Below are 144,179 nucleotides of genomic sequence, written 5' to 3'. Positions count from 1 at the left end.
CGGCAATGGACGGGAAGCCAATGAAGTGACTTGAGGAGAGGGGTAACGTGAAAATAGCGGCTCTCACAGAATATGAATCGCACAGCAGCATTTTGAACGGATTGAGTAGGGAATTGTCCGATACGTGGCCTTTGTCCGAGTCTCATATGCGTTTAATCTTAGCTATAAATCTCGTAGGTATCTTTAAAGAGAAAGGTTTTGAGGCCGGAGTTGAATTTGTTAGAGTTGTCTCCTGTCTTTGGTCCAAAGGGAGGCGTTCCACAAAGTGGGTGCAACCACTGAATAAACAGACTTGCGTGTTGTATCATAAAATAATTGTCGAACAGAAGGGACCATTAGCGATGTGATGAGCGAAGTGAACGTGAAAATTCATTTGGGATCAAAAGCCTGTCGATAAATAAAGGCTATTTTGGGGTTAGTGCTGTTTACTTTTCAAATCTATTGACAGTGACATCTAGTGGTTAGATACATGTATAGCATAAAATTTGGTTTCATATTCTAAACCAGGGGTAGGGAACTCCAGTCCTCGAGAGCCGTATTCCAGTTGGGTTTTCAGGATTTTCCCAATGAATATACACTGAAAGCAGTGCATGCAAATAGATCTCCTGCATATTCATTGGGGAAATCCTGAAAACCCGACTGGAATACGGCTCTCGAGGACCCCTGTTCTAAACCAACAGACATGTACTGCTCCATTTAAACCACCCCCTATCTTTAGGTCAAAGAAACACACAACACAGACACACACACATGCAGCTGTGTGTCCACGCACACACACACACACACACACATGGCTTGGAAATAATTTTATTAGCTGTGTTTTGAATGCTACCCTCACAAAACATACAAGAGAACCCAGATACACACACACGACTTGAAATAAATTATGTTAGTTGTGTTCCATATACTAGCCCCACTGTGTTTCAACTAATTCACCATTAGTTTATTGCATTTGAAGTTAAATTAATTTTTGTTATGTTGAGCTCAATGTGACAAATTAAATAGCTGGTGTGAATAAGGGCGGCAGAACGAAGCTTCAATTCTGCTAGTTAAGGATACTCTTATATGGCAGTTACACTGCTGCAGTATCCTCCAGGAGCTAGATATGTCAGTTGTCACATGCCCACTGCCCACAGCAGGGAGAACGAGGAGGAGAAATGAAGAAAGATGGAGCCTATAATAGAAATCACATTCCTGGCCCTCTTTTCCACATCTTCTGCGACTAATGTCTTGACACTGAAATTAGTTCTCGCCTGAGTGCTCCGTTACACACTCCAGGGAAATATATCCCTGCACTTGCTGCTTCCAGGGAATGGGGGAGCACCATTGAGCCTTTAAGGCGACATTCAATGAATTATTTGTGTAAGAAGAAAGTCTTTCTTGGATGAGACTGTGCATGAGAGTTCTGTTTCATTTTTCTTGAATTATTTTATTGTTTGAGAAGGGAGATTTCTTGTTTCTGCATTGGACATAGTCAAAAAGCCTGGCTACCTCTGGCAGCGATGTGCGCCTTGTTCCACGAGATATAGGTGCCATTGCAACCAGGCCCTACAGAACACCATTGTTTTCTCACTTGTATTTTTGTCAATGGTCCAATAAAGAACTGGGTGCATAGGGAGAGGTATGGCACGTAGGAAAAAGCAGATATCGATGCCCCTGTATAAGACTTGAGACCCCATTTAGAATATTGTGTACAATTCTGGAGGCCGTGCCTTCAAAAAGATATAAAAAGGATGGAATCAATCCAGAGGAAGGCTACTAAAATGGTGCTTGGTCTTCATCATAAGGCATATAGGGACAGATTTAAAGATCTCAATCTGTATACTTTGAAGCAAAGGGGAGATATGATAGATTAAATACCTATATGGTGTAAATGCATATAGGTATCTTTCATTTGAAAGGAAGCTCTGAAATGAGAGGGGATAGGATGAAGTTAAGATAGGCTCAGGAGTAGAGAATGACACAGGGACAAATTTTTCCCCATCCCCACGGGAACTCATTTTCCCCTTACCGTCCCTGCAAGTTCTTTTCCTGTCCCTGTCACATTCCTGCAAGTTCTGTCCTCATCTGCACAAGCCTCAAACTCTTTAAAATCCTAAGTAGCAACATTCTAGCGCTCAGATTGTGATGTCATAATGCCTCATTCCACCAATGCCTAAGCTCCGTCCTCATCTGCACAAGCCTCGAACACTTTAAAATCCTAAGTAGCAACATTCTAGCGCTCAGATTGTGATGTCATAATGCCTCATTCCACCAATGCCTAAGCTCCGTCCTCATCTGCACAAGCCTCGAACACTTTAAAATCCTAAGTAGCAACATTCTAGCGCTCAGATTGTGATGTCATAATGCCTCATTCCACCAATGCCTAAGCTCCGTCCTCATCTGCACAAGCCTCAAACACTTTAAAATCCTAAATAGCAACATTCTAGCGCTCAGATTGTGATGTCATAATGCCTCATTCCACCAATGCCTAAGCTCCGTCCTCATCTGCACAAGCCTCAAACACTTTAAAATCCTAAATAGCAACATTCTAGCGCTCAGATTGTGATGTCATAATGCCTCATTCCACCAGTGCCTAAGCTCCGTCCTCATCTGCACAAGCCTCAAACACTTTAAAATCCTAAGTAGCAACATTCTAGAGCTCAGATTGTGATGTCATAATGCCTCATTCCACCAGTGCCTAAGCTCCGTCCTCATCTGCACAAGCCTCAAACACTTTAAAATCCTAAGTAGCAATATTCTAGCGCTCAGATTGTGATGTCATAATGCCTCATTCCACCAATGCCTAAGCTCCGTCCTCATCTGCACAAGCCTCAAACACTTTAAAATCCTAAATAGCAACATTCTAGCGCTCAGATTGTGATGTCATAATGCCTCATTCCACCAATGCCTAAGCTCCGTCCTCATCTGCACAAGCCTCAAACACTTTAAAATCCTAAATAGCAACATTCTAGCGCTCAGATTGTGATGTCATAATGCCTCATTCCACCAATGCCTAAGCTCCGTCCTCATCTGCACAAGCCTCGAACACTTTAAAATCCTAAGTAGCAACATTCTAGAGCTCACTGATTTCATCACATTCTCTGCCAACGAATTTCAGAGTTTAATTGCACACTGTGTGAAGAAATATTTTCTCTGGTCTATTTTAAATCTACTACTTAGTAGCTTCATCGCATGACCCTTAGTCCCAGTATTTTTGGACAGAGTAAACAAGTGATTCACATCTACCCTTTACACTCCACTCAGTATTTCATAGACCCCTTTCATATCACCCCTGAGCCATCTCTTCTCCAAACTGAAGAGCCTCGGCCTCTGTAGCCGTTCCTCATAGGGAAGTCGTCCCATCCCTTTTATCATTTTTGTCACCCTTCCCTGTTACTTTTCCAATTCCGCTATATCCTTTTTGAGATATGGTGACCAGAAATGCACACAGTATTTGAGGTGTGGCCATATCATAGAGCGATACAAGGGCATTATAACACTTTCATACTTAGTTTTCCATCCTTTCCTGCTAATTCCGAGCATTATATTTGCTTTTTTAGCCACTGCCGCTACAGCACATTGAACCAATGTATCCTCAATGATGACACCTAGGGCCAGATGCACCAAAACCAGCAATCGTCGTTAAACCTGTTTTCAAGTGTATTTAAAATTCCTTATGCCGCCTAATCAAACTTCTAGGCGGTGTACAAAAATAATACTATAGAAGAAATAGAGAAGAAATGATAAAATCAATTTTCAAGTTTATTAAAAATTTGTTGTAAACGCAATGTCAGATACTTCAATGCGTATGACAGTTTAAAATTAGGAGACAAATAATAAAACAACTTTATACAAATAAACATACAGAGGGCATAATCGAAAGGGACGTCTAAGTCCATTTACGTCCATTTCGCAAGTCGTCCAAAGTAAAAAAAACAGCTTAAGACACATTTTTGAAAGATACGTCCAACTTTTTTTTACTTTTGAAAATCGTGTAATTATACGTCCTGCTGATCTGATCGTCCAAGCCGCTAAATCGTCCATCTTTATACCACATTTCCGTCCAACCTTCCGTCCAAGTCCAAAACGCCTAGAACAAGCCCTGAGGGAGGGGTCTGCAAAGTGATGGACTGCACACCCAGACATGCCACCTAAATAGTGGGGTACCTTACAGGGCACCGCTGTGAACTTCACAAAAAGGGTGCCATGGCTTCTCCTCACTACAGCTCCCTTATAGGTGATGGTGAGCCCCCCAAACCACCTCCAGAATCCCCTAGACCAGTGATGGCTAACCTTTTTGAGCCCGAGTGCCCAAACTGCCGCACAAAACCAAAGAATTTCCTCAAAGTGCCAGCACGTCAATTAAACCTTAATAACAAGATTTTAGTATCTAAAAACTCTTTATAAAGTTGCCTGAACTATGTAACATCATTTTTAAAGGTTGGAATCTTTGTATTGGTATGTAAAGGTTGTGAATCAATTTGATTCACAATCCTTTGGTTTTCATTTCAATTTATTGGCAATTTATAATGTTTTAATGATTTCATTCAATTTAATGAATTTAGGAATAATTTGATTCAGTTACACAATATATTTTAAATGCATTATTCACATAACATGTCAAATGTATCCTGAGTAAAAAAAAAAGATAAACTTCTTAAAACTGTTAACTGTGTCAAGACTCGGTGTGCATTCCCAAAGAGTCTATACATGTTTTTTTGTAAAATTTACAATCAAATTAGAAAAAAATTGTTAAATCATTACATTTCTAATAATATGATGTAAAGAAAACAAAAGAGCTTTCAATTAAACCAACCGTTTTTATTGGAAATTCCAGATTGGAATACAACAGGGCCATGTAAAGTCCCTTTTTTAAATAACATCTTTAAATAATATTTAAATAACTTAGAAAGTGTCTTAACTGCAAACTGAAAACACTGCTTCATGTAAACATATGCATTGGGCATGCTCTGAAAAAAATTAATGTGATTTTTGTTGTTGCATGCATGCTGATAACTTGTCAATCCTTGGCTCATAGTGCGTTAATTTCAGAGCAACACATGCAGCACTCATGTCATCCGTTAATCTGTTTCTAGCATCAGATTTTATATGATTCAAAGCCGAAAACAGCTGCTCACAAGCATAGGATGACCCAAACAAAGTAAGAAGAGCAATCCCAAGTGCTTTCATGGACTTAAAATTGTCTGGCAGAGAATTCCACGCTTTTAGGATTTCATTTTCAGAACTGCTAGCAGTGATTTCATTTGTCACCCTTTCACACTCAATACGTTCAAGAGCCGCACGCAGGTCATTGAATTTACTTTTCCAGATAGAGCTTTCTTGAAATTCCAGTAGCTCCATTTCCAAATTTTGAATATCCAACCACTGTAAGCAGGAAAGATCAAGATCTTCAAATGTGGACTTTTCTGGGGAAGTTATAAATGAAAGGGTTGTCTCCATCTTACGGAACTGAGAAAATCTTTTACTAAAATTCTCCTTTGCTTCGGCTACAATGGTGGAATATGCTTTGTGGATTTCCTGGTGTTTCTTATGACTGTCCACAAATGTTGTAGAATTATCCAAATGTATTTTTAGGTTGGGAAAATATTTTAGCTGTCCACTCTCAAGGTCTTTTTCAAAAACATGCAATTTTCTCTCAAAAGCTTTGATGTCACTAAACATGCTTTCTGCTGTTTTTTCCCATGCCTTGTAATTTTTTGTTTAGTACATTAAAGTGGTTAGTAAAATCTGTAAAGAACATGAGGTTGGTAAGCCAGGCCATGTTGGTGAGTTGAGGATAGTCTTCCCCCTTTTCGTTCATAAATAGCCTAACTTCTTCCAAGCAGGCCACAAATCTCTCTAACACTCGTCCTCTGCTCAGCCACCGACATTATTGTACATCAGTAAAGTGTTATATTGTGCCTGAACCTCATCAAGAAGGGCTTGAAATTGTTGAAAATTAAGAGCACGCGCCATGATGAAGTTCACCATTTTTGTTACATCTTTGAGGACATCGTCAAGTTTTTTGCTGCTTTCTTTGGCGCAGAGAGCCTCTCGATGTATTATGCAGTGAAATTGAATCAGTGGATGTTTTGCTTCCTTAGCAAAGAAATGAATGAATCCTGATGTTGTCCCCACCATGCTAGGTGCTCCATCGCTAGTAACTGAAACCACTTTTTCTGGACTTATGTCTAGTGATGAAAAAGCCTCCATCACAGCATTGTGGATATCTATCCCTTGTGTTCTTCCAGGCAAAGACAGCAGTTTTACCAGCTCTTCTCTCATGATGTCACCAGTAGCATAACGCAAAATGAACGCTAGTCTTGCATGGTTAGTAATATCTGTACTTTCATCCAAGCACATGGAGTAGAAGGGTGCTTTTTGTAAGTCGCAAGTAAGCTGTTGACTAACATCAGCAGCCATTCGCAGAACCCTATCTTTTGCAGTATTTCTGCTTAGCGGCATCTCAGAGATGCGCTGCACAATTTTATCCTTGTTTTGGAAATCATGGAAGAGTGAATTACTCCCAGCCAAAATTGCCTTTTTGATAAAATCTCCATCAGAGAGGGGCTTACCATGTTTTGCCTTGCACAGTGAAATTTGAAAGCTGGCAACTGTAAGATGATTAGTTTTTGAAAGATAGTTGCTAAAACTAAGAGACTGGGAATGATATTTCTTTAATTTTCCTACAAGGAACTCTTTTCTTTGAGCTAAACCAAGTTCAGCAACACTGTTATGGTTGGTCTCAAAGTGACGTTTGACACTTGATGTGCGAGACACAACACTTTCATTACACATAATACACAATGCTTTCCCACTGCGTTCAATCACTCCATATGTACTCTGTCTAGGCATCTTGGAATGGTCTTCCACTATCTGTTTTTGCTTTTTTTTGCTGTACTCATTTTCTTTGTTCAAGACTTCAAGTCTACAAAAAGATAAAATTTGTATAATAAAAAAAAATCTAATGAAGTGCTGTATACAAATCCGTCCCCATAAAAAAATATGTGATTGGTGAATTTTACTAATTGTAGACATCCGTTTTGGTCAAAAAATATACTGTCCGGGTGAAAACCGGACTTGTGCAACCTGAGTGTATGGGAAAAGGACTTTTATTTTTCATTATTGGAGCCTTTGTTATTTTATTATGATGTTTACAAAAGCACTGTGAAGGGCCACATATACACTTTACTGTTTTTTGCTATATTGAGTTTTCCATAAGGTACAGCGCAGAGGATTAGTGTGTTGGTTGTTCACAGAGAGCCCAGCCCTCCTCTCAGCTTACTGAACTTCTCTATGCAATCATCATAAGCAGCTTTTTTATTTCCTCGAATTTAGCATGTCCCCCATGGAAGATACAGAGGTTTTTACAGAGGAGCACATTATTAGACACATTAACATCCCCCCATATCCTCACCTCTCTAGCATGGGAGCACTAGGAACTGTTCCTGATTACAGATGTCACATGTGGAGTCACACTACAGCCTCACTGAGTTCCTGTGACAGACTCAGTGTGAAGTTTCTCTTCCTCCCCCCACTTCCCCCTCACACACTGCCTGGCTCATAGGATACTAAGGGGAAGACAGGCAGGCTAAACATCCACTCACAGGACTGCAGCCAGCACAGGAGGATGGGCCGCGGCCCACCGGGACAATGCCCGGTCCTCCCAATGGCCAGTCCGGCCCTGTTGCCAGGTGAGCTGCAAAGCAGACACCGGCACACTCGCCTCCCGCCGCGCCGCATATCTTAATTGCGGACTAGAGAGTTGCGTGGGGACAGAAATCCCACCCGTCCCCACCCGTCCCCGCCAAAGTCTCACCCGTCCCCACCCGTCCCTGTGAGGAATCCCACCCGTCCCCGTGAGGAATACCTCCGTCCCCACCCGTCCCCGCGAGGAATGTCCTCCGTCCCCGCCCGTCCCTATAAACTTCAGAAATAGTTATTTCATTTAATTATGCTACTGAATTAAAGGCTCTGGTAGAAACCCATTTACAAATAAGCAAAAAGACTTTATTAATTTGGAAATATTAATTGGGAAGAATACACACTTTGTAAACGGGTTTCTACCAGAGCCTCTTTTGTTTATAAATTTTTATCAACACAACTAATATACTACTTTATCCTGAAGCAAGAAAAAAAGAAATAGAATTCTTTTCCTACCTTTGTTGCCTGGTTTCTGCTTTCCTCATGTTCTCATTCAGTTCCTTCCATCCACTTTCTCTCTTCCTTCTGCGTCTTCCATTTGCTCTGTTACTGTGCCTCTCCCTTTCTCCCCCTTCCAATTGGTCTGGCACCCATCTTCTTCCCTCCGCTCCCCCCATAGTCTGGCATCTCTGTCTTCTTCCCTGCCAGCGTCTTCTCCCCACTCTCTCTTTCCCATTTCCTTTCAGCGTCCTTCTCCCCCCCCCCCCATCTTCCCCATGTCCTTTCAGCATCCTTCTCCACACCCCCCATGTCCTTTCAGCGTCCTTCTCCACCCCTTTGTCTTCCCCATGTGCTTTCAGCATCCTTCTCTCTCCCCCCCCATCTTCCCCATGTCCTGTCAGCGTCCTTCTCCCCCTTCTGTCTTCCACAAATGCTTTCAGTGTCCTTCCCCCCCACCCCGTCTTCCCCATGGCCTTTCAGCGTCCTTCTCCACCCCTTTGTCTTCCCCAGTGCTTTCAGCGTCCTTCTCCCCCCTCCTTCTCTCCCGCCCCGGGTGCAGCACAGCCGGCCAGGTCCCCTTACTTTTGTGGCATTTCCCCGACCAACCGACAACAGCCCCGGTCTGACAAACCTCCCTGCCCTTAACCGCGAATCTAAATTTCCTTCTTACAGCTGCTGTAAGAAGGTAATTTAGATTCGCGGTTAAGGGCAGGGAGGTTTGTCGGACCAGGGCTGTTGTCGGTCGGTTGGGTTAGCTCCACAAAAGTAAGGGGATCTGGCCGGCTTTGCTGCACACGGGGCGGGGCGGACCGCCCCCTCCCTTGATAGCCGCGAGGCTACTCCTCCTTACCTACCCTGCCTGCAGCACAGAGCCGAATGGAAGTCTTCCCGACGTCAGCGCTGACGTCGGAGGGAGGGAGGGCTTTGTTTAAGCCCTCCCTCCCCTCTGATGTCAGCGCTGATGTCGGGAAGACTTCCGTTCGGCTCTGTGCTGCAAGCAGAGCAGGTAGGGAGACAAACCGCGCGACTTAGTACATCCAGCCCCGCAGGAACCCCGCGACCCTCGGAGGCGTCCCCACGGGATCCCCGTGACCCGTGCAGCTCTCTATTGCGGACCTTCCCGCATGCCAGCTGCAAGGCCTTCGCGTGCCACAGCTGGCACGCGTGCCATAGGTTCGCCATCGCTGCCCTAGACCCACTTATCTACCACCCCAATAGCCCTTATGGCTGCAGGAGCCACTTATATGCCAATACAAAAGGGTTTTGGGGGTGCATAGGGCAGTGCACATGTTTCAGTATCAATGCAGTGATTACAGGGGCTTATGGGCATGGGTCCTCCTCTCTATGGGTCCCTAACCCACCCCCAAGACAACTTAAGCTGCCTCTGGGCTGGACGACTAGGCTTTCCTATGCCAGGTGGCCAGGTGATGATGGTCTGGAGGCTGAATTTTAAAGGTGTGATTAATATTTTTATGGGGGGGGGGTTGGTGATCACTGGGGTAGTGTGTGGGGGTCTGTATTATGTGTTTGCAGTGCTTATCTGGTCACTTTAGGTGGGTTTTTGGTTTTAAATGGTCTAAGTCACAATGTCCAAGTTCCGTCGATCCTGGGCTGTATAACTTTCAGTTATACATGCTGTATGATTAAGTCTAAGCCGACCCACGTCCCACGCAACTCCTGCCCTGGACACTCCTCCCGAAATGCCCTGTTTAGCTTTGGTCGTTCAGTGGCACTATGTAGGCCTAGGTCGTTTAGAAATACGTCCAAAACCCGTTTTTATTATCGGCGCTTGGACGTATTTGGGAAATGTTCGTCCAAGTGCCGACATAGGCCATTTTTTGGATGTTTTTCTCTTTCGATTATGAGCCCCACAGTGTATATGTACAAATATTTACCAGTACAAAAGGGATTGAGGGTGAACTACAATCTTTAAAGAAAACAGAGATACATTTAGGGAAAAAACAACTGGAGGGTAATAAAAATAATCTTGAAAGCATGGCTAAGCCTGGAGGAGAAGGTAAAGAAGATTGTGACCTATACGTAAAGTCTGATTAAAATTAGGTATTAGAGCATATGCATTAATGATAGATGAATGATGCTTTCTATGTCTCAAATGTGTCCTTATACAAGTAACTTTTTAAAGAGCTTTTAAATTTTTTCTAGTGAGGATTCACCACGTAAGCAGATTGGTAAGTTGGTCCAGATCTGGGGTGCTATAACCGAAAAAAATAGTAGATCTCCTAGTACCTATTACTTTCAAAGAGAGGATAGTCAGCAGATGCTGTTCAGTTGATCTGAATGTCCTAATTGGAGAATATGGTATTAGAAGACGATCCAGAAATATTGGTTAGTTTGTTGGATTTTAAAGGTTATCGGTGAGATTTTATAAATTATTCTATGCGAGATTGGTAGCCAGTGTGCTTTTTGTAATACAGGTGTGACATGATCATAATTTTTTTTTTTTTTAAATTAGTAATAATTTTTATTGCTGTATTTTGTATAATTTGTAGTCTTCTTATTTCTTTCTGAGTTATACCATGATACAATGTATTACAATAATCAGATTAAAATTTAACAGTGGAAGACAATACCAGGGTACGTTAGTACACCAAATAACATGACATACAGACTTACTTCAAAGAGATGGGAGATGGGCAAGAACCACAATCTTTGGAGAAAAGAACATAGAGAAAGGAAAAGCGATAGGTAGGGGGGGAGGAAAATGCCTGTTTTTCTGCACAATTGCTCATTCCCCAATCTGACCATACAAAAAAGCTGATTAATATTAAAATGCCATGTAAACTAGTAGCGCGATTGATGCTCTAACATGGCTTCCCCATGCACTAAAAAAAAAAGTGATTGCTTTTAGCGATCCAAAAACAAAATCTTTTTATTATTATTTATAAATTTCCAACAAATATACAGTGGTACCTCAGTTTACGAGTGCAACGGTTTGCGAGTGTTTTGCAAGACGAGCAAAACATTTGCAAAATCGGCACCTTGGAAACCGAGTGTGCCTCGATTTGCGAGCGGCACCCTCCCCCCGCGATCCGGCACCCTCCCCCCCGCGATCCGGTACCCTTCCCTCCGCAATCCGGCACCCCCCCCACCACGATCGGGAATCCCCCCTGCAGTGATTGGGCACCCCCCCCTCCCCGCTGCTTCTTACTGTCATCTGGGCACCGGCACTGGCATGTCCTGTGCGTTAGTGCCGGTGCCCGAAGATTGGCCTCCTCTTCTTGCTGAGCCTTGAGCATCTGCGCATGCTCTAGGCCTGCGAGTTCACGTTCTCTCCAGATGACAGTACGAAGCGGGGGGGGGGGGGGGTTGCCGGATCGCGGCAGTGGGGTGCCGTATCGCAGGGGGGCCTTCGGGAGAAGCAATGCTGGTTCTCGTGGGGGGGGGGATAGAGCAGCGCCGCTGGCCTCGGGGGGTGGGAACGTATCAAAGCGAGTTTCCATTATTTCCTATGGGGAAACTCGCTTTGATAAAGGAGCATTTTGGATTACGAGTATGCTCCTGGAACGGATTATGCTCGTAATCCAAGGTACCACTGTACTACATAAGCAAAGTAAGCAAATATTAATGACTGCATGAATAATATAGATCGCAAATGTCAAAGTCTCAAAATAATAAAGCAAAAACAAACGGCCTCTTTTACAAAGCCGCGCAGCAGCAGCCCCGAAGCCCTTTAAATCTCTATGGGCTTCGGGGCCGTTAGCGCAGCGAGACCGCTAGCGCGGCTTTGTAAAAGAAGCCGAAAATCATTTTAACTTATCTTACAGCGTGTGAAGCAAGCAAAGGGACTGAGCTTGTAGCCAGCACAAATCTATGGGCATCTTTGAGCGCAGATTTGTGCCAGCTATAAGCTCCGTCCCTTTGATGCCCTGATGCAGCCGCGAGGTGAAATGCTGGCCATCGTCGGCCCGGGCTGAGAGCTTGTTTGCTTCACACGCTGTAAGATAAGTTTAAAAGATTTTGCTTTATTATTTTTGAGACTGTGACATTTTTGAAAAATTGTCCCTTTGAGAATTTAAAGTCGCTTCGGAGTTTTTTCTGCCTGTGAAGTTATCAGCCCTTTCTAGTTCGAGAAGGGTTTCCTCCCTCACGGGGTTCCGAAGCTTTTCCTCCATTTAAAAAAAATAATTTAGCAGCTCTTGTCTTTTACGATTATTTCATAGCTTTTGCTTGTTTTCTATATTTAATTTGTGAGCTGTGTGGATACCATGCAACTGCAAATCAATAAAACAATACAAAAGTCATTCTTAGTCATGAGAAACTTAAGACAAGTTCGGAAATTCTTTGAGAAAACTCAATTCCAGCTCATAGTTCAGTCCTTAATACTAGGCCTACTTGACTACTGTAATATCCTCTACCTCCCATGCCCTACAACCATAACAAAACTACAAACTATCCAAAACACAGCACTAAGACTCATCTACTCATTAAAGAAACATGATCACATTACAGAAGCTTATCTCCAATCGCACTGGCTTCCAATCCCAGCAAGAATGCAATTTAAATTCTACTGCCTACTATTTAAGACTTTATACAGAGACAGTCCAAACTACCTGAATAACCGCCTCATCCACAACACTTCAACCAGACATAGGAAAACTCATACCCCATTCTCATACCCCCCAATTAAGGAGGTCAAACGGAAAAAACTATATGATGGCCTCCTGGCCACTCAAGCAGCCAAACTAGACAACCAAATCGCCAATCTACTGATGGCATCCCTCGACTACAAGACTTTTAGAAAAGAAATAAAGACCATACTCTTCAAGAAAACTCTGAAAAAAGAAATAATACCGCAAGTCTCAAACTCCACCTCTCACTAAAGCCAACTACCCCAAACAAATAACCTTACCCATTTCTCACTCTTTTTGAAAATGACCAATTTTTTTTTTTTTTTTGTAAGTTCTTGTTGTAATACATCTTGGATAATTCTTTTGTAATCCGCCTTGAACTGCAAGGTAATAAGAACATAAGAAGTTGCCTCCGCTGAGGCAGACCAGAGGTCCATCTCGCCAGCGGTCCGCTCCCGCGGCGGCCCATCAGGCCCATTGCTTGAGCAGTGGTCCCTGACTATCCCTATGACCTACCTCTACTCCTATCTGTACCCCTCAATTCCTTTATCCTCTAGGAATCTATCCAAACTTTCTTTGAAGCCTTGTAACGTGCTCCGGCCTATCACAGGCGGAATGGCGGAATAGAAATCCCTAATGTAATTTAATGTAATGTAATATATATATGTGTGTGTTGAACCCCATATTTCATATTGATCATTTAAACCTATTCTCTGTTTTCTATCTTTCAACCAGTTCTTAATCTATAAAACCATGTTTGTCTACGTCTTCGTGTCTATAATAGTTTTCACTATTTTGCTTGACACTGAAGTCAGGTTTTCCAGTTTGTAATTTCCCAGATGACCTCTGGGAAGAGGTTCTGTGCGGTTTACAAATCAAAAAATACTAACATACATACAACTCTGAATGTGCTTTAAATGATTTGAGCAGAAACTCAAGATAAGTGGAACGGTGAAGAAGTTTAACTAAGCCGTCAAGCAGATAAGTTTGATTAAACATGGGACACTAATTTATTCAAGTTTGAAACTTTAATGAACGCTGAACATTTGGGGTTGGTTATATTTAAAGCTGTTCATGCATGCCTGCCCGCATGCAGGGGCGACAGTGGGAGGCTTGAATCTGAGGCTTTTTTCCTCCTTCTTAACAAGGTTTTAACATTATTCACAAGCAGTCTTTCTGAAGATAGATTTGCATTTTTTGAGAGGGTTTTGTGGTTTGTGATTATTGTTGTTGAGCCCCTGGGTTTGCAAAATTGGTAGTTTTCACTTGGTAAATAGAACTCCACTATTTACCCTTCTCTACTGAGAAGTTGTGGGTTTAAACCCCCACGCTGCTCCTTATGACCCTGGGCAAGTCACTTAATTCCCCATTGCCCCAGGTACATTAGACAGACTGACTGTGAGCTAGAGGTCTGCACGGGAACGGGGATCACGGGAATCCCGCGGGTTCCATGGTGGTCCCGCAGGAAACCCCCTAACCCACGGGACTCCCACAGGGACCCCCTCTGGCTCACGGGACTCCCATTGGGGAACCCCCTCTAGTCAACAGGACTCCCACGGAGATGGAAGGCTTTGGAAGCAGGGTTCGTCCATATAATATAATGGATACGTCAGCCTTAGTAAAAGAGGGGGTTTATAAATTAATTACCTGAACAGAAAACAAAAAAAGGGTTCCACCAAAGAGATTCCACAAGGAAAACAGCAGCGCAAACACAAAAGAAACTGTGGAATTGATGATCCTGTCAGAAGTAATTGCTGCTTTTTATGGGGACAGGCGGGGATGGAGGTAATTCCTTGCGGGGATGGGTGGGGACGGAGAGGATCCTGGCGGGAATGGGTGGGATTTCTGTCCCCGTGCAACTCTCTACTGTGAGCCTGCTGGGACAGACAGGGAAAAGTTTGAGTACCTGAATAAATTCATATAAACCATTCTGAGCTCTCTGGGAAGAATAGTATAGAAAATTGAATAAATAAATAAAGTGCATTGTTTATTAAAAAAAAAAAAAAAAAAACAAAAAACCTAACATAGTATAATCATAACGAATTAAACTAAACTAAACTAAGCCTTAAGTTTATATACCGCATCATCTCCACGGAAGCGGAGCTCGACACGGTTTACAAAGCTTAAAAATACAAGAAGAGAGGGGAGAGAGAGTTTACAAGAGCATATGAAAAAGAGGGGAAGTAAGCAGGAGATGTTATATATTAGAGAAAAGCCAGGTTTTCAGTTGTTTTCGGAATTGTTGGAGGGAGCCCAGGTTCCGCAGCGGGATAGTGAGATCGTTCCAAAGGCCCGTGATTTTGGAGAGGAGGGATCTTCCCAGTTTGCCTGCGTGGGGGATGCCATGTAGAGAGGGGAAGGATAGTTTATGTCTGTGGGCGGATCTGGTGGTAGCAGGTGTTTGGGCGAGGAAGGATAGAGGGATTAGTGGCGGAAGGATGCCATGAATTATCTTGAAAGCCAGACAGGAGCATTTGAAGTGAATTCTGGAAAGTACAGAATTAATCACGATATTTGCCAAAGAGATATGTTTTCAGTGTTTTTCTGAAAACTAAATAAGAGGAAAAAAATTGTATGTAAATACCAACTTGTTTTCTCCATAACATTTTACCAAAGAATCGTTTATAATCACGTCTCTTTACTGATGGAAAGCCAAAGAATCATAGTATGCGTAAATGTTTCCTCTTTACGGATTTGAAATAATCATAAAGATAACTTGGCAATAATCCATTCAGATTACCTTTTATAAAAAGGGGGGGGCCTTTTTGAACCTTCTTTTGTGGGTGTTCTTTTCTAAAATCCAGCCCAATACGACCGCCTCTAGCCGTTCTTGTTGGTAAGTCTTACTTGTAATAGTGTTAACGGTTCATGCTGTTGCATCTGACAACATTCGAGTTAAATATGGCAAATCCAAAATGATCCCCAAATCTTCAACATGGAAATGGATGTGTCTGATTCACGAAACCTTTTCTCAATAGGTACAGAATTAGATACAGAACTTAGCTCTCTTTCCCAGTGATCTCAAGATTCAACAGGCACACAAAGGGGACCATACCAATATTAGAAAGGACAGGACCCCAGCACAGATCCGTCCATAAATAGAGAGTAATTGGTACAGACATGCAAGACATATTGACCAGGGGAACGACTCCTACATAATAAAGCAGGAGCTAAGTCATATGTTTCAGAGCGATCCCCGTGGGGAACCGCGGCGTGGCTGCGGTTTGGCTGCGGGCTATGGAGACTCCATAGCCAAATCGCTGCAGACACGGGGACAAAAGTTTTCACCGCCCACAAAAACGGTGAAAAGATTTGTCCCCGCAGGCAAATGTATCCCCTTCTACATACCGCGATTTACCGGGTCTTCACCGTGTGTTCGGTTCACTTCGGGACGGGTGTCTGATTTTTTTCCGGCGGCCATGCTTGTCGGCCATGTGGCCTCCTCCAACTCGTCTCTCTCCACCCAACTTGCACGTTGCCTGACTCCGCCCCCTTCAATATTCTGGCTCCTCATTAGTCAGTTCTTTCCTGCTCAAGAAGGGGACCAAATCGCTACTGCCACACGTGATATTTAATGGGTTGCAGTAGCAATTGGAAATTGGGGGATTTCGCAGCTGAGAAGTAAGCCCAGGATTTTTTTGGGAGTCGCTGCCCGGATTGGAGAGGAGTCATTGCTGCAGACTTGGAGGAGCTGAAATTTCATTGAAAACTTTGGCGCTACAAGTAGAGGTAAGGTGCACACTTTCCTACTACTTGCCTGCCCAGGGTTGGCGGCAGGGGGGGGGGGGGAAATTCTTTGACCGGTTGGAGACGGGAGTCTGGCTGAGCTGGGAGCTGGTTCTTTTTTTTTTTTAATCTGAGTGGGATTCTTTGACCGGTTGGAGACGGGAGTCTGGCTGAGCTGGGAGCTGGTTCTGTTTTTTTTTTTTAATCTGAGTACTAGTGTAGTAGTGTGCTGTGTCCATTCCCATGGGTTACTGAATCCTATTCCTGAACATGTGCTGCAAGAATGGAGGAATCCAGCACATGTTCAGTATGTAACCCATGGGAATACGTTAATAAAGATAAGTATATAAAATCATACCTGTTTGAGGCTTTTATGCATGCTGCGGTGACGGTGACGGGGCGGTGAATGGGATGGCAGTGGTGGTGACGGGGCGGTGAAAGGGTTGGCGGGGACGGGGCGGGGACGGGGACAGATTTTTTCCCCGTGTCATTCTCTATGTTTCTACATAATAAAAGAGGGAGACACCCACAGATTTCCAGGAAAAGCAGAAGAGCTGAAAAGACCCCTCTAGCAAATGAGTTGCCAGAAATGAAGCAATCTGTACATCAAAGCTCATAAATCTCCTCTTCTGAAAGAAATCAAGCTGGAAGACCATAAAGTGTTAATGCAGAGAGCTAATCACGCTGGCATGAGAACATGGGGGCTCTTTCTTAGGGTTACCAGACATGTCCTCCTTGTCCGGGTTTTGAAAAGCTTCTGACGTCGGGCACGGATGCGGTGACATCCTGGATGCCATCCTGACGCATGACCAGGTTAAGGAGGGTGGTGCTGGGGGCGTGGCCGTGGGTCCCTTAAGGAATTAAGCAGCAATGAGCCCTTTCCTTTTGTATTTTCCTCATTTGGCTTTCGTTCCTATCTAAAATTGTATTTCTAACCCTATTTCCTTTTGTCTCCCGTCTGTCTGTCTCATTTATCCCCTTTTAATATGCCAAGTATTAATTAGTAGATGTTTTCTTTGTAATTGTTTCCTCTCTGTATGTGTTAATGGCATTTTTATTATGTTCATGCTCTGTTTTTTTCTTTTATTTTTATATTGTAAACTCACTTAGAAATTGGATACACGATTAAATCAAATTTTAATAAAACCTTGAAAACTCTACTCTTTCTCTCCAGAAGCCCTTTCAATTTAGGCCTGATTTGACTGTGTAGAAAACCTATATCTGTGCCCAGGGCTTGTCAAACCTGAAGAACATCTTCACCCCCCCCCCCCCCACCAGGGAGGGCTGTCCACTACCACTCAGATCCACGCGTGGGGTGTCACTTCTGCATTGCACTGCCATCCAAATACATCTTTAGCTGCTTCAGAAAGGAAAACCTGACCTGCCAAATAAACCTGAAAAGCTGCCCAGCGCGAGTGATAGCTATTTAAGCATGCAGACTGAACTTCAGGCGTACAATTATTCTTGAAAGCCTTGCTACAAATTCAAGTAACTCTCTTGTTCCCTTAGGCTTAATGAGGTTGCTGTGACTTCAGGAAGTAGGGGAATGAAGACGAAATACTAAAAGGCAAAGAAAAGTAGTTTTGAATTGCCAAAATGGTACTTTAATTCCAGCAAGGAGAAGCGATAAAGCTTGTGCTTCACTACGGTTGGCACCGAGTGGACTTGACACGGCCGTGTTTCGGTGATAATGTCTGCATCAGGAGACACATGTTCTAGAAATGACGTCACACAAATATCGTAGTGAATTTCAATTTATAATTCCACCCAAAGTCCAGTGGCAGCAGTTCAGTCATAAGAACATAAGAAGTTGCCTCCACTGGGTCAGACCAGAGGTCCATCGCGCCCGGCAATCTGCACCCGCGGCGGCCCATCAGGTCCATGACGAATAGCATTTGTTCAGTTGAACATATGACTCCTGATGCTGGCACGATACGAAAACACATTTATTGACTGATTTCGATTTCTAACCCGTTGTCCCCAAAGAGCTCAGAACAGGTTACAGGTTAAACATACACATCGTGTTTCCCCGAAAATAAGGCCTACCCTAAAAATAAGCCCTAGTCGCTGGCGGCAGCAGCTCTCCCCCTACAACCCTTCCATCTCTCCCACCCATCTGAAGTGAGAACGCCACAATGGGGCCTGTGCTGCCGATGATGCAGTTTGTTATAAGGTACTGTATTTCGGTCTCACGGTCAGGGTTCGGATGGGTAGGAGAGATGAAAGGGTCAGCAGGGAGAGGGGGATGGGAGGAATTAAAAAATTTTCCATGGGGGGATGGGAGGGATATAAACTGCAAGGGTTCTGCTGCACAAGGGATGGGAAGGAGGGAGGGATAGAAGCTGCAAGGGTTCTGCTGCACAAGGGAAGGGAGGGATCTAGGCTGCAAGGGTTCTGCTGCACAGGGGGATGAGAGGGGGAGGGATAGAAAGATGCTACACAAGGGGATGGGTGAGAGGGGAGGAAAGATGCTGCACATGTGGGGGAGAGAAAGGAAATAGGAAGAATTGGGGTGGAGGACAGGAAGGGAGAGATGATTATTGTACATGAAAAAAAAATAAGATCTCCCTGAAAATAAGACACTATCTTATATAAATTTTCGAACCAAAAAAGGCACTAGGTCTTGTTTTCGGGGAAACACGGTAGTATGTAGTTAACAGGTTACAATTTACACTAGATTTTCCATAATTTCAGTACAAATTTCTAAGTTTTTTCCTAGCTAGACACATATTAAGGGTCTAATTCTAATATATACAATATACTGTTTACTGGTTACAATTTGCCCTGGTTATTCTTATCCTATTTGACACACAGATGGTTTACAGGTTGGATTTGCCATAGTTATAATACAAGACTTTACCTTATAATCTTTCCTTACGTGACACTTACTGGGTTCTGGTACCGTTGTAATCCATCGGTCACGGGCAGGGGATTAGGTGAAGAGTTCTGTTTTTACTGCTTTCCTAAAGTTCAGATCTATATTCCTCAAGATCCTATTAGTTACATGCAGATTATAATAAAAACAAATATTTCCTCCAAGAATTCCAATACATATCCCTACGACATTAATAGACATCACTGCTGTGTCGAGTTCACTCTTGATCTCTACTCCATAGTGAAGCACATTTTGGTATTTCATCCTCGCTCCTCTACTCCCTGGTAGATCTCACGAGGAATTCTTCCTCCTTTTTTTTTTTTTGTTTTGCTGCTGTGACCAGTCGTTTTCCTGATCAATCAGACCCCCGTGAGAGGTGGATCCTGGTCCAGCAAACTGGAGGAGTTAGCACACATATGAAACCTCTGAATATAAGAATAGCTTTACTGAGTCAGACCAAAAGTCCATCTAGCCCGTTTTCATGGTGGCCGATCCAGGTCATTGGTATCTAGCCACAACCCAAAGAGTAGCAACATTCCATTCAGAATCCTAAAGAACAGCAAGATTCTAGAATCCCAAAGAGTAACAACATTCCATGCTACTGATCCAGGGCAAGCAGTGGCTTCCCCTGTGTCTTTCTCAATAACAGACTATGGACTTTTCCTCCAGGAACTTCTTAAAACCAACTACGCTATCCGCTCTTACCACAACCTCTGGCAACACTTTCCAGAGCTTAACTATTTCCTCCTATTGGTTTTAAAAGGATTTCCCTGTAACTTCATTGAGTTTCCCCTAATCTTTGAAGCAGCACCATCTGTCATGGTTTGGCCTCATATTGTTGAATGAACTCAGCTTTCAGAAACATTCGTGTCATTGGTCCTCTTCCTTGACATCACGGATGTTCCTGAAAGATGACTGAAGTTTACAGATGTTAAGGTTGAAGGCTTGATGATATGCTTCAAACAGATGTTAACTCATTCTCTTAGGCTTCGGCAGATGTTAATTCCATGGCTTTCATGTGTTACATTCATCTCTGCTATGTACATACTACTTACTACTGCTAGCTATCGTCTCTGTAGCACTGCTAGACATACCTAGCTCTATACATTAAAACATACAAGAGACAGTCCCTGCTCAGTAGAGCTTACAATTTAATTAACAGGCGAACAGGACAATTAAGGGGCTGGGAACTTTCTTACATGCACTCTCCTCTGTCTCAGATTAGTGGTGAGACACTCTCCAGCCGCTGGAAGAGTTTAAATGAAGCCTTGGTTCAGTATATGAGCTTCTGGAGCATGAGAATGAGAGAAGATAAAAACCACCAGTATTGCGATACCACAGACCTTACCGGTCTTTAGCTTTGTTGCTACAGAACCCAGGATTCTCTGGGCTCATTTTATGACTACTTGCATTTAAATATCAACTTTTGCCCCACACTACCTCCACTGAGAGCAGTGGCGTAGTAGGGGTGAGCAGCCCCCGTGGCAGTGGTGCCCCCTCCCTGCCGTGCACGCGGCCCCTTCCCTTTCCCCTTACCTTTTCAACTTCTCCGGTGTGAGCAGCATGCTGCCCACGTCGGTGTTGGCTCCCTTCGACATCACTTCCTAGGTGCGGGTCCCCGGAAGTGACATCAGAGAGATCGCCAAAAATGTACGGGGGAAGGCAATCTAAAATCGGGTATACGTGCCCAAAGGGTATCCAAAGTGACCAGATAACCACTGCAGAGACCAGGTTAAAAAAAAAACCCCACACACTCCCCCTGTGTTCACTGACCCCCCCCCTCCCCCCCCATTGCACCTCCACAAAAATTGGAATGAAAATGTACATACCTGCCTCCGGAACATCAGCACCTGGCATAGGAAAGCCTAGTAGAGCTGCACAGAGGTAGCTTAAGTAGTCTGGGGGTTGGGCTAGTGAACCATAGAGAGGAGGACCCAGGCCCATAAGCCACTCTAACCATTGCATTCATGGTGGAAAATGTGAGCCCCCCCAAAAAACTCTACTCTCCTGCCATATAGGTGGCCCATGCAGTCATAAGAGCTATTGGGGTGGTAGGCAGGTGGGTATAGTGGGTTTGGGGTGGCTCACCATGACCTGCAAGGGAGTTGTGGTGAGATATTTATGTGGCACCCTTTTTGTGAAGTTCACAGCAGTGCCCTTTAAGGTGCCCCACTACTCTGTTGCCATGTCTGTGTGGCCAGTCCATCATAATGCTGGCCCCTCCCATATCGAAAAGGTCTTTTTCTGGGTGTTTGGGTCTTGGACAATGCGGTATAATGATGGATGACTTGGCAGTCTGGATAATCAAACGCCTGGATGTCGAGATAGAGGATTCTCAAAAACTATATATATATATCTTGGGCATATTTTTTGAGAATGGGCTTTGGATGCTGCCGACTGGGTGACTAGTGCCCTAGGCCCAAAACAGACTTGGACATTTCCTTTGATTATGCCCCTCCACGTCTAACAAACTGTAAACCGTTGTCTGTACTGTATGTTAACCCGTTGGGGAGAACGGGATCGAAAAACGAATTAAATCAATAAATATCACCTTTCCTACCTAAAAGGACTTTCCTTACAGACAGCAACTTTCTTCTGCCTAGCTCTAGGGGGAGTGTGTGGTGCAGTGATTGTGGGTTCAAATCCCACACGGCCCCTTGTGACCCTGGGCAAGACCCTTAATCCCTCCATTGTCCGCCAGGACGGACAAGGACAAATGCTTGAGTACCTAAATATAAACTGTTTAGGTTATAAATAGTATATATAAATATTAAAAAAAGAAATAAATAGCTTCCTGCCCCCCCCCAGCTAAAATTACTCTTTGAGCTATCATCCAGTCATTTGCACCCTTTCTTGCAAGCACACTCTCTTCTCAGCTCAAATTTTCAACCAGCAACATTTACAGACTTTAAGCAATCATAGAAACATAGAAATAGACGGCAGATAAGGGCCACGGCCCATCCAGTCTGCCCACTCTAATGACCCTCCCTATTTATCTTTGCGGATAGATCCCACATGTCTATCCCATCTGGCCTTAAAATCTGGCACGCTGCTGGCCTCATTAACCTGGAGTGGAAGACTATTCCAGTGATCAACCACCCTTTCAGTGAAGAAGAACTTCCTAGTTTCACCGTGCAGTTTCCCGCCCCTGATTTTCTCTCCCCAGTCTCACTTGCACCCCCCCCCCCTAACAACCTCATCTCTTTAAGATTCCTCTCTTCAGCAGTCACATATCGCCCTGGTTCTCGCCTCAGAGTGAGCTTCAGCCGAGCCAGTCCATCTACTTTCTTGAAGACAGGAATGGCAACAGTGGTTCAGTTTTGGGTGGGCCTAGACCCACCCATGGCTGTGAACACTTTATTTTGTGGCGTGGGACAAAATCTGCTGGGCCCGCTCCTGTCTCCAGTGAGTGCTTTGAGCAGCCCAGAACCGACTCCATTGCGTAAAAAGTGGACACACAGGCATTTCGACTGCCTTAGGTAACAGCAGAATTCCTTCACTTCATTCTGAAAGACAGCTGATGACCTAAAAGAAAACAAGAGCGTTCCCCAGGGATTTTTGTCAGAGAAACAATTCATTCCTAGTGATTAATTGTTCTTCTCTCAAGTTGTCTTGCTGTTGCTATCCAGCAAAGTGGAAACTTGGAGCATCTAATAAACAGACAGTCCAGACTGGCTCTGCCTCCCAGTTCTTCTTGTCATTTATGGGGCAAAATAAGCAGCAGTTGACATGATAATACTTCAAAACTCCCTCAAATGGACATCTGTTGTGTGAAATAAAACATGGCTCTGTGTATTATCACATTGTCTCAGCACTATCACACTGATGCAACACTGTGACATTACAAACAATTAAACTGTGACCTGTGGTGCTGCTGTTCTGTTTATCAACAGGGTCCTACTTTACAGAATGAAAAGCTGAAAAATAAAAACCCTCACAGCAGGAGATTTATGAAGTCAGGAACTCCAGAGCTGGCCTTTTATTTTATAACAATGCAAATGTATAGGAAGTAAAATATCTCAGAAACAAATGGGGGGGGGGGGGCGAATTAGGAAAAAGACAGGGGAAAACAGCAAAAGGTAAATTAATGTTCTGAAGGACACAGGCATTACTGCCATTTTTTTATGGGAAGTATCTGATATTGTGAAACAGAATTTGTTACTCATTTTCACTTCTGTAATCTACAGTTAATACATTTTCTTCTGCACCCGCCAAGAATACAAACAGCACATTTTAATCAGGATTTTGAGCTTACTGGCCAGATTAAAGAAACTTTAATAAGCTTCCAGAGAAAGAAGCTTTTCATCTGCTGATAGTCTAATCAAGTAGAGTTTCCCTGGTAATTAGCAGCCAGCCTTAAAGATGCTCTCAGCTGCAGGAGGCCCAGGCTAAGACAAAGGAGGAAGAGATTGGGAAGCATTATGGCAGATAAAGCACATGAGATTTCAGGTTTTCAGTGGCCTCTGTGAATTGGGGGAACAACAAGATGGACTGCAACAGACTTCCAAACTGGAACAATAAGATTAAAAAACAAAAAAAAAAATCCTTTATCTTAGTTTTATCTCACCTGGTAAAAAACAAAGGACAAGAAATGAAAAATAGAAAAGTGGGGACGCCAAATTAAACTGAAACCCCAAAGAAACCAGATTCTGCATGCAGGGCCACAACTTAGGATTCCTTTTACTAAGGTGTGCTAGCATTTTTAGCGCACGCAGGATATTACCGCATGCTACGCAGTTAGAACTAACGCCAGCTTTGTAAAAGGAGTCCTTAATATATCACTCACTTCTTTTATTTTGACTGCAATTTATTGGTTTGACAGGAAAGGTCCTACAATGGTTTTCTTCATGTCTAGCTGAACAAACTTTTCCCAAGAATTACAATCTAGGCTGGGGTGTCCCCCAGAATTGGGCAATCTCCCCCATTTTGTTCAACATTTTTCTAAGCCCTTTCATACAAAATTGTGAGCTTGCTGTGTGTTGCTACACAGATAATTTTCTGCCAACGGCCAAAATACCTGCATTAACTTTGGGTCTGGAGAGATAATTAGCCACTAACTCTAATAGAGTAATTACTGTATTAGCAAATTAGCTTCTCAGCTAATCACCTAATTAGCCCTACAGATCTCATTTCCTTACACTGTCGGATTGGCTACAGGCTAGTCATTTGGTTTTTAACTATAGATAAAACCATTGCAAGCTGGATATGTGGTAATACAAATCTTCTTATACTGATCAGATTAGTAAACGCATTGAAATATCTGGGGATCTTAGTTGATTCCAACTTGAAATCTGGAGTAGAGAATGACATGGTGGCGGTTTACCCGCGGCCACCGCATTTTAGCCGCGGGTCACCCGCCGAAAACGGGGAAGAAAACTAGCAGTCGCTGCGGCGACGGGGACAAGGCCATTCACCGCCCGCGGGGCGGTGAATGGTCTTGTCCCCGCAGTGAGGCATGAAGGATCACGCGGTCCCCGCAGCTCACACCCGCCTGCCCAATCGATTCTAGTGTTTAGCCAGCTCTCTCCCTTCTCCTCACCTTAGTTTGTAGATTTTCTTTTTCGGCGACCCGCACGCTATCAGAGAGCCGCGCACCCGCTGATGCTCAGTTTCGATCTTCTGCTCTGGCGCAACCGGAAACAGGAAGTTGCAGCAGAGCAGAAGATTGAACACTGAGCAGCCGCGCATGCGCGGCTCTTTGGGAAAGCGTGCAGGTCGCCGAAAAAGAAAACCTATAAACTAAGGTGAGGAGAAGGGAGAGAGCTGGCTAAACACTAGGATCGATTGGGCAGGCAGGTAGTGGCTGCGGGGACCGTGCGATCGCTAGTGTTCCCGGCTCAAATTGGAAGGAGGGAGTGAAAGGGAAAAGGATTCTGGGCCAAGGGGATGAAGTCGGAAAGAAAAACCCACAGCAGGAAAGAAAGGGAAGGACTGGCAGGTGAGCCAGATGCTAGAAGCAGGGGGGGGGGGGGGAAGAAAGAGGGAAAAAAGCTAGATGGGGTTGAAAAGAAGAGACACACTGGTATGGAAGAGGAAGATAGGGGAAATCTGGACACAGGAAGGTAACAGAAAGAGGGGAAATTATGTGCATGGGGCATAGGGACAGAGACATAAAGGGGACATGCCATGGGGATGGTATATGGACACAGGGGGGGCAATGACAGATACATAGGGGAGATATTAGAAATGGAGAAAATAGGAGCACAGAAGCGAGATGGTTTGTGGGGATGGGACAGGGACTGAGCTTGCAGGCTCCAGTGGCTTGCACAAATTACATTGTAACGTGCCATGAAAATAAGAGGAAGGAAGGTAGATAGGCCACGCGAGAGGAGCTGAAGGGTAGTAGAAAGGAACAGATGGTAAAGGAGGGAGGGAAGGGTGGTGGTGGAAAGGAATAGAACAGACATTGAAGGAGGGTGGAGAGGAACAGACCCCCAAGGGAAATGTGGAAGACAGAGTGGGAAGAAGACAGATCCAGACTATGCGGGAGCGGAGGGAAGAAGATGGGTGCTAGACCAATTGGGGGGGGGGTTAAGGGAGAGGCACAGTAACAGCAAATGGAAGACGCAGAGAGAAGACACACAGTGGATGGAAGGAATTGAATGAGAAGATGTGGAAAGCAGAAACCAGACAACAAAGGTAGAAAAAAAAATTCTATTTATTCATTTATTTTTTGCTTTAGGATAAAATAGTATATTAGTTGTGTTGATAAAAATTTATAAACAAAGCCCTGCCAGCTGAACATCTCTTTCTCTAGTTCAGCAGCAGGAACTTTGATTTATAAGAAAGGAATAAGCTAAATATTACAGTACTAAGGCTTATATGGATGCAGTGGGGACGGTGACGGGGCGGTGAATGGGATGGCAGTGGCGGTGATGAGGCGGTGAAAGGGATGGCAGTGGCGGTGCCGGGGCGGTGAAGGGAACGGCGGTGACGGGGCGGTGAATGGGATGGCAGTGGCGGTGACGGGGCGGTGAAAGGGATGGCGGTGACGGTGACGGGGCGGTGAAGGGAACGGCGGTGACGGGGCGGTGCAGAGGATGGTGGGCTGGTGACGGGGACAGATTTTTTCCCCGTGTCATTCTCTAATCTGGAGCACAAGTTTCTGTTTTACGGCAATTATGCATGGTTCAATACATCCTGGATGAAGTAAGTTTCCATACATACTACATGCTTTATTGATTTTCCAACTTGATTAGGGTAATTTTGTAAACCACATAGTTTTCATGCGGTATATACATTTTTAAATCAATAAAATAATAATAAATAAACTTAGTTTTATAAAACGGGTCATCAACCAATATGGAGCTCGACTCGGTTAACATTAAGATCAAATAATAATACAGAGGAAAGGAACAGACACGAAACTGGTTTGGGAGAGGAAGGAAAGTTAATTTCCAAAATGTTTGGCAAATAGAACAGTCTTCAGGGCTTTCCTAAAAGATAAGAAGGGACCTAAGGTTCTTAGTGAGAGCGGCAAGTTGTTCCAGAGCTCTGTCAATTTTAAGGGAAAAGGAGTGACTAAAGATCCTAATAGATTTAATTTTGCCCCTAAAAGAGGGAAAGGAGAGTGTTAATTTCTGAGAACTTCTAGCCAGATGAGATCTACATGCGTTCCATTCCAAAGGGACAAAAGTAATAACGAGGCCAAATACAATCTTAAATGCATTCTCAGATGGACCAGAAGCCAATGAAGTTCTTTGAGCAGAGGGGACACATGATCATACTTATTCCTACCAAAAATGAGTCTAGCAGCTGTGTTCTGTATCAGCTGAAGACTCTGCAGACTAGCCTTGGATAAACCCACATACATTGAATTACAATAGTCCAGACGTGCCAGAATAATTGATTGGACCAAAACAGAAAAGTGCTTGAACCCAAAGGCTGAAAAAACCTTTGTTTACAAGGGAATTCATTTGATATTTGAATGTCAGTGAAGAATCAATGAGAACACCTAGTACTAATGAGGAGAACTCCATTTCCAAAGACTCTCCCAAATCTAAGATCACAGCAGAAGGTAAGGAGTCTAATTTTGGACGTAAACTAAGAAGTTTTGTCTTAGCAGCATTTAACTTCATCTGGACCATCAGTGCTCAAGACTGTAATTTGGCTATACAATGATTAATATTAGATGTCAAGTTAACTAGATCTGAGTCAACCTCAAGCAATATAAAAATGTCGTCAGCATACGTCAAAAGGGTAGTATTTCAATGTACTCATTGAAATGGTGTCAGGTCAAAATCGCGCCGGGACAAAGGCGCGCGCAGACAATTGAGCGCAGCGCGGAGGTGTGCGCCACAGAAAATTACTGTTTTTAGGGCTCCGACAGGGGGGCGTGGGGGGGAATCCCCCCACTTTACTTAATAGAGATCGCGCCGCGTTGTGGGGGGGTTTGGGGGGTTGTAACCCCCCACATTTTACTGAACACTTTTTCCCTGTTTTTAGGGAAAATGTAAAGTTTACAGTAAAATGTGGAGGGTTACAACCCCCCAAACCCCCCACAACGCCGGCGCGATCTCTATTAAGTAAACTGGGGGGGCTCCCCAACAAAACCCCCCGTCGGAGCCCCTAAAAACTGTAATTTTCTTCGGCGCGCGCCTCCGTCTTACGCTCAGTTGTCGGCGCGCACCTTTGTCTTTCGCGGGGTTGTCTATGAACCCATTGAAATACTGGTCATGTGGTTTGAATATGCCCACAGTGCTGGTCTTAAGAAGAGGGAGGGCAGCAATTAAGTCGTGAGTCGCTGGGGTGAACGTATGGCTTATTTGCTCTCAGTACCAGCTCTGCATTGCTCAGGACTCTCTGTATCTCCTACACATAAGCTAAACAGATTGTAGGCTTCCAAGTAATATTAGTTTTGTATTTCTTTACAAATGTTGAAATGTGCCTTTTTTTTCCACCCTGCTAACAGAGAGTGGGCCAGATGGTGACAGCAGTTGCTTGTGATGGCAAACAGAGGGCACCCAAGCTTGTTCCTTCAAAAGACATATGGGAAGTTGCAGTGGATGCCAATCTCGCTGCTTTGCTAACGAAGGTCTCTTCAACATGGTACAGCCCAACCAAACATTTTTGTTTGCCTCTGAGATTTATATCTGTATATTCAAAGTGTTATATCTAGATGACGTAAACAAAATGGAAAATACTAAAAACACACAGATTTATTTATTCCATTTTCGATATTGTTCTCCCACAGGAGCTCAGATTGCTTTACATGAATTTAATCTGGTATGCAAGCATTTTTCCCTGTCTGTCCCAGAAGGCTTACAACCTATCGAATGTACCTGGGACAATTGGGGGATTAAGTGACTTGCCCAGGGTCATAAGGAGCAGCATGGATTTAAACCCACAACCTCAGGGTGCTGAGGCCATAGCTTTATCCATTGTGCCACACTCTCTCCTACTACTACTTATCATTTCTATAGCTCTCCCCTGTGATGTATCAACAGAAAGGAGTACTATGCTTCCCTTAAGATTAGAGACTCTCAGCCTATAAGGTGTCATCAGCCCTCTTAAGTCAGAGGGAAGCCTTCCGGGTCAGCCGTGAGCAGCGTGCTGGAATCGTGAAGAAACACATGTGGCTGCTTGGAAGGAAGGAGGAGGCCACCAGGTGACAGGTACATACCAGAAGAGGGTGGCGGAAACTTGGAGCACAGAATGGAGGGAGGGTGAATTTGGGACACAGAATGGAGGCAGGGAGCATGAACTTGGACATAGGAGGGAAGGACAGAGGGAGGGAAGGAAAGAGATGCTGAGGTGGGGGAGGAAATAGAAAGGGAGCTGTTAGACATGGGCGTCTGAATGAGAGGGTAAGAGAGATGGTGCACATGGGGAAAAGAAGAACGAGGAGAATTGTTAAGCATAGGGAAGAAGAGGGGAGGGAGAGGAGTGAGGTAGAGATGCATGGGGAAGAGAGAGATGAGAGGGAGAAATGTTGGATGTGGTAGTAGAGAGGGAACAGTGGGACAGATGGAAAGGAATGCAAGAGGGAGGGATGTTGGGCATGGTGGTGGGAACAGAGGGAGAGATGCAGAATGGTGCAGGAAAGGGGTGATAGGAGAAATGTTGGGTATGGGGCTGGTGAGCAGGAAAAAAAGTTGCTGCACAAGGTCCAGGGGATGAGAGAGGGAGAAATGTTGGATGTGAAACTCTGTGCGGAAATAGTGTCAAAAGTCTCATTGTTTTGTATTTTCTATAAGTACTTTAAATTTTGTTATTGTGTTAAATACCCATATTGCATTAAAAATATATCTCAGGGAGAGGCAGGTTGTTTTGGGTGTTACCATCTTGGTGGACTTTGAGTGTGCCCTGGACTGCAGCGCTTCTTTGCCATCTGGAAGCTGGAGAGTCGGAGCTGGTTTTCGGTCGGGCACCCGCGGAGACAGCAGCACTGACGTCACGCGGGTCCTTCCTCCGGGGCTAAAAGGACGCCGCGACTGCAGGAGACCGGAGAGGCAGGTTGTTTTGGGTGTTACCATCTTGGTGGACTTTGAGTGTGCCCTGGACTGCAGCGCTTCTTTGCCATCTGGAAGCTGGAGAGTCGGAGCTGGTTTTCGGTCGGGCACCCGCGGAGACAGCAGCACTGACGTCACGCGGGTCCTTCCTCCGGGGCTAAAAGGACGCCGCGACTGCAGGAGACCGGAGAGGCAGGTTGTTTTGGGTGTTACCATCTTGGTGGACTTTGAGTGTGCCCTGGACTGCAGCGCTTCTTTGCCATCTGGAAGCTGGAGAGTCGGAGCTGGTTTTCGGTCGGGCACCCGCGGAGACAGCAGCACTGACGTCACGCGGGTCCTTCCTCCGGGGCTAAAAGGACGCCGCGACTGCAGGAGACCGGAGAGGCAGGTTGTTTTGGGTGTTACCATCTTGGTGGACTTTGAGTGTGCCCTGGACTGCAGCGCTTCTTTGCCATCTGGAAGCTGGAGAGTCGGAGCTGGTTTTCGGTCGGGCACCCGCGGAGACAGCAGCACTGACGTCACGCGGGTCCTTCCTCCGGGGCTAAAAGGACGCCGCGACTGCGGCGCGCGGCCGCAGGGCGTGGCCAAAGGGGCGTGCCCTAAGGGGCACGTTTGCCCCTTGGGAGCCCCTTGGAGACACTGGGAGGAACGGGAGGAACTGTATGTATTAACATTTACTGCTATGGGGAAAAGGAAAGGTAAAGCTAAGGTGTCCACACCGATATTATTAGGTCCCATTGATAAACACTTTATTCCAACCAGTACTTTAGGTCACAGCCAAGGAGCGGATTCGCTATCGGGGGCATCCCTTAGCCCCCCAGGTAGAACTCCTCCCCCTCCACCGAATAATCCTGATGTTTTGGAGCCCAAGATAGGCTCCAATAGTCAGTCGGGGGAATTCTCTGGGCAGGTGGGATCACCTTCATTGGTCTATGGGGTGATGCCCAAAGCCTTATCTTTTCAAGGTGAGGCTTTGTTTCCCAGAGAGCCTCCGACTGAACCTCAGGAAGTTACTTTGAAAGATCTTTGGCAAATTAATACTCGTATGGAGGGGTTATTAAAATCTGTGGTTCAACAAAATGAAAAATTTTCGCAAGAGGTGATTGAAAAGTTTGCAAATGTTGATTCAAATTTAAAAATTATGGAAAAATCGATTAGAACAACAGAGTCTCAAGTGGTGACACTACAAGCAGTTTCTACAACAGCAGTTAAGGATTTTCATATCACTCATATGAAATTTGAGAAAATGGAGAACTTATACAGAGCAAAAAATCTGCGCCTAGTTAATTTCCCCAAAACACATTTATTATCTCCAGAAATATTGGTTAAAAGATATTTTAAGGAAATTTTGGGGATGACGGACGCAGAAAATTTGCCTCTGACAAATTTGTATTATATTCCTCAGAGGAAAAAAGTTCCCACAGAATTAGGTATAGATCAGTTGGAACAAATTGATTTTGACTTAACTGGATTTTTAGAAGACTCACAGGATATAATCCAAACTAGATCTACACTTCTTATAACTTGTTCTAGAGAGATAGATAAATCCTTGATAATGAAAGCTTATTTTCAGAATAAGCAGACTAAATTTTGCGGAGATAATGTATTGATTTTTCCTGATGTGGCCCAAGCAACACAATTGAGAAGAAAATCTTTTTTGGCTTTGAAATCTAGGGTGTTGGCTTTAGGAGCCACATTTTATTTAAAATTTCCTTGTAAATGCTTGATTAAATTTAAGGAAAATGATTATGTTTATTGGGACTCAACTCAATTAGAACAATTTTTGCAACATCAAGAATCCATTAGTATATCCTCTGCTACTACATAATTAATTATTTGGAGTTTTGAATTTCTAAACACTAATATGTTTTGGTCTATATGATCATGTTTATATGACATTTGTTAGAATATATAGTACTTGCCCTCCCATAGTTATGAGGACTAGAGGAAGTTATGTGATATGTGATAGCCTTGTGGTTGATGTATTAATTTTATTTATGTTCCTTACTTTATTATTATGTATATGTAATAATGTTATAAAACTTGAATAAATAAAAATATATCTCAAACCCCCTTCTCTACCCATTGTGGCTCTTTGTAAATCTTGGGTCAAGCATTTAGGATAAAATGCCTTTTTGCTTTAAAAAGGTTGCAGACCTCTGTCCCAAGCAAACCTTCAAATACGTGCTTCACCCCCACCTCAGAGCAGCTGAAGACCCTTCCCTCCACAATTAGCATATCCCTTTCATTTCCATAGTCCAGCATCTCCCCTGTCTCCCTGTAAAGTCTAGCATCTCTCCTTCCTTTCCTCCCACCCATGGGGTCTTGAATCTCTCTCCTTCTCTACCTTAGGCCCCATGGTGTCCAGTATTTCTTTCCCTATCTCCCTCCTTAGGTTTCTAATATTTCTCTCCTTCCCTACCTCCTCCCTTAGGTGTCAAGCATTTTGCTCTTTCACTTCCACCTGCTGTGATGACTAGCATCTATTCTCTACCTTATTTCTATAGTGTCCAGCATCTCTCCCCTTCCCTATCCCTCCCATGGTGTCCAGCATTTCTCTTCTTCCTTATTTACTCTTCCCCTTGGTGTGCAGCATCTCTCCTTTCCTATTTATTTCTCCCTTCTGTAGTGTCCAGCATCTCCCCATCCTCCCCCTTGCTGTGCCTTGTCTTGCAATAGAAAGAAACGGGAGATATCGTCTTCTCAAGAACGGAAAGCGAAAACAACAGCGAAGGCGACCTCTGGTGAAATGTCACTTTATTGAATAATCACGAGTCAACACGATCGTGTTTCGGCCTGAAGGGCCTGCCTCAGGAGGCTGGATGTTATTTGTGAAAATATCGGAGAATGAGGACATTTTGTAATCTTATTCTAATGGAGAAATTTTTGTTGGAGCAGCAATGAATGCCTTAGTGACATTGATTAACTGCTACGAAGAAATTTTTACTGCGCTCGACTGTGCAAAACACACGTCTCTCTTGACAATGTGTATGGACTGCTGCCCCCTTCTGAAATTGGAAATTTGGATGGAGTGGGAGCCTCCACATGTGAATCCTGTATCCATCGGCACTGGTGAGGGGTGGGGGAAATGGAGTTAAAAACCTATGCTTGTATTCAAACCTTCAGCTGCCACAAATCGTTTTCATTCACTTCTTTTGCATTTTAGCCTTTGACTTAATTCTGTAAAACATGTTTTTATTTTTTATCCAGTTTCAGCCTCCTGTGCTCCAGGTAAAATCAGCCTTTGGATTAATACCGCATGAGGCTAACTGTGGATGATTTTTCCATTTAAAAGCTGTCAGCAGGTATTAGCCCTCAAACCTCTAAGCCTCTGGAACAAAAGCATTTAAACGTTATTATCCTTGGAACCATTAATCCTACTAACGAACATCGATGCCATTAAGCATGATGAGATTCATAGCTTTCTTGGGCTTTGTGTCATAACTAGCTCATGATATGTTATTTTAACAACATTGTGAAAAATATTGCACCTGGCACCAGAAATTATAGGGGCTTTTTAGTGGTTTTCAACCGGTGGACAACTTTTATTCCAACTCCAAGGAAAAACAGTTCAAGCCACATGGGAAAAGGGTACTACAGTAAAGCTTTCTGAGTTGATTTGGCTTCATTGAGTTAAGGGTCAATAAATAAAGGTCAGCCTTGCCCCGTTCTAACTTCACCTACCACTGAAGAACCTCTAAGATCGAGTCTGTATGTTATGGTCGTGTCACTTCTCCAGACACCACGGGCTCCTTTTACGAAGGCGCGTTAGGGCCTTAACGCGCCCAATAGCGCGTGCTAATATGCCGCGCACGCTAGACGCTACCGCTTCCTCTTCAGCGGGCGGCAGTTTTTCGGCTAGCGCGCACTATAGCGCACGCTAATCCGGTGCGTGCGCTAAAAACGCTAGCGCACCTTCGCAAAAGGAGCCCCAAGTACTCTCAAAATAATGTCTACTAAAAAGACTCAAAAGGCTGTTCAATTGTATCCGATTGGTATTAACACCTGGACCTGGAAAGGCCCAGTTGACCACTTCCCCCCTCCCCCTTCCCTTCCTATTCTTGGACTCGTAACATTTATTAACACTCTGAACAAAAACACCCAACACTTTAGATGGTGAAATTAGGCCACGGCTCTGTTTACTGGAACCATAAAGATAACCAAACAGCAAAAACATCAGACCTGAGCTACCATAATAACATACTTTAAACTTAACTCCCCATTTTACCCCGCCATCCTCGGCTAGAGCCTGGGGGGTGGCATGAGCTTCCATGCCCCTTTACTGGTGACCAGAGCCAATGGCGCTCGCTCTCCAAACTCACACCCTCTAACTGCTAGCTGGATGAGCCCCCCCCCCCCCCCCCCCCCCCCCAGTGCTCGGTAGCTTGGGATGCCCCCGCCGCGGCATTCCGAAAGCCCCCCAATTCCAAAGAACTGCCCTAAGAAGAGAGGGAGGGAAAGCTGCCTCCGAAGATCAGGAAGGTCCTGATCCTCGGAGGTCCCGGCATAAATACCCCCTCCACAGAACCTTCTAGAACTCGGCCAACCAAACAGTTTGATTGGCCGAGGCGGGAAGAAGAGCCCTACCTTACTGACTGCCCCCATCTACCCCCATTCTCCCCCTCCTCTAGAGCTAATCCTGGTAGGCGGTCAACATGGGTCTTCCAACCTCGTATTAATTCCGCTTGTCAAGACCAGCACTCAGGCTTCCTCATAAAATGTAACAAGTAATATTAAGAGAAGGAAAAGCCTACAAGAGCTCAGGGAGATAGGAATTTGGAACATAAACATTCCTGACCTGCTCACACGTTAATCAGTCATTAGTAGTCATAAAAACCTCCTCTATGTTGTAAAATTTCTTCCTACTTTTATTTTCTTTTTCTTTTCTTCTCATTTTCTTTTTCTTCTTTGATTATATGTCCACTTTCTTACTCTTTAATATCCAGCTAAAACAGCATTGGATACATCGTTTAAAAAGGTTGAAATATGACAATCAATTGGAAAGTTTATTTTTTAATGGGTTTTTTTCCATAAACTACTTTTTTGGGGGGACGTGGGAATACCTCTCTCTGCCGGTTAGGTCTTAGCTGCCCATTGTTCCCGTCGTCGCTGTTGTGTATGTGAAATAAAGTTTGTTACAACAGCGGGACGTCGTTATTCGTTCTCCCCTCATGGCTGGGAAAGGAACGCTGAGGCGCCATTTGCAGAGTCACTATGTGTGGCCATGTAGACAATCCTGCGGAGAGAAAAATCTCCCTCAGCTCTTGAAGTCTTCTCCTGCTCTTAATATTACTTGGTACATCTTATATATCAATCGGATACAATTTAACAGCCTTGTAACTACTGTACCTAGTTATTTTGAGCCTTCTTCAGGCACCAGCCTTCTATTGCCCTCTCCTCTCAGCAATCTGAAGGCCTCTAAACCAGGGGTCTCAAAGTCCCTCCTTGAGGGCCGCAATCCGGTCGGGCTTTCAGGATTTCCCCAATGAATATGCATGAGATCTATGTGCACGCACTGCTTTCAATGCATATTCATTGGGGAAATCCTGAAAACCTGACTGGATTCCGGCCCTCAAGGAGGGACTTTGAGATCCCTGCTCTAAACCTAACGCATTCCCATAATCATCGTCAACTTTTAATTATTTTCTGTCAAAAGTTCACACCTCCATTAGACCCGCCACATGCTCACTAGATCCCATTCCCTTCAACTGGATCAATCCAATCCAATTGAATGAAGGCATAATCCAGCTTTACAGGGAGGACATCTTTAACATTCAAATTTGTGGCCGATGGTCTTTTCCTCCAAAATTCAAATTCATGACCAACAGACTTGACTGCCTCAATCACTTCAAGCCCTAGCCCAGAGGCAAAGTAAGGGGAGGGGGGCAGAGTAGGCACCACGTTCCACTCCTCCCTTCGCCACGCACACGCGCGTCCCCTTCCCTTCTCTGTACCTCCAGTTGTTCACCGCTGCGAGCAACAGCTGTAACATGCACCTCGCGACTGTGTCGTCTCTCCCGCTGACATCACGTCCGGGTGTCATGCACAGGAAGTGATGTTGTTGGGATCGCGAGGAGCATGTTGAAGGGGGGCATGCATGCGGGAGCGGGGCTTGGAGAGGGAGCGTGGGAGGGGCACCACCGCCAAGGCCCTAGCCAATCAAGTTTGAGGAACCACTGTGTATAAAGAGGAACTGCAGACCTCTGAGCCCACTCTGAAGAAAGCCACGGCGAGATGGCTGAAAAGTCAGTTCTGCCTTCCCAGACATGGCGAGGCCTTTCCAACTGCAACCCTCACGATCTGTGACTGTCCACTGAAGCTTCACGGTAGGAAAACAGTCAGTCCTGGCTTCACCCAAGAGGCATGCAAAAACTCTTCTGTCTGCCTAGCCAACGCCATTGCCACGAACAGAACTTTAGACAAGTCATTTTATTTATTACTAAGAAATAATTAGGGTGACGGGACTAAACCGCGCTGGACAATCGCGCACAGACAAACCCACTAAGACAAATGTGCGTAGGACATCAGCGCACCAGATTAAAAGGTAAGTTTAAAGCACTTTACTTACAACAGTTGCTACTTTTGTTGGGGGGAGTACACACACACACACTTACAGAGGAAACTGTAATTTTTCATTAAAACACTGGGAAAAATTACACTTTCCTCTGTAATGGGGGGGGGGTGTCACAAACCCCCCAACGGCAGCGGCAACTGGTCTAAATACACTGGAGGGTTCCCCACAACCCCTCCCCCTCAGAGCAATTTTTATTGATGCAAACAACAGCACAGACAACGCCAGGGCACCCCTAAGGTTCAAAGTACAATGATGCATCATATACAATAATACAACAAGCATGGACAAAAGAAGAGTAACATCAACCAAACTCTCCCCCCATCCTACTCTACAGAGGGCGAGTGAGACTAATGAGGGTGGAAAGGCACCCCGAGCCCCGAAGATGCCGCACCACCCCCTCCCCCACCAAAGCCCACTTTCCTATCCATGACTAAGTGCCAGAACCTCCAATATCCCTCACCTCCCCAAATAGTACGCCCCATCAGAACTCGCCATTACTCTCCCAGCCCAACCATCTGAGCGCCCAGGTTATGACACCCATCTTAAGATCGCACTGCGGCCCTTTGGATGCAAGGCTTGCAGATATGGCTCCCAGATATTCAAGAACATCCTTCGCTTCCTAGCCCCTCCGGCATCTCGCGCCTCCCAGATGGTCAACTGATGCAACTGGTTCCGCCAATGCCAAAACGCCGGAGGGTCAGGGACCATTCAGCACTGAAGAATACATTTCCTGGCCAGTAAACTCATCTTCCTGCACAGAGCCCGATGCCCCCTAGGCAAATGGCCAAAAGCCTCAGGCAAATCCTAGACAAAGTGGGCAGGGCTCTCCCAATTAACCCTGACATGTAAGAGATTATATGCCTCCAGAAGCGCTGGATAATGGGGCAGGTCCAGAAGGCATGTCCCAAAGTGTGTCCCCCTCCTCGTCCCACATTTATGACACAGCGGTGTAGGGAGACCTCCACTTGAATACAACCGGCAAGGGAAGAAGTGGGGCCATTGGATGATGGAGACAAAAAAGGAGTGGTAAAAGAGGAAAAAGAGATAGCAGACAGGTTAAATAAGTTCTTCACGTCAGTCTTCACGAGGGAGGATACATCCAATATTCCGGAACCGGAGGACATCGTAAATGGGGATCGGGATGAAAAGCTGGTCCAACTAGAGGTAAGCCAAGAGGATGTCCTCAGGCAGATAGACAGACTAAAGAGCGACAAATCGCCAGGTCCGGACGGCATTCACCCAAGGGTACTCAAGGAACTAAGGAACGTAATAGCAGAGCCACTTCGCCAAATATGTAACCTATCCTTAAAAACTGGAGAGATCCCGGAGGATTGGAAAATTGCAAATGTCACACCCATCTTCAAGAAGGGTTCAAGGGGGGACCCAGGGAACTACAGGCCGGTGAGCTTGACCTCGGTCCCGGGAAAAATGATGGAAGCACTGATTAAGGACAGTATCTGTGAACACATAGAAAACAATGGACAGCTAAAGTCGAGCCAGCACGGCTTCTGCAAGGGTAGGTCATGCCTCACAAACTTATTGTACTTCTTTGAGGGGGTAAACAGACAGGTGGATAAAGGGGAATCCATTGACATCATTTACCTTGACTTTCAAAAAGCCTTTGACAAGGTACCGCACGAAAGACTGCTTAAAAAGCTGTGGAGACACGGGGTGCAAGGGGAGGTCCACCGATGGATCAAAAACTGGCTGGCAGACAGGAAACAGAGGGTTGGAGTGAAGGGCCATTACTCAGACTGGCATGGGGTCACGAGCGGAGTTCCGCAGGGGTCGGTGCTGGGACCGCTCCTGTTCAATATATTTATTAATGACCTGGAGGCGGGAACAAATTGCGAAGTTATTAAATTTGCGGATGACACCAAACTCTACCGCAGGGTTGAAACCATGGAAGACTGCGAAGATCTGCAAAAGGACCTAACGACGCTAGAAAAATGGGCCAAAAAATGGCAAATGAACTTTAATGTAGGGAAATGCAAGGTCATGCATGTAGGGAAAAAGAACCCAATGTTCAGCTACAAAATGGAAGGATCACTGCTAGGGGTAAGTAACCTTGAAAGAGACCTGGGAGTGATGGTGGACACGTCTTTAAAGGCGTCGGCACAGTGCGCCACAGCCTCAAGAAAAGCAAACAGAATGTTGGGTATCATTAAGAAGGGTATCACGACCAGGACAAAGGAGGTCATCCTGCCACTGTATCGTGCAATGGTGCGACCGCATCTGGAGTACTGTGTCCAATATTGGTCGCCATACCTCAAAAAGGACATGGCGGTACTTGAGGGAGTCCAGAGAAGAGCAACTAAACTGATAAGAGGTATGGAAAACCTCTCATATACTGACAGACTGAAAAAGCTGGGGCTGTTCTCCCTGGAAAAGCGGAGACTTAGAGGAGACATGATAGAAACCTTCAAGATCATGAAGGGTATAGAAAAAGTAGACAGGGACAGATTTTTCAGATTACGGGGAACCACAAGTACAAGGGGGCACTCGGAAAAATTAAAAGGAGACAGGTTTAAAACAAATGCCAGAAAGTTCTTTTTCACCCAGAGGGTGGTGGACACATGGAACGCGCTTCCGGAGGCTGTGATAGGCCAGAGCACATTACAAGGCTTCAAAGAAGGTTTGGATAGGTTCCTAGAGGATAAAGGAATTGAAGGGTACAGATAAGAGTAGCGGTAGGTTATAGGGATAGTCTGGGACCATTGCTCAGGCAATGGGCCTGATGGGCCGCCGCGGGAGCGGACCGCTGGGCGAGATGGACCTCTGGTCTGCCTCAGCGGAGGCAACTTCTTATGTTCTTATGTGTACAAGTGTAATAGGCGCGTAAGGTCACCCAATAATGCGTTTCCCGCAACCAAGCATACGGGGTCACCCCAGGCGTCGCCCTCAAGGTACGGGCTACATCCCAATGTCCCAAATTAATTCCTCAGAGCACTTTAAACTTACCTTTTAATCCAGCGCGCTGACATCCTGCGTGCATTTGCCTCTTTCTAAATCACTAAAAAGATATGCAGCATAGTTCACAAAATAAACAAAAGAAGAAAAAAAGCCTCCATAGGACAATAAAGTCAAACAAAAAAAAGATTCTAACACAAGGGTAATGTTTATTATGCATCCACTAAAAAAAACACTTGATGAAGAACTGGGTTTTGGTGCAAAACGCCTGCCTCAGGAGAAACTGGCCACAAATGTATGCAAGGACGTGTAACAAGCACCGCCCATGATATCTTGAATAGGCGGCAAGAGAAATGCCAAAACACACGGCCACAGTGGTTCACAAACACATAAGAGTCAGTGCCTACATCGATTGCAATTATGATTGAAAGCCTGCTTGTATTTCTGAACTGATTGAATTTGCGTTTTATCCCTGCTCATAGCAGGGACGATTACGATGTTGTTTAGACATGTCTATGTCATATGTGGTACTTGCAGAGAAACAAGATTTTATGTATATGATATGGAAACCACAGAGTTTTATGCAGTATATAAATTTTTTAATAAATAAATATCTGGGTAACAGTGACAAATCTTTTGTGGTAAATATTCAGCCTGTGCCGGTCAACGCTTTTTTTTGGCTGCTGCCGGCATTATACTTGGATATTCAGTGCCAAGGCCATGTCCGGGCACTGGCACTGAGCAGCCGCGTTTATAAGTTTAAGTTTATTAAGGATTTGATTAATTGCCTATCATTGATTCTAGGACAGGGGTGTCCAACCTTTTGGCTTCACATTGGCCGAAAAAAATGTTTCTGGGGCCGCACAAACTGCAGCAAGACACAGGAGGGAGTCGGCAAGATGGTAAACACCCGGAGGCAGCAGAGGAAAACACTGCATCGTCCTCGACCAGGGACGCACAAAATACTTCACGGGGCTGCATGCAGCCCTGGGGCCACAGGTTGGACACCCCTGTTCTAGGTGATGTGAAATAAAATGGGAGTCTATAAAAATTAAAACAAAACCATGTACGACAAAATACCTAAGCAAAGACTGACATACAATTAAACAAAGGGAGAGGGTTGAACTACAGTAAATTCAAGAATAAAGAACATAAAAACAGCCATATGCCCTTCCACTACTGAAAGTGCAAAAGGGTAAAGGGGGATGGCACTGCTAGATTCACAAAGACTACCGATCAACCTCCGACCACTTACCCTAACCCTTTACGACCCGATTTCCCTCCTACCCGATTCACTAACCTCTGTCTCAATCATCCTCCGATCCGTGCATGCAAATGAGGGGGAATGGCATTCAAATATAGGCAGAAAGCGATTCACTAAAAAAAGAGGGGCACCGAGTCACCGACCTTGCTGATTGATCCAAAAATAAGCGATTGCCGAGGACCAGTCGCTCAAGTCCTTTCCGACAGCCTTGCCTTCTGCCGTCCTGCTCTCTGCCCTGCTTCTCTGGTCTCAGCCCTGATCTCCTGCCTGCCCAAATCTCCTGCTCTCGCCCCGAATCTCTGCTGCTGCCCCCTGCTCTCGCCCCAAATCTCTCCTGCCGCCCCGACTCTCTTGCCCTTCCCTATAGTACAAGCCTGTGGTTTTAACCTGCAGGCTTAAAGTGGGTTATAACCACGGGCTCGCAAAAAAGTTAACACCAGTTTTAAAAAGTAAAATTTAGCTCTGCTGGGCTCGGAGGGCCAGCGCATGCACAGGCCGATCCAGGCAGGCGGTTGGGGGCGTGATTCCAATCGCCCTCATTTGCATCGGGACGATTCGTGAATCAGCCCCCTGGACACGGAACGAATCCAATCCGTGCCCTTAGTGAATCTAGCCCTAAGTTTTAATAAACATACTTGTTTTGTGTTAAGTGACTTGCCCAGAGTCACATAAGGAGCTGCAGTAGGACTTGAGCTCACACGACCTCAGAGTGCAATTGCTTTAACCTCTAGGCCATTCCTCCACTCCACTCCAAGAGAAGCCCACCTGCTTCACCATTGCCAAAGGGAGGGGAGAAGCCAGAGAGATTTTCTACATTTCTAGATGTTGCATTCCCTTTCTGTTTGGCAAGGGTAGTTAATTCTGATGCTTGAAATAACAGTATAAATATAATCAAATTTGTGCAAAATATTCTAAGGCGGGAGAGGGGGAATCGCAGAGCCTGCATGAAGAAAGGGTAAAGGCTGGAACTCAATGTACAAGGGAAGAGTCACACCTCCAATTAGCAGGTGTATTTAGCACGACTCTTTTAAGTTGCTCCCCAGGAGCAAAGAGCCATATGGTAACAGCCTAGCATCTCTTGAGGTGCTATTAACTTTCCATGAAAAACACAGCTTGCAAGGTTTAACACAAGTTGCATAATTCATTTTGCATAATAAACTGATTTGCATCCAACTCATTAATATTCAATGTGTGTTGCAGCAAAAAAAAAAAAATTCTCACATTATGCATATTACTGCCAATTAATATGCAATATTGACCTAACACACAGGTAAAATAGAAGCATAAGTTATGTAACTGAGGAATGGAAACGCCTGTGTCACGTTAGGATAAAAATTTTCACTTCCACTATAACTGTGGCAAATTTATCCTATAAACTGTACATTATACATATATTGGTATTAGATCCCTAGTGTATGTCAAGTTAGGATAAAAGCTTAGATCATAAATCTGTACTGTAATCATAGCATAACTGTATATTATGTAACCCGTTCTGAGCTCTTTGGGAAAAATGGGATTTGAAAAATTAAATAAATGAAATGAAGTAAATTTACCAATCCTGAAAAAAGCATTGGTAGAGAATCACTGGAATTTGAACTCTAACTGGCAGTGCACCTAACTCCCATAGCGTGTATCCCAAAAGCGGGCGTGGCCACGGCTGAAGCGTGGGCCAATCAGGGATATTCTGAACAGTTACGTGCGTAGCTATAGAGTACTGGGCAGGTGTGTCTAATTTACAGCAGGAAAGGGATGTTACCAGGCAGTGTGCATCAAGGTTCGGTTCTTGGGCCTGCTCTTTTTAACATTTGTATAAACGATATGGCTGCAGGGCCGTCGGGTAAGATTTGCCTCTTTGCGGATTTTGCGGAAATCTTCAATAGAGTAGACACCCCGGAGGGTGTGAACAACCTGAAGAAAGACCTGGCGAAGCTTGAAGAATGGTCTGAAATTTGGCAGCTAAAATCTAATGCTACAAAGTGCATGGTGAGCCATTTTGATAATCCGCTGCTAATATATATGCACGCTAAACTGGCTTGAACCTGTTTAGAGACCGCGTTATAGGCAACCTTAAGTTTTGAGAATCTGGACCTGAAACTATATACATGTCTTCCCCTCATCAAGTGAGCTCACAGCGCCAGGGATATTAATTGCAAGGTTCAAAATACATTAACTTAAAGGGAAGTGTGGAATTCATAAGAAGTTGCCTCCGCTGAGTCCATCCTGCCCAGCGGTCCGCTCCCACGGCGGCCCATTGCCTGAGTAGTGATCTATACCTATCTATACCCCTCATGTCCTTTCAGTTTAAGCAGCAACTCGGAGGAGTTTATTATAGGACTGGCTAGCTTTTTTTCCCCCCAGATTGTTTTACAAATCACGTTGGACTCTGTTAAATAAAACTCATGTTGTGCCACCTGCAGGGCCCTGATGGAAACAATCCTTTTGCTGAAGCCATTCCAAACAAGCAGTCTTTAATAGCAGTCAAAACACATTCATTCCTGTCACTAGCAGCAGCACGAAGGAAATCTTTTAAAATACCATATCAGATTTCTCAGCTGTGCAGACTATTGCATTTGTCAGCAGGCAGCTGCAGTCGTCGATTACCAAGATTACAATCTTTTCTGTTTGGACTGCTGAACGAAAAAACAATCTCCAGTGCCCCCTCATCCTATGCCTTGCATTAGTCCATGTTGCCTCCTGTTGTGTGCAGTGAGATGCTATCACTTGCAGAACACCAGGCTGGATGCCTTTAGGGAGAGCTGTTGAAAAAGAGATTATTTGTAAGTTGTGGTGCCTTTCATTGAAATATTAGAATTATCAAAAAATGATGATTAGATACATGACGCCTGGTAAGCACAGAGGCTCTGTCTTCAGCTACTAAACAGTAAATTAAAACAAACTGGAGAAAATATTGCTCTACTCAATGTGCAATTCAGCTCTAGAATTTGTTGCTAAAGAATGTGGTAAAAGCAGTTAGCTTAGCAGGGTTTAAAAAGAAAAGGTTTGAACAAGTTCCTACAAAGTCCATACCCTATTATTAAGGTAGACATGGAAAAATCCACTGCTTATTTCTAAGATAAGCAGCATAAAATCTATTTTACTCTTTTGGGATCTAGCTAGGTACTTATGACCTGGATTGGAAATAGGATACTGGGCTTGATGAACCTTCAGTCTGTTCCAGTATGCCAAGGTGTATGTTGTTACGAAAGATTCACAGTTAACTGTTCTCTAATTCTTTTCCCTGCACCAAACACTGTTAGTTCAGCATGCATAGCACAGAAAAGACCACATTAGGGGAGTAATGTTGAAGCTTGTTCTGGGTTTAAAGTGGAAAAGGACTTTTTAAAAACTGCATAAGTGTATACATGCAGAAAAAAATGTACCTACTTTTAAATCATCTGCATCATTTGGGTGAAGCAAAGGCAGAGCTGGGCTATGCAAATGTATTTTACAAAATATCTGAGTACACACATTCCACCAAATTCTATAAATGGCAGCTTACCGTATTTTCACGCAAATAACGCGCACCCGTATAAAACGCGCACACGGGTATAGCGCGCAGAAACCACGATGATATGTACAAAAACTTTGTTATACCGCGCTCACTGGTATACCGCGCATGCTGCCCGACGCTCCTTTCGCCCGCCCTGACTTTCCGTGCGCTGTCCCGACTCTCCGTTCACCCCCCCTGACTTCCGTGCACTGTCCCCCCTTGAAGGTCTGTCCCCATCCTGAAAGCATGATGCCCCCCCCCCGACGTCCGATACATCCCTCCCCCCCCGAAGGACCGCCGACTCCCCAACAATATCGGGCCAGGAGGGAGCCCAAATCCTCCTGGCCACGGCGACCCCCTAACCCCACCCCGCACTACATTACGGGCAGGAGGGATCCCAGGCCCTCCTGCCCTCGACGCAAACCCCCCTCCCCCCCAACGACCGCCCCCCCAAGAACCTCCGACCGCCCCCCCAGCCGACCCGCGACCCCCCTGGCGACCCCCCCACCCCCCTTCCCCGTACCTTTGGTAGTTGGGCCAGAAGGGAGCCCAAACCCTCCTGGCCACGGCGATCCCCTAACCCCACCCCGCACTACATTACGGGCAGGAGGGATCCCAGGCCCTCCTGCCCTCGACGCAAACCCCCCTCCCCCCCAACGACCGCCCCCCCAAGAACCTCCGACCGCCCCCCCAGCCGACCCGCGACCCCCCTGGCGACCCCCCCACCCCCCTTCCCCGTACCTTTGGTAGTTGGCCGGACAGACGGGAGCCAAACCCGCCTGTCCGGCAGGCAGCCAACGAAGGAATGAGACCGGATTGGCCCATCCATCCTAAAGCTCCGCCTACTGGTGGGGCCTAAGGCGCGTGGGCCAATCAGAATAGGCCCTGGAGCCTTAGGTCCCACCTGGGGGCGCGGCCTGAGGCACATGGTCGGGTTGGGCCCATGTGCCTCAGGCCGCGCCCCCAGGTGGGACCTAAGGCTCCAGGGCCTATTCTGATTGGCCCACGCGCCTTAGGCCCCACCAGTAGGCGGAGCTTTAGGATGGATGGGCCAATCCGGTCTCATTCCTTCGTTGGCTGCCTGCCGGACAGGCGGGTTTGGCTCCCGTCTGTCCGGCCAACTACCAAAGGTACGGGGAAGGGGGGTGGGGGGGTCGTGGGGGTCGCCAGGGGGATCGCGGGTCGGCTGGGGGGCGGTCGGAGGTTCTTGGGGGGGGGCGGTCGTTGGGGGGGAGGGGGGTTTGCGTCGAGGGCAGGAGGGCCTGGGATCCCTCCTGCCCGTAATGTAGTGCGGGGTGGGGTTAGGGGGTCGCCGTGGCCAGGAGGGTTTGGGCTCCCTTCTGGCCCGATATTGTCGGGAAGTCGGCGGTCCTTCGGGGTGGGGGTGCGAGTGGTCCTGCCGGGGGGGGGATGTATCGGACGTCGGGGAGTCGGCCGGGCAAGAGGGCTTGGGCTCCCTCTTGCTCCGATCGTGGATGCGGGTGCGGGTGGGAGCGCGTGCGAGCGGTCGTTCGGGGTGGGGGTGCGAGCGGTCCTGCTGGGGGGGTGAATCGGGCGTCGGGCGGGGTGGGAACTATGTTTTAAAACTTTTGTATACCGCGCTCACGCATATAACGCGCGAGGGGTATGCGCGGTAGGTAAAAACGCGTATAACGCGCGCGTTATATGCGTGAAAATACGGTAATTTAGGCGAAGAACTGTGCACTGGTGCCTACATGCGGTAGAGAGAACTCCACTACAAATCCTGTGCTGAAAAAATCAGCATGACACGAGCTCAAAGTAATAAGGATGCAAATTCATGCCATGTTAAAATCGCAGCGATTCTATGCAGATTACAAATAATTCAGGTACTCAAGCATTTTCCCCTAACTGTCCCAGTGGGCTCCCACTCTATCTAATGTACCTGGGGCAATGGGAATTAGGTGAATTGCCCTGGGTCACAAGTAGCAGTGTGGGATTTGAACCCACAACCTCAGGGAGCTGAGGCTGTAGCTCTAACCACTGCACACACACCCTTCCCCAATTTGCTGCTCATTACTGTGAACTAACTTTCCTGACAGTGACTGAGCACCGATTGTAAAGTCAAAAACAATATTAAAATCAAGCATCGGGTCACCTGCCCCCACCCTTTAAAAAAAAAAAAAGTCTCCTCACAAAGGGGCCTTGTGGGATCCTGATCCCCAAAATCATAGCCCTGATGGTCCAGTGGGACCCCCTGGTCTGCTCAGGCCAGAACCATCCCCCCCCATACTGGGGCAGTCCAGGCCCCAACATTCCCCCAAGGGAGGGAGGCCCAGACACCCCCTCCCCTGATGCAAATCTAGACCTCCGCCTCAAGGCAAGCCAGAGACTCCCTCCTCCCAGTGGCTTAGAGCCATCCAACTATGCAGTCTTAACATAGCTTAGAAAGCAGGGAAGGTGTAGGCATCCTTCTCTCCTCCCTCCGGAATGGTCATGAAAATGGCATCACCCCATCCAGTGCATTCTGGAATGCAATGGGCAGGGCCTTACTACCAAATAATTGAACATTTGTGAATATGCCCTGTTAGAAATAATTTAATGGTAAGAAATGGGACTAGATATCAAAATTTTTTCCATAGAGTAATAGTTGATTAAATGCAAAAGCCTCAGTCCCACCACTCCACCGCTGTTAGGATTCTGAACCGCGGGAAGAAATTACGTGGTGACTTTCATCATTGGCTCTTGTGCATTTACCAATAGTCCAATACTAATATCTCTAGTTTTTTATATATATTTAAATATTCATTTTCTTCAGCTATTTTATCATATATAATGTGCACTTATCTCTGCATTGGCCAACATCTGGGAGCCTGACCCGACATGTTTCGCGCCGTTGCGCTTTATCAAGGGTCTCCCGAGGTGGCTGCTGTCATCCGACTCCAAATGTAAGCTTTTGCATTTAATCAACTATTACTCTATGGGAAAAATGTTGGTATCTAGTCCCATTTCTTACCATTAAATCATTGCAGTATATGGACGGATATTAAGGTTGGAATAACACAACTAACATAGCCATTATTCAAGTGCTGTTAGAAATAATGGCAGTGAAGATACATAACACTCAGATCCACAACACCATACCTTAATATACAGACCGCTAAATGAGTTCTAGCTCTCTTGTCTCTTAAGGCTGACAGTGGAGTCTCACAGAGAACATCAGGTAACGTTTTCATATGTGGTAAGCTGTAGATTACTGTATTTTTCTTTGTGAAAATTCAATTTAAAAGCGAAGGCATTTATGAGAGTCTGGCCTGTGGTTTTGAAAAGGAGCCAGAGTCATTTCAATGTGAGCAAACCTTAGATTGAGAGAAGGCTGATTTATTGTTTTGCTCTGAGAACTGGATTCTTATTTACACATGCAAGGGAAGGCTCTGGAAATCTATTCCAACCTGCCAAAAAGCCTAAAGGCCAAACTACAGTGTCAGAAAGTAGCACAATTCACATTGAAACATTAAGTCTCTTTAGTGCATTTTAGTCTGGGTAATGTGCGATTGAAGCTAAAGAAGCATTACCAAGGTCGCGGTGGTCTTTATCCACTTCAAATAAGAAATATATCTGCAAATTTTACAGTTACTGTTATAAGACATCCGATGTCCTGCACCGTCTGGAGGTACATAGCTTACTGCAGCTTGTAGAATAGTTTCTTCAGTGGCGTACCTAGCATATGTGACACCCGGGGCCCATCATTTTTTGGCACCCCCCCCATCTGTACGAAAAACATGATTTTTAGTAACAAGCCACATGTCACACATGAGTACCTAGGAAAAGGCAGCATCTTACATACTGCAGTGAGCAGTACAACATCAATACACCCATTGTAAAACTAAACAAGCCAGACTAGTACAGATCAATCCTAACAGAAAACCATGTCTTTCGAACACACAGAGCACAGAAAACACCTTCGCCTAGTATGGAATATGTCATCACAAACTAACCCCTCCCCCTTTTACAAAACTGTAGTGTGAATTTTAGCCACGGTGGTAAAAGCTCCAACACTCATAGAATTCTGAGCATCAGAGCTGCTACCACCACGGCTGGCGCTAAAAAATGCTCCACAGTTTTGTAAAAGGGGGGATAAAATAGAAATACATAGACAAAGGTTAAATTGAACCAGCAAGAAGCTGGACTCTGCATACAATGCAACACCACAGAAACAGTGACACAGGTCTCCTAAAGCAATAAATAAATAGAAAATTTTTGTTCTACCTTTGTCTTCTCTGGTTTCTGCTTTCCTCATCTTCTTGTTACTCTCTTCCTTCCATCCACTGTCCCTCTTCTCTCTGCATCTTCCATTTGCTCTGTTACTGTGCCTCTCCCTTTCTCCCTCCTTCCAAATTGGTCTGACACCCATCTTCTTCCTTCCGCTCCTCCCATAGTCTGGCATCTCTGTCTTCTTCCCTGCCAGCGTCTTCTCCCCACTTTTTGTTCCTCATTTCCCTTAAGCATCTTCTCCCCACTCTCTGTTCCCCATTTCCATTCAGCATCTTCTTCCCACTCTGTCTTCCCCATGTGCTTTCAGCGTCCTTCTCCCCCCTCTGTTTTACCCTGCTTTCCTCTCCACCCCATCTTTTCTTCCTTTCTCCCTTCCTGCCCCTTACCTTCGTGGTGCTTTCTCCCCCCCCCCCTCCGCCCCGGACAACAGGCCCGGTCCGACAAACCTCCCTGCCCTGTGGCCGGCGATGTCTAAACTGCCTTCTTACAGCAGCCGGAGTGTTGTAGTTGCATATGGCTGCTGTAAAGGTTGTCTCTGATGCAACTTCCGGTTGCATCAGATGACCTTTATGGCAGAAACACGCAACTTCAATGCTCTAGCTCAGGGGTGCCCACACTTTTTGGGCTTGCGAGCTACATTTAAAATGACCAAGTCAAAACGATCTATCAACAATAAAAAAAAAAAAAAAAACAACAACCACAAAGCACACTGTACGCTGAGAAAATGTTAATTATCATTCCTATTCTGGGGTTTTTTCAAAGAGGTCAAGGCAGATGACTCTATGCACTGTCACCTCAGTAACAACCATACAAAAATAGACAAATACACCCCTCCCTTTTTACTAAACCACGATAGCAGTTTTTAGCGCAGGGAGCTGCGCTGAATGCCCAGGGCTGCTCTCGACGCTCATAGGCTCCCTGCGCTAAAAACCGCTATTGTGGTTTAGTAAAAGGGGGGCCATAGTGCAAAATAAAGAGAGCAGATATAAATTCAGACACGTTTTGATCACTAAATTTAAAATAAAATCATTTTTTCTACCTTGTTGCCTGGTGAGTCTCTGGTTGCACTTTCTTCTTCTGACTGTGCATCCAATATTTCTTCCCCCCCTTTCCTTCCTCCCTCCTTCCCGTGGTCTGGCATCTCTATCAGCCCCTTCCCTTGCTTCCCTTGGATGTCTGGCATCTTTTCTCCCCATCCCCACGTTCCAGCATCTCTCTTACCCTCCCCATGCTATTCCTCCCCCCCCCCCCCCCAGGAAGGATCCGGTGCTTGCTCATTGTTCTTCCCAGCAGCACTGATGCAACTCTTCGGGCCACCGGCAGCATGAATGAAGTAAACATGCTGCCTTCAGTGACCCAGTTCTGGCCTCCTTTTTTTTTTTTCAGTTACACCTTCTAAAGCCGCCACCCAAGCTCGTCTTCACTGTGTCGGGCCGACCAGCCTTCCTCTCCCCGACGTCATCCTGCACGGAGAGGAAGTTCCGCCCAGCTAGGCAGTGATTGGCTGGTCCAAACTTCCTCTCCAACGGCAGAATTGACGTCGGGGAGAGGCAGGCTGATCGGTCTGGTAGAGTTTTCCGGACCTGGCCGGCTGTGCATCCCCCCCCCCCCTAAGGCGGATCTTCCCCCCCACCCCCCCCTTAGTACGCCACTGAGTTTCTTGTTTAGTAACTAAAGAGGAGGTTTCACTCACTCCACAGAAGATTTTGGTTGTAAACTGATAGAAACATGAAAATGTAGGATCTTGAGCATTTTTTTTTTCAAAAGCTATGGGAGTTCTAGAAAGGGAGGAACATTAACTAGATTTCCCATCAAAACTTAAACAAATTGGCCTGGAAAGGGTGAGTTAGTCTGAACAGAGCACTAGCCACACGTTTTGTTGGTTTATAATGTATAATAAAATGAAACAAAGGGGCTCATAATCAAAAAATGTAAACGTCCAAAAAGCATCCTAAATCAGCACTTGGATGTCCTAATTGCCAGGACATCCAATAAGACATACTCCCCCAGTGCTTATTGACCCCCATCCCACCACACAAAAAAGGTACCTACCTGTCTCTAAAACAGGAGCATCTGGTATGGGGCATTCTAGAAGAGCTGCACACAGGCATCTTAAGTAGCCTGGTGGGTGGGCTAGTGAACCATAGAGAGGAGGACCCAGGCCCATAAGCCAATCTAACCACTACACCCCCAAAACCCTACTCTACTCATATAGGGATCCCAATGGCCAGAACATCCAGACAGAAGATTTAAAATAAATAAATAAATAAATATATATATATATATATATATATATATATATATATATATATATATATATATATATTTATATACATTTATAGACGTATGGTGGTTTGCCTTTTGAAAATGGGCATTGTCTTACTGTTGAATTTGGACGTGTCGTCCAGTGCCATACGTCCAAATCGGACTTAGACATATGTTCTGAAAATGCCCCTCAAAGTGTGGCAATATATTTAACACTTAGATGTCACTGTCAACAAATTTCAAAAGGATAGGTTTTGCAATTCAGAGCCATTGTCCCACTTCCCCGTAGTCAGAGGCAGCTCAAGAGATTAGGGCACCAAGGCTCTTGCCCTACTCCTTGGTCAGTCTCCTTCTCCCTTCTGTGATGCTACATGTAGCCAGAGGATGTAGTAAGAGCGGATAGCATAGCTGGTTTTAAGAAAGGTTTGGACAAATTCCTGGAGGAAAAGTCCATAGGCTGTTATGGCTTGCCCTGTATTTGTAGCATGGAATGTTGCTACTCTTTGGGGTTCCGGAATCTTTTGTTACTCTTTGGGATTCCAGAATCTAGCTATTCTTTAGGATTCTGAAAGGAATGTTGCTACTCCATGAGTTTTGGCCAGGTACTAGTGACCTGGATTGGCTACCATAAGAACGGGCTACTGGGCTTGATGGACCATTGGTCTGACCCAGTAAGGCTATTCTTATGTTCTTATACAGCTTGATAGGCCAGCATCAGTGTCAAGCAGTAGCGTCAGAGAAGGGAAGTGCTGCCCCCCCCCCTCGCAGCAGCTGGCCTATGAAGCCACAACCAGGCAGCAGCGTCAGGGTAGTTTTACTTATGGACTGGTGACGTCACAGCCCTGGGCCAGAGACTCACCTGGTCTCTAGGTTAAGCCGGCCCTGCCCATAGCTTACTGGAACCTACATCCACTTCTCTGGGGGAACAGTCTCATAATTTGAACTCCCAAACACAGTAGGTGCAGCAAACACTGATTCTCTTTTTGAAGCCTTGGCTGCCATGACAACCAGGTAGGACGTGCAGAGAAGTGAATGTGGAAGGCCGATCCTCGCTTCAAGTCAGCTCCCTGGCTCATTCACAAGGCCGAGAGGAGGGACACTATCACAGGGGAATCTCTAGCCTGTCCGGGCCAACAGTTCCTCTCAGGAGGTAAAGCAGTGCAAAAACCCTGGAAAGGCTGTTGAAATCACATACAGAAGCAGCAGACACAACCTCTCCTAAGTGACACTCGTGGAAAATCAGGTAAGCAAGGGTGTCTGGCCGATCAGAGTACAGCCTCAAGCATCCGTCCTACTCGGATCACGTGTTTACACGTATCAAAGGTTCTTTTTAAACTGTGTGTCTTGGGCCCCCTTGCCCAGAAACCTCTTCAATTAGACTATTCCCTACACACCTAGTTTCAAAGTTTATTCTATATTTGATATACCGACCATCGACAAGTACCTAGTCGATTTAGAACATAAGATGGACCCACTGCTGGGTCAGACCAGTGCCCAGCAGTCCGCTCATGCCCTATTTGAGACTAGCATTACCTACGTATGTTTTGTTCTGTTCCAGCAGGAACTTATCCAACCGTTTCTTGAATCCTTGAAGGGTGCTTCCCCTATAACAACCTCTGGAAGAGCGTTCCAGATTTTTACCAATCTCTGGGTGAAGAACCTCCTTACGTTTGTACGGAATCTATTCCCTTTTAACTTTAGAGAGTGCCCTCTCGTTCTCTTCACCTTGGAGAGGGTAAACAATCTCTCTTTCTCTACTAAGTCAATTCCCTTCAATATCTTGAATGTTTCAATCATGTCCCCTCTCAGTCTCCTCTTTTCAAGGAAGAGGAGGCCCAGTTTCTCTAGCCTCTCATTGTATGGAAACTCCTCCAGTCCCTTAATCATTTTTGCCGCTCTTCTCTGGACCCTTTCGAGTAATACTATGTACTTTTTCATGTACGGTGACCAGCGTTGGACGCAGTATTCCAGGTGGGGGCTCACCATGGCCCTATACAACAGCATGATAACCTTTTCAGATCTGTTTGTGATCCCCTTCTTAATCATTCCTAGCATTCTGTTTGCCCTTTTCTCCGCTGCCGCACATTGCATGGACGGTTTCATTGACTTGTCTCCCAAGTCTCTTTCCTGGGGGCTCTCTCCAAGTATAGCACCGGACATCCTATATTCGTGCATATGATTTTTGTTACTGACACGCATCACCTTGCACTTATCCACGTTGAACCTCATTTGCCATTTACAGTACTAAAATTAAGGTACAATTATAAAAAAAAAGGGGTAATTTTATAAATATAACATAAGTGATTGACGAGACATAGACAAATTTGGTATGAGAGGTACTGGGGTTGGGGCAATAAAAAACACATCGAAGTAGAAATAAAATTTAAAAGGAAGGTAAGAGGGGGAGGGGGAAAAAACAAGGGAGAGGAAGTCGCTTCTTAAAAGCGGTTCTCTTTCATCATTGATCTTGGGTGGAGTTAGCAGGAGATGTGATCCTATCTCATATTTGATATGCATCCCAAAATAAAAAAGTTTTAAGTTTGCTCTTAAATTTATCGAGGTACTCTTCAAGTCAAATGTCAGATGGGAGAGCATTCCAGAGAGCAGGGGCTGTAGCGGAAAAAAATGGTGTTGTGTGTATAGAAGAGTTCCTTAAGTGGGGGAAGAGTCAGCAAATTCTGGTTAGTAGATCTTAAGGCCCCTGAGGTTGCATAGGGGATAAGATATTTATCTAGGAAGGCTGGGGAGTGGGTGAGTTTAATTTTGAAGGCACTCAACCAGGGGCATTGGAATGGGGGCCACAGGGGCTTTCGGCCTCTTTGCTTCATCAGACTAGTCTGTTGGTTGCAGCTGCAGTTTGGGTGTCAACACCGCTGTTCCTCTCCCCTCCCTCACGTTCCCCCCTTCTCTTTTCTGGTTTGAATGTTTCTTGCCCTATTTATTACTGACATTCCTTTCATTTTATTCTGATTTGTGTTGATTTTATTGGACATCACCATGTTCAATGAGTTTATAATGTTGATTTATCAAGTTTTTAATAAACTATAGAAGCTGGAAGTGAAACTGTTGCTCCCATAAATATGCAGTGGGTTGGGTTGGGTTTTTTTTTTTTTTTGTTTGAGGGGGAGGGGGGGTGTTCTGGACCTTTCAGTCCAATCTGGCTCATTCTTATATGCCTTTTCACTGGTTTTCCCAGCATATCAAATTTCTATTAAATTTTCAGTTATTTTGTCCGCAGTCTAACAGACAACAAACAGATATTCACAATCTCTCTCTCTTTTTTTTTTTTTAATTTCTATCCGTTTTTCTAGGTTGGAAAGAATAAAAACAACAGAAACCTATTGTTCCACCAAGAATTCAGACCAGTGTATACGATGTTCCCTTTTTGCTCTGTGCAAACTGTCACTTTTGAATTTTTCTAAGGTTGATCCAATAAGAGGTATCAGAACCTAAAAAGTCCAATATTTTTTAAAAAATGGAAACTGTTTCTATTGTATACACAAATTAGAACTAAAACATCCCACACCAAACATAAATCTTTTGTTAAAAGCATATCCTTAATGTTAGAAGCAGGAGACAATTTAACCCCCACCCCCCTTTTACAAAATCATGCTAGAGGGTTTTAGCACTGATCAGCAGGCTGAATGCTCTGCACTGCTCCGATAGTCATAAGGCTCCTTTTACGAAGCCGCATTAGCAGTTTAACGCGCATCATAGCGCATGCTAAACCGCCGGACGCATTAGCCGCTACCGCCTCCTCTCGAGCAGGCGGTAGTTTTTCGGCTAGCGCAGGGGTTAGCAAATGATTAAAAGTCACACGCACTAAAGCCGCTAACGCAGCTTCGTAAAAGGAGCCCATAGAGTTCCTGTGAGCGTCGGATCAGCGCAGATCATTCAACTTGCTGGCTGGCGCTAAAAACCTCTTGCACAGCTTTGTAAAAGGGGGGGTAGGATTTAGTGTTAAAAGGATATACAGTAGCATACCCATTTAGCCTCGAGGGACTGCCCCTGGAAGTCTCTGTAGCTATTTTCATCGCTGACAGAGCATGGGCAGGATCAAGTAGGATCGCTCCTGCCCCAGCGCTGCCGCCAGACCACCAGTGAAAAAAGGTAGGCGCGAGGTCTTTCCTGTGGGTCTGGAAGGGGGGCTGGTGCCTGTTCAGGAAGAGAGGGAGGGGGGTGTGCATTGATGTTTTCAATAAAAAATATTAACGTCCAATTATCCGGATTTTTGATTACCCGGATTACCCTCTGCCGAGGATAGTCCAGATAATCGGCGTTCCCCTGTATTTAGTTGGTTTAGGTTAAATTCAGAACAGCTTACTTTCACTCTAAACCAGGGGGTGTCCAACCTTTTGGCTTCCCTGGGCCGCATTAGCCAAAAAAAAATTTTCTGGGGCCGCACAAACACGCAAATGCTGAAGCAAGACAGAGGAGGGAGCTGGCAAGACAGTAAACACACGGGGACAGCAAACACTGCATCGCTCTTAACTGGGGCTGCACAAAATACTTCACGGGGCCACATGCAGCCCTCGGATCACAGGTTGGACACCCCTGCTCTAAACCTATATCCTATGCTGGCCCCCCAGTCTGCCTTTAACTCTGTCACCAAGTCTATGCATGTGTTTTATGCATAAAATTAATTTGTTGAACCATGCAAAGAAAATAATTTTTTTTTTTTTTTTAAAAGAAGGTGAAAACTTATGCATCAGCATCAGTGGCGCTCTTATAACTCCTGGTGCATAATTTAACAATTACCACCACTGTTAACTAGCTCAGAGTCCTGGCTTCAAAACCAGATATCAGCAACCATCCCCTGATCTATTGCACGTGGCCAATTTAACTGCACGTGAAGGTGGCCACACGCATGCGCCAGTAGGTCAGCTGACCTCCGATGCTGCTGGGCCCGCGCACGCTTCAGCGTCAGCCTCGCTGTAGTCCGCGCATTCAGCAAGAGCGGCTGCGCAGAATTTAACGACGGGAACTCTGACGCAACAACTTCCTGTTTCCGGCGAGGGGGGCGGATCAACGGAGGAAGAAAGCTGCGGGATTGGTGGTGGACGATCTCGCGCGTCAGTTTGACGGTAGGAGGGGGGGAGGGGGCTGGTTCGCGGGCCGGAGGGAGAGTCGGCAGCCCCAATGCGTGTGACTTGGTATCTATTATGAAGTTGTTAAATAATAACCTACTTTAACATTTTATTAGGTTTTAAATATACAGAAATCAATTATGAGCATCAAATCGAGACAAAATGCCAAGGGCCCCTTTTACAAAGCCAAGCGCCGGAAATGCCATGCAGGCCACGCCCCTCCCCTTCTTCAAAAGGAGGCTGAAAACCCCCCTTCAAACTCATAACCCTAGCCAGCAGTTTAACCATCCCCTCTTAACTGTAACCCTTAGCCTGGCAATCTGTTTGTCTGTCGTGCTAGGGCAGAGGTCTCAAAATCCCTCCTTGAGGGCCGCAATCCAGTGGGGTTTTCAGGATTTTCCCAATGAATATACATGAGATCTATGTGCATGCACTGCTTTCAATGCATATTCATTAAGGAAATCCTGAAAACCCGACTGGATTGCGGCCCTCAAGGTGGGACTTTGAGATCCCTGTGCTAGAGTTACCAGATTTTCTGTCTGGAAAATCTGGACCCTTAGGCCCGCCCCCGTTCCACCCATCCCCGGTCCTGCTCCAGCCCACTTCCAATCCCAGCCCCGCCCCCCCCCCCCCCCCCCCTACCTGTGTTCGTCGAGCAGGACATCTGCGCATGCGTGGATGCTCTCCTGCCCAAAGGAAAGCTTTTTGAAAAGCCGTCTGGACCCCCCAATGTGTCCTCTTTTTGAGGACTGCGTCAGGAGTCAGGGTGGCTTTTTAATTTTACAACTTTTGTCTGAGGAAACCTGGCATTTAGTAACCCTTTAGCAGCTCGCGTACGTATCCAAAGTCCTGCATCAATGTTATTTCAGCTCATAGAAACATGACGGCAGATTAAGGCCCAAATGGTCCATCCATTCTGCCCATCCAGGGTAACCACGATCTCCACTCACTGAGAGATTCCACCTACCTAGGGTTACCGGATGTCTGGATTTCATGTCCTCCTTTTCAAGGACATGTCCAGGGGTCCGGATGGCTTTTCAAATACCTGCACTTTGTCCAGGTTTTGAAAAGGTTCCCATCAAAATCGCATCGGGATGGGGCATCCACGCATGCGTGGATGCAACATGGCGATGTCATTGTGTTGCATCCACGCATGCGCGGATGCTGTCTGGGGGTGGGGCTGGGACAAGGGAGGACAGGGCATGACACAGGCAGAACTGGATGGGCCTGGGGGCATGACCATGGGTCCAGATTTTCCTTCAGGGAAAATCTGGTAACCCTACACCAGTGGTCTCAAACTCAACAAACCCTTTGCAGGGCCACATTTTGGATTTGTAGGTACTTGGAGGGCCTCAGAAAAGATAGTAAATGTCTTATTAAAGAAATGAGGTAAAACTCTTTATAGTTTATAAATCTTTCCTTTTGGCTAAGTCTTAATAATAATATTGTAATTTATAGCTAAAGAGACATATTCATAGTTTATTTAAATTTTGATTAAACGCTTATCCAAAGGTACAAAGCATTGTACGTAGTAATTTAAAATAACTGGGGAACAAACATTTTAGATAATAAACATGAGCAAACATTACAAACATACAGGTAACATGAAAACATTGGGAAAAAAATAGGAGAGCTACAATTTTTTTTTTTTTAAAGAATACATATAAGGAAAGTACAATAGGGAAGGGAAATGACTTAATTCATGAGAAAATAGGTGTGTACGGAAGTAAGATCAGTTAAAGGCGTCTTTAAAAATAATAATAATTTTATTTTTGTATACCGCCATACCAGGGAGTTCTAGGCGGTTCACAGCATTTAATCAAAAAATACAAACACTGAGGTCATTGTGGTTGGCAGGTTAGGGTGTACAATATAAGAAGAGGAATAGGAAGTGGTTACAGGCCATAAGTGGAAGGGTAACAGTAGTAAAGAGGAGAGGTAGTCAAAAGAAGAAGTAGAAGGATGCATTAAGAGTTCAATCTGGAAAAAAGCAAACATTTTAGGCTACTTTTAAATTTCTGCAAGTTTTGTTTGGCTCTGAGGAATAGAGGGAGAGAATTTCAGATTAATGGGGCAGTTTCTGAAAAAATGAGAGTACGACGAGTATCAATTATCTTTAAGGATGGAACGTTGAGCGAATATTATGAGGCAGATCTTAAGGCTCTGGGAGAGTCATACGGAATTAATAATCTATCTAGGAATGCAGGAGTATTAGTCTGTTTAATGTTAAAAGTCAGTGCAATTTTTTAGGTGATCTGCTGTAAGACAGGCAACCAATGAGCTTTTTGTAATAAAGGGATGATGTGATCAAATTTTCTGGAACCTGAAATAATTTTGATAGCAGTATTTTGTATGAGTTGAAGACGTTTTATGTCTTTTTGACACAGCCCTTTATATGGTGAGTTGCAATAATCCATTTTAGATATAAAAGAGAATGAGTTAACACTGTAAGAGAATTTACATCAAGAAGAGGGACCAGGGATCTAATCATCCTAAGTTTATAGAAACAGTTTTTGACCAGCGCACTAATCTGGGAACAAAATTAAAGTTTATTATCGATAAGGACACCTAATATTTTAGTAGAAGTACAGTAGTTGATTTCAGAGGGACGTTGTCAATAGAAACCGGAGTGATTAATTCTAAACCTTCTTTCCATGGAAAAAGAACTGTACTTGTTTTGGAAATGCTTAGTGAAAGCATGTTCGCGTTTAGCCAATCATGAATTTTTGCCAATTTAAGCTCAATGGTGGAAATATCCTTCTGGTTAGTGGGGTCAATGGTATGAAGAAGTTGTAAATCATCTTCATAGGCGTAGACAGTTAATCCAATTGATTGACTGAGGGTTAGAAGAGGGGCCAGATAGATATGATCAATAAACTGTTTTTTTTACTTTTGTGATTATGATAAACATACCGAGGGCCTCAAAATAATACCTGGCAGGCCGCAAGTTTGAGCCCACTGCCCTACATCTACCTCTCCTATACTTTCTTGAATTCAGACATAATCTTTGTCTCTACCACCTGTACTGGGAGACTATTCCACGCATTTATCACCCTTTCTGTAAAAAGTATCTCCTAAGATTACTCCTGATCCTATCACCTTTTAACTTTATCCAATTCCCTCTCATGCTGGAGTTTACCTTCATTTGAAAAAGATATTTAAACATCTCTATTGTATCTCCAATCATTTAGTACTATTTTTACATCAACATTGTAAAATTCTTGGTTGTCATTTCTTGAAAAACATACTTTCAAAAAATAGTGTTTTAATTCTAGTGAATAAGTTGTTTTTGCATGAAATTATTGGTTCTTAACACAGCATTTTAACCTAATTAAAAATGATTATTTTTCTCAAAACAATGCTACTCATAAATTCCCTTCTTGGTTCAATAGGAAGTTAATCTACATATAAATAGAAGTAACATATTTATGTGTTTCAGGAATATTAAATGTGGGGCTGAGCTAATTTACATGAACGAGCAAGAAATGCAAATTATCTCTAAAATGAATACTCAATAACAGCTAGATTTTAATACTTTATTAAATAGCATAAATTAAAAAGCAGGCATGAGACTATAGCAAAACGTGCATCAAATTTCAAGATAGTAACATAGTAAATGACAGCAGATTAAAAGACCTGAACGGTTCATCCAGTCTGCCCTATAATTTCATGCTAAGTAAAAACAACATGGACATAACTTAATAAAAACAATACATACTGACATAACGTACGGTGAAAACAAGAGGAGAATACGGAGAATTTCAAAATTTAAAGGAAAGTAAACATATAAAGTAAAAACAAGAGGAAGAGGAGGAGCAGACAGAAATTAGAACAGAGGAGAGAATCAGAGGACAGAAATAGCTTTTGTAATCAGGGAGCTGAGTCAGCTTACATAGGCGTCTTTGAAGAGGAAGCATTTTAAACTTCCATTGAATTTATCTAGGTTGTTTTCTGGCCTTATTTGGGCTGGAAGAGAATTCCAGATAAAAGGTGCAGTAAAGGCGAAAGATGCACCCCGACGAGTGCTAATAATCTTTCATCCTTAAATTTTTGAATCTTAACATAACCAAAGAAGAAAAATAAAAGGCTAGAGGAAAAGAAAGAGCAATCGAAACAACAGAGGATTCAACCCTTTGCACTCTGTTGTCATCTGGACTCATAGCTAGCTACTCTGATTTGTTACAAGGTAACAGTCATTAATTTTGTATGCATATATTATTTGACTATATGACTGATGCCTCAACCTTAGGAAAGCAATAAAAGCATACCTGTTTACCTAACTCCCCCACCCACGACCGATAGATTACAAAGAAACGTATATTGATACAAAATCCTCGATATGTGTCGTGTTAGGACAAAAACTTGTACTGAAATACCTTGCACTGTAACCATGGCAAATTGCAACCTATAAACTGTATATTATGTATGTTAGCCTGTAACCCATCCTGAACTCTTTGGGGAGGATGGGATAGAAAACTAAATAAATAAATGTACAGTACTCCCCCAAAATTCAGGGGGGGGTTACGTTCTTGAAATGCCTGCGAATTTGGAAAAACTGTGAATATCAGATGCAGTTTAAAGCATGAGCAGCCAGTCGTCCCACAGGAAGCGCTTGCAGTCGCATCCCCTCGTCGCGGATAGTGACCTAAACCTCGCGCTCTCGGCTACATATCTTACCCAATACTTATTGCAGTAAAGCAAATGTATAGCAGCAGGCGCTAAAACCTGTTCGCTTTTCCATCCCTAAAGGGCTGCACCTACAAGAGAACACTATCATTCCAAGCAGGCAAATAATAATTATTTTATTTTTATATACCACCATACCCGCGAGTTCTAGGCGGTTTACAACAGTTAAGCATAATACAAACAATGCACATCATTTAAGATTCAAACAAATTAATTGCATTCAATGTAAAAGAAATACATACAATATAAGAAGAATACAACAATGTTAAAATAAAGTAAAAGTTAAAAGGATAAGATACATTAAAAACCCAGCCTGTTAAATAATTGAGTTTTTATCTGTTTTCTAAAATCGAGATAAGAAGAAGCTTCTAACACAGTTTTGGCCAACCATAAATTAAATTTGGCCGCCTGGAAAGAAAAGGTTCTCTCAAGGAACCTTTTATAATGACATCATTTTATTGAGGGATATGCAAACAAGTGTATTCTTTGAGAACTCTTGTTAGTATAACTCAAAGTAAAATGAGGAATAAGATAATTCGGTAACGTGCCAAATACTGTTTTATAGCAAATGGAACAAATGGTTAACCAACTTCATCTCAAATGCACCTTCGTACCAAACGTTTAGAAAGTCAATAAAAACCTACCTCTTTGACAAATTTCTCTGATCCCCACCTCAACCTGATGTTCTTTCAATACACTTCCAGATAAACTTGATTCAACTTAACATGCCAATGTAAATTCGTAAGTTCGCTGTAATGTCGCTGTCTGTATACAGTCTCTTCCCTTGTAAACTGCTTAGAACTGTTTATGGTATGGCGGTATATAAAAATAAAGTTATTATTATTAAAACGCCTGGAAGTGTTGTGAAGGTTTGGGTGGTATATAAGGACAGCTTGATGACAAGGGAAAGGGGATGGATGGGATTTGATGCACTGCTTTTCTGTAGTTATAATCAAAACTGTTCTATATATTCTGGGGTTGCGTTGTCCCTACGGGTTAATGTAGTGATGTTGCAAGATGAAGTAAGAACTCCAGCTTGATAAAGTTTGATATGTTAATGTTAATTTTGCTTGATGCACATTTGGTTTGTCTTTATACTATGTTATTTTGTACATCACTTTGATTTTAAGTGGTTTATAAATTTTTAAATAAATATTCTATATAGGTACTTATTTTGTACTTGGAGCAGTGGGGGGAGGGGTGGTTAAGTGACTTGCCCAGAGTCACAAGAAGCTGAATCGAACCCTATTTCCCTGGTTCTTGGGCCACTGCATTAACCATTAGGGCTATTCATTCACCCCTTTTTGCTAGAGTTGTGGCTATGCAACTGCTGATTCAAGTTTACCTATTTCATGCCGCTCAAAATTTTATAGGTCTCCACCATCTCTCCCTTCAGCAATCTCTTCTCCAAGCCGGAGAACCCTAATCTCCAGCTTTTTCTCACAGGTGAGTCGTTCCATTTCCATAATCATTTTGGTCACCTTTCTTTGGATGTCTTCCAATTCTGCTCCATCTTTTTTTTTAGATGTGGCGAACAGAATTGCACGCAATATTTAAGGTGTGGATGGACCATGGAATGCAGAAGAAGCAGTATGATGAGCTGTTTTTGTTTCCCATTCCTATCCAATTAATTCCTAATATACTGTTTGCTTGTTTTGGCCTCTGCTGCCTGTTATCCTCAATCCACAGCACCGTCTGATTCATCCGCTTGCTCACTTTTGTCAGCATAGCTATCGCTACCATTCAGCATTTTTAGTTGGCATTACTTATGTCAGCAAAGGCCTATGGGAAATTATATCAATCTGACTCTGTAACAGTCTCCCTGCCCTCAGGGTCTATCTGCATTCACATGCCAGAGTCAGATTAATATAATTTCCCATAGGCCTTCTGAATGGTAGCGATAGCTGTGCTTTCATCTTTACCTACAGTCTGAGTCAGCAATGGACTCCACCACATAAAGGAAGGAGGAAAAAAGAGTGGAAGAAAGAATGGGTGGGATTGTAGGGGATGGCTTGGGAGAAAGGGAGAGAGAGTAAGAAGATGCATTGGATCTCGGTTTAGTAGGGGTGGGTGGAGTGGGGGTGGAAGACAAGGTGCTTGGGACCTCTGGGGAGAGAGGAGAGGGGGTGGGTTCTGGGTTGGAGGAAAATTGGCGCATTCATATATGTTTAAATTATCAAAGATTTGGAATATAATTTCACTTACAAGTTTCAAGTTTAATAACATTTTGTTTAAAACGCATTATCATATATGAGACCTAAATTCTTTTCAATTATTTCGTAGAACACTGAAAACATCATTATTTTCAAAATATTTAACGACCCACTCCTCTTAATTTTTCTCATGACCTTGGGCTAGTTCTCTCGTCCCTCCTTTCTTCATCATTTTCATTATTTTCATTTTTCAATTGTATGGTTTTTAACTGAGTCATGCTCCATGTTTTTGGAGATGACCCGGTCTATAAACTTAAGTTTTAGTTTAGTTTAATATCAGCTTTTGTCCCGGGGGTGAGGTAGGATCTAAATATGTGTGTGTTCTGGGAAGGGGCTTGGGAAAACCAGCAAGGCTCAAATGGTCATTGCTTTACTGCTCAGAGTCCATCATATACAGTGAACCCTTTAGCTAGTGCTTCCTTGCAAATTGGAGGTGAAATCTTTTGCTTGGGACCTGCTTCATATGTTCAAAGACCTGGTGGAGGGAGCGAAACTCGTGAACGCCGATCATGACAGGAATAACAGTAGTGGAACTTTTATTCAAACTATTTTCTAATGGCAATACAAACACTCTGCAAAAGGTTGAGATGCAATATTAATTTCAGCCTTCCAGCTCTAGTAATTGAATTTACGAATCGCTTTTCCAGTAACAAATTACAGCTCAAAGCAGAGACCAATAATTAAACATACAATCGGTACAGTAATATGTATTTGCATATCAAATGAGTCAAACTGCTTTGTTGTTAATTTTTAATAAAGGGAGTAGTTTTTCTTCTATATTAATCTGTGAGTCATTGTAGTCTGGAGGTCATTAATTTTCCATTTTGTGACTCCTGAGTCCAATGGGTTATTACTCTAAGCTTTTAACCAAAATGGCACACTTTAGAGTTCTGAAATATGTTTGAATTGCCTTACAGTATTTGCTGAAATGATTTTCTCTGTGCCTTCACCCCACTTTTTTGCGTTGTGGAATGAGGATAACTGGGCGGAGAAGCTGGCTACTAGAAGACACCTGCAAAACATCTGCAGTGGTCTCGGCACTTTCTCTCTCCCGACAACTGATCTGACCCAGGCACCTTCTCACACATATGCTTTCTCTCCCTTCCTTCCCCTCACTGTTCTGGTATACTCTGTCCTTCTTCTTTCTTCCCATTTACTCTTTTTCCCTTCTTCTCTTGCTCTCTCTCCTTTTTACTTTCCTTCAAAATTCAGCTGCATGACTCATATTCCACGGGAGGTGCTATACTTCATTGGCTCCCCATCCGTTTCTGAATACAATTCAAACACCTCTTACTGACCTACAAGTGCATCCACTCGGCAGCTTCTCATTATTTCCCTTCTCTTTTCTCCCCCTACATTCTCTCCTTGCCACCCCCCCCTGCAATCAGCCAGTAGGTCCCTCCTATCTGTGCCTTTCTCCTCCTCTGCCATGCCTTCTATCTTGCTGCACCGTATGCCTGGAACAAACTGCCTGAATCCCTAAGGTGGGCTCCATCTCTGACAGTGTTCAAGTCCAAGTTAAAATCCCACTTCTTTGAGACTGCTTTCAACTCCTAACTCTTCTCACCTTGGGTTCTTCATTCCCAACCCTATATGTTATGTCTGTCTGTCCACAAGTTAGACTGTAAGCTCTTCTGAGCAGGGACCATCTATTAAATGTCAAATGTACAGCACTTCTTATGCCTTTCAGTGCAGTAGAAGTGATAAATAGTAGAAGTAGTCTGTTCTTTCTCTTTCATCCTTCTTCTTTCCTTGCTTTCTCTCCCTTTCTTTTCCTTCCTCTCAAATACACTGGCTTTTATTTTTCTTTGCTCTGTCTCTCTCCCCCTCCCTCCTGCTTTCCCCCCCCCCCCACCCCTACCACGTTCCCATCCTAGCAGGAACGGACAGCTTGCACCACCCAACCACAATTAGATATATGGATAATACATTACTGCGTTTAGAAGCTCCACAAAAAATAAGAGAGGTTCTTGCGTTTTGATGTGTAATTTACTGCACAGAGGAATTAATGTGAAAATTTAAGAAGATGACTTCAACCTTTCTGAGCAAGTCTGCAGCTATAGTGACCTCCAATTTCTGCCTTTAAATTAGGCTAGGATAGCTACTTTTTGCCTGCAGAAGAAATGGAAGATTAACCTTGAGTTCTTTGATGATTAATTATTTTTAAGTGGCTCATATATTGCCTTGGTAATTACAGAATTCTTGAGCAGATCCTCTGGAGCACCTACATTTTACTCCATTTCACATCCCTTTGTTATTTGTGCTCTGAAAAAAATACCTGCTCCAGCCTTAGTATTTATGTCCTTCGGAGCTTGTGGCACAATGGTTACAGCTACAGCCTCAGCACCCTGAAGTTGTGGGTTCAAACCCACGCTGCTCCTTGTGACCCTGGGCAAGTCACTTAATCTCCCCATTGCTCCAGATACATTAGATAGTGAGCCTGCTGGGATAGACAGAGAAAAATGCTTGAGTGCCTGAACAAATTCATATAAACTTTTCTGAGACCCCCTGGGAGAACGGTATACTTCCCCCTCCCGATTCGCGGTTTTAGGACTCATGATTTCGATTATTCACGATTTCCTAAAACTGGAATCACCCCCACCTCCCTCCTGCCTCCTGGACCTCCCCAGACCTTACCTGGTGGTCTAGCAGTCTTTCGGGGCAGGAGCAATCTTCCTCCGCTCCTGCCTCATGCAGATCACTCATCCAAAATGGCTTCTGTGAGTTCCTTTTGTAATCTTGAGAGACTACGGGAACTCACGGCAGCCATTTTGGATGAGTGATCTGCACGGGGCAAGCGCGTAGGAAGACCGCTCCTGCCCCAAAAGACCACTAGACTACCAGGTAAGGTCCGGTATGCTGGGGAGAAGGCGAGAGGGAGGCGAGGGTGGGTCAGAGTCGGCCCAAAAGTTATTCGAGAACTTTCAGTATTCGCGGGCCAGCTTTGCCCCTAACCCCTGCGAATATTAAGGGAGGAGTGTATAGAACATTGAATGAATAAATAGTGTGAAAATCTTCAGCCTCAGCTAACCAGAACTGGTATTGTGACATCATAATATCTCATTCCACCAATGCCTAAGAGCCAGCTTCATCAGTGATGTCACAATGGCTTCATTGTCGAATACTTGGTTCACTTTTACTACATTTAGATTTCTAGAGTGGCGCAGTGGTTAAAGCTACAGCCTCAGCACCCTGGGGATGTGGGTTCAAACCCATGCTGCTCCTTGTGACCCCGGGTAAGTCACTTAATCTCCCCATTGCCCCAGGTACATTAGATAGATTGTGAGCCCACCAGGACAGATGGGGAAAATGTTTGCATACCTGATCGTAAACCGCTTAGGCTGTAAGTGGTATGTGAATACTAAAAATAAATCTCTGATAGATGCACTAAAGAGTCTACACCTCGGTTCTTGGCACTTAAACCTTTTCCTCCTGGCTTCATGTTAGTTAGGTTTAGTCTGCGATATCCCCATAGTTTTAATAGAGTTGGATTTTTTATTTATTTCTTTATTTAATTTGTTTTCTATTCAGAACGGGTTACAGGTTAAACACATCATTTCAGTACAAGTTTTATCCTAATTTGACACACATGGACAGTTTACAGGTTAGATTTTCCATAGTTACAGTGCGAGATTTTACAATGTAAGGTTTCCTTATGTGACAGATACTGGTTCTGGTACCAATATACATTTCTTTGTAGTCCAGTGGGTCAAGGGCAGGGGTTTAGGTGAAGAGGTATGTTTTTATTGCTTTTCTAAAGCTGAGGAGTCCTTCAAGGGATCTGATCTGTGGGGGCAGTCGATTCCAGTGACTCGGTATGAAGTGGGAGTAGGACCGTCGCTTTGCGGTTTGCAGTTGAAGGGGGCGTTTTGAGGCGTATTTCATCCTGGGAGCAGAGGGATCCGGTTAGGCACATACGGAGGAAGTTTAGCTGTCACGTAACCTGGTGCTATGTCGTGCAAGGATTTGAACGCTAGCATCAGGCCCTTAAAGACACAACGTTGGCTGCAGGCAGCCAGTGAGCCTGGGAGACAGGGTCACGGGTATGGAGGTTTTTTCGAAGTCTGATTGCCGCGTTTTGAACACACTGGAGCCATCGTACATTCTTCGTCGTGAGTAGTGCATTGCAATAATCTATGCAGAAGAGTACTAAGACACAGAGTAGTTGGGCAAAGTCAGACTCTGAAAAGTAGTTCCTTATTTTTCGGAGTTGTCGCAGGTAGTAAAAAAGATCTGGTTGGAAAGCGACAGGTTGCAGTCAAGGAGTATTCCTAGGCTGCGCACTTGGTCTTTCGTAGGCATAGTAGTCGAGTCCCAGTGCAGTAAGATACAGACATGGTTGCAGCGTTCTTTGTGGATCCAGAGGAGTTCCATCTTGGAGGCGTTTAATTGTAGCTTATTGGCAGACATCCAGTTTTTGATTTCCGAAAGGCAGTTCAAGAGTTTCACAATCTTATCCTTTTTACTATTATTTTATTGTAAACCGTTTAAATATCTACAATAGACAATATATCAAGTAATCATAAACTTGAAACTTATTAAAACACTAGTCTTTAAGCCCATTACATTAACGGGTGCTAGAATAGATGTGTGTGTCTATCTTTCTTTCTCTTTCTCTCTCGTTGGCCGCTATCTGTCTGTCTTTCTTTCTGTTTCTCTCTTTCCTTGGCTGTCCACCACCACCCCTTGCCTGCTCACCCTGTCCAGCAGTAGCCCTTCTCCCTTCCTTTTACCTCCCCCGTGTCCAGCAGCACATCTTCCCTGTTCCCCCTGTCCAGCAGTAGCCCTTCTCCCTTCCTTTTACCTCCCCCGTGTCCAGCAGCACCTCTTACCTGCTCCCCCTGTCCAGCATCTGGTTTCCTGGTTGTTCATGTCTGCCCTCCTCTTCAAGAAAGCCTGCTGAGGATCGCGGCCGGCTGTAGCGAACCTTGCAGGTGCTATACACCTCGGTAGCACGTTCCCTCTAACACGATCTGGTGCGTCAGAGGGAACATGCGGCCTGCGAGGTTCGCTACAGCCGGCCACAATCCTCAGGCTTTTTTGAAGATGAGGGCAGACAGAAAAGCCGCATCGGTGGACTGGATGGAAGACTGCCGCTTCGATGCCTGGAGGAGCTGGACGGCAGGGAGGCCCGCGCTTTACAATTTATGTGCCGGCCATTGGCACAGCTAAGCACGCATGCGCACTCCTGCCAGCCACGAACCTACGGATCATGGATCATGCGGGTAGGAGTGCGCATGTGCACTTAGCATTTTATTATAGTAGATTTTGTAAAAGTCAATACAAGCAATAAGGCTTTGTGGAAGAAATTGGGTTGGGGTTTTTTTTTTCTCGATTTACAAGGTGAGTTCCAGTGCTATTTCTGCTGACCTCTCTGTACTTAACCTCCCTTTTCCACTGCATTTTTCCTCCAATAAAATTACGGAGACTAACCAACGGGTCTTCATAAATGGAAAAACTAACGGGCTCATTTTAGCCCATTATCTTTAGAAGAGTTTAGTTTCAGAACTAAGTGGATTGGTTTTCAGCTGAAAATACTAAATTGCTCCTCACATTTGTTATCATTTCTTTGGCATGCTTATATTAGACTTATATAGCATTGTATATAAACAACATTAAGACAATGAGTGCTCAACCGAGCTCACGTTCTATTCAGGACAGATGAACAACCAAATAAGAGACAGGGAGGTCCAAAAATAGAAATGATTAAAACATTTATTATGCTGGCAAATAATGGGTTAAAATTTAGAAGCAGGAGCAACTTTGTATAGGGTCAGAGACAGAACAGGACCACCAACTTTGCAAGTTTGCTCCACGTGTACAGCACAACATAACAGAAGGAATAGAGTCGATGATGGGGGAGACAAGCATAGATAAGAATGATTAACCCTGTGAACGGAGTTCCTGAGAAGGAATGCAAGGAAAGAGAAGAGAGACTGAAGTTGCTGTAGAACAATTACACTTGCAGGTTCAAAAAGTTTGAACTCTTTATGGAAATGGGTAGGGATTCATTGATGTGACATGAAACAGAGGTTATGTGAATGGAGCCAAATTGGTGGAAGATAAGTCGTGCAGGAGAATTTTGAATAGATTGAAGGTGAGAGAGGCGGTTCAGCGGGAGATTTCTGAGTTAGTTGCCCTCATCTAAGCAGGAGGCGATGTGCGTGGATAAAGGTTTTGGCTTTGGGGCCTGGTGGGTCTCGGGGCTGGGGCAGGAGGGGTGATGATGCTGATTGGGGGGTGGTGGGGGTGGGAGGGGTTCTGAGGCTGATCACGGGAAGGAAGATGCTGATTGGGAGGGAGTGCAGGATGAGCTTCAGGCCACCACTTGATATTCAGTGTTGGCATCCGGATAGCTAAGTGACCAAAGTTAGAATTGCTGTTTATATTGGCAGAATATTCCTGTCCTCCACATAGCTCCTGGCTCTTCTGCCTCCAGAATGCCCTTTTCCTGTCCACTTTGAAATATCTGGATAATGCTAATAATCAGTGGCTCTGCCTGGTTAAGCGCCATAGTTTATCCATGGCTATCCTGCATGAATGAAGCAGACAGGAACCTCTCCTGCCTGCCCACTTAAATTTCTTTTTTAAATTTTTTATTTGTAGTTGATATACTCCCAAAGGCAACGCCATACTGGTGGTTTACATAAGTACATTAAAAAGAAATGACAGCTCCATTATAGGACAGGTAACAAGGAAAGTATGCCATTTAAGTACCTGGTCCAGTTGTCATGCTACCACGTGACTATTCAAATATTCTAATTTCCAAAGGCATCAGCAAATGAAGATGTTTTCAGGCCTCTCAAAAATTTGGCACAATGTCTCCAAGCAAAGCTGGAGAGGTGAAGAATTCCAAAGAGTTGGAGCAGCGATTCTGAAAATACAGTCCTGAATAGTCTCTAAACAAATATAGCGAAAGGAACGATATCCGTCTGTCTTGCTGCGATTGAACACAATATACTGTATGTGACACATAATATTCCAATAATGGGATAAAACAGGTAAACGAGAACAGTGGGTTGTAGCGTTAAACTGAGAATCTTAAAGGTAATGCAAAGTGTGGTAGGTAACCAATTCTCCGTTTATAAGGATGTAACTTGCTCACTCCATTAATAATCTTAATTGCAGTATTTTGGATCGATTGTAATTTACCCCCTCCTTTACAGAATTGCATTAGCGTTTTTAGCGCTGACCACTGCGGTTACAGTTCCAATGCTTTTAGAATTCCTATGAGTGTCCGAGCTGTTACCACTGCGGCCGGCACTAAAAACGCTAGCGAAGCTTTGTAAAGAAGGGTAGTTAATGTTGACCAGATCTTTTCTTTGATGTGTTTTAAATTGCTACCTTTTAACTTCATGGAACATTCCCTCATATTTGTAATATTTGAAATAATCAACAACCATTTCCTATTTATCGAATCTACTTCACTCACGGTTTGATAATAATAATCACTAATAATAAAACCCTAAGCGCACATGCACACTCCTACCTGCGTGATCCGTGCTCTTTAGCACCGTGGTTTCGCATGCGCAGTAGAAGGAGTCAGCGGTGGTTTCTGCGCATGCGGAGGCACCTTAAGCAAGGACACACAGAGGCAACTCCCCCCTCCCGCCTGGCCTGTGGTCTGGCTGGCTCTCTTACAGTCCCTTGCCGAAGTTATTTTTAAGTTCAAAGCTGCCACTGCAGCTCCTCTCATGAGCCGCACCTGTGTCAGAAGCCTCTCTGACGTCACGTCAGAGAGAAGGCTTCTGACGCAGGCAAGGATCGTGAGAGGAGCCACCACGGCAGCTTTAAACTCAAAAATAACTTCAGCATGGGACTGCTGTTGCACAGGGAAGTGAAGGGGGAGGGAATGCTGCTGCACAGGGAAGTGGGGTGGGGGGAGGGAAATGCTGCTGCTGCACAGGGAAATGGAGGGGGAGGGAATGCTGCTGCTGCTGCGGCACAGGGAAGGGGGGGAGTAAAAATGGGTTTGGAGCTGGGGCTGAAAATAGGGGACATGTGAGGGAAGAAGGCTTTACTAGCACCCGTTAATGTAACAGGCTTAAACACTAGTAATAATAATAACTTTATTCTTTTATACCGCCATAACCAAAAGTTCTAGGCGGTATACACTAGAAAGAGCTGGACAATCACATCTCCTCTTAACTGTTACTTCTCCAGTCTGAAGAGGCATGATTTTTCCTTTCTTTATAGGGTATTTTTTTTCCATCCTTTTTATCTCTTTTTGTTGGTTTTCTCCCTACCCTTACTAATTCTGCTATTTTTTTCCTTTTTGTTTTTGGAACTGAGGTAACCAGTACCATGAGACCACCACTAGGGGTCATTTTGAACCCATGTGCTCAGTGGAGCAGGGTTGACTTGGGGATGGCTCCTGCTCCTCACTAGAGCTACAGCAAGTTCAGGCAACATCCTAATGAAGGATCTGGAGAGGGGCATTAGTGCTGCAGCCAATCGTATCAGCAGTACACGTAATGTGGAGTCAATGTCTGCACTGTGCACTAACTGCATGGACAGATGCTGGATAAGTCAATGCACAGTTACTGCAAAGCCTATGCAGTAATTTTTGCAGCTAACTTGTAAAAGGGCTCTTAAGTGGCTAAATTTATCCTTTCAGCCCAGTCTGTTATCAAAGATTAGCTTATTGTTTGTTTCTGTATCACTTTTGCCATATGCAGCAAGGTGGTGTACAATGAATTATAACAAAATTTAGGGCTCGTATTTTATCTCAAGAGTCTATAAACATTTGCTGCTGCATTGAATCAATTTGCTTTAAAATCAATTTGTAATTGGGCTATTATAACACACAGCTGCAGTTTCCCTCTTAAGAAAAATCCCTGTTCAAATAGGCCTTCAATGCTCCGGTTGAAGTAGCTGAAACCTTCAGCCGAGAAGCCCTGTTTCAGCAGATACCTAGAGAGTTAATTGTTTCATCTCGGATCTTTGTGAACACCATATTGTGTTTCCATTTCTGCAACCGTGCATCCTGTGCTCCAGCCAACTCAACATTTGTTGGTAGTCTAATTATATTTACAGATATAAATACAGTACAAAGAGTGGTGGAATCTTCCAGCTCTTGTGATAGAACATGATACAAAAAAATCCACATTATAAATGATAACTGCACCTGCAGTAAACCATTAGGATAGCATGTAAGTAAGCTTCCTCATTTAAAAGAGCCTGGGGTGTAGTCAGTTAGCATATAGACAGTGCTGTGTGCTTGAAAAGAAGGACACGATTCCTCCAGTGGAGTAACTTAGTGGTTAGAGCACTGAGCTGACAACCAGGGAAACTTGGTTCAAATCCCACGGCTGCTGCTTGAGCAAGTCGTTTAGCCCTCAATTATAATAATAATAATAATAACTTTATTTTTCTATACCGCCATAATCAGGCGACTTCTAGGCGGTTTACATTGTAAGAAGGCTGGACATTCAGCGAATAACAAGAAGGTCTTAATACAATACAATAAGTCTACATACAATACCGTACAATGAGTCTAAATACAATACAATACATTACAATGAGTCTAAATACAATACAATACAATAAGTCTAAGTACAATACCATACAATGAGTCTAAATACTATACAATAATCTAAATGGGAAACTTACGTACTAATTGGAGTTCTATGGGTAATGAGTACCTGAATACTTTAGTACTTACATATTAATTGGGGTTCTATGGGTAGAGAATACCTGAATACATGAAAGGAGCTTCTTGAGAGAAAGAAGAAGGCGTTTAGAGGGGGGAAGTCCTAGAGATGGAGGGGACAGTTTTAGTCAATGAATTTGGCGAAAAGGGCGGTTTTAATCGATTTTCGGAATGCACTGTATGTCAGATTGGGTTCGTTTATGTAGTTTTTCAGCCTTGGGCACAACATAAGAACATAAGCAATGCCTCTGCTGGGTCAGACCTGAGGTCCATCGTGCCCAGCAGTCCGCTCACGCAGCAGCCCAACAGGTCCAGGACCTGTGCAGTAATCCTCTATCTATACCCCTGTATCCCTTTTTCCAGCAAGAAATTGTCCAATCCTTTCTTGAACCTGTAACCGGGACTGTGGTCAAATCGGGACTCACCAGCACCCCTCAGTGGTTACAACAAAGAATAGCACTAGCATGTGACCCGGACTGGAGTCACCCTGCAGGCTTGGACTGACACCAATAGGAAAACCAAAAAAAATAAACCACAATCTTCTCAAAAAGGAAGTAAATCAAAATCTCAGGTTTATTCCTTCCAAAGCACCAAAGTCAGGATAATTATGAGTTCCACGGAACAGGTAAGTAGAACATCCAACTTCAAACAGTTCAAATTCAAAAGTAAGAATAATAAACAGTTCAAACATAAAGTTCCAAAGTGTTTTTTCTTTTTCACACTTCTGAGGTTTGTGCTCACCTCAGCATTCAAATCAGCCTGCTCCTAAGCAGGATATTCAGTTCATAAAAAAAAAAAACAATAGGGTTTAAGGCACTGGATACCCTATTCTCAGTGCTTCAAAGTGAAGCCTCTGGCAGCCTTTCACTAAACTGCCAGGCAATGGAGAGTGCCTTAGGTTTGCTTTCAATTAGCTACAATATAGCCTACAAAATTGCCCTCCCAGGTAACAGCAAACCTCTCCCAAAATAACAGACACTATCAGCTTCACCAAAAAAGGCAAAAACAGCAAAAGAAAAGCAAAGCAAAATCCCAAAAGGTTCAGCTTCAATAAACAGTCTCTCAAACAAAGCAAGCTGAAAACACACTCACAGTTCCTTCCAATTAGGACTTGCAGCTGATGGAAAGACCAACCTCCATGGCTTCCTCAGTAGGACTCACTTCTTCAGGCAGGTTGTCAAGTTCCATTGGAAGTTCAGTGTCAGAAAGAACTTCCTCCAGCAATTCACCAGCCTCCTGTACCTCCATGGGTGAGGCTGTATCGTCCCTGCTTGGCCCGAGGAGACTCTCAGGGAGGAAAGGTCTCAACCTTCTCCCTAGCCTGCCTCCCTGCTTGTGCTCAGCAGCTGGTTTTTGTACTGCAGGGGCACGCCCTACTCTACCTGAGTCAGCAGACCTGCCTGTGACTCTTGGGCTCCTCCTGTGGTGACCTAGATATGGCTCTTCCAGGAGATCCTGGGAGATTTCAGGCTCCCCCTGGTGGTTAACCTGCAAATCATCCCTATTTTTCCTAACACAACCCTTGTCCATTCCCTTCCGGGTTTTACTCTGTGTCTTAGGAGGAACTTTAACTGGAACCAGGTCAGGCACGATGTCTGTCTGGTTACAAACCCCAGTACATAAGAACATAAGAACATAAGCAATGCCTCTGCTGGGTCAGACCTGAGGTCCATCATGCCCAGCAGTCTGCTCACGCGGCGGCCCAACAGGTCCAGGACCTGTGCAGTAATCCTCTATTTATACCCCTACTCTGCCCTATTATCCTCTATTTATACCGTACTCTGCCCTATTACGCCCTCTGGAAGTGCATTCCAGGTGTCCACCACACGTTGGGTAAAGAAAAACTTCCTAGCATTTGTTCTGAATCTGTCCCCTTTCAACTTTTCCAAATGCCCTCTTGGTCTCTTATTTTTCGAAAGTTTGAAGAATCTGACCCTCTCTAAGCCCTTCATGATCTTGTAAGTCTCTATCATATCCCCTCTAAGTCTCCTCTTCTCCAGGGAAAAGAGTCCCAGTTTCTCCAGTCTCTCAGCATATGAAAGGTTTTCCATACCTTTTATCAGATGCGTCGCTCTCCTCTGAACCCTCTCGAGTAACGCCATAGCCTTCTTAAGGTACGGCGACCAATATTGGGCGCAGTACTCCAGATGCGGACGCACCATCGCCCGATACAACGGCAGGATAACTTTCGTTCTGGTAGTAATACCCTTCTTGATTATACCTAGAATTCTATTCGCTCTCTTTGCGGCCGCTGCGCACTGTGCCGTCGGCTTCATTGTCATGTCCACCATTACCCCCAAATCCCTTTCTTGGGTACTCTCTTTCAATAACAAACTTAGGGCCCTTTTATCAAATAGCAGTAAAAAGGGGATGTAACACGCCCTTACGTGGGTCTTTCCTGTGCGCTAACACCATTTTTACTGCTGGGGTTAAATGGCCAAATTTTCTTTGAAGGTTGATTCATAAGTCATGGCAACTATTTTTTTCCTCTCGAAAATGCGCCAACACTGGAAATCTTAATATATATCTTTGAAAGTATGTGGCCTATACTTCTTAATTTTGCCACCAGATGAGAGATGAGTGTGGGTGTCTCTGGTAGGGGAGAAGCAAAAAATAAAAGACAACATTTGAAATCATCGTTTTATTATGGCATAGAGTGTACAACATGAACGCCAAAGTACAAGTACAAAGTATTTAACTGTTAACATCCTTCAAAGTAGTCTCCCAGGTTGCCATCTGTATATTCAGACTCCTGATGCAGGCCTAGTAGCCCAAACACATGTCAAGTCCATCTAACTTTGATCTGATTGGCAAACACTTTGCTAACAAACGGGACATTTTGGCTACATTTCGGCAAGAGGTGGCCCACATTAGCTCATCAAATGCAGCTGATGGTATTCACCGCCTTCCCCATCAATGGCAACGAACTGTGAACAACCTGGGAGTCTACTTTGAAGGATGTTAACAGTTAAACACTTTGTACTTGTACTTTGGCGTTCATGTGGTACACTCTATGCCATAATAAAACGATGATTTCAAATGTTGTCTTTTTTTTTTTTTTGCTTCTCCCCTACCATTGACACCCACACTCATCTCTCATCTGGTGGCAAAATTAAGAAGTATAGGCCACACACTTTCAAACATATATATTAAGATTTCCAGTGTTGGCGAATTTTTGAGAGGAAAAAAAATAGTTGCCATGACTTATGAACCAACCCTTGTTTTGTTTTTTTAATTAATGGACACATGCTAATTTTGCCATTGGCGTGTGAGCCCCTATCACCAACCATTCTGTAGGTAACGGCTCATGTGCTAAGCAAGCACTAATCAATTAGTGTAGCTGTGATAACTGATTAGCACAGAACATGCCTACTCTCCTCCCCAGACTAGAGGTATGCATGGGAACGGGGATCGTGGGAATCCCGCGGGTCCCATGGGGGTCCTGCGGGAATCCCCCCTAACCCACGGGACTCCCACAGGGACCCCCCTCTGGCCCCCCGGGACTCCCACGGGGACTCCCCTCTAGCCAACGGGACTCCCACAGAGATGGAAGGCTTTGGAAGCAGGGTTCGTCCATATAATATAATGGACACGTCAGCCTTAGTAAAAGAGGGGGTTTATAAGTTAATTACCTGAACAGAAAACAAAAAAAGGGTTCCACCAAAGAGATTCCACAAGGAAAACAGCAAAAGAAACTGTGGAATTGATGATCCTGTCAGAAGTAATTGCTGCTTTTTATGGGGACAGGCGGGGATGGAGGTAATTCCTTGCGGGGATGGGTGGGGACGGAGAGGATACTGATGGGGATGGATAGGATCCTGGTGGGGACGGAGAGGATTCTGACGGGGACAGGTGGGGATGGAGAGGATCCTGGTGGGGATGGAGAGAATCCTGGTGGGGATGGGTGGGATTTCTGTCCCCGTGCAACTCTCTACCCCAGACAAGCCCCGGGTGCCAAAAGCTTATGCAGTTTCCTGTTTTTCTTCATTTGGATCCTTTCTTGATTTTTTGAAAGATGTTCTTTTGGATATAATAATCTCTTTCACTTTACTTTTTAACCATGACGACTGTTGTTTGGCCTGCTTTTCTAATATGTGAAATATATCTGGTTTGGGCTTCCAAGATGGTGCTTTTGAAAAACATCTACCCCCATGTAAACTCTTGACTTTTATAGCTGCTCCTTTCAGTATTTCAAAACAAAACCCTTTTCTTTTCTTTTATCATAGTCTCTCTCATCAAAGTTGAATGCTAGCACAATAGCGGATCCTTTTACAAAACTGCGCTGCTGAGCCACGCATTCTGTTCCTACGTGTGACTCGGCGTTTAGTATGCGCTGCTCGACAGCACAGCTTTGTAGAATCCCAGGTAGTTTCCTCAGTGTCTTCCCTCCAGTTTTTAAGTCAAATTTGATCCCGTTATGATTACTTTTTCTAGTGGCCTCAACATTGCTACCTCTGGCACCAAATCCTGCATTCCAGTGAGGATTAAGTCTAAAATACTGAAGCTCTTGTCAGTTCTTGAAGCAGCTACTCCATGAAACTTCACCGCCTAGCATGTCCTGATGTGATGCTTATCCAGTCAGTATTGGGATAATTGAAATCACTCATTATGCTCGTTCCTTTTTCCCATGGGATTTCTGATCATAAAGATTCCTTGGTGCATTCCTCCAAAGTATGCATATTGAGATTTTTAAGTCTTGAGAAGGGAAGAGAGAGAGAGAGAGCGCGAGAGTCCTGTACAGGTAACAGGTGAAGAGCCTTCCCTGAGAAATCCCCTAACATATTAGGCCAATAAACACAACCAAAGGCCTAAGATGGCTGAGAATGCTCTGACTAAAACTGTCAAGCCTTTGCACAATCTATGCTTGCTGAAATCAGCAAGCCAAGCGAAAAATGAGCGAGTGAAACAAAACTTATTCTTTTACATGGCAACTGGTGTCACATCTGCAGTAATACCAGGGAAGTGGATCTAAGAAGGATGAGAACATGTCTTAACCAAGAATATAAAAATACATTATTTTGCAAGAATATCCTGTGATGGGCAGGCCTTTACTGGCCGATGGCTTGAAATTGCTGACATGATAAATTAAAACGGCATATGCGGGAAAAGATAGATTTTCTGGTAAACAGGACATGCGTATGGTATGACACAGATATTATGAACCAATTAATAAACTGATAAATGTAATGACGTTTGTAAGTGACCAATAAAAACGAACAATATGATATGTGCCAACGTGGCCTCAGGCTGTCAAGAATTGTATAAGAGACAGCCTTTGTGATTATGAAAACAGGACAGACATCCAGGTATACTCAAGCGCTTGAGGCATACTATCTGTCAGCTCCATATGCTGTAAAGATTTGTTCTTGTAACCTGTTATTGATTGTTAATAAAATAAATATATATTAATTATAACAGCATATTGAGTTTCCATGAAGCCACTGGTATCGAAAGGCCGTAAACAGGCGGCTTTTCAGTCTGTCCCCATATGCCTTATGATGAAGACCACTGACCATTTTAGTAGCAATGGTGTGCCTTAAAGTTCAGTTTGTGAGCCTGTTCTTTTTAACATTTTTGTAAGTGATATTGCTGAAGGGTTGTCAGGTAAAATTTGTCCATTTGCGATGATACCAAAATCTACAATAGAGCAGATACCCCTGCTGGTGTGAATAGCTTGAGGAAGGACCTAGCGAAGCTTGAAGAATGGTCTGAAATTTGGCAGCTAAGATTTAATGCTAAGAAATGTAAGATTATGCATTTGGGCTGCAAAACCCCAAGGGAACGGTACAGTTTAAGGACTTTTGTGCACAAAAGAAGAGCGGGGCTTGGGTATGACAGTATGTGATGATCTAAAGATGGCCAAACAGGTTGAAAAGGCAATGGTGACAGCAAGAAGGATCCTAGGATGTATAGGGAGAGGTATAGCCAATAGAAAAAAGGAGGTATTGATGCCCTTGTATAAGACTTTGGTGAGACCTCATTTAGAATATTGTGTACAATTCTGGAGGCCACACCTTCAAAAAGATATAAAAAGGATGGAGTTGGTCCAGAGGAAGGCTACTAAAATGGTATGTGGTCTTTCTCGTAAGGGATATGGGGACAGACTTAAAGATCTCAATCTGTATACTTTGGAGGAAAGGCGGGAGAGGGGAGATGTGATAGAGACATTCAAATACCTACATGAGTCGAGTCTCTTTCATTTGAAAGGAAGCTCTGGAATGAGAGGGCATAGGATGAAGTTAAGAGGTGATAGGCTCCGGAGTCATCTGAGGAAATACTTTTTGCAAAAAGGGTGGTAGATGCTTAGAATAATCTCCCGGTAGAGAAAAAGACAGTGTCTGAATTTAAGAAAGCGTGGGACAGACACATGGAATCTCTTAAAGGGGAGAGGAGAAGACAGTGAATGCTGCGGATGGGCAGACTGAATGGATCATTTGGCCTTTATCTGCCATCATGTTTCTAGGAAGGACACTGCTGGCTGCACTGGCATATATAGGGAAGCTGAGCAAATTTGGTTTCTTTTCTCCTTCTGGGAAAGGGCAAATTTTACTGAAGAATAACAATTACTGTATCAGGTAAGGCATAAATGCACTGTGGTGGATCCTTAAAATAGCACTCAGTGCAGCAAGGCAGTGTTCAAAATACTTGTTAACATGTTTAATTTATAGAATAATTTGGAAAACATTAAAGGCTCCTTTTACAAAGGTGCGTTAGGGCCTTAACGCACGGAATAGCGTGCGCTAGACCTTAACGCCAGCATTGAGCTGGCGTTAGTTCTAGAAGCATAGCGCGGGTTTAGCGCGCGCTAAAATCCTGCGTGCGCTAAAAACGCTAGCGCACCTTAGTAAAAGCAGCCTTAAGTCACTGTTCTCTAGATAAGGCAGAAATATTGTTCAGTTAATCTTATATTGTTTTTCCCAAATGTATATAGCTACTTATTAAGCTAGTAATTAAATGAAAGATAGTAGATAAGAGTTCCCATTGCCCTTCATTGGTCAACAACGTTCCTGCCTAGGCCTTATCTCCTCCGTCCTTTTGCTTGCAGTAGCAACCGCAAAACTGGAGAATAAGCGTTAACAAACGTGACGAAGAAGTCATAAAATCCCTCCCCCTGCCGAGACGGTTTCCTGTACATGGTACGACAAATTAGGACGTGCTGGAGAGGGCTTCGATAACTGGAACATTAGGTCAATGCCGGGCAAACTTGAAAAATCAGGATCAAGTGCACACAGTTTAATCATGTATCGGTAGTGTGTGCGACTTGGGTAGACTAGATGGACTGTTTAGGTCTTCATCTGCCGTCATCTACTGTGTTATAATGTTATATGAATTATATAATAATGACTATCCACCTAATGCAATGCGCTGTCGCACAAAATTCCAATGTAATCTTATAAAACGATATTTTTGAGATTAACTGGGATCTCAAGTGCTCACAGCCATAGTATTGAAGTATTTTTCAAAATCAATGGCCGATACCGTGAGCTATCATTGAACCCTTATGTAATCTCTAGTTTCTCTTCTGCTTATCTATGCATTTTATTGTTTATTATTACTTTTTTCTTTGATAATTTTTCCTTTTATAAAATGTATAAGTTATTTGCTTTACTCTCCCATATAGTGTAAAATCACTTATCTTATTTTCTTTCTTAGTATTCTTCACTTAGATATTGTATTTCACTTTATTTCCTTTATTCTCTTTACTCTACGGAAGATCTCCGTTTCGCACCCAAACTTTTGTACGGGGCGTCGTCAGGAAAGCGATAACATTCACTATAGAAAAAGCAAATTCCATTAATATTCACTTTAAAAACGGGTTTCACCTTAACTCTCACCTATTTATTTTAATATTTTAATTCTTTGCGCTATATTACCTAGTTTAGCGCAAAGAATTAAAATATTAAAATAAATAGGTGAGAGTTAAGGTGAAACCCGTTTTTAAAGTGAATATTAATGGAATTTGCTTTTTCTATAGTGAATGTTATCGCTTTCCTGACGACGCCCCGTACAAAAGTTTGGGTGCGAAACGGAGATCTTCCGTAGAGTAAAGAGAATAAAGGAAATAAAGTGAAATACAATATCTAAGTGAAGAATACTAAGAAAGAAAATAAGATAAGTGATTTTACACTATATGGGAGAGTAAAGCAAATAACTTATACATTTTATAAAAGGAAAAATTATCAAAGAAAAAAGTAATAATAAACAATAAAATGCATAGATAAGCAGAAGAGAAACTAGAGATTACATAAGGGTTCAATGATAGCTCACGGTATCGGCCATTGATTTTGAAAAATACTTCAATACTATGGCTGTGAGCACTTGAGATCCCAGTTAATCTCAAAAATATCGTTTTATAAGATTACATTGGAATTTTGTGCGACAGCGCATTGCATTAGGTGGATAGTGAATTTCACAATAATAGATTGAGTGGTGATTATATAATAATGACGGCATAGAATTTATACATCCTTTTGTGTTCGAACAGTTTAATTACCTTTTACATATTGGTGCTATCATTTTATTGGTAACCTGAAATCTCTAATTGTATAAATTATGCAGATTGCGCTTTACGTAGCCTGAAGAACACTGATTTTCGTCGGCAGTTGCCAACCTTTTGGTGCCACCGATGTCTGACGCGTTAAACCTCAGCAGGAACTATAAAGGGGAGTCATCGGAAGCGGACATGTTGGACTGCTGCCAAGAAGCCTTCCATTCCTTCGCTGAGGAGAATGAAGGCAATTGGGACTTTGAGACTGCGTCATTTGAATCCTGCTCCTATGAAAAAGACTCTGAGTTATCTTCTGTCTCTGAGGCATCAAACTGCAAGGACAACAGAGTACCATCTGCCACTATCCAAGGTAGGAAAACTTATGATTTCTACAGTCGGTTATGCGACTATGAAATAGAGCAGTGGAGGAGATAAATAGTAGAAAACCTAAATGTAAAATTTACCTGGCCAAGGCGAAAGGATCTGCTTTTCAGTTACTGCGGAACTTTTCATGTTCACCGTATATGCTTAAATATAAACCAAGGTAACTTTTTTCCTCCCCCAAAAATGGAAGTAAAAAGGTTGACTTGAATATAAACTGGAGGGAGATGGGGGAGGTTTATATTCAAGTGCCCTGCCTTGCACCCTGCCCTCCTTTCCGCCCTCCTTCCTTCCATCCTTGCTGTGATGCCACTACTGGCCTGCCTGAAACCCTGGTGGTCCAACAGTGAGCCAAGATGGGAGCAATCCTTCCCGCATGCTGGCCAACACTGAAGCATCCTTCAAGCTTCCCCGACCCCTGCAGACCTTACTTTTAAAGCCTTGGTGATCTAGTGGTGAAGCAGGGCAGGAGTGATCTTCCTAAGCTCCTGCCCCTTCAGAGCAGCGATTAAAAATATCTGCTGTGAGTTCCTGCTGCAGTCTCGCAAGACCACGGGAACTAGTGGCAGGCATTTCTGATTGTGGCTCTCACAAGGCAGGAGCGTAGGAAGATCGCTCCTGCTCCATTTCACTGCTAGACCACCAGGGCTTTAAAGATAAGGTCTACAGGGGTGAGGGAGGCGAGGTGGTTTAGAATTGGCCGGAACAGGATGTGAAAAGGATTGCTTCTGTCACAGCTCACCACTGGACCACCAGGGCTTCAGGCAGGCCCATGGGAGGCCTGCAACAGATCTGGGTAGGGGTGAACGGGGGTGCAGGTCAGATGACTTGAATATCAACTGAGACCCTCGGGTTTTTTGGCCCAAAAGTCACGGTTTATATTTGAGTGTATACAGTAGCTGTAGTCTAACAAAATAACTAAGGATGGATTTAATTAAAGTATGTTTAGATCAGAATGTAAATAGTATATGGTGGTAAATAGAGGGTAATTTTTTTTAGCAGGGCACCTGTTTTAAAAGGATAGGCAGGCATCTACTTAGGTTTTAATTTATAAAGACACACAAGCGTAAGGTTACCAGATTTTAGTTGACTAAAATCTGGACCCATAGCTCCACCCCCTCAACGTGTTCTTGTCGGGAAGGTGTGTGTATTTAGGTTTCGATTTGGACCAGGGATAAACACTGGAAACTATGCCATGTGCTCTCACAATACCTCTAGTATGTGCATCAAAGTGATGGGCTCCAGAGTAATCAAAGGAAATACTTTTTTACAGACAGGGTGGTAGATGCATGGATCAGTCTCCTGGAAGAAGTGGTGGAGACGGAGATTGTGTCTGAATTCAAGAAGGCATGGGATAGGCACTTGGGATCTCTTAGAGAGAGGAAAAGATAATGGTTACTGCGGATGGGCAGACTAGATGGGCCATTTGGCCTTTATCTGCTGTCATGTTTCTATATTTCCATAATCAGAAAGTTCTATGACATCACAATGCAAGTGTTAAGAGCCTTAGCCAATAGGGAGAGGAGGAGATAGTGGATGCTGCGGATGGGCCACTGGGCCTTTATCTGCCATCATGTTTCTATATTTGCAGAAGGTGTTTATGTGAAACCAAGTTTCTGTTACGGCCATTTAGAAAATCTCTTGTTTTCTACTGAGAAAAGTAAACAGGCCACTGGTGCTTTCTCTACTTTTTGGTGGTCACATACACATGCAAGTGACCTTTTTATAAAATACCAACCAGCATAAAAGTACACATGATTTGATTGCGCTTACTTTTTTGCCAGTTTGTGTTCATGAGAGCAGAGGTTGGAAGGAGAGTGGGTAGAATTACGAAATACAGTACCTTAATATAACATGTATGTGTATAAAGTAGGTGTGTTTATTTGCACCAGCTCGTGAACAAGTGATCCTGCCTACCCTTGGGACCCTTTTGTAAAATTACCCTTTTCATGTCCTGTTTTAGAGCTTCAAAACAGAAAACACTGCTACAAAGCAATCAATCTGGGGCCATGTAAATCTCAGAAAAGGAGTATTCAAACAGAGAGTAAAGAGTGTTCAAGCAGAGAATGTCATAGAAACATAGAAAATGACAGCAGAAAAGGGCCACGGCCTGTCAAGTCTGCCCACTCTAATGACCCACCCCCCCTAACTTCTTCTCCCAAGAGATCCCACATGCCTATCCCATTTTCTCTTAAAATCTGGCACGCTGCTGGCCTCAATTACCTGCAGTGGAAGATCATTCCAATGATCAACCACCCTTTCGGTGAAGAAATACTTCCTGGTGTCGCCATGAAATTTCCCACCCCTGATTTTCAGCGGATGCCCTCTTGTGGCCGTGGTTCCTTTAAGAAAAAAGATATCATCTTCCACTTCGATACGGCCTGTGATATATTTGAACGTCTCAATCATGTCTCCCCTCTCTCTACGTTCCTCGAGTGAGTGTAGCTGCAATTTACTCTGCCTTTCCTCATACGGGAGATCCTTGAGTCCTGAGCTCTCAGCACATCTTTTTGGTAATGTGGCCTTCAGAATTATACACAATATTCCAGATGAGGTCTCACCATGGATCTGTACAACGGCATTATGACTTCGGGCTTCCGGCTGACGAAACTTCTACGGATACAACCCATCATTTGTCTAGCCTTGGATGAAGCTTTCTCTACTTGATTAGCCATTTTCATGTCTTCACTGATGATCACTCCTAAGTCTCGTTCTGCTGTAGTCCTAGCTAAGGTCTCACCATTTAGGGTGTAAGTTCTGCATGGATTTCTGCTGCCTAGATGCATGACCTTACACTTTTTGGCATTGAAGCTTAGTTGCCAAGTCGAGGACCAATGTTCCAGTAAGAGTAGGTCCCACGTCATACTGTCGGACAATGTGCTTTTGCCTACTATGTTGCATAATTTGGCGTCATCGGCGAATAATGTTATTTTACCTTGAAGCCTCTGAGCCAGATCCCTTACAAAAATGTTAAATAGGATCGGGCCCAAGACTGAGCCCTGCGGCACTCCACTGATCACCTCCGAGGTTTCAGAGAGGGTACCGTTCACCACCACCCTCTGAAGTATACCGCTTAGCCAGTCTTTGACCCATGCAGTTAATGTTTCACCTAATCAAATACTTGAAGGGTATTAACGTAGAACAAAATCATTTCCAGAGAAAGGAAAATGGTAAAACCAGAGGACATAATTTGAGGTTGAGGGGTGGTAGATTCAGGGGCAATGTTAGGAAATTCTACTTTACGGAGAGGGTAGTGGATGCCTGGAATGCACTCCCGAGAGAGGTGGTGGAGAGGAAAACGGTGACGGAGTTTAAAGAAGTGTGGGATGAACACAGAGGATCTAGAATCAGAAAATAATATAAAATATTGAACTAGGCCAGTTACTGGGCAGACTTGCACGGTCTGTGTCTGTGTATGGCCGTTTGGTGGAGGATGGGCTGGGGAGGGCTTCAATGGCTGGGAGGGTTTAGATGGGCTGGAGTAGGTTTTAGCGGAGATTTCGGCAGTAGGAACCTAAGCACAGTACCGGGTAAAGCTTTGGATTCTTGCCCAGAAATAGCTAAGAAGAAAAAATTTAAATTGAATCAGGTTGGGCAGACCATTCAGGTCTTTATCTGCCGTCATCTACTATGTTACTATGTAATCCCATCGAACTCATCTTGTCTGCAACTATTAATAAATAAAGTGAATCGTTCTAACAATTACACAGCTCATATAGTCCACACAAGATAAGATAGGGAGGATAAAGCCTCAGAGCCCCACCGCTTCCCTCCAGCGATTACTTTGGGCTCCTTTTACAAAGGTGCGTTAGGGCCTTAATGTGCGGAATAGCGCACGCTAGCCGCTACCGCCTCCTTTTAAGCAGGCGGTAATTTTTTCAGCTAGCGTGCGCTAAGCTTGTGCGTGCTCTAAAAACGCTAGCGCACCTTACTAAAAGGAGCCTTTAGTGTACAATTGGGGTGGAAATAATGTCAGTAGCATGTCGTTGATTTTAACTTCGTTTCTATTTTATAATCAGATGACCAGGCTGAGGTCCCAGATCCTGAAATCGTGCAGAAAGAGTTGTTTTGCAAGTGGATTGCCATCCTCCAAGATAAAGATTATGGTGCTCGAGGCAGGAGAAAAGCCCAAGAAACACCAGCAGGCAAGTTTGGAAATTAAAGTTTGCTTGTAGTATTCCTTGGGGTTGATATTTATTTATTTAATTAATTAATTAATTCTATTTATATCCCAAGGAGCCCAGAATGGGTTATATGTATATCATGCTCTTCTAGCCACAAATAGATTTATTTCAACAGACTGTAGCTAACTTTATCTTAGAAGAATTTACACAACCTGTTTGTTTCAGATTTGTTTATTTTAAAGCAGGGGTGTCCAACCTGCGGCCCAGTGAAGTATTTTGTGCGGCCCCGGTCGAGGGCAATGCAGTGTTTTCCTCTGATGCCCCTGGGTGTTTACTGTCTTTCCGGCTCCCTCCTCTGTCTTGCTGCAGCGTTTGCGCGGCCCCAGAAACATTTTTTTTCGGCCAATGCGGCCCAGGGAAGCCAAAAGGTTGGACACCCCTGTTTTAAAGTTTTTTGTTGTTCTAAAGCAGGGGTAGGGAACTCCGGTCCTCGAGAGCCGTATTCCAGTCGGGTTTTCAGGATTTCCCCAATGAATATGCATTGAAAGCAGTGCGTGCAAATAGATCTCATGCATATTCATTGGGGAAATCCTGAAAACCCGACTGGAATACGGCTATCGTGGACCGGAGTTCCCTACCCCTGTTCTAAAGTCACCTGAGAATACTGCAACAATAACCAATTTACAACCTGGAAAGGGAAAGTAGTGAGGCGATGCTGACTACATACCGGACAGGGTGTGATGGCAGATAAGAACTACAAGGCCCATCTAATGTGCCCCATATTATTTCCTCTTACATGCCTTAGACCCTGGCTGATCTCTGGATTTCACTTCTTAATATCTAAGGAATGTCTGTGGAAGAAGGGAAAGTGGAGAATGCCAAGGGGGAGATAAGGATGTCACAGGAGCCATATTGTTGGAGGCAGTTTATTGAAACGGCCTGACACGACTGTGTTTCGACATTTGCCTGCATCAGGGATCCTTAATTCACCATGCCCCCAACTCTATGAGCCGTATATTTAATCGGCACTTTGATGTGCAGGTGGCAGGAATAAGAAACTTCACAGACAACAAAGAATCAAAATTGGCAATAATCTCTTCGGCTTTCTGTGAAGTTTCTTATTTCATCATGGTAGGGAGAAGGCAGGGATAGTGGATGGGCAAACTGAATGGTCTTTATATGGCATCATTTTCAGTGTTTCTTTGTTTAGATGTTTTTGCTGTTCTTGGCACCTACACATCTTTCTGAACAATCATCAAAGCGCCTATAGACTATGTAGATCAGAGTTCTGGATATAGTGAATTAAGGACCCCTGATGCAGGCATATGCTGAAACAAGGCCGTGTCGGGTCAGGTCCTTTCAGTTAGCTCTGACTTTTCGTCTCCTGTGTGGTACAGTGGAGTTCTGGTGTTCTGTGTTTTTGATATTAAGGATCCTCTGTGCCTGTAGGAGGCCATTGCATGCATCCGGTCCCTTTCTGTGAAAGCATATCTCAAAGTATCCAACACGAAGCAAAAAATAAATACAGAAAGACGAAAGGAGCAAGCGGGAAGAATAAAAGATGAAAGAAATCTAACAAAAGGAGCCAAGTTTACAATTTCATGAATCCTGAACCAAAAAGCTACTTAAGGATTGAAAGGGATATTAGAAATACAGACCAGGGTGACATGAAGAGGTAGTAACAGCCCTACTTACTCCTGGGGGAGTTTATAAGGTTGGGCCTGAACTTCCTGATGCTGCTTCTGAGCCTCTCTTTTTTTTAGAACAATCTCTCTATGGAAGAAGTTTTGCTTCTTGTGTGGTGCATCATAAAAGCGACTACTCAAACTTGTTGTAATGAAATGAAAGGTGCCAAATTGCTTAGAGCTAATTCCGTCTAAGGAGTCATCCAGAAAGCAGGACCTCTTTGCATGTTTTTATCTGCAAGACGTTTTAAGTCTAGCATTTAATTCATTCCCACTTTGCTGCACTCAGTAGGAAGAGTGTCAATTAACGAAGAAAGGGACTTCTCTGGAGAGAAGGAGGCAGGTCTGAACCAGTGGCTGACTCCTCCCAAGCTTCAGCATTCAAACATAGAAATGTTTTCATACTTTAGTGGCCCTGTTGATCATCCAGAATACGAGCAGGTTTGTAGGTTCCAATGCATTTTATTGGCCTAAATATTCATTTTAACACATTTTCTTTGTGGTAGGCATGAACGAAAGACAAAAAGGATATATCAATAAGTTGATATGTTTAATACAATTTAGCCGCATGCGCTAGTCGCTATCGCCACCTTTTGAGCAGGCGGTAGATTTCCGGCTTACCACGTTAATCCGGTGTGTGCATTAAAACTGCTAGCGCCGCTTTGTAAAAGGAGCCCTTAGTTAGAACCTGCAAGAAAACCCCCCCCCAAACTACTAAACTAGAATATTTATAGATATCAAATTTGCTATTCAAACATAGCATTATAGTTGTTAACGTTAGTTGAGATGGAAAATTATGCCGCATTACCTGAGGAGAAATGCTTCGGTGTGTTTACCCTTAAGTTCTTACACTTACTGAAAGGATTCTAATTAGGCTGGTTCATCTTCAATTATGTACAAAACAATTAAGAGATAATCAAGAATGCCTCTAAGTATACCCCCCTCCCCCTAATAAAAGGCTTCCTGGGCCCACAGGCTCAACTCTCAGTCTGAGAGAGGCAGATGTTTATTGCTTTTGGAGCCGAAAGACAAACCTTCTAATAACCGATTATGGCAACTGCATTACTGGCATCATTTTACGGAAAAACATTGCACCGTAAAAAGGATGCTGATTGCGTTGAACTGTAGCCATAAGAGCTTGGTTTGATTGTAGCCATCAGACTGAGGTGTGGAGAGAGAAATCTATCAATGGCTGAGTGACTTATTTGCAACAGAGATACACACGTTGAGCCAAAGATGACAAATCAGTGTAGTTGGAATGGAACTCTGCTCTGCTTATCCTTTCTCAGAGTCCAGATCCTCTGCTTGTGCCGAATTGTCAATTGCCTGAATAATTTATTCCAGTATTCCAGTTACAGAATTGGCTTATTAAGACCAGAAGCTCAGTGTTTTCTAACTAATGAGAATAGAAAGGAAGGTGCGTGAAATTTATCTTATGAACTAATTTGTCCTTGTCCTCTAGCATCGGTTTTAAAGTTGTGCATGATTGCATATCTATATGGAGATGAACAAATGGGTAGTGAAATCAATACAGTAGATACACCTCGCAAGCAGATCCACAATTAATTAAACAAAATATGTAGTGGAGAAAAAAAAAGACCTCAATTAATAAGTGATCTAGGGACCAAAAAATGGCCCTGTGCCGATCAGTCAAAATCAAATCACACAATATATAAATACTTATAAATATTCTTAAACATCCCCCTGAAACGAACGGGGTCCGTTTCTTGGTCCCGAAACCGCCCTGCACACACCCTGTTGCTTGTTCAGATATCGGGAGGCATTCCCCTTAGGAAGGAAGGATACGCAGACAGTGTCCTAAAGGAATTGCCTGTTCTTTATTAGCTTACATCCAGTTTTATACCTTTTTTTTTTTTGTACAAGGGTCAGTGGTAACCAACACAAGAAAAGAGGGTTGGACAAGAAAGGGGGGTGGGTGGATGAGCAGGATATTTGCTTCATTGTCTCAATTTAAAGGTGCTAAAGCTTCCCTTATCTCTCTCAACTGGTACATAGCAGTGGGGGGATCGAACCTCCATTGTCTCAAGCAGCTAACTTCATTAACAAGATTAAATGACCCTGTCTCAGAACATCAGCAGAATAAACACAAACTGTGTCTGTGTTTGAGCCCCCCCAGCACAGACAGAGACAGAAGACTTATAAGATATATGTGTCCTTTTACCCCCCAAAATATTAATTGTGGATCTGCTTGCTAGGTCTATATGATGTATTGATTTCTTTAGTAAACATTTGATATATAGGCTTATTGGCATTAGAGAATGACACGGGGACAAAATTTCTCCGTCCTTGCAGGAACTCATTTTCCCGTCCCGGCGAGTTCTTTTCCTGTCCCTGCTTCTTTCCTGCAAGCTTCATCCTCGTCTGCACAAGCCTCAAACACTTAAGTGTTCGAGGCTTGTGCAGTTAAGGCAGAGCTTACAGGAATAGGACAGGGACGGTGACAAAAGTCGTGGTGAGGGGACAGGATGGGACGGGGAAATTGAATTCCTGCGGGGATTCCTTGTCATTCTCTAATTGGTATCATTGATACCAAGTGACTCTTAATATATAGTGAATAAAGACAACACGAAATGTTCAACATGATATTGATTGGTCTTTGTTCCGGTAAGTGGAGAACTCTGCAGTTTTACTTCACTTTCCTCAGCCTTCATAATAGCCAAGTTCAAGATGTATTCAGAGGTACAGCACCAGAAATTAAAAATCTGACATGTACTGCGATTTTTCTTAGGCTTTAAGCACAAGATTTAAGATCTTGGCTAAAGTAAAGTTGGTTTACTTGCATGGGTTAAAGAGAAGCACATTTCTTCTTTGGTAATTGAAGTTCTCCATCAACAAACAAAGAATCAGCCACTCAAGTGGGTAATGTCATCAGTCTTCCAGTTACAGCGCTGCATGCAGTTACGTAGTAAGGGGAGGGGCCTAAAGGCTCTGATTGGCCTAGACACCTAAGGCCCCCTCCCACAGGAGGGGTGTTAAACAACCTGGGCCAATCAGAGCCTTAGGCCCCTCCCCAGTGCATCCCAGGATGTACCAGGGAGGGGAATACCCACCATTTTGAAGAACCGGGTCTGCTGGCCAAAGGGAATAGGCATCCCTCCAGCCAGCCATTGTAAGCAAGGTAAGGGAGAGGGGGGTCATTGGAGGCACGAGGGGTTGTCGTGGGGGGTGTTGCGTGGCGGCAGGAAGGAGTGGGCATCTCTCCTGCTGTGGGGGTGGGAGGATTAGCAGTGTCGAGTGACTTTGTGACGCGGCAAGAGAGAGTGGGCATCTCTCCTGCTGATCTTCAATTTGGGGTTTGTTTGGGTTTTTTTTATTTTAATTTGAGTGGAATGGAGGGGCTCTGAGCTATCAAACCTTACTTTCCTGTCAATGTTGAGCCAATCAGCACTCAGGCACTGATCAGAAAGTAAGGCAATGACAGCTCAAACCTGTTGGCAAATTTTGGCCGCAAATGTGGCACAACGAGGTTAGAGAATCACTCGGAGTGATCAATTTAATATTAAAAACCTTGTACTACATTTGCATGGCATTGTCGGAGACTGCTAGAAAACTCTGAAAAGACCTTGGTAAGCCATTTTGATAATCCACTGGTTTAGCGAGCACGTTAAAGGCAGATTTTAGTTTTGAGAATCTGCCCCCTAGTCAGGTTGCAAACAAACCAAAACTGCAGATATTACATTACATTACATTACATTAGGGATTTCTATTCCGCCATTACCTTGCGGTTCAAGGCGGATTACAAAAGGTTAGTTTAAGGACAGAATTACAATGAATAAAGAATTACAGAGTTACAGAATAACAGAATTATATGAATTGTAGAGAATAGCTAGAGAGGTAATATGAAGATCTTGAGGGCTTTTAGTGGTCGTGTTGTTATTTCTGTCTTAGGAATTTCTTGAAAAGTGTGGTTTTTATTTCTTTTCTGAACGTCTTATAGTCTGGGGTGGTCATCAGAAGGTTGGAGATTTGGTTATCTAGTCTTGCAGCTTGTGTGGCTAGGAGGCCGTCATGTAGTTTTGTTCTTTTCACTTCTTTGGATGGGGGGGGTATGAATGGGGAGTGCGTTTTTCTGTGTCTGGTGCTGGTTGCTTGGATGAGGCGATTGTTCAGGTATGATGGACTGTCTCCGTGTAGTGTTTTAAATAATATGCAGTAGAATTTGAATTGGATTCTTTCTTGGATTGGGAGCCAGTGTGAGTTGATGTAGGCTTCGGTGATGTGGTCGTGTTTTTTCAATGAATAGACGAGTCTTAAGGCTGTATTTTGGATTGTTTGGAGTTGTCTTATCGTAGTTGCTGGACATGGGAGGAAGAGAATGTTACAGTAGTCCAGTATTCCTAGTATTAGGGATTGTACTATAAGTAGGAATTGTGTGCTTTCAAAGAATTTTCGGACTTGTCTCAGGTTTCTCATGATTGCGAATGATTTTTGAGTTGTTTTGTTTATTTGTGGCTGCATTGTGCAGCATCTGTCTATGGTCATGCCTAGTAGTTTTATGGTTGTTTGGATGGGATATTTGGTTGCGTTTATGTCTAGGATGGTTGTGGTTTGGATCCTGTCGTTTTCTAGGAGGATGAATTTGGTTTTGTCTTGGTTGAGTTTAAGTTTGTGATTTTCCATCCAGGTTGTGACTGCTTCCAGTGTTTGGTGAAGTTCCTCTGTCATGGTAGGTTTGGAGTGATCGTATGGGATGAGGATGGTGATGTCATCCGCATAGCTGTAGGATGTTATGCCTAGATTATCCAGATGGGTTCCTAGAGAGGCAGTGTATAGATTGAAGAGGGTGGGGGATAGTGGGGATCCTTGTGGTACGCCGCATGGGTTTGACCAGGATTCTGATTTTTCTTTGTTTGATTTTACACTGTAGGTTCTGAGTTTTAGGAATCCTTTGAACCAGGAGTATACTTTGTTTGAGATGCCTATTGCATCTAGTATCTGTAGAAGGATGTTGTGGTCTACCAGGTCGAATGCTGCCGATAGGTCCAGTTGTATAAGTAGTATTTTTTTCCCTATACTAAGTTGTTGTCTGACGGTATCCATGAGGGAGCCTAGTAATGTCTCTGTGCTGAAATTTGTTCTGAATCCTGATTGCATGGGGTGTAGTAGGTTGTGGTCCTCTATGTAATTGGTGAGGAGTTTGGCTACTAGGCCTTCTGTAATTTTGACATATAGCGGAATTGAGGCTATAGGTCTATAGTTGGAAGGGAGGTTTTGTGGTGCCTTTGGGTCTTTTTGGATTGGTGTGATGACAATTTCGCTGAGGTTGTCAGGGAATGTGCCCTCTGTGAGCGTGAATTGGATCCATTGTAGAATTATGGTGCGGAACTTTATACTAGAGGTGGTAAGGAGATATGAGGGGCAGTGGTTGAGGTCACAGGAGGCATGGCTGTATTTTTTGTATAATTTGTTAAATTCTGGCCATTTTATGTTTGGGAATTGAGACCAAGTTCTGTCTGCTGCGACTGCCTCTTTTCCTGTGGAGTGGATTGTGATTGGATTTTGGTTGGATGGGTTGAGTATGAGTGTGGCTCTGGTGTTGGTGATTTTATTCTTGAAATGTTCTGCTAAGATGGTGGGTGATGGTGGAGGTGTGTTGGTGGTGGTAATATATGGTTTGGTGTCTGTTAATTCTTTTAGTATTTGGAAAATTTTTTTGGAATCTTGTGTTTCTGTGCCTATGAGCTTGGTGTAGTAACTTTTCCTCTTGTCTTTTAGTAGATTTTTGTATTGTTTGTTGATTTTTTTCCAGTCGGTTTTTGTTTGTTCTTGATTCTTTTTTCTCCATTTTCTTTCTAATCTTCTGCACTGTCTTTTGAGTTGGAGTAATTCATTATCAAACCATTGGTCTGATTTCCTTCTGATTCTGGTTTTGGTTTGTAGGGGTGCCAGATTATCAAGTGTGTTGGTGGATACATTTTCCCAGTGGGAGATGAAATTTTTTGGGTCGCAGTCTTGGATGGTTTCGTCTATCTTTGACCAGAAGATGGTTGGGTCGATATGTTTGCGTGAGGTATATGTGGTTTTTTTTGTTTGAGGTGTGTGTTTGGTTTTGGTCCAGTTGATGTTGAAGTTAAAGATGTAGTGGTCTGACCATAGGGATGGGGACCATGTTCCGTTTGGAGTTTGGATTTCTTGATTGGTTGGTTGGTGAGTCATGAATGCTGCAATGTCCAGTTGATGCCCTTTTTCATGAGTGGTTTGTGGGTTTAGGATCTTGAAGGATAATGCATTGAGGAAGGATAGACAGTTGTTTGCTGGTGTGGAGGTTTGATCTTCTAGGTGTAGGTTTAGGTCTCCTAGTATGAGGTTGTAGTCAGCTGTTAGTGAGTTTTGGTAGATGAAGTTTTCAAATTCGGGCTTCACTGTGGTCCAGTTTCCTGGTGTTATGTAGCAGAGCAGGCAGTTTAGAGAGTTTTTTAGTGTTGTGTTTATGAGTTGGCACGCTAGGAAATCCAATTGTGGAGTGGATACTTTCTCGAGTATGTTTAGAGTTATGGTGTTCTTGAATATTATTGCTAGACCTCCTCCTCTTTTTTTCTCTCTGCAGGTTACTGTTATTTTGTATCCTGGCGGGCATACTTCTTTTATTCTAGGGTCTGTGTCTGAGGTTAGCCAGGTTTCAGTGAGGAATAAGCAGTCAAGTTTTTCTGTTGTTATCCAGTTTTTTATGTTTTCTGTTTTGGGTCCTAGAGATCTGATATTGACATAGGCACAAGTAAGGGAGGTCGTGTCGGTCTTAGGAGTGTAAGTTGTTTCCGGGTATATGAGTGTTGTGGTAGTTGTTTGAGGTTTTGTTTTCGGGGGTGTTGATCTTCTTCTCCGGATAACAGTGATGGGTTGTTGAATGTTGGTGTGGAGGTTTGGGTAACTTGGAGTGAGTGTTCTTCTGTTGGGGATTTGGAAGTTGGTTGTGCTTGCAGTTGAGGTTGTGGTGGGTAGATTGTTAGCTGTTGTATTCCAGCTAGAAATGAGGAGGATTATTAGGATGGCTGCTATTTTGTGTGTATTTCGGGAGGGCTTCATGTTTGATGTCTGGTTTGGGGTGTTCGGGTTGTTAGGTAGAGGGGGTGGTTCCCTCTTAGAGTTCTGGCTGTAGTGGGAGGAGCGGGGGATCTTTCGCTCCTTACCTTATGGTGGAGGTAGGCAAGAGGTCTGGTGGAGTGGTCTCTGAGGTGTAGGTGTTCACGTCTCTTGGGTCCGTTGGTGCTTCTCTCCGTTGCTCCTCTCAGGTGCTCCACGAAGGCGCCCACTAAGGCGCAGGCGCCTTTGTCGTGCGCCTTCGTCGGCACGCCGAACGGCGGCGCGCCGTTGGCGCTGTGTCTTTTAAATTGTGTAGTCCTCCTGCGGGATCGGGGGGGCGGAGCAGGGCTCCCACGCCGGCCCGGTCTGGCTGGTAATGGCGGCGCTGTGTCTTTTAAATTGTGTAGTCCTCCTGCGGGATCGGGGGGGCGGAGCAGGGCTCCCACGCCGGCCCGGTCTGGCTGGTAATGGCGGCGCTGTGTCTTTTAAATTGTGTAGTCCTCCTGCGGGATCGGGGGGGCGGAGCAGGGCTCCCACGCCGGCCCGGTCTGGCTGGTAATGGCGGCGCTGTGTCTTTTAAATTGTGTAGTCCTCCTGCGGGATCGGGGGGGCGGAGCAGGGCTCCCACGCCGGCCCGGTCTGGCTGGTAATGGCGGCGCTGTGTCTTTTAAATTGTGTAGTCCTCCTGCGGGATCGGGGGGGCGGAGCAGGGCTCCCACGCCGGCCCGGTCTGGCTGGTAATGGCGGCGCTGTGTCTTTTAAATTGTGTAGTCCTCCTGCGGGATCGGGGGGGCGGAGCAGGGCTCCCACGCCGGCCCGGTCTGGCTGGTAATGGCGGCGCTGTGTCTTTTAAATTGTGTAGTCCTCCTGCGGGATCGGGGGGGCGGAGCAGGGCTCCCACGCCGGCCCGGTCTGGCTGGTAATGGCGGCGCTGTGTCTTTTAAATTGTGTAGTCCTCCTGCGGGATCGGGGGGGCGGAGCAGGGCTCCCACGCCGGCCCGGTCTGGCTGGTAATGGCGGCGCTGTGTCTTTTAAATTGTGTAGTCCTCCTGCGGGATCGGGGGGGCGGAGCAGGGCTCCCACGCCGGCCCGGTCTGGCTGGTAATGGCGGCGCTGTGTCTTTTAAATTGTGTAGTCCTCCTGCGGGATCGGGGGGGCGGAGCAGGGCTCCCACGCCGGCCCGGTCTGGCTGGTAATGGCGGCGCTGTGTCTTTTAAATTGTGTAGTCCTCCTGCGGGATCGGGGGGGCGGAGCAGGGCTCCCACGCCGGCCCGGTCTGGCTGGTAATGGCGGCGCTGTGTCTTTTAAATTGTGTAGTCCTCCTGCGGGATCGGGGGGGCGGAGCAGGGCTCCCACGCCGGCCCGGTCTGGCTGGTAATGGCGGCGCTGTGTCTTTTAAATTGTGTAGTCCTCCTGCGGGATCGGGGGGGCGGAGCAGGGCTCCCACGCCGGCCCGGTCTGGCTGGTAATGGCGGCGCTGTGTCTTTTAAATTGTGTAGTCCTCCTGCGGGATCGGGGGGGCGGAGCAGGGCTCCCACGCCGGCCCGGTCTGGCTGGTAATGGCGGCGCTGTGTCTTTTAAATTGTGTAGTCCTCCTGCGGGATCGGGGGGGCGGAGCAGGGCTCCCACGCCGGCCCGGTCTGGCTGGTAATGGCGGCGCTGTGTCTTTTAAATTGTGTAGTCCTCCTGCGGGATCGGGGGGGCGGAGCAGGGCTCCCACGCCGGCCCGGTCTGGCTGGTAATGGCGGCGCTGTGTCTTTTAAATTGTGTAGTCCTCCTGCGGGATCGGGGGGGCGGAGCAGGGCAGATATGTACAACGATGTAGGCAAAATTTATTGTGACAACCAAAATGTAATTAAAAACCTTTTTACCAAACAAGGGACCCAACACTGTCCGTGTTGCGGACAACCTTCATCAGGGGTCCATGTTAGAAAAGGGAAAAAACATATGTCACAAAAAAATGCAGTGAAGCATTCAGTAGAACCAAACTCTGATCCCAATTGAGTCCAAGCAGCTTAAGAGTAGATCATGAGCCACTAAATCAAAATGGTAGCTGCAATAAAATCCACCAAACTTTGAGGTGCCGATAGAGCAGCTCTCATGGACAAAATATCAAAGAACTTTGTTTCATCCCTTTATTGGATTTCTGGCCTTTACAACACAGTGTTGAAAGAGAAATACACAATTGTATCGGATTCTCCGATAAGATGCTTGAGGCCCTTCTGGCTTCTAGAAAGGAATGAAACAGAAAATGTAATCGGTTTACAGACTGGTGAGAGGACGTGTTGTTAAAATCACTAATAGGGTGATGGTTTTGCCTTCTGGCAGACGGATGATTGAATGTTGACTCTTTGACCTCTATCTTGCAGAATTTCTGAACTGTGTAAATAGCATATGCTGTTCTCGTATCTTGGGAATTGATAAGGTCTGTACGTTTAAGTGAGGTAGCAATTAGAATGAATTAGTGCTCAAGTGGGAATAGGAATGAATCTATGTGAGTGGAATGAATCTGACACCAGTTAAATAGAAATGGAGTTAATGGTCAGGTCAGTGATATCAGTTGAACTAAATAAATTGATCAAGCTTTGACTTGATAATTTCCTCTTATGTGATTCAGAAGTTTCTATATTTGGGTGGTACTTTTCAAGCTCCATGTAGTGTTTGCAATGCAAGTGAATTTTCGAAGGGATGAGATATTTCTGGGAGTTTTAAACTACCTATGTGCCTGCTGGCTCATTTTCATGGCACTGAAAGGCAGCGAGCTGTTACACGATGTATAGTCACCTGCGTTTACAAGGGGGTAGAGTTACCAGACATCCGGATTTCTCCCGACATGTCCTGTTTTTGAGGATAAGTTCAGGCGTCCGGACAGCTTTTCAAAACCCGGCTGGTGAGATCGGGGCTGGGGGCGGAACAGGGCAGAGTCATGTGTCCTCTTTTACCAGGTTGCCAATCAAGTGGAGAAGGCTTCTTCCAGGGCAAGACAAATGATGGGGTGTATCCATAGAAGCTTCGTCAGCAGGAGACCTGAAGTTATGATGCCGTTGTACAGAGCCATGGTGAGGCCTCACTTAGAGTACTGTGTTCAGTTTTGGAGACCACACTACCGAAAGGACGTGCTGAGGATCGAGTCGGTTCAGCGAACGGCCACCAGGATGGTCATGGGGCTCAAGGATCTCACGTATGAAGAAAGACTAAAGAAATTGCGGCTGTACTCACTTGAGGAAAGAAGAGACCGGGGAGATATGATTGAAACGTATAAGTATATCACGGGACGCAACCTCCAGAGGGCATCCGCTGAAAATCAGGGGAGGGAGGTTTCATGGCGACTCCAGGAAGTACTTCTTCACCGAAAGAGTGGTGGATCATTGGAACAGACTCCCACTCCAGGTGATAAAGGCCAGCAGCGTGATGGATTTTAAGAAAAAATGGGATACTCACGTGGGATCTTTAAGGGAGTAAATTCAGGGGGGGGGATACTTGGAATGGGCAGACTTGGTGGGCTATAGCCCTTTTCTGCCGCTTTTTTTCTATGTTTCTATGTTTCTACTTGGGGGCAATTGTCAAATTGTGTTTTTATGTAGAAAAAGACAATTTTCCATACAGCATTTGAAACATACTCCCATAAAGATGTCGTTTCTCAGCCGATTATCCCCTGACAAGGTAAGACTGAAACGCACACAGGAATTTTGCCTTTGTTATACTAATAAGTTTCCCAGACTGCATTTGTTTCAGAATCGTGTGGAGGGCATTTTAGCAAGGACGTACAACTCAGATTGTGAATGTCCCAGTCAGTGCATCACAAATGGACATCCATCTCGCATGTACAGTCAAACCTCGGTTTGCGAGTAACACGGTTTGCGAGTGTTTTGCAAGACGAGCAAAACATTCTCGCAAATCTTATCTCGCAAACCGAGCGTTGACTCGATTTGCGAGCACCCCCCCCCCCCCCGAGAACCGGCATTGTTCCCCCCCCCGCTCGTGAACCCCAAACAACATTCAGCCTTGCCCCATCTGGCACCGGCACACAGCCCACAGCCAGTGCCGGTAAAAGAAGTTCCTGCCTCTTGCCTGGGCCTTGAGCATCTGCGCATGCTCAAGGTCTTCTGGTTCTCGCTCTCTCCGAGATTCTTGGGCAAAAGTGAAATTCCAAATATGATCTGGGCAAAACAAGGAACATGGCAATAGAGGAACATCCACAATTTCCACATTATAAAGTGGAATCCATGTGGAAGAATAGTCTAATCATTAAAGCAGCCAGCAGAGAGACAGAACAGAGATCATGAGGTTGCTGGTTCAAATCCCACTACTGCTTTTTCTAAATTTTGTTATTTTTAATTGTGAGTGCTCCAGGCAGAAATATAAACTCTGTGGAAATGGTGATGTTCAAGTTGCAGGCTTTATTAAAAGATATAGAATTTGATAATCCACATAAAATATATCTAGGACCTAAAACATTGAAAACAGTGGATCCAACACGGTCCGCGTTTCGACAATGCTGTCTTCCTCAGGGAGCCCTAAAAGTCCTGATATGAGTGGATTAAAAACTGAAACGATGCTAAGCTATAACTCTGTGCAAATGAAAATTTCTCAAAAGTGGACTGTGTTGGGTCCACAGTTCTCTATGTTTTAGGTCCCTGATATAGTTTATGTGGATTATCAAATTGTATATCTTTTAATAAAACCTGCATCTTGAACATCACCATTTCCACAGAGTTTTTAGTTTTCGCTGGATTTGCATTGTCTGTGGAATCAAGGGTCAATTTTTTGCTTGTTTTCCCCAGACAGAAATATACTTACTGTGACTTCTTTTATTTCCATTCAGAGCACTTTTCAGTAACGTGGACATGACAAGTACCATGAATGTCCAGCCTTTTGACTTGGATAACCCTTCCCCTTCTGTAATCAGAGTTGGACATCCATATTTTAGGACCTCCAGGCCCTGTCTAAAGTATGAACAGACTACACCTCCTTTCCATATGGACATACTGCAGTGTTAGTGTCTATATCCTGTTTATAAACTTGGAATTTGGATATCCATGCAATATGAACGTCTAAATGCCAATTTTCAGACATCCTGAACAGAAGTAGGGCTTCTAAAATCACCATAGTTAATTTTTTTATTGGAAAAACATTTCTGAGTGTAGATTGTTCTTCTTACAAGAGTATGTCCTCATTTTCTAACAATTCAGCAATTTGCAGTATCAACAGGAACATACTGCTTTTATTTTAATGTATGTTATAAATTCCTGATGCAGACATGTCGAAACATGCCAAGATGGGGAGAGGGATTGGTTTTGTGTGTGAAAAAATATTTCTTATGCTTTAATTAGGTTTTTTAAAATTAAATTATCTACTATAATAAAATGCTAAGCGCGCATGCGCACTCTTACTGCCGTGTTACCTGATCTGTAGTTCCGTGGTCGGCAGAGTGCGCATGCGCACTTACCATGCATATCTCTCTCTCTCTCTCTCGCAGCGGGCTTGCCGGCTCCGACCCTCACTGTAAGTTCGCTGCTGTCATCGCCCCTTCACTCTCTTTCCCAGCGCACACGAACCCCCATTGACTCTCCCACCGCAAGACGCACAAACCTCCCAGCTCCAGCAGCGGCTGCATCACACTAAAGACACTGCTTCGCGGCCTTCCCATGCTCTGATTTCCATCATCAGAGACGCCGGCAGAGGAAATCAGAGCATGGGAAGGCCACGCAGAAGCGTCTTTAGTGTGATGCGGCTGCTGCTGGAGCTGGGAGGTTTGTGCGACTCGCGGTGGGAGGGTCAATGGTGGTTCGTCTCACGGTGGGAGGGTCAGTGGGGGATGGTCATCTCATGGTGGGAGGGTCAGTGGGGTCGGCTGCATGGCGGCGATAGTGGCGGGGGGAGAGGGTTCTACTGCACAGGGGGATGACTGGCAGGCAGGTTGGCTTCGGAGGGTGCGGGAGGGACAAAGTATGGAAGGCAGTGAGGGAGGGAGCAGGGAAGAGGAGCTACTAGACCAGGGGAGCAGGGAAGAGGGACCAGGGGAGCAGGAAAGAGATGCTGCTGGACCGGGGGGAGCAGGGAAGAGGGACAGGGGGAGCAGGGAAGGGGTGCTGCTGTGCCAGGGGAGCTGGGAAGAGGTGCTGCTGAACAGGGGGAGCAGAGAAGAGGGGCAGGGGGAGTACGAAAGAGGTGCTGCTGAACAGGGGGAACAGGGAAGAGGGACCAGGGGAGCAGGGAAGAGGTGCTGCTGGGCCGGGGGAGCAGGGAAGAGGTGCTGTTGAACCGGGGGAGGGGAAGGCGCTCCATTTTGAAGAGGCGGGTTTGCTGGATGGATGGAGTAGGCATCCCTCGTAAACAAGGTAAGGGGAGGGGCAGGGGTCATTGGAGGCATGGGAGGGTGTCGGGGAGGGTTGTGTGGCGGCAGGAGGGAGTGCGCATCTCTCTCGCTGCATGGGGGGGTGCCGGGGGGTATTGCTTGGCAGCAGGAGGGGGGGTGGTGGTGTTGGGGTGTTGCTTGTCAGTGGCAAAATTTTCTGACAGGTCTGAGCTGTCAAGCTTTACTTTCCTGTCAGTGCCTGAGCCAATCAGCGCTCGGACACTGATCAGAAAGTAAGCAAGTACAATCAACAAAGTAACGGACTCAATACAAGAGGAATACGAAAAGTGAGAAAAGCATTGGAAACAAATACAGTGGTACCTTGGATTACGAGCATAATCCGTTCCAGGAGCATGCTTGTAATCCAAAATGCTCGTATATCAAAGCAAGTTTCCCCATAGGAAGTAAGGGAAACTTGCTTTGATATGTTCCCACCCCAAACCTTTCCCCCCCCGAGGCCAGCAGCGCTGCTCCCTCCCCCACGAGAACCGGCATTGCTCCCCCCGAAGGCCCCCCCCCCGCGAACAGGCACCCTCCCCCTCGCGATCCGGCACCCCCCCGCTGCCACCGGCACCCCCCCCCACCGCCACCTGAGATCCCCCAACCCACCCGAACCCTCTTCTTACTTCCAGTGTAGCCTCCGCATCGGCATCGCCGGCATCAGCATGTCCTGTGCCCAAAAATCTGTTTCCTGTGCCGGGCCTTGAGCATGCACGCATGCTCAAGGCCTGAGAGTTCACAAACCGGTGCACTCATAAACCGAGGTACCACTGTATTAAAAAAAAAAAAGAAAGTAAGGCACCAACAGCTCAGACCTATCAGCAAATTTTGCCCGCAAATGTGGCACAACAAGGTTAGGGAATCACTCGGCGATTATAGAGAATTGCTCGGAGTGCTCATTTTAATATTAATGACCTAATTGTACTACATTTGCATGGCGGTATCGGAGACTGCTAGAAAACTCAGAAAAAAATCACGGTAAACCATTTTAATAATCCGCCTCTAAAATACATGTATGCTAAAGCATCTGGAACCGGTTTAGGGAGCACATTAAAGACACATTTTAGTTTTGATAATCTGCCCCCCAGTGCTGTTTCCTCTATAGTTTGAGCCACAGAATTCATTAGAAAGCACTGCAAATACTAGTGGTTGCCACCTTCCCTTTCTCACCCCTCTAGTTCTGCTCCACCTTCCCTGAGGCCTAGCCTTTGTGTCCCGCTCTGGCCAGCTCTGGGCCTCCCTTTGCTCAAGGGATGCTAATGAGAACCCTTTTATGCAACAGAATATTTGGCTATGCGGAGACTAGAAAATCAAAACATGTAAAAAGGACAGATTTAAGTGGTTTAGTAGCTTACCTGTGGTCTTGAAGCAGTTATCGATGGTAGCTTCTCCTTTGCAAACACTGAAAAGAAGACAGAGTTTAAGAACAAATGGGATGCCTATGTCGGATCCCTACGAAGGTTGAGTTAAGGAATTGGGTTATTAAGGCATAGACTAAGGGGGTGGGTCAGTAGGGTGGGCAGACTTGGATGGGCTATAGCCCTTTTCTGCCGTCATCTTTCTATGTTTCTATTTCTGCAATGTTACCTTTCCCCACGCCTTCTTTAATTTCTCACCTATAAACTAAAAAAAACAGTCTATTCTGAATTTGTTCTACCACCTCCTGTTTGGGCAAATTACTTCAAAGAGCTCTGTAATTCCTGCTGAGTTGTGAGTCATAACTTAGGGATGGATAAAAATGAAGCTCTGTGATTTAACACAAACTCAGAGCTGCACTGAGGCCCAGATGCACAAAAATCGTCGTTAAAAACCTGTGGTTTCCCGTAGGGCCGATAAATTGTCCAATTTGCAAACGGCAATCAATGTTAAAATGACTTCACATGCAAATGAGTTTTGCAGAGGTCTGCCTTAATCCCATCCGATTAGTCGTTGGAAAAGCAACTTTGACACATGCGCAAAGCAGGCAGGAAGTCTTTTTTTTTTTTCTTTTTTTTTAATGGGCACAGAGGATTGTATATGTGTAACACACACACAATATCTGTCCCCATTTTTTAAAAAAAGTTGGTCCAGATCCCTCTGATGATGCCTCCCCCACCCTGAAGACAGCCTCCAAACCCAAAAGAAAAAGATAGGCAGGAAGGATGCCCACTTTCTCTTGCCTCAGAAACACAGACCACCCCCCCCCCACACACACACTCCCAACCCCCTCCCCAGCAAAGATCATCAGCAGGAGCGATGCCCAATCCCTCCTGCCTCGGCCACCCAGGCCCCCACTCCCTCGTTCCCGCCCTGCCCCCATACCTTATACATAAGACAGCAGGAAGGATGCCCAATTCCTGTTGCCGGCAGGCCCACCTCTTCAAAATGGCAGGCTTTCCCCTTCCCAATTCATCCTGGGATACATTGGGAGGAGCCGAAGGCCCTGATCTTCATGTTCTGTCATTTTGGGTCATCAGTGCTAGTTTTTGTGCATCCCTAAGTGATGTTAGGGCATCGGTCGGAGTGCTCGTTTTAAAATTAATGATCTCATTTGAATATTAATGATCTCATTTGAATATTAATGAGCTTATTTGAATATTAATGAGCTTATTTGAATAGCAGAGTTGGAGGCTGCAACAAACGCATGGAAAAGCCCACAGTGAACCATCAGTCGGTCAATTACTTCAATGCTAAACCAGTTCAAACTGATTTAGTGACGATTGTCACTGCCAAAATCTGTCTGTAGCTGTTAGCAATTTGTGGTACTACTACTATTAATTATTTCTATAGCGCTACCAGACGCATACCGCGCCGCGCAGAGTCACAAAGAGTAAGAAAACAGTCGCTGCTCTAAAGAGCTTACAATTAGAGAATGACACAGGGAAAAATTCTGTCCCCGTCACTGCCCTGTCCCCGGACCACCATCCTCTTCACCGCCCCGTCCCCGTCTCTGCCGTCCCCTTCACCGCCCCGTCACCGTCACCGTCTTCCACGTCTTCTCCTCTCCATCCCCCCACCCCCAGCACCCTTCACGCTGTCCAGCAGCTCTCTCCCACCGGCTAGCCGTGCATTTCTCTCCCTCCTTCCCTCCCTCTTACCTTCTCTTGTGGCGAAACTGGCAATTTGTATAAGGCTATGCGCTGTATTACAGCCGAAGCCTTGAAGTCGCATCGGGTTACCTGCTAGAAAAGTCTCCTCCGATGCAACCGGAAACAGGAAGCTGTGTCAGAGGAGATTTTTCCAGCAGGCAACATGACGCAACTTCAAGGCTCCGGCTGTAATACAGCTCATAGCCTTATAGAAATCGCCAGTTTCAACAAGAAAAGGAGGGAGGGAGATGCATGGCCGGCGGGAGAGAGGGAGCTGCCGGATCGAACGCTCGTTCACCGCACGTGCTAACCATTCACCGCTCCACGGGACGGTGAATGGCCTTGTCCCCGATCTCGCGGTGACCTTTTATTTTTGGTCACCGTTTTGGCGGGTTACCCGCGGCTAGCTGCGGCTAACAACCACTGTGTCATTCTCTACTTACAATCTAAACAGGCAAAACAAACAGGATGTCCTGGATACAGTTAAGTCAAATATTTATTCAGTTACTAGGCCCTCTTTTACTAAGCCATGGTAGAGGTTTCTACTGCGGCCCGGAGCGCTAAATTCTTCGGTGGGCGTTGGAGCATTTAGTAAAAGGGAGTCTTAATTAGAAGCGATAGAACAAGATTCTTTCAGTCAAGTCAAATTTTCTTAGAACTTAAACGGGTCAGTGTTCAAAGCCGGTAGCCACTGAAGGCATAATTGGCTTATTCATAGTGTTTGGAAAGTTATACTATCAGATGTTTAAACTAAACTAAACTAAACTAAGCCTTAGGTTTATATACCGCATCTTCTCCACTGAAGTGGAGCTTGACACGATTTACAGAGTTTAAAAAATATGGGAAGAGAGAAGAGAAAGAGTTTACAAAGCATAAAAAGAGGGGATGTAATCAGGAGAAGAGATTATTATATGCTAGAGAAAAGCCAGGTTTTCAGTTGTTTTCGGAATAGTTGGAGGGAGTCCAGGTTCCGCAGCGGGACAGTGAGATCGTTCCAGAGGCCGGTGATTTTGGAGAGGAGGGATCTACCCAGTTTACCTGCGTGGAGGATGCCGTGTAGAGAGGGGAAGGATAGTTTATGTCTATGGGCAGATCTGGTGGTAGTTGGTGTCGGGGCGAGGAAGGATAGAGGGATTAGGGGCGGAAGGATGCCTTGAATGATCTTGAAAGCCAGGCAGGAGCATTTGAAATGAATTCTGGAAAGTACTGGGAGCCAGTGAAGATTGGTAAGAAGAGGGGAGACGTGGTCATATTTGCGTTTAGCAAAAATCAGCTTAGCCGCAGTGTTCTGGATAAGCTGGAGTCTGCGAAGACTTTTTTTCGTTAGGCCTAAGTAGATGGCGTTACAATAATCGAGTTTGGATAGGATGATGGATTGTACAAGGACGGTGAAATGCTTTTGGTGAAAATAGGATCTAACTTTCCTCAGCATGTGGAGGCTGAAAAAACAAGATTTTGCCAGGGAAAGGGAGGAGTCGATAGTGATGCCAAGGACCTTGCTTGAGAACTCAAGGTGTAGAGCAGGGCCTGTGGGTAGGGTGAAGAGGGCGGGCAGGTGAGCTATAGGTAAGCTGGGTTATAGGTGAGGCGAGGGCAGCCCTAAAAATTATTCAGATAGGATTAAAGTAAATGGATATTGCCAGTTTGGCCAATGCCCAATATGCTTGTTTTGCACTGCTGTCTATACGATATAAGTTAAATGTTGACATGGTGTTTAATTTAAGCTTCTGACTGTGTCAGCTGAAAATTGACCTTACAATTTTCATAATCAAGGATACAAGCCTTGCAGGTTGTGCAAAATGCAAGGATGATCACAGGGGTGTCTCATTATGATCACATTTCTCCAGTACTTAAACAACTGCACTGGTTGCCTATTGAATACCGCATTGAGTATAAGATCGTGCACTTTATGGGGAAGCACCACAGTACCTGATTAAGGCCTTGAAAAAATATGTTCCAATCCGTAGTTTGCGTTCGCAATCTGCAATGAAACTGTCACTTGAATGTGTCCGGAATGTGCACTATAAAAAGACCTGGATATCGGCTATTTCTGTGGAATGCACTGAATGGACCATTAAGATTATGTTCTACTGAAAACCTGCTATTAATAAGGATTTACTGTTTTGATGTATTTCTTTCCTATGGTCATTCTTCCTGTTGAATTTATTTTCTACTGAGTTTGTGTTTTTGTATGTTTTTATTTGAATTTTTATTTTTTGTGGGTCCCATTGCTGGTTTGGAATATTCATTTTTAAAAGCCTCTTCCTTTTGCGAGTTCTCTTTGAGATAAGACTGCGCTCTGGGAAACTGCTGATTATGTCTCCCCCCCTCAATATAAATTAGGCATTTCCAGCCAGTACTAGCCTCCTGCGCACTGAGATGTGAATGAAGATTTGAGAGATGGGGAGAGGGATTGGAGAGAATGCAGGCAGGAATGACAGCTATAAGGGAAGTAAGCTGGGAAATTATGAATTATTATTAATCTGCTGAGAATAGTTAAAATATGAGACTTATGAGAATTTGTAATCTGCCTAGTTGATAGGCGAAATAGAAATTTTTTAAATAAATAAATAATGTATTTGCACTTTTCAAGACAGAGTTAATTTTTCATTTGCTCTCTCATTTTGGAAAATCTGATGTCCTGAGTACACTTCTCCCTCCGTATTCGCGGTTTCAGCATTCGCGGTTTCGATTATTCAGTTTTTAGCTTGCTGGCTCCTCCCCCCAAATTACATCAGCTTGCATAGGGAAATTGCTGATTCCCAGCGTTTACAGAGAAAATCGCTGATTCCCAGCACTTTCTTCACAGTTTTGCCTCCCCTTCAGGAACAGGCCGGGTCTCCCACCATGTTATTTGCGGTTTCACCATATTCACGATGGTTTTTAATAGAAAACAGCGAATAACATATGAAAAAGTTATTCACGGTTTTTCTGTATTTGCGGTTCTGTTAATCCCCTATCACAGCAAATACGGAGAAGTATATGTGGAATTGACATACCTTAGTTCATGTGGCAATTTTTTCTTAACTGGAATAGTAGGAAGCCTGACTGGTGCATGGATCTGGAAGCCATGAACTACTCAGAATGTTCCTGTCACCTATAAAGAAAGTAATGACAACTTCTCAGATGAGTACAATTTTGCTGGTAATAGCAATAATCCCCACTGGAAAAGGGATTTTGTCATCAGCCAGAGAGGTCTATCTGAGTTAAACTCCTTCAGACAGCAGCATAACTGTCAGTAAATTCTCTCTTCCTTCGGGGATTACTGCTTAAAATTGCTTTGTAGGTGTACTGTTCTGTTCTCTGCACTAAGAAGTACAACAGACTTTTTTTTTTTTTTTGATTGCATGAGGTTAAGGTGTTATTGAAAACTGGAGGGTGAATAGTTAGACACGACTTCTGGAGGAAGGACCTACGTGACACTGAGAACTTGATAATTTTTGTAAAGATTTGCTGAGAGCTGTCACAACCTACAGAGTCTCTATGCTTGTTGCTTGTTCCATCTCTGCCTTAGGGTTTTTCTCTGACCTTTTAAAACAGACCAGAAAAAATATTTAGCTTAGCAGGGTTTAAAAAAGGTTTGGCTAATTTCCTAAAAGAAAAGTCCATAGGCTATTATTGAGATGGATTGGGGAAATCCACTGCTTATTCCTAGGATAAGCAGCATAAAATCTGTTTTACTATTTTGGATCTAGCTACGTACATGGGACCTGGGTTGGCCACTGTTGGAAACAGGATACTGGACTTGATGGACCTTCGGTCTGTCCCGGTATGGCAACTTTTATGTGAGTCAAGTACAGGCAGTCCCTGAGTTACAGATGTCCAACTTAAGTACGACTCATACTTAAGAACGCTGATGAAGTTGGCTCTTAGGCATTGGTGGAATGAGGCATTATGACATCAGAATATGAGCTCTGGAATGTTGCTACTCCTTGGGATCTTGCCAGGTAGTTGTGACCTGGGTTGGCCACTGTTGGAAAGACGATACTTCGCTCTATCCCAGTATGGCAACTCTTATGTGAGTCAAGTACAGGCAGTCCCTGAGTTACAGACGCCCGACTTAAGTATGACTCGTACTTAAGAACATGGCTGTGGCTTCATTTGATTTCACTGAGCAGTATTTCCAGTGGCATAGACTCCTACACAGATTCAGGAATGATGCAGGGCCACATGAAGAACAGTGTGTGGTTGTGCTTGCTGTACCTTAGAGGGAACATTGGTAGGGACAGTTGGACCTTTTGTTAGCTGGGAGCAGAGGGAAGCAACAAAAATCTTAAAACCTACAAATTTGAATATCTGTTTTTTCTTTGGTCGGCTCAACTTAACAGACTATGTCAATTTTAAGCAGCAGCCCGCAGTGGCATAATGGGAGTAGGAGGTGCCTGAGAGGGTGGCACCCCCCCCCTGCTCCTTCCCCGCTCTCCCTCATCACACCTCATCCCTTCCCCCGTACCTCTTTAACTCTTTGCTGGCACATGCAGCATCTCCAACCTACTGCCCAAACCGGCCTCCGCTCCTCCTCTGAGTCACTTCTTGGTCCCAGCCTCCATCTGTGTGTACAAACATTGTAGAGCCATCCATACTACTGGTGAGAATATATGTATTTCTAGATAGATATGCTTGTGTAACGCAAAATCATTGTTATAGTGGACAATCCTACCACTTTTGAAAGCAGACGGGGTGTAATGTTTACCAGTTTGATAATGGGTTGTGGTGTTAACTGGACATATTGTTGACAGGAGCCACGGAGGAAGCAGGAGACGTACTGGATGCTTTACAGACCTTTTGCTCCATGAAGATAAACCAAATCAGTCACCCACTGAACCCACATCAACGCAAAGGCATCCATCAGAAGATCCTGCACATTGGAGTTCCTTCAAATAAACCCATGGCAGGCGAGCTGAAGGGAGCAGTTCCTGCTCAGCTGATGAGCAGAGTTCAGCTGAAGAATATTCAAGAGACTATGAAACAGGTAGACTCAGAACATTTCACAGAGGCAGAAATGTCCCTTCTATTACACATTCCCTATGATACCCACTCCTTGTTTCTCATGGTCACATCCTGTTCCAACTTCCCCCTTCCCCGAACATATCCAATTCCTCCAGGTAGTTCCCCGGTACTGTAACAAAAGTGCGCTGACAATCCCGCACAGTGCTGATGTGCGCCGGCTTAAAACATAGTAACATAGTAGATGACGGCAGATAAAGACCCGAATGGTCCATCCAGTCTGCCCAACCTGATTCAATTTAAATTTTTAAATTTTTTCTTCTTAGCTATTTCTGGGCAAGAATCCAAAGCTTTACCTGGTACTGTGCTTGGGTTCCAACTGCCAAAATCTCCGCCAAGACCCACTCCAGTCCATCCATACCCTCCCAGCCATTTAAGCCCTCCCCTGCCCATCCTCCACCAAACGGCCATACACAGACACAGACCGTGCAAGTCTGCCCAGTAACTGGCCTAGTTCAATATTTAATATTATTTTCTGATTCTAAATCTTCTGTGTTCATCCCACGCTTCTTTGAACTCAGTCACAGTTTTCCTCTCCACCACCTCTCTCGGGAGCGCATTCCAGGCATCCACCACCCTCTCCGTAAAGTAGAATTTCCTAACATTGCCCCTGAATCTACCACCCCTCAACCTCAAATTATGTCCTCTGGTTTTACCATTTTCCTTTCTCTGGAAAAGATTTTGTTCTTCGTTAATACCCTTTAAGTATTTGAACGTCTGAATCATATCTCCCCTGTCTCTCCTTTCCTCTAGGGTATACATATTCAGGGCTTCCAGTCTCTCCTCATACGTCTTCTGGCGCAAGCCTCCTATCATTTTCGTCACACTCCTCTGGACAGCCTCAAGTCTTCTTACGTCTTTCGCCAGATACGGTCTCCAAAACTGAACACAATATTCCTGTTAGCGCTGTGAGGAGGGGTGGGGGGTAGAACCCCCCCCCCCGTAAACTTACAAGTGTTTGTGCTTCCATTAGGGGAGTAAACCCCCCAATACATTGAAAACTGCCGTTTTCCTTAGTTTTTTGGGTATTCACAAGTTTTTAGTGTAGTGGGAGGGGGGGGGGGTCCCCAATGCACAAAGACTCTCACTTGTTAGGGTTAAATTATCAGTCTTAATATTTCTTGGTTCATAAATATGAAAAAATTATTCTTAAGATTCAAGAATAAACCATCAACTCATGATACTTGAATTACTTATCCTTTATTCTTTATAGCTTGCCCCAACAATTGTGTGCCCGACGGGAAAAACTGGCTTTTTCAAGGGTTCCAACATGGAGCACTTATTTTTGGCGTCCTCTTGTTTCCGGGGCGGGAGCGCTAAGTGTTTTAAGCCGGCGCGCGAATGACGGGTCACCTACTTCCCCGCACACCTAGTTGCCTTCGTTTCCCTATCCCTTGCCATATTGGGGGTCCCTGGTATATAGCAGAAGAAGGTGCTAAGCCCACTTGCTCCTGCTCTGATGGCCCTGGGTCCCAAGGTGGCTGCCATGACCCTATCGGTAATCTTATGATATTACCTTAGTGGCAAGGTTACCCCTAGCAGTAATTGGGGTAAAAGCTGACATTTATACATGAGGGTGCTTCTAAAACGAGGGCATTAATGTGAATAACTGTCCCTTAGACAACATATTTTTGTGGTAATTTGCTTAATTGTAGACATAAATCTGAGGGGGGAGGGGAACCAACTTGAGAGATTTTGCGTAAGAAATATATTACATTACATTACATTACATAAGTGATTTCTATTCCGCTTGTGCCTTGCGGTTCTAAGCGGATTACAAGTTAGAAGACTGGACATTTCCAGTAGCATTACAGTACATATAAACAAGAATGCGTTAAGTTACAATTGTTGTTCTGGACTTTTCCAGGATAAATTGGTAGTAGATAGTAGATAGTGATAGGTTATTTAGACGAATAGAGATAATATTGTCCGGATTCTGTTGTTTAGACGAGTAGAGATAATACTGTTCGGATTCGGGTGTTGCTGGTGGTGGTGTTTGGGTAGTCATGAGAGCATTATCTTAAACTTTTGTGAGGTTATGATGATGGGAAGTGTTTTTTGAAGAGATGAGTTTTGATTTCTTTTCGGAATGCTTTAATGTCTATTGATTTGGTCAGTAGATTGGTGATGGTAGTATCGATCTTTGCTGCCTGTGTCGCTAAAAGGCTGTCGTATAGTTTCTTTCGTCGTGTTCCTTTGAGAGGGGGGTGAGTGAATAGGCTCTGGGTTCTCCTTGATCTGTGTGAGAGGTTACGGTGTAGTCTGTTGTTTAGGTAGCTGGGTGCTGTTCCATGTATTACCTTGTATAGTAGACAGTAGAATTTGAACTGAGATCTTGCTTTTATTGGTAGCCAGTGTGAGTCTAAGTATGCTTTGGTGATGTGGTCGTATTTGCCTAGTGAGTAGATGATTCTGAGGGCTGTGTTCTGAACTGTCTGTAATTGTTTTATCATGTAATTTGGGCATGATAGGTATAGGCTGTTACAGTAATCTACAATACTCAGTACTAGGGATTGTACTAATATCTTGTATTGATCTTTGTTGAAGAATTTTCTTATTTTTCTTAGGTTACGTATTGTGAAGAATGCTCTTTGGATGATTTTGTGGATTTGAGACTGCATTGTGCAATTTCTGTCTAGTAGGATTCCCAGGATTTTGAGTGTGCTTTGCATTGGGTACTTGATTGTGTTTACTTCTAGTTCTGTGAGAGATGGTTTTTTTTCCCTTTCCAGTAGTAGGAATTTAGTTTTTTCCGAGTTCAGTTTTAGTTTATGACTTGACATCCATTTTTCTACCGTTTCCATTATCATTTTCAGGTAGTTTGTGGATAAGGGGTCTTGAATATTAAAGGGGAGGAGGATAGTTATATCATCTGCGTAGCTGAATGATACTGTGTTTAGGGCGTCTAGGGTTATGCCTAGGGATGCTATGAAGAGGTTGAATAATATGGGTGATAATGGTGATCCTTGTGGTACTCCACATGGGTTTGACCATGGGTCGGATATGTGCTCTTTTGATTTGACTTTGTATGTTCGTGTTTTGAGGAAGCTTTGGAACCATTTGTGAACATTACCTGAAATTCCTATTGCGTCTACTATCTGGAGTAGTGTGTGATGGTCAACTAGGTCGAATGCTGCAGAGAGATCGAGTTGAATGAGAAGCAGCTTGTTTCCTTTGCTGAGGTGTATAATGGGGTAGATAAGACATTTTGGAGTGTAGGAGTAACCTAATGCTTATGGTTAGTGGGTTCAATTCCCACCAAAGCTTCTTGTGACCCTGGGCAAGTCAGTTAACCCTTCATTACCTCAGGTACAAGAAAATTAGCTTAACTATCTGCTTGCAATGTGTACAGTGCTGTGTATTTCTAGTAACACTATAGAAATGATTAGTAGTAGAAGAGGGATAGGAGCAGTGTTTAGGGGGTAGAAAGACAGAAGCAAACTTCTAAACCACCTTTACAACAACCGCCTAAGAAGGTCTACAGCAGGGGTCTCAAAGTCCCTCCTTGAGGGCCGCAATCCAGTCAGGTTTTCAGAATTTCCTCAATGAATATGCATGAGATCTATGTGCATGCACTGCTTTCAATGCATATTCATTGGGGAAATCCTGAAAACCCGACTGGATTGCGGCCCTCAAGGAGGGACTTTGAGATCCCTGGTCTACAGTATAAAATCATAACATCAGCAAAGATTCTTAATTCATCAGTTATTAAGGTATCGTATATATATTTTTTTGTTTGTTGACCTTTATCTCGTACAATTGGCCACCATACTGTTTTATCAATTGCTAAGAAATTTTAGATGTGAATCCATGAATTGATTACATACACACTAAATTTCATTGTCCAGATGTGCTGCTGTTGTTTTTCCTAGGGTAAGGTCAATTTGAGGAAAATGCATCAGCATGTCATATCAGTAGTAGATTAAAAAAAAGGAGTTACTGCTGAAGGAAAAGATGGTTGACTTTCTGAAATCCAGAAGGTTGCAGGATCTGAGGCAACATGGTTTTCCCAAAGGAAAATCCTGCCAAACGAATCTGATTAATTTCTTTGACTGGGTGACCAAAGAACTGGATAAAGGACATTCGCTAGATGTAATCTACTTGAATTTCAGCAAAGCCTTTGATATGGTTCCTCACAGAAGACTCCTGAGGACTGAACTTAGGACCCAAAGTGGAGAACTGGATTGGAAACTGGTTGACTGATAGGGTCGTTCCATGTCAGTGATTCAGAGCTCGCCAGTCGACCATCTCTGAAATTGATTGGGACCTTTAATGAAGATATCCAAAGTTTTGGGGTATGGTGTCAACTAGGTTCAGAGTTAGGGGCTCCTTTACACTTTTCCTTCCGAATCCACGGTTTCAGCATCTGCGGATTCGGTTTTTTTTTTTTTTTAGATCCATTTTCATTTTTTGGGCTATGACGGGAGCTCACGGCAGCCATTTCCTATGAGTGATCTGCACGGGGCAGGAGCGTAGGAAGATCGCTCCTGCCCCGAAAACCCACTAGACCACCAGGTGAGGCTTAAGGGATGCCGGAGGGAAGCGGAGGGTGGGTCAGAGCCGGCCCGAATATTATTTGCAGTTTTTTAAATATTTGCGGGCCAGCTCTGCTCCTAACCCCTGTGGATACGGAGGGAGAAGTGTATTTGGACATGTTTTAGTGTCCATGGAGATGTTGCATGGGGACCCTCCTTGAAACTGGACCTGTTGCTATGGAATTACCCGATAGGCAACAGAGGATGGTAATATAGGGAATTCACTTGGAGGAAAGGAAGGGGAATAGTGGAATAATTCTGGGTTCAGTACTGGGACCAATTCTGCATAATGTATTTGTGAGAGACATTGCTGAAGGGTTACAAGAAAATGTTTGCCTTTTTGTGGATGACACAAGGATAGCTAATAGAGTAGAAACCATGAGAAGAGACATCCAAAATTTAGTAGATTGGTCAAAGGTCTGGCAATTAAAAATTTGTTGTGAAGAAGATCAGAGTGGTACACTTGGTGTGCAGAAATACAAAGGAGGTGTACAAGATAGGAGGTGAGAGACTAATGAGCATAGCTCAGGAGAGGGACCTTGGAGAATAAAGGAGGTGTTTGCCCCTGTCCAAATCATTGGTGAGGCCCCAATTGGAGTATTGTGTTCAGCTTTGGAGGCCTTATCTTGCTAAGGAGTTCAGAGAAAATAGGATGAGGTTTACGCCACAAGAGGTATGAGGAGAGACTTGATGACCTGAAGATGTGTTATCTGGAGGAAAGGAGAGAGAGGGGTGATATGATATAGACATTCAAAGCTTTTCCAGGGACAGGAAGGCAGTAGAAGTAGAGGTCATGAATTTAGATTTCAGGGGGCTGACTCAGGAATAACATTAGGGTGGTAGATACATAAGAACATAAGAAGTTGCCTCCGCTGAGGCAGACCAGAGGTCCATCCTGCTCAGCGGTCCGCTCCCGCGGCGGCCCATCAGGCCTTATTGCCTGAACAGTGTCCCTGACTAATTTTGTAACTGCCTCTAATCCTCTAACTATTACCTACCTCTACTCCTATCTGTACCCCTCAATCCCTTTGTCCTCCAGGTACCTGTCCAGACCCTGTTTGAAGCTCTGTAGCGTGCTTCTGCTTATCACATCCTCCGGTAGTGCGTTCCATGTATCCACCACCCTCTGAGTGAAAAAGAACTTCCTGGCGTTTGTTCTAAACCTTTCCCCTTTCAATTTCTCTGAGTGCCCCTTGTACTTGTGGTTCCCCATAATTTGAAAAATCTGTCCCTGTCTACTCTTTCTATTCCCTTCATGATCTTGAAGGTTTCTATCATGTCTCCTCTAAATCTCCGCTTTTCCAGGGAGAAAAGCCCCAGCTTCTTCAGTCTGTCATTATATGAGAGGTCCCCCATACCCTTTATTAGCTTAGTTGCTCTTCTCTGGACTCTCTCAAGTACATGGAATGCTATCCTGCGGGAGGTGGTGGAGATGAAAATAGTAACAGAATTAAAAAATGCTTGGGATGAACACAAAGGAATCCTGTAGGGAAAGAATGAAACCGATCAAGTTTAGTGGTGATTAGATGGGAACTCCAGCAGTTGAGAAGCAAAGCCAGGGCAGGGGAGACTTTCTATGGTCTGTGCCCCAAAAATGGCAAGGACAAATCAAGATCGAGTACAGTACTCCCCCCAAATTAACCCCCACGAATTTCAAAAAACTGTGAATGTGGTTTCTCGCCTGTAAAAAGGCAGGAGATGGCAGCTGCAGAGGCAGGAGAGGGCAGCTGGAGTGCCGGCAGGTGAAGAAAATCACTCGCGGTCTGCTCCGACCGCCTCTTCCTGTAATAAAGTCGGGCTAAACCAATCAGAAGCTGCTTTGACACGCAGCTCCTGATTGGTGTGGCTCGACTTTACTACAGGAAGAGGCGGTCGGTACAGACTGCGAATGAGTGAGTCTGAGATTCGCGAACCACGAATTCGCAGGGGAACACTGTATGCTTATGTAATATCATATCATACCATATGCTATGAGTATCTTACTGGGCAGACTTAATGGACCTGATGTCTTTCTCTGCTGTCATCTACTATATAATTTTGTTACAATGAAGTTCCAGTAACCGACTTGTTGGCTATCAGGACAGCAGAAGCAAAGGTTCTGAAAAGAAAGGGATTTGGTTTGGTAGTGTAAAGTTTGAGGGATTTATGGCTTTGAAAGGTTAATGTTTCTGTTAAAGGGATCGATATGATAGCTTTCCAAAACTCTGGGCAATCAGTGTCAGTTGATGTCTAACTTATGAAACTAGTTGATTTTTCTGTACTTAAAAACAATCGAACAAAAATACATCAAGATATAAAGCAAAATCAGCTTACAATGCATTCTAAAATACACAGACATGTTTCATTAACCGAAGAAGTTACCGGTTTTCCTTATCAAACCTAAATTAAAATTGGTTGCAGGTAAACATTGAAGCTTCATTTTTTGGCCACTTCTGTAACCTTTAACCTGGGGTTTATCTTGTTGAGTTTCTTCTAAGAGTCCAAATGATTTTGTATACTGATTGTAGCTACATCGAAAGGAAATGAAAAGCCAAATCATTGTAATTTCTTCAACAAAATCAGTGAACAGATGGTCCGTGCTGGTCCAAAAATTAAAATCACTTTAGTTTAAAATTCAAAAATTAAAGCTTTGGTTTCTGTTCATCGCTTTGAATAAATCGGGTTGAAGCTTTCTCACTATCCACAGCTTCCCTAAAAGCTGCTTTTGCTGTTCTGTCTTCTAAGGATCCATCCTGTAGCTAAGTGACATATGCACTTGAACAGTTTGGAAAAACTTGTTGGCTATGAACAAAAGTTTAAAGGATAAAGTGGATTGGGGAGGGGGGGAGAGTGGTGCACTGGTTAAAGCTACAGCCTCAGCTCCCTGAGCTTGTGGGTTCAAACCCTCGATGCTCCTTGTGACCCTGGGAAAGTCACTTAATCCCCACATTGGCCCAGGTACATGAGACAGACGGTGAGCCCACCAGGAGAGACAGCGAAAAATGCTTGAGGACCTGAATAAATTCATGTAAATCGTTCTGAGCTCCCTTGGGAGAAAGGTTTGGAAAATGGAAGAAATAAAATGGAATCCCATCTGCATTTCTCAGATACTAAGCACCAGCAAGATCTGTGGCAGACCCAGTCTGCAGCACCTCTGAGTAAGGAATGACGGGTTCCTTTTGGGGACAGATAATTAGGCCCATATTCTATAAACAGCGCCTTAAGTTAGGCGCCCAGCTTAATTGGTAAAGCAACTTAAAAAGTGTTTTTAAAAATGTAGGTGCCTGTTGGCACCTAAAAATAACAGCACCTGCATCGCGTCTAAGGAGTTGCCTTAGGATGCGTACGGTCAAAGTAGGCCTGGTTAACGCCAGAAACAACCTTAGGCATTCTAAGGCATCTCCATAGATGTGATTCTCATCAAAAGGAGGCGCTGAAAATGTAGGCCTTTAAAACCCTGACCTACATTTCCAGCGCCTACCTTTGACGAAAGCCGTGATTCTGTAAACGGCGCTGATACATGACTGACACACGATCGGTGGCCATTTTTTTAGGTTTACAGAATCCGGTCCTTAATGCCCAGCACCTTATCAAACAGCTTTGAAATTAAATATGGCGGTTCAGTTGGAGGTTGAAAGCTTGCATGGACCCTGGAGAGACTATGGCAACTCAGTTTGTGGTTGTGGACCGCATGGAAACAGAGTAGGCAGAGGAAGAAGCCAGAAGATGAGATGAAAGAGGTAGCTTGGCTGGTCCTAAGCTGTGACTGTACCAGAAAAGGGTTGAACCTGGAGGTTTGTGCTCCAGGTGAGCAGTTGCAGTTTGAAGCACCTTTGTCCCAAACCTTTGTTGCTGAAGGGCATTTCAATTCAATTGTCTTCTCACTCCTTAGAACATGAGGTGGAGAAAGACCTCTCACAGATTCTGGAAACGTCTCAGCTAGAGAACTATAGATTCTTCTAGTATTCTTACTAAATGTAAATCTTTTGAATGTAAATGCTGTATAGTTTTTAATTGAGTCCTGTTGGCCTTTGGTGAATACTTTTTTTTAAATCCTGGGAAGTGGGTTTCGGTATCCTTTCTCTTCTTATAAAAGGAATCAAATGAAAAGTACGTCGCAGAGAACCAAGACTGAGATATAGCTATACTATACTGAGCTGTAATATATTCAGAAAGAACAGGGTAGGAAGAAAGGGAGGAGGAGTGGTATTATATGTTGAAGATTATATTAAAGAAACAGAGTTAAGGACTTTCGAGGTAGGGAGAAAATACTATGGATTAATCTGGAAAGAGAGAATAGAACATCTATTTATACTGGGGTGATATATCGGCCTTATTTACAGTCATCCCTGTCCCTGCATTTCTCATCCCCTTCCCCTCACCATCCCTGCTTTTTTCATCTATCGCCTCACATCCCCCAACCAAGTTGACCTGAGGAAAATTTTTCTGTCACCTTCCTTTGTGAGCCTTTCTTCAGATACATCAAAGACACCCTCACAGGGAAGTAGGAAAGAATTCCACGAGCCATACACTGCATGCTTTCCCTACTTATTTACCTGTAGTTTATACTGTGGCTACTCTGAGTAAAATTCAGATACTGAATGTTTAGTGCAGCTTTAAAAGAACACTGCTCCCCCTTGTATAAACACCACTCTTTTTAAAAAAAGAGAGAACTGTATGTATTCCAGGGAATTATGTACCAAAAAAATTAAAATAATGTACAGAAAAATAACATATTGAACAGAATAATATTTGCAGTATTCTGGAAATATATGGAGGTACTTTAATACTTAGCTTGCCAGCCCAGTATCTTCCTGTAAGCTGCCAGAGACTATGTTGAAGCATGTAAGTATTATGAATCAAGATTTCCCCATCCTGATGAAGTGATAGCGAAACGGTGGCTAAGGGGACAGAAATCATATACAGTGGAACCTTGGTTTACGAGCATAATTCGTTCCAGAAGTATGCTCATAAACCAAATTGCTCGTATATCAAGGCGAGTTTCCCCATAGGAAGTAAGGGAAACTCGCTTTGATCCGTTCCACCTCCTCCCCTCCCCAAGGCTACCGGCGCTGCTCCATTCCCTCCCCCCTTGAGGCCATCGATACTGCTCCATACCCTCCCTCCCGCGATCTGGCATCCCCCTCTGCGAACCGGCATCCTTCCCCCCCCCCCCCCGCTCACGTCGCCCCCTCCCCCGCGATTCTACATTCCCCCCGAGCACCGAAACGAAATCCCTTATCCCGATTGGGCATCGGCACCAGCACCAACACATAGGACATGCCGGTGCCCGAAGATCCTCCCTCTTCTGGGCTGGGCGGTTCATCGGAGATCCTCTCTGTTGCCTGTGCTGGGCTGGACTGGGCCTTGAGCATTTGCACATGCTCAAGGCCTTCTGGTCTCGCTCTCTCCGAGATTCTGAATCTGAGAATCTGGGAGAGAGCGGGACCAGAAGGCTTTGAGCATGTGCAAATGCTCAAAGCCCAGTCCAGCCCAGCACAGGCAAAAGGGAGGATCTCCTTTGATGCACCACCCAGCCCAGAAGAGGGAGGATCTTCAGGCTCCGGCACCGGCATGTCCTATGCGTTGGTGCTTGTGCCGGTGCCCAATCGGGGTAAGGGATTTTGTTTCAGTGCTCGGGGGGGATGTAGGATCGCGGGGTGGGGGGGGGGATGCCAGATCGCGGGGGATGGCGCTCGTAAATCGAGTCAAACTCGGTTTCCGAGGCGCCGATTTTGCGAATGTTTTGCTCGTCTTGCAAAGCACTCGCAAACCGATGAACTCGTAAACCGAGGTTTGACTGTATATAAAAGCTAAGTTGGCTTTATATACATACATAAAGTACATTACATAGATGAAATAAGTAAAAAGAAAAAAACTCGTCAAAACGTCATGAATGCTAGGTTGGGATTAATGAGGATTTTACCACCATGAGTTATGCCACTCGGGTGGCTGTCTGAAAATCCCTGGATACCTGAGCATTGACATATGCATAGTTAAGCTCACTATAACATTGGTTCTTTATCACTTGTGGAAGTTATATAACAGTGACATTCAGCAGGCACTAGCAAAAATCCTGAGGTTACTGGCAACCATAAACCTATCAGTGTTTTTGGTAGTTTGCCAAATGGTCACCAGGCTTTAGCTCTGCTAGCCTTTAGTAAGAGGTTGAGTTACCAAAGATTAGGGAAAAGGAGAAGCAGGGAGGTCACTGCTGCTCCTTGAAATCTTGGACAAGTCACTCAACCATCCATTGAATCAGGTAAAAACTTAGGGCCTCTTTTAAGAAGTTGATTAGCATGGGCCACCACAGTAAATGCCCCAAAGCCCAAAGGAATTTAAAGGGCTTTTGCTGCATGGAATGCGCAAGTGTGAGCTCATAAAAGAGGCCCTTAAATTGTAAGCCTTCCAGGCCGATGAAAATAACTACTGTGCCTGAACAAAATGCCATGAAAACGGTTCCCATTCCCACGGCACTACCACAGAACAGTCCACCATTCCTGCGGCATTCCCAGGGGATTTTATGGGGGGTTTTCTATTACCGTGATAATGGTTCCTGTGTCACTCTCTAATTCACAGGCAGAAGATGTGGACAGAGATTTCAATGAAGACTTTCACAATATTACTATGAAAGAGGAAATTTACTGGGACATCCCTGTTGTGGTGTCATCTAGAGCAGTGATCTCAAACTCATGGCCCAGGGGCCACAAGCGGCCCACCAGGTACTATTTGGAGGCCCTCGGTATGTTTATCATGATCACAAAAGTAAAATAAAACTATTTCTTGATCATATTTCTCTTTAGCTATAAATGACAATATTATTATTATTATTATTAAGACTTAGCCAAAAGGAAAGATTTATAAACTATAAAGAGTTTTACCTCATGCAAAATTGTCATTTCTTTAATAAGACTTCAACTATTTTTTCTGAAGCCCTCCAAGTACCGACAAATCCAAAATGTGGCCCTGCAAAGGTTTGGAGTTTGAGACTACTGGTATAGACAGACAGACTGGATATGTCATATGATCTTTATCTGCATTGTTTCTATACAGTATTTCTGTGATTATAAAATGCTAAAGCAGGCGGTAGGAAACTGCAAGCCTCAACTTCCACATACTGGTCAGTTTTTGAAGATATCCTTTGTGTGCAAATGGATCTCCATCGTGGATATCCTGAAAACCCGATTGGCTTGTGGCACTTGAGAACTGGAGTTTCCTATCCTGGTCTACAGCAATTATTGAAGTACTGGATTTTTACTTAAGACATTCTTCCCAACTCTCTCCTGAAAACACACTTAGCCAGTCAAGTTTTCACAGTGCCTATAATGAATATGCATGAGACAGATTTATGGATTTTAGGAACTAGATGTTTGCAAATCTGTCTCATGCATATTCATTGTGACAATCCTGAAATCCCTGATGCAGAAAGCCATGCAGTGGAGCCATGTGTGGATGGTTGAGCAGACTTTAAAAGCTTGCCATTTGGAAAGCTAAATAGATGCAGACTTCACACGGGGAGAACCTGCCATATACATATGCACAAAGGTTTGGTTGTAAGCATGGCTTTTTGTGTGCACATCTGTGGCTGTTCTGTACATTAATATTGCTTTACAAATGGTTAGGCTGACCCCAGGGAGGAAGAGAGTGATCAGATCCCAGACTGAATAAATTCTGTAATATGTTCAAATCCAAATTTAGTTATAGATAACTTCATTGGGTGCCAGATATTAAAAGCTCCAAGCCTAAGCCAAGAGGACCCTCTGCCACCTGCTTTAGGACTGTCAACTGGAGCCAGTTCAAAGAAGTATCACCATGGTATTCCATCCCAAGAGCCTGACACCTGTTTTGCAGTCTCCATGGGACACTCTCTTTGGCTCTCCAAGGCCTAGTGGAGGATCCTGGCCCAGGCTCTCTGGTTCTGCCTCTGAGTGACAAAATCTTTAATCTGTCCCTGATGTGTTATAGTTGTAAATGGGCAGATTGGGTAGGTCAAGTAGCCCTTATCTTCTGACGTCTTATAAATTGAAGGACGCAGGACTCGGTGCTTTTGGTTAGATACAACACAGCACATCTTATATTCTTAAGTTTCTTTTGGTTTGTGATATTGTTTCTCTATTTGTTGCACTGAGTATTGTCTCATCCCTCCCCCTCCACCCGCACCCCAGCTGGCAGGTATTAAAATGCACCAGCCCTCCAAGTGTGCGGATTGTTGCAGAAAAAAGGGAGAGTTGGCGAAAATAGAGTTTCTCAAACAAAGGAAAACAGCGATGCAGACGGCTCTTCTTCAGGAGAAGATCGACGAAACAATTTTTCTCAAAGTAAGTGTTTTGTTTGCAGTAAAGAAGTCAAAGCCAGATAACAGATAACTACAGGGCTGGAAGGCCTAACGAACACCCTTGGCATTGTTGGTTGGTCCTCAAGAGCATAAAGCTCCTTTGTTTAGGAACTTATGGTCCTAAAAAAGGTTTGAATCAGCCCCAAACAGAGGATCACAGCTCACTTCCATTACCATTTTTCTTTCTGGCTGATGGGCAGTAAGATGAAATAGTTTCGGGCTGTATATCTGAAATTTGCTAATAACAATTATAGAAGTTTGCCTGTTTGTCTTTTGATTTCCTCATTCCCAGATCTATTACATAGTAACATAGTAGATGATGGCAGATAACGACCCGAATAGTCCATCCAGTCTGCTCAACCCTACCCACTCTTTAAATTACTGACTTAATTTAAATTCTCCTTCTTCTTAGCTATTGCTGGGCCAGAACCTAGAGCTCTGCCTGGTACTATGCTTAGGTTGCATCAAAGCTCACTCCATCCCATCTAAACCATCCCAGCCTTTGAAGCCCTCCCCAGTGCATATATGGACATAGACCGTGCAAGTCTGCCCAGTACAGGCCTTAATTTTTTCTGATTCGAGATCCTCTGTGTTTATCCCACGCTTGTCACCATTTTCCTCTCCACCACCTCCCTTGGGAGCGCATTCCAGGCATCCACCACCCTCTCCATAAAGAAGAATTTCCTTACACTGCTCTTGAGCCTATTAGTACATAAGTATGCTTGATTGTAGAAATGAAACCTGTGTGCAGGGTGGATAATTGCACAGGAATATTTCTCACTTATGAAACAAAAGTCCGAAATGATTTATTGATGGTCTTTGCCCCCTTTGGGGCTCATTTTCAAAACTGACTTTATTAGATGTCTTGTGGATCATTTGTCCTCCAGTATGTCTAAATCTTAAGGGGACGTGTTAGAGGTGTGTATTTGGCAGGTTTAGGACCTGGCTGTTTTGCAGCAATATGATCAAAAATTTAAAAAAAACATCCAGTGCGCAATTGGGACGTTTTGGGCTAGACCTGTTTTTAAAACGAAGAATGGCCAAAAAGGTGCCCAAACTGACTGGAAATATGACCCTCCCCCACCCCTCAAAGATCTGCATGTAACAGTCCTTATCTGACTCTATGACACCTGCAGATTCTATGGCCAGTTCTGGAGTAGCCTGGTTGTCAGTGCAGTGGATTCCAGAGAAGGGGACCTATTCCCATATGCCACCCTAATGTACACTTGTGCAAGAAAGCGAGCCCACCCAAAACCCACTGCACCTACATATAAGTGATGCCTGCAGGTTTAGGGGCTATTGGGGTGGTAAACCGGTGGGAATTTTGGAGGGCTTACCATATAATGTATGGGGGTTATGGTGAGATGTGTACCTGGCACGCTCTATATGAAATTTACAGCAGTACCCCCTAAGGCAGGAGTGTCCAACCTTTTGGCTTCCCTGGGCCGCATTGGCTGAAAAAAATGTTTCTGGGGCCACGCAAACACTGCAGCAAGACAGAGGAGGGAGCCGGCAAGATGGTAAACACCCGGAAGCAGCAGAGGAAAACACTGCATCGCCCTTGACCAGGGCCACACGCAGCCCTCGGGCCGCAGGTTGGACACCCCTGCCCTAAGGTTTCCCACTTCTCTGTTGGCATGTCTTTGTGGCCAGTGTAGTATAAATGGTGGCCCTGCCTACATCCAAATGGCTTGGCTTTGGGCGTTTTTAATTTGTACTTTTTTTTCCGAAAATGCTGATAAAACATAGATGCCCTAAGGGCCAAAATGTCTAAATAGGTAATTTTCAAAAAAAAAAAAAAAAATAGGTGGGTTTGAAAATGGACATTTCTTCTGCCCGATATTTGAACATCTTGCGGAAAATGTCCAAAGTCGGACTTAAGACATCCTGTCGAAAATGCCTCTCTTTGTGACTTACTGTAACTTCCCTATGCTTTTCTGTCTAAAGAAAATAATGGCTTTGCTTACCTTCCAGGACTCGATCACACTCATAGGAGAGATACATCAAACCCTTCCCAAGCTTTCAGAGGATCCAGAGATCATTTGGCAGAGGCTGCTCGAGTCCGCTGCTAAAATGTAGTGTCTGGAGCTGGTGAACCTGTCATTAAAATGCAAGACGGTGTGTTGCTTAAAAAGGCTACCATTGCTGACTGTTTTGTGCATAGAGCTGCCCTGTGAAAATTCAGTGGCTGGAAAGGAGCATGGATGTAAAGTAAATATAGTGAGTGTACGCAGAGATTTCAAAGCTCCCCCATCTAAAAGTAAATTGTGTTCTTTAAGTCACAGACACTGGGGATTGTAATATAAAAAAAATGGGGTTGTTATCGGGGTGAACTTGAGACATGGGCTTGTATGTGCCCTGGAAAACCTCTTTCATGCGTCCAGCCTCGACAGCTAGTTCCTGATGAAGGGGCTCGTGCAGTTCCCGAAACCTTGCTGGGTTGAACCTTTCATGAAGTTGACTGTTGACTGCTGGAACAAGCTAAGTACCTTGTTCTCTGCTTTAATTTCTCTGAGGGACGGGGGACAGTTCTCCGACACTACACTTTGTTCCTAATGAATTTTGCCATTAATTGTGCCACTATTAGTGTTTTCATTTTTGTTTCAAACACGTGAACTTTGCACTAAATTCAATTTCAATAAAGTACCAAAATCCAAATTGCAATAACAAAATATAAATACAATCAGCAAAACAATTGTTATTAGCCTAGTGGTGGAGATACCCCATGAAAGTACATTTCTAATAGGTGGAGAAAAAGCCTCAACTTATCAACAATATACGGACGGCAACCCAATGAGTTCTTAAGCCAGTCCTGCTCTGTATCATAGGCAAAAAAACTCCACACGTTTCAAAATGTAACTTTTCAAAACGGGACCAAAGCCACCACTGTGCACAGGGAGCCAGAAAAAGAACAAAACAGTTCACTTATCTTCTGACGATGGCAACAACAGCAGCGAGTAGATCTTCCTGCTATAGCATTTCTCACGCTGAAAAAAGACTGGATTGCGGCCCTCGAGGAGGGACTTTGACACCCCTGGGCTAACTCCCCCGTCCCTTAGGGGCTTATTTAGAAAGGACTTAGTTCTATTATTTGAAGACATCTCTATTTATAGAAGCAGTACATGCAGGTTGAGAAATTCTTATGTTTCACTATTACTGTTTGTTATTTTATGCTATTGATTTTACTCTGTATTTTATGTATATATTTTGTAACCCGCTTAGGTTTTAGGTGGGCTACAAGTTTTTTTTAAATTAAAAAAACGAATTAATTAAATTGTGAGGACTATTTGCAAAAGATTTTAGCTTGCTATGGTAGAGGTTTCTACCGCGGCCCAGAGCACTAAATGCTCCATTGCTCATAGGAAGAGAGGTGGTTCAGTGGGAGATCTTTTAGAAGTAAATTACAGTAGTCTAAGTGTGAAGTTAGAGTGTGGATAAGGATCCGGGTGGTGTGATCAGAGAGGAAGGGATGAATTTTGGTGATGTAGTGATATAAGCAACAGGTTTTAACAGTCTGTTTGGATGTGCATAGAAAATGAGAGGTCAGAGTCGAAGATGACTCCAGGATTGTGAGCAGAGGAGACAGGACCAGCAATAGTATTATTTAATAATAATAATAATAATAACTTTATTTTTCTATACCGCCACAGTCAGACGACTTCTAGGCGGTTTACATAGTAAGAAGGCTGGACATTCAGCGAATATTAAAGGTCTTAAAACAATACAAAACAATAGATCCACATACAATACGATACTATACAATACCGTGAGTCTGAATAACAATACTATACATTAAGTCTAAATACAATATCGTACAAAGAGTCTAAATGCAATACAATAGTTTAGATGCGAAAGTTACGTATTAATTGATTGGTGATCTAAGGGTAATGAGTGTCTGAGGGATTTAGAACAGCCATGAGTTGGAGTTCTGGGTTCGAGGAGATCAAAGTATGAGGGGTTTGTTGAGAGAGAGAAAATGCGTTTAATGGGGAGAGGAGACCTGGTGGTGTTGGGGACCGTTTTAGTCAATGAATTTTGCGAATAGGGCAGTTTTGATTGTTTTGCGGAATGCATTATAAGTTACATTTACAGAGATGGAGAAGAGAGGGAGAGGAGCAGAGGGTATAGGAGCTCAAACTTGGACATGTTTAGTTTCAGATGGTGATGAGAGAGCCAGGTAGCAATGTCAGCCCAACAGACTTAAGACTTTTTCTTGGGCTTTAGGGGTAATTTCAGGTGCAGTGAGGTAGATTTGGGAGCAGTGTTCCCGCTAAGCTGCGCTGGCGTGCGCTGGCGCACAAAATATTACATCGCAGCGCACAAGTTTCTCGTCACAGCGCACACACGTGCTTGCAGGCAGGCGAGCTGGCAGTCCATGTAACGCGTCGCAAAGGTAAGGGGAGGCTGGGGGAGGAATCGGACGTCGGGGTGGGGGTGTTTTAATGTATTTATACTTTTGTGTAGAAGCTGGAATTGATAGATTGTCTAGAAATTGAAAGCATGTATCAGCAACTTTGACAACATATTTATTTGGCTCATAACTTGCTGGCGCCCGATATTTTTAGCTGACAGTGAAAAAAGTTTGCTCACAACACCCGCCCGCTTAGAGGGAACACTGTTTGGGAGTCATCAGCATTTAGGTGATACAGGAATCCATGGGAGGAGGTGTAGAGAGAGAAGATAAGAGGTCCTAAGACAGAACCCTGGGGTATGCCAACCGCTTGCAGGATAGTAGCAGAAGAGGACCCGCCAACACATACACTACAGGTGCAATGAGAGAGGTAGGAGAGGACAGATTTGTGGAATCCAAGTGAGGACAGCGTAGCAAGGTGTAAGCAGTGATTAGGAGTATCAAAAGCAGCAGACAGGTCAAGAAGGATAAGGATCAAGTAGATGCCCTTAGATCTGGCCTTTGTAGACTTTGGTGAGGGAGTGAAAGATTGTAGAGGATCAAGAGTCTGTCGAGATGAAAGGAAGTCAAGGCAGTGACGGAGGACATGTTGGGTACAGTTGGGTACCACATGCTAACTGGTTAGGTCATGGATAATATGGGACGTCTTACTGACTATGCAGTAGGTGACGGTAAATGTACCTGCGTTAATGGCAACTGCGCACCATTGTTAATGAAATAAATAAGAAATCTGGGAGTTTTATTGCCAAGTTAAAAATGGCCTAAGTACATCAGAATGCCCTACATAAGGTCACTTGTACTAAAAGAACCCCTAACTCACAATTGAGGAAAATGGAAGGCTAAGGGCTTTGACTAAGTTTTCATTTGCCCTTTAGGCTATTAAACAATGCTATTTAGAAATAGAGCAAAGACTTTGGACTTCTCTGAGCTATCCTATAAATGATAATTCTGCAGCAAACAGTAGCATAGCAAGGCAACATTGACAGAGAATGTAGATGAACCTTCCTTTGAAGTCTCTTTTTAGCTCAAGAGAACCACCTTTAAAGCCCTGATTAAAAACATTTATTCACACTGTTTCCTTGTCTGTTCATCAGAATATGCAGTTTGATGAAGGCCAAAGCAGATTACACCCTGCTCTCTTTAAACTTTTCTGCAATTTTTTTTTTATTTTTCACTTCATGACTTGCAAGTGTTAAACAGCTCCAGTGACTGTGAATATTCGAATGCCTTCTAAAAGTTCATGCAAGGTGTTTGTAAGAGTTCCAATAAAAATTCATTCTACATGCCGTCTCTTAAAAGTTGGATTTGCTCAATGCTATACTCTATGTTAACAAATGAAAGAACCTCCCTCACCCCAAGAAGTCTACAAAGATTAGGGAAAAGAGATGAAGTCTAACTCCAAACTAAGCAGAAAATGAAAATAATTCTATAATTTAATTTAAGAGCATTAACTGGACAAGCCCTCAGTCACACAGCAACCTCTGGAAACTCCAGGGAAAAGCTGTCGCGGATTTACACCCAGAAAGGTGTCAACTGCGAAACATCCCCGGGCTTGCTCCGGATAATGTTTGTGGTGCTTAACTAGTGCAAAATGTGCAATGTGTGAAAAAACTCAAATGAAAAAAACACACATTATCAAAATAAATGCCATTTCTTTCCTGCTTCATTCACAAACTTGAGAGTCATCGAGCAGTGCGGTTCCTGAGGAAGGGGGTTCACCCCCGAAACGGAGTCCGTTGGACATTTATTTCATTTACTGCTTATGGATCACCATTTCCATTACACACGGAGAAGCTAAGTTCCTACAGCCTGTGTATTTTTGAGCTTGGTTGGATTTGGACACTACCTTTCCAGTTTGGCCCCCAGCTTAGGGGTAAGAGATGAATTCCTTCTTTATTTTGATAATGTGTGTTTTTTTTCATTTGAGTTTTTTCACACATTGCACATTTTGCACTAGTTAAGCACCACAAACATTATCCGGAGCAAGCCCGGGGATGTTTCGCAGTTAACACCTTTCTGGGTGTAAATTCACGACAGCTTTTCCCTGGAGTTTCCAGAGGTTGCTGTGTGACTGAGGGCTTGTCCGGTTAATGCTCTTAAATTAAATTATAGAATTATTTTCATTTTCTGCTCAGTTTGGAGTTGGACTTCATCTCTTTTCCCTAATCTTTGTAGACTTCTTGGGGTGAGGGAGGTTCTTTCATTTGTTAGCTTGTTGTTGTACCTCCTCCATTTAGGGTTCTATTTTTTGTCTTGTTCATACTCTATATTAAGTCATACCTGCAAAATCAACGCTCCTCATCTAACCTTATTCTGCTAAATGCAGGCAGAAGTCAAATCCTTGGTGCAATCAAGCTTCAAGCCCGACATCCTATATTTATAGAGGGGTTAATGATCTAATGTCATGAATTTCAAAGCACCTGTAATTTAATGTTCCTCCATTACCACGGTGGAAAGATTTTCTTTTGCATGCTTGATTTTAATGGACCCCTGTTTATACCAAAAATTGCTTAAGCAAAAATGCACTCTCCGCCTTTCATTCTTTCCCTGCTGCCTGTTAGAAGTTAGAGATTATGATGGACTGAATTATTTAAAACTTAGAAAAACATTAAAGGGCCCTACTTCTCATCTTTTTTTTAGCATAGGCAACAGCTTGGAGGGTTAGTGCCCAAGGAAAGGATCTGGGTGTCATTGTAGACAATATGATGAAACGTTCCGCCCAGTGTGTGGCGGCGGCCAAAAAAGCAAACAGGATGCTAGGAATTATTAAAAAAGGGAAGGTTAACAAGACTAAGAATGTCATAATGCCCTGTATTGCTCCATGGAGCGACCTCACCTGGAGTATTGCGTTCAATTCTGGTCTCCTTATCTCAAGAAAGATAAAGTGGCGCTAGAAAAGGTTCAAAGAAGAGCGACCAAGAGGGTAAAGGGGATGGAACTCCTCTCGTATGAGGAAAGACTAAAACGGTTAGGGCTCTTCAGCTTGGAAAAGAGACGGCTGAGGGGAGATAGGATTGAAGTCTACAAAATCCTGAGTGGAGTAGAACGGGTACAAGTGGATCAATTTTTCACTCCGTCAAAAATGACAAAGACTAGGGGACACTCGATGAAGTTACAGGGAAATACTTTTAAAACCAATAGGAGGACATTTTTTTCACTCAGAGAATAGTTAAGCTCTGGAACGCGTTGCCAGAGGATGTGGTAAGAGCGGATAGCGTAGCTGGTTTTAAGAAAGGTTTGGACAAGTTCCTGGAGGAAAAGTCCATAATCTGTTATTGCGAAAGACATGGGGGAAACCACTGCTTGCCCTAGATCGGTAGCATGGAATATTGCTACGCCTTGGGTTTTGGCCAGGTAATAGTGACCTGGATTGGCCACCGTGAGAACGGGCTACTGGGCTTGAAGGACCATTGGTCTGACCCAGTAAGGCTATTCTTATGTTCTTATGCTGTTAAAGATTTCCCTTTAAAAGGGTTCCAGAAGAACCACGTTTCTATCACGATGCAATGTCTTTAAACGAATGCAGTGAAGCTAAAACCTCTACTAGTTGAACAAGGTGTTTTCTTTTGGGGCAATTCTATAAACTGGGACCTAGAAATAGGTGCTACTTAAGCGCCATTAACTGACATTCTTCGAAGACAAGTCGGCATAATATTTTTGGTGTCAGGTCAAAACCGCGGAAGACAAAGGCGCAGCGCGGAAGACTGAGCGCAGCGCGGAGGCGTGTGCCGAAGAAAATAACTGTTTTTAGGGGCTCCGACGGGAGTGTGTGGGGGGAACCCCCCCACTTTACTTTATACAGATCGTGCCGCGTTGTGGGGGCGTTGTGGGGGATTTGGGGGGTTGTAACCCCCCACATTTTACTGAAAACTTCACTTTTTCCCTAAAAACAGGGAAAAAGTTAAGTTTACAGTATAATGAGGGGGGTTACAACCCCCCAAACCACCCACAACGCCGCCACGATCTGTATTAAGTAAAGTGGGGAGGGCTCCCCAACAAAACCCCCTGTCGGAGCCCCTAAAAACTGTCATTTTCTTCGGCGCGCGCCTCCATCTTGCACTCAGTTGTCGGCGCGCGCCTTTGTCTTCCGCAGTTTTGTCTATGAACCATATTTTTACATGTGGGTGATATCATCCGCAGAACCTGATATGGTCACGCCAAGTGCACTGTGACTTTGAACTCTTTAGGCAGGACCTATACCTTATTCAGAATACGGCAGTCTGGCTGATCGTGTAACCAAATACTCTCAGATTCTGCACTGGCTTCCAATTGAAGCAAGGATTCTTTTTCAAAAGGGTTGCATTTGGAAAGCACGTCTCTCTCTGAGTGGGATTCTCAGCAGGGACGACGAGTGTTGCTTACTCTTTAGAAGCCCTTTTTGGACACTAACCCACAGGTGTCAAAGTCGGTCCTCGAGGGCCGCAATTCAGCCGGGTTTTCAGGATTTCCCCAATGAATAGGCATGAGATCTATTAGCATACAATAAAAGCAGTGCGTACACATAGATCTCATGCCTATTCATTGGGGAAATCCTGAAAATCCGACTGGATTGCGGCCCTCGAGGAGGGACTTTACTGCACGCAGCCGTGTTTTGTTTGATAGGCCTTGAATCCAGTTGTATTGCTGATTTGTTTTACGCAGCCCTGGGAAAGGGGTGGTTTGGGAAGGTAGGGAGGTTGGGATGCCCTGTTCTTGTACCATTTGAGAGTATTGTATTGTTCTTTTGTCAGCTTACATTGGTACGGGGTTGTTGCACTTGTTTATACTTTTTTGCAAAATTAATAAATATGATTTAGAAAAAAATGGGTTGCATTTGTTATAATACATTGTACAGGTTAATACCTACTTATCTCGTGGATCATTTTAATTTTACAGATTGAAAACCTACCTTGCGCAAACTCCATCTGATTTCTTTCCCAGTAGTAAAGTCTGTATTTATAAGTAGTTTTTTAGTAGAACATTAGCCTATCAAGCCAGTCTTTGGGGCAAGAATTTTAGCAATGTGATATCCAATTTTTGTTCGTATCAAACTTTTAGAAGGATGTTGAAAACTCATTTATTCACTAAATTTTATAGATAAGTATTGTTTAATTTAAGTATATAATTCCCTGTAAATGTACAGTTTTGCATCTGTTAACCGAGGTTTTGCGGTATATAAATGGCTTGTTATGTTACATTGGCTTGCGGGACCATTAATTCTTCGTTTTCTGCGGAGCTGTGAAGCTATGTCTTCAGTTCTTTCTTCAGTGTGTCAAATCTTTACTGTTTTTTCTGCCTTCTCGTTCTTATTTTTTATGACCCTGGGCAAGACACTTCATCCTCCCATTACCCCATTAGATATGATATGTTTCTATAAGGGAGTAAACTCAGGGGGGAGGGATACTTGGAATGGGCAGACTTGGTGGGCTATAGCCCTTTTCTGCCGCTTTTTTCTATGTTTCTATGTTTACCCCAGGTACATTAGATAGATCGTGAGCCCACCGGGACAGATAGAGGTGAAATTGAGCCTCAGGTTACTGCTAAAGTTGGGGTCAATTATCCAATTCAGTTGAACCACACAAAATCTATCATGTTATATTTAAGGCAGCTACTTATGCAGCTGGATTTCGGAAAACAAATTTAGCGGGTGAGAGCTTTGTATTATGCTAATCGGCTAAAAAAATATTAATAGAGATTTAAAAAATGTCTAAAATTGGGAAAACATCTGAAAATGATCCAGGAATAAACTGAACTTTGTTGCGTGCGCATTCTTAAAATCTAAGGGCGAAAACCTCAGGTACAAGCCAAGGCTGATAATGCTTTAATCCTGTAAATGCTGGTTCTGAGTAGGAGGAAGATGGTCAGTTGCATTTTTAGAAATATACGTAGAATCCACTTTTAATCAATAGCTCTTTAAAACAACACGTCCCGATCTTTCTCTGTTGGCTATCTATAAAATCTATAGCTTTCTCACCTGGTGTAAATTTGGTTTCATGCACAAGTCATTAAGGATCTACTTGGATTTTCTCCCTCTGTCATTAATTCATGGTCATTATATGTGTGTTCTCTTTTGCAAAATCTGCTGGTCCGTGCCCTGGAGCATGCAATTAGTACCACCAGAGACCATCTATCAAACAGCGGCAGGTATCGTTCGTGGTCCTCATGTTACATCACTTCAGAGATTAATAGTGTGTGCTCGGTTGTTGAGAATACCAAATTCCGGTACAGTTTATAGCTTTGTTTCTGACAAGGAAATGTGCCTTCTAAGGTCATAAAGTCTGTGTGACTGTCTCTCCCCCCTCCCCCCATGGCTTATGATATCACTGGGGGAGGGCAACCTAGAAAAGGGACTTGGGGGTTATGGTGGATAAAACAATGAAACCGGCGGCACAATGCGCCGCGGCCTCGAAAAAGGCGAACAGAATGTTGGGCATTATCAAGAAAGGTATCGCTACCAGAAGCGAGGAGGTTATCCGCCCGCTGTATAGGGCGATGGTGCGACCACATCTGGAGTACTGCGTTCAATACTGGTCACCGTACCTGAAGAAGGATATGGCGATACTGGAGAGGGTCCAGAGAAGAGCAACAAAAATGATAAAGGGCATGGAGAATCTTTCGTATGCTGAGAGACTGGACAGGCTGGGGCTCTTTTCCCTGGAGAAGCGGAGGCTTAGAGGGGATATGATAGAAACTTACAAGATCATGAAAGGTATAGAGAAGGTAGAGAGGGACAGATTCTTCAGACTAGCGGGGGCAACAAGAACTAGAGGGCATTCGGAAAAATTGAAGGGAGACAGATTCAGAGCAAATGCCAGGAAGTTCTTCTTCACTCAGAGGGTGGTAGACACCTGGAATGCACTTCCGGAGGAGGTAGTAAAGCAGAGTACGATTTTGGGTTTCAAAATGGGACTGGACAAATTCCTGAAGGAAAAGGGGATTGAAGGGTATAATTAGAGGGGTACTATACAGTACAAATGCTTTAGAGTAATAGATCGCTTACAGGTCATTGACCTAGGGGGCTGCCATGGGAGCGGACTGCTGGGCATGATGGACCTGTGGTCTGACTCAGCAGAGGCGATTCTTATGTTCTTAAACATATAAATCAGTGTCTCGCCAACTTTGCTAGCCAGCGGCACACTAAATTGGGGGCAGAGACTTGAGGGCACCTGGATGTGCGTTGACATTGACGCAATGATGTCACGCATCGACATCCACGCATTTGCGGAGGCCCTCCAGATGGGGCCCTGAGTTGCCATTGGGGGGATGCTGAAAAAGAGAGGAGAGGCGCCAGCGCTGGCTGACTGCCTACAGAATGGGCCTCGCCACGAGAGGCACGTCCTGTAGGCAGTCAGCTGGCACAGGCGCCTCTCCTCCCCAGCGTCTGGTGGCACAACTGGAATCTCCCGGGGGACACAGTTTGCGATACACTGCATAGAAATGATTGCGTGCTAAATTAGCCTGTGGTCATGCTAAGAGTTAAGCACCAGCTTGACACTTGGCATGTGCCAATTCACCCATTAAGGAGGTAATTTTATAACATAAGAACATAAGCAATGCCTCCGCTGGGTCAGACCTGAGGTCCATTGTGCCCAGCTCACGCGGCGATCCAACAGGTCCAGGACCTGTGCTGTAATCCTCTATCTATACCCCTCTATCCCTTTTTCCAGCAGGAAATTGTCCAATCCTTTCTTGAACCCCAGTACCATACTCTGCCCTATTACGTCCTCTGGAAGCGCATTCCAGGTGTCCACCACACGTTGGGTAAAGAACTTCCTAGCATTTGTTTTCAATCTGTCCCCTTTCAACTTTTCCGAATGCCCTCTTGTTCTTTTATTTTTCTAAAGTTTGAAGAATCTGTCCCTCTCTACCTCTCTATGCCCTTCATGATCTTATAAGTCTCTATCATATCCCCTCTAAGTCTCCTCTTCTTCAGGGAAAAGAGACCCAGTTTCTCCAATCTCTCAGCGTATGAAAGGTTTTCCATCTCTTTTATCAGACATGTCGCTTTCTAAACCCTCTCGATTAATGCCATGTCCTTCTTAAGGTACGGCGACCAATATTGGACGCAGTATTCCAGATGCAGGCGCACCATTGCCCGATACAGTGGCAGGATAACTTCTTTCGTCCTGGTTGTAATACCCTTCTTGATTATACCTAGCATTCTATTCGCTCTCTTAGCAGCCGTTCGTCGGCTTCATTGTCATGTCCACCATTACCCCCAAGTCCCTTTCTTGGGTACTCTCGTTCACTAACATCCCTCCCATTGTATAATTATACCTCGGGTTTCTGCTTCTCAGATGCAATACTTTACATTTCTCAACGTTGAACTTCATCTGCCATCTCGTTGCCCATTCCCCTAGTTTGCTCAAGTCCCTTTGCAATTCTTCGTAGTCCTCTTTAGTCCGAGCTCCACTAAATAGTTTGGCTTAAAAGTATGTGCCATAACATACACTGGTGAGCATGCACAAGGGCAAAGTTTGCACAAACACACATAGATTATGAAATACCTTAATCTACATATATCGAATGTGTAGTGATCACACCTGTGCATTCAACATGTTTTCTGGGCTACATATGCTAAGTATTTTGTAAACACAAGTAGGCACCTACTTCTCTTTTAAAAATAGCACCGACGTAAATGATCTGTTATTTTTAAAAAGCGTGGCATGGGGTGGGGGGGGGGGGTAATTCTATAGCTAGGTGTCTGCTAGGAGTCTATTCTATAAAAGGTAGACATCTACATTCCTTTGCACAATACTAGCGTAAGCTCTTTTGAGCAGGGACCTTCTCTTGCATGTTTAATGTGCAGCACTGTGTGTGTCTCGTAGCACTATAGAAATAATAAATAGTACTTGTTAAACCACCACAAAGCTGCCATGGTGGTTAGAACTGAGGGAAAGGGGTTGGGACTCGTATTCCACCATTTTGTACTTTTGCAAAGCATTTTCCCTCTGGGGCAGTGGAGGATTCGGTGACTTGCCCAGGGTCACAAGGAGTAGTGTGGGATTTGAACCCACAACCTCAGGGTGTTGAGGTTGTAGCTCTAACCACTGCGCCAGCCTGCTTCCTGTGACCTTGGGCAAGTCCATTGCCCCTGATACCACAGTTAAATTGTGAGTCTGATGGGATGGATAGGGAAAATACTTAAGAGTACCTGATTACTATTCAATTTTCTATACCACTCTCCCAGGAGAGCTCAGGACGGTTTACATGAATTTATTCAGGTACTGAAGCATTTTTCACTGTCTGTCCCGGTGGGCTCATAATCTATCTAGTGTACTTGAGGCAATGGGGGGATTAAGTGACTTGCCCAGGGTCACAGGGAGCAGTGGGGATTTGAACCCTCAACTTCAGGGTGCTGAGGCTGGAGCTTTAACCACTGGGTCACTCTAGAAATCAAAATGTAGTGAATGTGAACCAAGCATAGGACAGTCGAGCCATTGTGACATCACTGGTGAGGTTGGCTCTTATTGGTGGAATGAGGCATTATGACATCACAATGCCAGCTCTGGTTATTAGAGGCTGAAGCTTTTCACACTATTTATTGATTCAATTTTCTATACCATTCTCCCAGGGGAGCTCAGAACGGTTTACGTGAATTTATTCAGGTACTCAAGCATTTTTCACTGTCTGTCCCGGTGGGCTCATAATCTACCTAGGGCAATGGGGGGATTAAGTGACTTGCCCAGGGTCACAAGGCACAGCGTGGGTTTGAACCCACAGCCCCAGGGTGCTGAGGCTGTAGCTTTAACCACTGCACCACACTCTCAATGTATTACAAACTGCTTTGGGTGAATCTCTTCATGAAAAGGCAGTTAATGAATTCCAATAAATAAGTCTGTGCACCTGAGAGCAAGAGACCCACATGTGACTTCTAGAGTACTGTAAAGTCCTGCCTTCAGTCTGTCCAGACTAGGACCAGCTCAGTCTTAGGATCAGGTAGGGCCCTAACCCAGGGCACCAGTGATAAAGAGTGCCAAAATCCCAGCCCAGTCTACCTCCAAACATCTGGAGGGATAAATAAATGCTGGACTGGGATTTTTCATCAGTGTCCTGAGCCAGTGGCTCACCTGGACCAGCAGGAGGGGCAGACTGGGGGGGGGGATACCTGATCACAGGTCTGGTTGAGGAAAAGCAGAGAGAGACCAGATTGTGGGGGTGGGGTGCCACAGTCCCTTGAGCTGGCACTGGCCCAGACTCCACCCACATGAATGCTTCCCTGTAAAATACAGTGTAAGATCTGTCTATTTAAAGAATACACTCACTGTAATTGCCATTATTATATTAACATAAATGTGTAATCCATGTGTAATTGTACTTTATAGAACTGGGTGCCTGCTAGAAGCCTATTGTATAAGGCAGGGATTTTCAACCCAGTCCTTGGGACACATCCAGCCAGCCAGGTTTTCAGGTATGAGAAAGATTTGCATAGAATGGAGGCAGGGCATTAACTTTTAAGAGCCTAAGAAGTCTTGCATATACAGTGGAACCTTGGTTTACGAGCATAATTCGTTCCAGAAGCATGCTCGTAAACCAAAATGCTCGTATATCAAAGCGAGTTTCCCCATAGGAACTAAGGGAAACTCGCTTGATTCGTTCCCACCCACCCCCATCCCCCGAGGCCAGCGGCGCTGCTCTATCCCCCCCCCAAGAACCGGCATTGCTCCCCCCCGCTCATGAAGGCCCCCCCCACATGATCCGCCATCCCCCCCGCTCGTGGTGCCCCCCCTCGTGATCTGGCACCCCCCCTCTGCTCATGTCGCACCCCCTCGCCGCAATCCGGCATGCCCCAGGCACCCACCCACCCAATCACATTCCTTACCCCCATTTGGCACCGGCACCAACGCACAGGACATGCCAGTGCCCGAAGATCTGCCTTCTTCTTCGCGCTGGGCCTTGAGCATCTGTGCATGCTCAAGGCCTTCGGGTTCCCATTCTCTCCGAGATTCTCAAGGCCCAGCGCGAAGAAGAAGGCAGATCTTCGGGCACTGGCATGTTCTGTGCATTGGTGCCGGTGCCAAATGGGGGTAAGGAATATGATCGGGTGGGTGGGTGCCTGGGGCATGCCGGATCGCAACGGGGGTGTGTGCGACGCGAGCGGGGGTTGCTGGATCGCAGGGGGGGGGAGGGTGCCGGATCGCAAGGGGGGGCGCTCGTAAATCGAGGCACGCTCAGTTTCCGAGGCGCCGATTTTGCAAATGTTTTGCTCATCTTGCAAAACACTCGCAAACCGGTGCACTCATAAACCGAGGTACCACTGTACATTGTGGATATTGTGAAAACTCGACTGGCTGGATGTGTCCTGAGGACTGGATTAAGAGGCCCTGATATGAAGGAATATAAATGCCCACTTTCCTTTACAGAATCCCAGCTTAATAGTGATAACACATGGCACTCACACCAACCACAGAGCTAGCAGAAGTGTGTGCATCTAAATGCCAGACACACCTATTTAACTTAAGCATTTTATGTTACATGCATTTCGTCCATGGATTGGCCAACCTCTTAAATACGCGTTCTGTAAGGTTTGCATATAGTTAGCATTTAGGTAGAATTTTGACAGAATCGCCATCTTGATAATTGCGCAGACTTTATGGGATTGCCCTGTCAGGGATATATAGAAGTTGAAGTCTGTCCCTCGCAGTTGAACACCTTAAAATGTCACTGCAACAAGTACTGCAGATCATTTAACTCCACCTCAGTAGGTGGAATTAAGAGCATTTGGGTTATCTGCATTGCAGTCAACAGCAGTCAATGCTTTTTTTCTTGATGCTGGACATGTTCCCAACGCTTGCTGCAGAGTTGTTGCAATTATTGCAAATGCATGTTTGCAACTAATATGTGGTACGTGGAAATTTTTTACCATACGTTTATTAAAGAGTCCCTCCCAAAACACTCCTTAGCCTCCTACTATACAGTGGTGCCTCGCATAACGAACGCCTCGCACAGCGAACGCTGCGCACAACGAACTTCATGTCTTGCTTCCTACAACGAACTTCGTTTCACACAACGAAGTCGCCCGAGCTGCATCCTTCCGCGCAGGCACTGCGCTTAACTGCCCTCTCTCCGCCTGGCTCCCTGTGCAGTGGCGGACCGTCGGCTCGCAGGGGCCCGGCGCCTACTGCTGATGCGTTGGGGGGGGGCGGAGCTACTCTCGCCGCTTCCCCGATGCTAGAAAAAAAAAAAAAATGAACAGTTAAGTCCCAGTTTTTGCCGCTGAGACTCTGCCCTCTCTCACTGTAAAATTAGACTCTACTTAGTCTGTCTTTAAATTTAAAAAATGTGTGTTGTTTTAAAAAACAATTATGTTTTTAGATGTATCTAAATAAAAATAATAACAAAAAATTTATCTTTTTTTATGTCATCTTAGCATATTTTATGCTACAGAACGAATTATTTTTTTTAACATGTATTGTTATGGGAAAATGCGTTTCACATAACGAACTTTTCGCATAACAAACTTGCTCCTGGAACCAATTAAGTTCGTTGTGTGAGGCACCACTGTACTTTGTTGTAGAGAACTGGTTCAGTTATCTTGAAGCCCATGTACATTTTCAAAGCTGCTGTGAATTCCTGATCACAAAGTTTGAAACACAGCAATGGCATGTCGTACATGAAACTCTCCCAGGAAGAAAATGAAAAGTTGCTGTCGCGGGGAGGTTTAAGTGTCCCAGGTCACTGAGGATTTGGAAAGCTGCTTCCTCAGTGGCAAGTAAATATGAATTTCTGTACCAATAAAGGAAATGTTTACCCATCTCCTCCTTTACTTGGAATAGGTTTCAAAAACAAAACTCTAATAAAAGACTTTTAATTAGTTGCAAATTACATGAAGTAAAACCCATAAATATAATTACAGAATATGCAAAATGACTTTGATGTTCTAGGCGTATGCATTCAAGAGCTATTTGGTATACAAGCATTTTTCTAATAGGATTCCTGCAAAAGGAGAGGATGTTTGCAATTTCTTTTGGGCCATACAATTCTTAGTGAGTTAAAACGTTCTTGCAGTACAATTAACTGATTTAAAGAAATTGAAGGTTTTCCTTTAAGCATCCACCTTTCATTCTAATTGAGCATTTGAAAGGAAATGCTAAGAGGTGATGTAAGTGGGGTGCATTGGGCCCCTGCAGGAGAAAGGTGGCCTCACACAGGCGAGCAGTGGGCTTCAGCTCCCACCGCTGCTCAGGGTTTCAGGAGATCCACAATGAATATGCAAGAGAAATCTGCATAGGTTGGGTCTCCAATGCCTGCATTTAGAGAATGACACGAGGACAAATTTTTCCCCGTCCCCGTGAGTTCCTGTCTCTGCCCCCATTCCCGCCAGCTCTGTCCTCATCTGCACAAACCTCAAACACTTTAAACAGATAAGTGTTCGAGGTTTGTGCAGTTAAGGTAGAGCTTGCAGGAATGGGACAGGGACAGTGACAAAACTCGGGACGGGGCGCAGAAATTGAGTTCCTGCGGGGACGGGAACACATTTGTCCCCCTGTCATTCGCTACCTGCATTTTGTAACCTCTGGATTTAGTCTTGCTCCCGTGCTGCATTTATCTCGTATCACCGAGATTCTATATATGGTGCCCACAAATTTGGTCGTATGATCAAATTGCACACACCACTTAATTGTTTGTGACTGCATGTTTACATGCACTGTTTTCAAAGTGGTGTGCATCAATTCGAAGGCATGGATCTGAAAAGCAGATCCGGCCAAGGGAGGGGCTATGCACATTCCGATCAATAGCATGCACTGTTATAGAATGTGCTCAATCCAGGCACAAGCATTTACACCAGGGTTTAGTTGCACCTAAATTTTATTTGTGAGTCCAGCCACTACTCATGGTTTGTAGAATAGCACTAAATATGTTTTTTCAGCACCATATATAAGATCTGGCCCTATATGTATACAATGTTGTGGATGCTAGAAAAACCCAAAATGGGGAAAACTGCAAAGGGCAACACAACAAAAGTTCCCCCTAGCCCTTCTTCCCAGTTTTGGGCTAGGGGGAACTTTTGTTGTGTTTACAATGTAGTGGAGGCAGTGGCGTACCAAAGGGGGGGGGGGGCGGTCCATCCAAGGTGCACATCCCAAGGGGGTGCACAGCCAGCCACCCTCACTATTCTGCCGCTGCTGCTTTCCTTAATCAGCAGCAATGGCAGTAAACTTTAAATTAGGGGTGTCCGCGGCCCAGCTTGTAATCCCTCCGGCGGGTGTTTAGTTTCTGGCCGGCTCCCCTGCAGCAGTTTTACCACTCAAAGCCACAGCCCTCGGCTCCTTGCACGATCCACGGCTGCGTCGGAAGCGTTCCCTCTGCCATCACGACGTCAGAGAGAAGGCTTCTGATGCAACCGCGGATTGCGTGAGGTGTCGACGCCCATGGCTTTCAATGGAAAACCAGCTGCAGCAAGGAACCAGTCAGAAACGCTGTTGCTGCACAGGGCAGTGAGGAGAAATGTTGCTGCTACACAGGCAAGGGGGAGGGGGGAGAGAAATGCTGCTGCTGTAGCACCCAATTGGGGAGAGAGGGAAAGAGGGAGAATGAAGACAAGGGAGAGGAACCAGAGATGCCAAGTCCATGGGAAGGAGGGAAAGGAAAGAAGGAAAGGAGATACCAGACCATAGAGGGGAGGGAAGGAGACATGCAAGACCAGGGGAAAGGAAGGAAGGAGGGAGGGAGAGAAAGGAAGAAGAGGAGATGCCAGATAATGGAGGGGGAGGGGGGAGTTGGAAGGAAAGGAGAGAGATGCCAGGGTATGGGGGAGGAAAAGGAAACTAAGGAGACAAATGCCAGACCAGAGGGGGAGGAGGTGCCACAGCATGAGGGAGAGAGATGCCAAGGCATGAGGGGAGGGAAGGGAAGGAGATAGAGATGCCAGACCATGGTGTGGAGTGGGAAGGAAGGAAAGGAGAAGCTAGAGAGAGCGATGCCAAAGCATAGGGGAAGGAGGTGAAGCTGAAATGAATCATGTACAAAGGAGAGAAGGGGCACAGGATATTTAAGGGACATAGAAAGAGAGAAGATGCCATATGGAAGAGAGAGAGTGGGCAGTGGATGGAAGGGGCAGAGAGTGTGGGCAGTGGATGGAAGGGATAGATACTGTGGGTAGAGAGAGGGCAGAAGCTGAGTGGAAGGGACAAAAAGGGGTGCAGATGTTGCATGGAAGGGAGAGAGGACAAATGCTATATAGAAAGAAGAGAGCGAAGAGAAGATGATTAAAGCACAAATGACAAAAGGTAGAAAGATTTTTATGTTGCTTTCTTATTTCTCATTATTTGTTTTATTTCTATTGTTAATTTGTAAAGTGATGATTGTTATGTATCAGTTTTTTCAAATTTACATCTACTGGCTTTATATTTTGCACAGTATTAGGGGACGTGTGTCACTGTTTCTGTGGTGGTGTGGTGTTGCATTGTATGCAGAGTCTGGTTTCTTGGTAGTTCAGTTTAACTTTTGTCTACATATTTCTGTTTTTAGTTTATGATTATTCCATATTGGGCGACAGTGTATCTGTGTTCTGTGTGTAAGAATAGGACATGGTGTTCTGTTGGCATTGACTGCAGGATCAATTGGCTGGCGGGATCTGGCTTGTTTAGTTTTACAATGTATGTGTTGGTGTTCTAGTGCTCACTGCAGTGTTTAAGATGCTGCCTTTTCCTAAGTACACTCTTATGCGATATATGGATTGTTACTAAAAATCATATTTTTCATATAGATGGGGGGGTCAAAAACTGATGGGCCTCGGGTGTCACATATGCTAGGTACGCCACTGAGTGGAGGACTTCCCACCCTTGGCCTCCCACCTTGATTATAGGTAAGATAAAGGTGTGTGGGCACAAACCTAACAGTAAATTACCTCAAAAATGGGTTAGAATTGAAATACAACGTTCCCCCGTAAATTTACGGTTTCAGAATCATGGACTCGCTCATTCGCAGTCTGCTCCGACTGTCTGTTCCTGTAGTAAAGTCAGGCTACACCAATCAGGAGCTGCGTGTCAAAGCAGCTCCTAATTGGTGTAGCCCGACTTTACTACAGGAAGAGGCGGTCGGGGCAGACCGCGAGTGATTTTCTTCACCCGCCAGCTCTCCAGCTGCCCTCTCCTGCCTCCCCTGCCTTTTGAAAGGCAAAAAACTACATTTGCGTTTTTTTTTTTTAATTCGGGGGGGGGGGGGGGTTCTGGAATGGAACCCCTGCAAATTTTAGTGGAGTACTGTAATCTGTTCTACTCAGAAACTATTCACTAGCTCAACTCTTTCCAAACCTATTCTTCTGACCACACAACCAACTGGGTTTTTAAGCTAGATTTTTATTGTTGCTTCTTGTATGCCTTCAGTGGTCTTTCCCACTCCTCTTATCAAACAGTTCTCCCCCCCCCAAAAAAAAAAAAAAGCTCTTGATGGAAGGGCTTGTCCCTCAAGATAAGCCCCTAAAGCTGATAGCAAGGATTAGCGTCAGCTTAGCTTTCCATCCTACATCACCTTCTGGTTCACCCACGCCCAACCATCCGCCTCTGAATCCAAACCTAGATCCCTTGCACTGGAGATCAGAGTCCTGCAGTCTGTGCCACACGACCAAACCCCTGCAAACATCTCTAATACAAAAACTGACGTTTTCTAAGATATCCGACCTCAAGTTATTCAAATCCTCCCTAAAATCACAACTAATCAAAGATGTATATCCCACTATCTATAATAATAAAATGCTAAGAGCGCATGCACACTCTTGCCGTGTGTTCCCTGAGATCTGATCTGTCGGGATGTGGTCGGTAGAGTGCACATGCGCGCATAGCTTTCCAGTGGCCGCATGTGGTGTACGCCATTACCCGGCCGCCCTGGATCACCATCTCGCCGCCGGCTTTTTCTTTTCCGCCTTGACTCCTCTATTCCACGGCACGGATGGAGGAGCGAGCGAAGCTGGGGAGGGAGGGAGGGAGAGCGGCGAATGGAAGGTTCAAATCCGCCCCTTCGCCTCTGAAGGTGATTTCCACAGGGTGAGGGGAAGCGGATGGTCGGGGCCCTAGCTGTTCGCTCCGTGCGGCCGCCCTCAAGCGTGGGAAGGGAAAAGAGCTGCCGACGGTAAGCCCGAAGGCTTCAAACCGTAAAATAATAAAAGAGCTAGACAATTTAAATGACATACTTCCTCACACAGATTGCCAAACATATTAGACACTCACAAAATCCTTCAAAAAGAGATGTGTTTTTAAAGCCTTTTTAAACTGCGGAACTGATGCATGAAATCGTAATGGCCTTTTCCTTTCCTTTTCCATCACAGTGCCAGCCCCTTCAACTTCCTATTTCAGATTCTGCACTCAATCGGTTTTGGCAGGATCTTTTCCTTTTCTCTCTACTGCCTTCCTCTTCCTCCCTTACCTCACAGATTTCTCTTTTCCACTCTTTTCTCCATCTCCTGCTTGATGCTCATTCCCTCTCACCTCTTCCTCTTGCCCCCCTGTTCTCCAACCCCCTCCCACCTCGGTTCACTTCCAAGCTTCTTCTTTGGCTACACCTAAATACGCCCCTTCGCCTCTGAAGGTGATTTCCAGCTGGGGAGGGGGAGGGGAAGCGGATGGTCAGGGCCCTGGCAGTTATAAATTGCCATCAGGGGGAGCAGAAAAGAGGTGCTGATGGACATAGGGGGGAAGAAAAAGGAAGGGAGGCCTACTGCTGGACAGGGGGAGCAGGAAAGAGGTGCTGCTGGCCAGGGGGAGGTAAAATAAAGGGAGAAGGGCTGCTGCTGGATAAGGGGAGCAGTGAAGGGGTGCTGGTGGACACAGGGGAGGTAAAAGGAAGGGAGAATGGACAGGGGGAGCAGCCAAGGGGTGGTGCTGGACAGCTGAGGAAAAAGAAAGAAAGAAAGACAGAAATACAGAAACAGCCTAAGGAGAGAGAGAGAAAAAAAATAGACAGACACACACACACATATATTCTAGCACCCGTTAATGTAACGGGTTATAAGACTAGTCTAACTATAACATATTTGCTTCTATTTGTCTAAAGAGAATATGAAAATGTGCTTGGACTTTTACCTCTGTGACATCATCCCTTGGCAAAATGCTTTTTTGCATCCTGTATTATTGCTATTCTGTCTTCTTACCCTTCTTTACTCCCCTGGCTCTAATCCCTAGTTATAATCCATTTAGAAACCAATTGATAGCACAGAAAATTCCTTTAAATAAATAATGTTAAAAATCTAGGGTGGGAGTTCTCAACCCAGTCACACCCAGCCAGTCAGGTTTTTAGCATACAAACAATGAATATGCATAAGAGAGATCTGCATAAAATGGAAGGAGTACACACAAATTTGTCTCGTGTATATGTATTGTGGATATCCTGAAGACCGGGTTGAGAACCCCTGGCCTAGGGCAGTGGTCTCAAACTTGCCCTGGAGGACTACCAACTAGTTGTTTTCAGGATTTCCTATTAAATATGTTTGACAGAAATTTGCATATAATGGAAGTGACAGGCACGCCAATCTATCTACATATTCATCAGAGATATCCGGAAAACCTCACTGGCTGATGGTTTCCCAAGACAGGTTTGAGAACCATTAGTCTAGGGCAGTGTATCGCAGTCTGTGTGCCACGACACACTGGCAAGGAAGAGAGTTGCCCACGCTGGCTGCCTGCCTACAGGCGGTGCCTCTCATGGTGAG

The 144,179-nt window shown here is 44.4% G+C and overlaps 1 protein-coding gene across 7 annotated transcripts; it reads left to right on the top strand.

The window, feature by feature from the left end:
- Window positions 1–51,732: 51,732 nt before the first annotated feature.
- Window positions 51,733–123,924, top strand: C5H8orf48 (chromosome 5 C8orf48 homolog). Of its 7 annotated transcripts, XM_033947236.1 has the most exons (8): window positions 55,395–55,588; window positions 61,651–61,723; window positions 61,803–61,835; window positions 80,702–81,000; window positions 85,031–85,156; window positions 108,027–108,259; window positions 120,974–121,126; window positions 123,118–123,924. In XM_033947236.1, exons 4-8 carry the CDS (start codon window positions 80,769–80,771, stop codon window positions 123,220–123,222), a joined length of 849 nt encoding a protein of 282 aa, XP_033803127.1. In that variant the 5' UTR covers window positions 55,395–55,588; window positions 61,651–61,723; window positions 61,803–61,835; window positions 80,702–80,768; the 3' UTR covers window positions 123,223–123,924. The 7 variants fall into 7 exon arrangements, with proteins under 7 accessions (XP_033803130.1, XP_033803127.1, XP_033803125.1 ...); XM_033947234.1 differs by lacking the exon at window positions 61,803–61,835; XM_033947239.1 differs by lacking the exons at window positions 55,395–55,588; window positions 61,651–61,723; window positions 61,803–61,835 and adding an exon at window positions 51,733–51,747.
- Window positions 123,925–144,179: the final 20,255 nt, after the last annotated feature.

The sequence above is a fragment of the Geotrypetes seraphini genome, chromosome 5, assembly GCF_902459505.1.
Source record: "Geotrypetes seraphini chromosome 5, aGeoSer1.1, whole genome shotgun sequence".
NCBI lineage: Eukaryota > Metazoa > Chordata > Amphibia > Gymnophiona > Dermophiidae > Geotrypetes > Geotrypetes seraphini.
The sequence above is the reverse complement of the archived record's forward strand: the minus strand, read 5'-3'. Positions and strand labels throughout refer to the sequence as shown.

Coding starts and splice junctions, on each gene's coding strand:
- C5H8orf48 (XM_033947239.1), top strand. CDS start 80,769: ATGTCTGACGCGTTAAACCTCAGCAGGAACTATAAAGGGGAGTCATCG. Junction 81,001..85,030: donor ACCATCTGCCACTATCCAAG/GTAGGAAAACTT, acceptor TTTTATAATCAG/ATGACCAGGCTGAGGTCCCA. Junction 121,127..123,117: donor ACGAAACAATTTTTCTCAAA/GTAAGTGTTTTG, acceptor CTTACCTTCCAG/GACTCGATCACACTCATAGG.